Source organism: Girardinichthys multiradiatus, chromosome 14 (assembly GCF_021462225.1).
Source record: "Girardinichthys multiradiatus isolate DD_20200921_A chromosome 14, DD_fGirMul_XY1, whole genome shotgun sequence".
NCBI classification, from domain to species: Eukaryota; Metazoa; Chordata; class Actinopteri; order Cyprinodontiformes; family Goodeidae; genus Girardinichthys; species Girardinichthys multiradiatus.
The window spans coordinates 6,795,489-6,915,488 of NC_061807.1; the positions used below are offsets into that span (position 1 = coordinate 6,795,489).

The window sequence follows — 120,000 nt, forward strand, 5'->3', positions numbered from 1 at the left end:
TAAAAAGAGGTAAACTGGGGAAAAAGTTAAAAAGACGGAAACTGGAGGAAAAGTTAAAAAGAGGTGAAACTGGGGGAAAAAGTTAAAAAGATGTGAAACTGGGGGGAAAAAGTTAAAAAGACTTAAACTGGAGGAAAAAGTTAAAAAGATGTGAAACTGGGGGAAAAAGTTAAAAGAATGTAACTGGGGGAAAAAGTTGAAAAGACGTGAAACTGGGGGGAAAAAGTTAAAAAGACGTGAAACTGGGGGAAAAAGTTAAAAAGATGTGAAACTGGGGGAAAAAGTTAAAAAGATGTGAAACTGGGGGAAAAAGTTAAAAAAGATGTGAAACTGGGGAAAAAGTTAAAAAGATGTTAAACTGGAGGAAAAAGTTAAAAGATGTGAAACTGGGGGAAAAAGTTAAAAAGATGTGAAACTGTGGGAAAAAGTTAAAAAGACGTGAAACGGGGAAAAAGTTAAAAAGATGTGAAACTGGGGGAAAAAGTTAAAAAGATGTGAAAGTTAAAAAGACGTGAAACTGGGGGAAAAGTTAAAAAGATGTGAAACTGGGGGAAAAAGTTAAAAAGATGTGAAACTGGGGGAAAAAGTTAAAAAGATGTGAAACTGGGGAAAAAAGTTAAAAAGATGTGAAACTGGGGGAAAAAAGTTAAAAAGATGTGAAACTGGGGGAAAAAGTTAAAAAGATGTGAAACTGGGGGAAAAAGTTAAAAGATGTGAAACTGGAGGAAAAAGTTAAAAAGATGTGAAACTGGGGAAAAAGTTAAAAAGATGTGAAACTGGGGGAAAAAGTTAAAAGACGTGAACTGGGGGAAAAAGTTAAAAAGATGTGAAACTGGGGGAAAAAGTTAAAAAGAACGTGAAACTGGGGAAAAAGTTAAAAAGATGTGAAACTGGGGGAAAAAGTTAAAAGATGTGAAACTGGAGGAAAAAGTTAAAAAGAGGTGAAACTGGGGAAAAAGTTAAAAAGACGTGAAACTGGAGGAAAAAGTTAAAAAGACGTGAAACTGGGGAAAAAGTTAAAAAGATGTGAAACTGGGGGAAAAAGTTAAAAAGATGTGAAACTGGGGGAAAAAGTTAAAAAGATGTGAAACTGGGGGAAAAAGTTAAAAAGACGTGAAACTGGGGGAAAAAGTTAAAAAGACGTGAAACTGGGGAAAAAGTTAAAAAGACGTGAAACTGGGGGAAAAAGTTAAAAAGAGGTGAAACTGGGGATAAAGTTAAAAAGACGTGAAACTGGAGGAAAAAGTTAAAAAGACGTGAACTGGGGGAAAAAGTTAAAAAGACGTGAAACTGGGGGAAAAAGTTAAAAAGACGTGAAACTGGGGGAAAAAGTTAAAAAGAGGTGAAACTGGGGAAAAAGTTAAAAAGACGTGAAACTGGAGGAAAAAGTTAAAAAGAGGTGAAACTGGGGGAAAAAGTTAAAAAGATGTGAAACTGGGGGAAAAAGTTAAAAAGACGTGAAACTGGAGGAAAAAGTTAAAAAGATGTGAAACTGGGGGAAAAAGTTAAAAAGATGTGAAACTGGGGGAAAAAGTTGAAAAGACGTGAAACTGGGGGAAAAAGTTAAAAAGACTTGAAACTGGGGGAAAAAGTTAAAAAGATGTGAAACTGGGGGAAAAAGTTAAAAAGACGTGAAACTGGGGAAAAAGTTAAAAAGATGTGAAACTGGGGGAAAAAGTTAAAAAGATGTGAAACTGGAGGAAAAAGTTAAAAAGATGTGAAACTGGGGGAAAAAGTTAAAAAGATGTGAAACTGGGGGAAAAAGTTAAAAAGACGTGAAACGGGGAAAAAGTTAAAAAGATGTGAAACTGGGGGAAAAAGTTAAAAAGATGTGAAACTGGGGGAAAAAGTTAAAAAGATGTGAAACTGGGGGAAAAAGTTAAAAAGATGTGAAACTGGGGGAAAAAGTTAAAAAGATGTGAAACTGGGGGAAAAAAGTTAAAAAGATGTGAAACTGGGGGAAAAAGTTAAAAAGATGTGAAACTGGAGGAAAAAGTTAAAAAGATGTGAAACTGGAGGAAAAAGTTAAAAAGACGTGAAACTGGGGGAAAAAGTTAAAAAGACGTGAAACTGGGGAAAAAGTTAAAAAGACGTGAAACTGGGGAAAAAGTTAAAAAGACGTGAAACTGGGGGAAAAAGTTAAAAAGAGGTGAAACTGGGGAAAAAGTTAAAAAGACGTGAAACTGGAGGAAAAAGTTAAAAAGACGTGAAACTGGGGGAAAAAGTTAAAAAGATGTGAAACTGGAGGAAAAAGTTAAAAAGATGTGAAACTGGGGGAAAAAGTTGAAAAGACGTGAAACTGGGGGAAAAAGTTAAAAAGACGTGAAACTGGGGGAAAAAGTTAAAAAGACGTGATACTGGGGGAAAAAGTTAAAAAGACGTGAAACTGGGGGAAAAAGTTAAAAAGACGTGAAACTGGGGGAAAAAGTTAAAAAGACGTGAAACTGGGGAAAAAGTTAAAAAGTCGTGAAACTGGGGGAAAAAGTTAAAAAGAGGTGAAACTGGGGAAAAAGTTAAAAAGACGTGAAAGGAAAAAGTTAAAAAGACGTGAAACTGGGGGAAAAAGTTAAAAAGATGTGAAACTGGGGAAAAAGTTAAAAAGATGTGAAACTGGAGGAAAAAGTTAAAAAGATGTGAAACTGGGGGAAAAAGTTAAAAAGATGTGAAACTGGGGGAAAAAGTTAACAAGACGTGAAACTGGGGGAAAAAGTTAAAAAGACGTGAAACTGGGGGAAAAAGTTAAAAAGACGTGAAACTGGGGAAAAAGTTAAAAAGTCGTGAAACTGGGGGAAAAAGTTAAAAAGAGGTGAAACTGGGGAAAAAGTTAAAAAGAGGTGAAACTGGGGAAAAAGTTAAAAAGACGTGAAACTGGAGGAAAAAGTTAAAAAGACGTGAAACTGGGGGAAAAAGTTAAAAAGATGTGAAACTGGAGGAAAAAGTTAAAAAGATGTGAAACTGGGGGAAAAAGTTAAAAAGACGTGAAACTGGGGGAAAAAGTTAAAAAGACGTGAAACTGGGGAAAAAGTTAAAAAGAGGTGAAACTGGGGAAAAAGTTAAAAAGACGTGAAACTGGAGGAAAAAGTTAAAAAGATGTGAAACTGGGGGAAAAAGTTAAAAAGATGTGAAACTGGAGGAAAAAGTTAAAAAGATGTGAAACTGGGGGAAAAAGTTAAAAAGATGTGAAACTGGGGGAAAAAGTTGAAAAGACGTGAAACTGGGGGAAAAAGTTAAAAAGACGTGAAACTGGGGGAAAAAGTTAAAAAGATGTGAAACTGGGGGAAAAAGTTAAAAAGACGTGAAACTGGGGGAAAAAGTTAACAAGACGTGAAACTGGGGAAAAAGTTAAAAAGACGTGAAACTGGGGGAAAAAGTTAAAAAGACGTGAAACTGGGGAAAAAGTTAAAAGACGTGAAACTGGGGAAAAAGTTAAAAAGACGTGAAACTGGGGGAAAAAGTTAAAAAGATGTGAAACTGGGGAAAAAGTTAAAAAGACGTGAAACTGGGGAAAAAGTTAAAAAGATGTGAAACTGGGGGAAAAAGTTAACAAGACGTGAAACTGGGGGAAAAAGTTAAAAAGACGTGAAACTGGGGGAAAAAGTTAAAAAGACGTGAAACTGGGGAAAAAGTTAAAAAGTCGTGAAACTGGGGGAAAAAGTTAAAAAGAGGTGAAACTGGGGAAAAAGTTAAAAAGACGTGAAACTGGAGGAAAAAGTTAAAAAGACGTGAAACTGGGGGAAAAAGTTAAAAAGATGTGAAACTGGAGGAAAAAGTTAAAAAGATGTGAAACTGGGGGAAAAAGTTTAAAAGACGTGAAACTGGGGGAAAAAGTTAAAAAGACGTGAAACTGGGGGAAAAAGTTAAAAAGAGGTGAAACTGGGGAAAAAGTTAAAAAGACGTGAAACTGGAGGAAAAAGTTAAAAAGATGTGAAACTGGGGGAAAAAGTTAAAAAGATGTGAAACTGGAGGAAAAAGTTAAAAAGATGTGAAACTGGGGGAAAAAGTTAAAAAGATGTGAAACTGGGGGAAAAAGTTGAAAAGACGTGAAACTGGGGGAAAAAGTTAAAAAGACGTGAAACTGGGGGAAAAAGTTAAAAAGATGTGAAACTGGGGGAAAAAGTTAAAAAGACGTGAAACTGGGGGAAAAAGTTAACAAGACGTGAAACTGGGGAAAAAGTTAAAAAGACGTGAAACTGGGGGAAAAAGTTAAAAAGACGTGAAACTGGGGAAAAAGTTAAAAAGACGTGAAACTGGGGAAAAAGTTAAAAAGACGTGAAACTGGGGGAAAAAGTTAAAAAGATGTGAAACTGGGGAAAAAGTTAAAAAGACGTGAAACTGGGGAAAAAGTTAAAAAGACGTGAAACTGGGGAAAAAGTTAAAAAGATGTGAAACTGGGGGAAAAAGTTGAAAAGACGTGAAACTGGGGGAAAAAGTTAAAAAGACGTGAAACTGGGGGAAAAAGTTAAAAAGATGTGAAACTGGGGGAAAAAGTTAAAAAGATGTGAAACTGGGGGAAAAAAGTGTTGTGGAATTTTCTTATCAAAGTGGGTAGAAGTTGACTCATAACAAGAGAAAATCCGGACTTTGTCTTATAAGTTTTATTCAAAGGCATTCAGCGTTTGAAGACCCTGACACTGAGGTTAGTCAGTGAAACAGAGCCCCGATCAACATTTACACACAGTATTTATACCAGAACATGACAGTGTTATCTCAACTTCAAAGAGTCTGTGTTTTACGACCCCAGACCCTTCCCGGGTTCAGAGGTGACTAGGTTACCTAGGAACAACCATCTACTCTCCCCGAGGCATCACCCTAACAAATGCCCTTAACCATTAAACTTCTGATAATGGCTTTTACAGCTTCCTCCTCTAACACAGATGTTCACTGGAGTGAGGTAAACCAAAGGTCATACACTGTGGAATGCTTACTGCAAGAATTTCCATCACATTCCTTTCTTCTGATTACAAGATAATCACAACTAAAGGAAAATTCTTCAAAACCAACACCCCTCTCAGCTAACAGATAATCCAAAGCCATTCTAGTTTGCAAACTCATCGTTCTAATAGCTTAGGCTGATTGAAGTATAAGTTGTGACCGTATGTAGTAAGTGAGCTAGATAACATACTCCAGACCAAGTAGCAGGCAGATACAGATATGATCTATTTCCACACATCCAAACCATGTTCTTAGGACACGAGAACCCATCTCTACTAGGAAAAGTAACAAGAACCCTGGTTAATTTACCTGCCATGCCATACAATTGACTTCCATTCGGTAAGGCTGTAAGATTAAGAGTTAACACAAAAGGATCTGGAGCCAAAGATTCTGAAATAGTATACGGATCAGTCCTGACAGGACAAGGTCCAGATGTATTACTGTGGATCAAGGCACATGAAACTGGTATAATAGTTTTACAACCCACCGTCTTTCCAAGGAAATAAGGTGTGCTTTCCTCCTGAGCAATACAAATATCTGGATCTTTAATTGGATTTCTATTACCCCGAAATCTATAAAGAGTTCCTGTAGACGCACACGTTAAATTAGTCTCACTAGAAAATTTACTAACATTTCTGCTTGTCTGTACAGCATAATTCCTCACCCAAGGAAAAATGACCTCCACCAACCGGTTATCTGGAAAGAAAGTAGCTAGAGTATAAGCAGTATCAATAGGAACTGGTACCAAAAATGGTCGATCATTAATAGCATGTGGAATCAAACAACAAACATAGCAACTGTCCTTTCTTATCTTCCTCACGGTTTGATGCATCAGTTGCCACCAGACATTATCAGTATGATCATAGTAGTCAGAAAAGTGATGGATCTCTCTTCAAATCAGCTGATGAGCATTATTAACACAATTCCTCAAATTAGCCTTACATTGTCTTTGCTGCACCTTTTCCCAAATGAACACAAGAGTTATAAAAATACTTGAAATACCAATCATTAGCATCAGAACAGACCATCTTCCATTTAACTGCATCGTGACCTTGAAGTGGAATGTCCTTTCTTCTGGTACTGAAAGCAAACAGTTTCTTTTTTTAAAGAAAACAAATTATAAACACAACTTAAAAAACAAAAACTCCTGCCGACTCTCCTGAGTGGCTTCAAGCTGCCCTGTTACCAGTCTGGTACAGGTGGGCGGTCGTAGGAAGCTCCTCTAGAAATATATTTAGAAACAGGAACTCTAACCTGCTTAAGAAATTAAGGAGAATAAGCATTGTGGCGCATATTTGACTGTCTCTCTGTTGCAGGCGTCACCAGTTCATCCAGAGAAAGGTTATGTGCAAATGTGTAGAGGTCTTCCCTGTATGTTTCCTATGTGTCTCTCACTGTGGTGTGTGTGCAGTGAGGCAAATGACCTTATGACTTCTAACTTTCAGGCAATGCGATGGCCTTAAGTAGATTCTGAAATAACGTTGCACTGCCCAAGGGATTATTGTGCCCTTGTAAGAACAGTGTTCTTCAACCACCTCTTCAATCACTCGCCAGTGATCAGCTTACAGTTCTTTATCTTGTGGTGGTCCGCTGTCCTCACACCTTTCAGGCCGTGGATGATCCAGTTGGAAGATGACTTGCGTCCTGGAAGCCAGATGAAACTGGAGGAGCTGGAGCTTTCCTGCAGCTTTCCTGCAGTCTAGTAGGATCTGATATGGGCCATTCCAGCACCTGGACTTCCAGTGTTTTCTCCTAAATTCTCTGACCAGAATCCAGTCGCCAGGAATAAAGGACTGGAGGGTGGAAGTGGCTGTTTCTGGTAATGCAGCCTTCACTGTCTGTGAAACTTGAGAAAACACAGTGGACAGGTTTTGACAGTAAAACAACATCCTATCTCCACACAAAGATGTGGAAGAAAATGATCTTGGCAATATCCCCATGTCCAAATTAGGAGACCTGCCACACAGCACTTCAAAAGGACTGAGATTTGCCTGTGTCCTTTGTCTCAATCTCATATAAGTGAGAACAGGGCCTTCACAACACTTGGCTAATTTTCAATTCAAAGTCCCCTTCTCAAACATAAGTGCTTAACTACATGAACTTCATCAAAACATCCAACAAAATCCAAATAATTGATCTTCTGACTTCACCTGATATACTAGCAGTGACCATCAGCTAAATATTCTGAATATCAAAAATGTGACATGATGTTTGAGGAAGGTCTGATTACAGGTCAATATTTCATAGTTTCAGAAAACCCAAAAAGAATTTCAAAAATGGTCTAATCTGTGGAGATATAAAATTTCACAAAAGAATCAACACCATAATTTCAGAGAGGTTTTCATAATGTGGTCTTAGGAAGCTATGCACCATTTATAAACAAAGTACAACGTCTCTCTCACATTGTCACTAAGTCCTCACTGGAGGTATGAGCTACCCTTTTTCCCATGAGTGCTAAAACTTTTGGAACCCCATGTTACTTCATTCTGACATTCCCCTCTTCTGGCGCAGGGTCCAACCCATGCGACAATCCAGCAAAAAGTTTGTACAAAAATGTTTAGTAACCAAGATCACATAACCTAGAACCAAAGAAATGAATTCTGACATAACTATGTGTCACTATGAATTTAACGAAAGCAACATAAAGAAAATCCAGATGTTTTTAACTGCAATTCAGTTCCATTAACAACTAAACACAAACTTTAGTTATTCAGTTCATCAATGTTTCACTTAGAAATTAGTCACATATCATCCTAATTTGTCTTGTACAAAGATGAGTATTAGATTAATGGACATCCAATGTAATTTGGATGAATAAACCCTACAAATTGAATCTAATAAATAATTCCCACCAAGTATAAAGGCATGACTCTGATTCTTTATCAAAAATATATTCCTTACTTTTGCATATCTTGAACTGTCAGCTAGTTTAATGGTACCAGGGAAACTTTCAATCTAATAAATCACCAATGATTCTGCATGCAAAACTAATTCTTCAAACTAGTTTAAACTATTTCATTAACCTTTTAATAATAAAACACATAAATCTAAAAGTCATGCTACATCCTTAATCATTATACAAAAAAAAACATGTTTTTAAGGCAACAATCACTACAAGCATTTTGACTCTATTGTCTCTTAAACAGTGTTAAAACTCAGGAAGGGAGGTGCTGAGCGTTACCATGACAGCAAAGGCATGAACCAATCTAGTAGGTGGGCGGAGTCAGGCAGAACTAACCTCTGATTGACAGCCTATGGGCGGACCCACAGTTTCTTCATCCCATCCCACATTAGTGTAACTTAAACTGCAAAGCTATTAACATGCACCTACCTGAGAAACAAGCTGCTTCTTAACTCTCCTGAAAACTCAAAGTTTAATCAATCTGAGATTTAGAAACATTATTCCAAACATGGATTATTGTTTCATGCAACATATAATCAAACATTCATACCAACAAAACAAAGACAAAACATCAGAGACAGACAAATGGCCAAATTTGAAGCTTCAAGAATTCAAAGAAATTTTTAACAATCTCTTTTCAGAATATGTTTTCTCAACCATATCTTTTAATGCTATAATTGATCAATGTTGTTATGACAATCTTCAGGATTGTTTTTTTTTTTTAAATCAGTGCACATAGTCCAGAAAATCTCAAAGTATTTAGAAGCACAGCAACAGTTTTCTCTTAAATTAATCCAAATTTACTGATGCTGAAACCTTTTGCTAATTCTTTGTACTGTAACTCTGTAATAATAACTACAATCCTGAGAGTTATTGTTATAATTCTCTTTTTGTTTGGCTTAATTTGATCGCAGCTGTATTGCAGAATTTCAAGTTAAATGCAAAGAAGTATTTTTAATTTAATTCAATTCAAATTCAAAGATACTTTATTGATCCCCGAGGGGAAATTAGAAAAGTCAGCATTGACATTTTTATGTTATACCCAAACTAAACAAAACTGCAGTGTTCCCCAGAGTAGAAATTTTGAGTATTATTGCATTTCAAAGTCACCAAAATGACTGGAACTCATCATTGGCTTAGATCTATTTTAATAAGTAATCAGCCTACCTTTAATTAAGTATTATAATTTCATGGACCCAAAATCTATGGCTTACAGGCTTCAGGAGTCCAGGAACCACAAGTTGAATACTACTGCATTGAACAATGGTGTTAACTTTCTGCAGAGATTGAAGGATTGGCTAAATATATTATTTCTGCTTGGACAATAATCAGATTTAAAATTATTAGTTCACAGCTCCTAATTTACCTCAGATCATATTTGCTCCTATCCCAGTTCATAAGAAGCTTCAGACAAACATTATGCTAAAAAGCCAAAAACAAAACAAAAACCAGATCTGTTTTAAAATAAAGAAAAAGCATGCTTAAAAACTTGGTACTGTGGTGGAAAATAACTCCACGGTTCTGAAGGCCTTTTCATGCAGAGTCTTTTAGGAAGCAGTTTAATTTTTGTGTGGTACCACTGTCCAATCAGATTCTTTCTAAATAACCCAATTTTTTCATACTCATTTTAAAGGTTTGTTTTACCAAGGGAAATATGTTTAACAAAACCAATTACTCTCAAAAGTTTTAAAAGTTTTTAGCTGGTGATATCTTAGAAAACAACAAGTGTTTTAATATTTCTATGCAACACAGAACTGATCAGGTGTCCTTTCCTTCTCCAAAGGGAGAAAAAAGAACCTGCAGAACCAAATCTTTCATAGTTTTTTGTCAGGACCTGATATAAGGTACAGTGTAAATCAACACGCTGCATGAATCAGAAGAGGGAAGAAAAACCTAATATAACCTCTTCCCAGCAGCTGCTGTGAAAAACAATGAATTTGTACTTTCCATAAGCGTCAGTTAACACTTGTGGACAAAAACTGCACCAAACTGTAAATACTGTGTCAGAAACTGTATGAAGACCATCTGCAGTAGAACTAAGACTGTTTTAATGAGGTCTCTACCCATTAGATTTATGGGATACAAACTCTGACAACAGAAAATAATATCTGAAGGAGAAACCCATCAGGTTTTACGCATGCGCTGGGTTTTAAAAATACTCCTTCATGAGATCTGTCCTGAGAATAACATAGAAACACTTGGTTACTGCTGAGTTTTGGAGATGTTGTAACTTCCTCTGCTTTTTAATAACTTTTAATAACTAGAATAATTGACCCTGAATATTCCACTACGAAAGATAACTTGTTTCTCTAAAAGAATTAACCAGAAAGTATCAAATGTGTTAAGTTATCACCCTTTTAAAGATTCTTTTCTAACCCTAAAATAATATTTTAACCCGCTATATCTGTTAACGTCAAGCAAGCGTCACATGAGCAGCGGTTAATAAGCGTTCTTCATTGCAGAAAATAGGAAAAGATTTATGCAAATGTGTGTGTGTTTGTACGTTACCCCCATCAGTTTCTTAATCGCTCCAGAGTCAGACTGTCAGGCACACAGTTCTCTATCAGTCCAAAAACAACCAGGCCCTTCCCTGGTCTGTTGGTGAGACATTCAATCATTCTTTGTCCACTTTAACTTCTCCAGGAGGGAGAAAGAAGAAACTTTGCTCCGGTTTCTCTTCTGCCCGCATAAGATGCTTTCAATATAAATCCAGTGTATCGCTCTTCTGGCTCTTGCAAACAGCATGGATCTTTGTCCATCTCAGAGAATCCGGATTTTCTTCTGAGTTTCGTTTTTTTTTCTTGTAGAAAGTCACACTGCGATTTTCAACATGCAGGAAGGCAGATCTCTCTCTTTCAGGCCGTGCTGGAGAAGCGTCTCTGGTGGAGTAGCCATGGAGAAGGGCAGGTTTCTAAAATCCAGACTCAAAAACGCAGATGTTGAACTTAAATCCCATATATGTGTGTATTTGTGTGTGAGAGAGGCAGAAGAAAAGTTTAGTATAGGTTCAAATTTTGTACAAAGAAATATTATCAGTCAGTCAGTCAATTGTCCCCCTGCCTGTCACTTCCTTCCACAACATGCACTATACTCCTTTCTAAAACAACTTTCTTTTCGCATCTCTAATGTCCCTTTTCACTTTTACCTTCTTTACCGACTGATCGCAATATTTAAGACAAACGAAACTTCCTTCAGGAAAGTTTTAACTCTTTAACCCCTTAATTGATGCACTCTGTGCTTTTTAATCTTTTCTTGTTTTTTATTTATTTTTCCATCAACTGTTTTACTTGAAACTTTTTAAACTATTTAACTTATTTACACTCAAACGTCCACGCTGTGAAAAACCAAACTTATCTTCCAAATTAAAGCACATTTAACACAATCATCCCCACTTTTTCCTTTCATTATTTTATAAATCAGAGTATGAAGAAGGAGACACCCCTGATGCCTCAAGGTTCCGGAACCATTTTTTTTTACCCGTTCAGCGGCACGTCTGCCCACTGGCTTTTCTCCTTTATGAGGTGTAGAAAATTGCCAAAAACCACCCGCAAAACCCTGTGTTTTGCTTTATCTTATTGTTACCAATAAGAACCTCCCTGCAATTCCTTTTGCAGGGTAACCGGGCCCTCAGCTGATGTCCTCCCTCTCGCAACTCTGGAACCTAATTAATTAGTTAGGAGATGATGGTTAATGTGTAATAAAAATAATAATATACATTATATCATACAGAGCAACTTCTCACCCAGATATATTTGAAGACAAATTGTTCGGATCTAATCAGCCAGACGCCGCAGGCGGACATGAGAACTCCCCTCCGTAAAATGGAAGTGGACTGAGAACAACTCTCAGGCTGGCCAGGCGTCCGTGTCCCATCCTGCGGTCTCCTCTGGCACGTTAGATCCTGTTCGTGACGCTAAAATTGTTGTGGAATTTTCTTATCAAAGTGGGTAGAAGTTGACTCATAACAAGAGAAAATCCGGACTTTGTCTTATAAGTTTTATTCAAAGGCATTCAGCGTTTGAAGACCCTGACACTGAGGTTAGTCAGTGAAACAGAGCCCCGATCAACATTTACACACAGTATTTATACCAGAACATGACAGTGTTATCTCAACTTCAAAGAGTCTGTGTTTTACGACCCCAGACCCTTCCCGGGTTCAGAGGTGACTAGGTTACCTAGGAACAACCATCTACTCTCCCCGAGGCATCACCCTAACAAATGCCCTTAACCATTAAACTTCTGATAATGGCTTTTACAGCTTCCTCCTCTAACACAGATGTTCACTGGAGTGAGGTAAACCAAAGGTCATACACTGTGGAATGCTTACTGCAAGAATTTCCATCACAAAAGTTAAAAAGATGTGAAACTGGGGGAAAAAGTTAAAAAGACGTGAAACTGGGGGAAAAAGTTAAAAAGATGTGAAACTGGAGGAAAAAGTTAAAAAGATGTGAAACTGGGGGAAAAAGTTAAAAAGATGTGAAACTGGAGGAAAAAGTTAAAAAGACGTGAAACTGGGGGAAAAAGTTAAAAAGACGTGAAACTGGGGGAAAAAGTTAAAAAGATGTGAAACTGGGGGAAAAAGTTAAAAAGATGTGAAACTGGAGGAAAAAGTTAAAAAGATGTGAAACTGGGGGAAAAAGTTAAAAAGATGTGAAACTGGAGGAAAAAGTTAAAAAGATGTGAAACTGGGGGAAAAAGTTAAAAAGATGTGAAACTGGGGGAAAAAGTTAACAAGACGTGAAACTGGGGGAAAAAGTTAAAAAGACGTGAAACTGGGGAAAAAGTTAAAAAGACGTGAAACTGGGGGAAAAAGTTAAAAAGATGTGAAACTACTTTTCAGATTCAAGTTTTCTTTTCTGCACATTTTATTTTTTCGGCACCAAACTTCTGGCCCTGTTTTTGCGTGGGGGGCGGGTCCTCAGATTAAGGAGGTAGAGAAATGATGATTGACAGCTCAACACAGCGGCTGAACAACATATTTATGTGGTTTCCTTCAGCTGGATTTCAAACTTGGAGAAAAAAATAACCAAAAATAACCATTCCACGTTTCGCTCTGTCTCTCCATAACTAAGACTCCGAGACTTATCTCACTTTGGAATATTAAAGACATTAACATGGATGCCGTCTCCTCTCATATCCTCAGATGTCTGATTCCAGATCCTTCTTTGACCCCAGATGACCTTGTGTCTCAGTATAATAACTGTCTAAATACCATTCTGAACTATCTTACTCCCATGAAAACTCGGTCTGTTGCCTTCTCCCAGTCTGCCTCTGGATATAACCCTGAACTCTGGTCCATGAAGGTTAAAGGTCACCAACTGGAACGACTCCAAATGAAAACTGGAATAACAATTCATATAGAAGTGTACAAAACTCACCTACTACAGTATAAGGAATGAATTACTCAAACTAAATCCAGTATAAATGAATCCAAATAACTCCATTCATTTCAATTCAGTTTATTTATATAGCGCCAATTCACAACACATGTCGTCTCAAGGTTCTTCACAACAGTCAGGTTCATACATTCCAATTAATCGTAACCATTGAACAGTTCAGTCAGATTCAGTTATTTATTCAAATTGGATCAAAAGTTTTTCTATCTAAGGAAACCCAGCAGATTGCATCCAGTCAGTGACTTGCAGCATTCACTCCTCCTGGATGAGCATGTAGAGACAGTGGACAGTCACTGGTGTTGACTTTGCAGCAATCCCTCATACTGAGCATGCATGTAGCGACAGTGGAGAGGAAAAACTCCCTTATACTATAACTAAATAACTAAATCTAGTTCTAATCCAGTTCTAATGAAGGTAACTCCAGGACCCTGTTTTCATGGTTTCATAACATTTTCCAGCCTCTGGATGCTTTACACCCACTTGTTCTCAGCTGACTCCTGAAATTATTGGTGACTCCTTACTCCTGACATTTTTAAACCTACGTCTGTCTCCTCATACGTCACCTTTCTGAAACACTTCCTTTCTGTCAGCCATTTTCCAGTTTTCAACTTCCAAGCATCTCTAATATCTCCAACATCGTCTGTAAATCTAAATCTTCCACTTCTATGCTTGATCCAATCCCAGCAGCCTTTAGGCTCTCCTCCCCTTCATACCTGCCACCACTCACTCACCTGGTTCCTACCCTTTTCAAATAGCTGCTCTCATCCTCTACTAAAGGACTCTGGCTCAGATCCCAACTACAATAATCCCATTTCTAATTGACCTTCTCTCTCCAAAGTACTCGAGAAAACTGTTGCCTCCCAACTTCACTCCTATTTAATAATCTTAATGACCAATTCCAGTCTGGTTTCCGTCCCCGCCACAGTACTGAAACCATCTTCATAAAAATCACCAACCATGTTCTGATGGCAGCCGACTCTGCTCTACTTTCTATTCTCATTGTGCAGATGGCACCCAGCTCTATCTTTCTTGTAAGCCAAATTTCACTCCCACCCTCTTCCACTACCCTCCTGCTAGTCTGAAATTAAATCCTGGTCCACCTCTAACTTCCTAAAACTCAGCAGTGAGAAGAACTGAGATGCTGCTTGTAGGAACCAAAGCTGTCAAGGTTCAGGGTGTCCTCCTCCATAGCTCTATTCTTCATCTCTCACATGAACCCGTTCTGCTTATTTTCATCTATACAATATGAATCATCTTCATCCCTCTCTTTCCCTGCACTCCTCATCTATTCTGATCCAGAGTCTTCTGACCTCCTGCATTGATTACTGCAGCTCTCTTCTCTTTGGTCTTCCTCAAAAATCCATGACCAAAACCCCGTCTCTTCATCACATCCCCCCAGTCTTACAGCACCTCCACTGGCTTCCTGTTAAATTCAGATAAAAATCCTTCTGTTTGCATTCAAGGCCCCACCTTCAGATCTCCTTCATGGTGCTACTCTGTCCCTCATCCTCAGATCTTCCTCCTCCATCCATTTTATTGTCCCTCCTGCCCATCTCAGCACCCTGGGGAGCAAAGCTTTCTGCTGCTCTGCTCCTAAACTCTGGAGATCTCTCTCTCCAGACATTTAAAACTCTGACACACTTCCTGTGTTCACGTCTAAACTCACCTGTTCTTTTACTCATTTTATCTGGTTTAACTGTTGTTATGCTGCTTGATTTGTACAGTGTCCTCTGAAAGACTCTTTTAAAAAGTTATTATTTTATACATGAGAAAACCTTGTAATTTATGTTTTCATTTTCTAATTATTTCTTTCTTTTTTAACGCAGATTTCTTTAAAGTGACAGCGTCCCACAGTAACCTTAACAGGAAGTGGGAGTTTCTTATTGAGAAGCAGCTTCCAGAGTGGAATAAAAAAACTTTACCCACCTTCAGCTCTGCCGCTCAGCGACGAGGTCAGCCCTGAAGGGAAAATGACAAACATTTAAACAAACTTCACGATTCTCTGTCAGCTAAAATAATGGCTGACAGTGAAACATGAAAATGTTTAAAGCATGAAATGCAACCTTTCAGCTTGAAGCCTTCTTGTGCAGCTTGAGTGCTTTTAATTTCCCCTTTATGAGCCCATTTATACTAATTTATACTAAGTTTCTAATTTCCCTCCTTCGTCTTTTCTGAATAACCATATTCATCAGGTCAATAGAAAATGAAAGAGTGCTCAGAATCAGATTTTAAACATGGACATAATAGATGTACATAAACCAGGTTGTACTTACAGAGCAGCCTCAGCAGAGATGCTGTCTCCATTGTCTCCTCTGATGAATAAAAGGTCAAAGCTTTCTCTATCATGGCAGGAAACCCCACTTCCTTCGTTCTTCTAAACAGCAGCAGCTGAAGGTTTCTGCAGATCAGCTGATCAGAGAAGGAACCACTGTGGTGTAGCTGATGTTTCCTGAGCGGGGACCCTCTGCCAGTAAACTGTGGCTAGCTGACGTTTGCTCCACAGCGGCTGTGATGAGGGCAGCAGGAACCTATTAACCAGTAACAGCAACACTGTGGTGCATTCAGGAACCAACAGATCTTAAACTTCTTTTGCTTCGACTTAAACTTTGAATGTCCAGTAACGTGTCTGGAGGAGATCTTTATGAAGGAGGACCTGAGGTGAAGGTTTGGACTTTGATCTGGCTGGAGAGGTTCCACTGGACCGTCCCACCTCAGACCTTATGTGCATCTGAAATGTGGGAAGAAAAGTTGAGATTCTGGGAAAAAAAACTACATTTAAAATGGCTGAAGTGTATTTTGAAAGGTCAAAAGGTCAACATGCAGAATATGTGGAGATTCCTCCACAGGAAGTAAAGAAGGTCAAACTGCTAGCTGGGCTGGTTTACTGGGACCAGATCATGGAGGTTCTTCACCAGTTTGGGTCACTTGTGTTTACAGTAGAAGATGTTCTTAGATGTGGTCAGAACTGGACGGAACCAAAGAGGTCTGTTCAGGTTGAGATTCAAATAAATGGGCTGAAGAGGTTCTGTTATTGATTCAGGTCAATAAACTGGGCTCACAGAACCATGAAGGTCCAAATCCAGAGTTGATAAGATCCAGAAATGTTTCCTCCTGTTAGTCTTCACGTTGGAACAGTGAATGAACCCGGAAAGTTCTGACCTGGTTTATGGACTCAGGCTGGTACCGAAGACCTCAGTGGAGCTTTCTTGTTATTGAGTTTAGGATGTTCATCTGATGAACCACCAGAAGAAACGTTTAGGAGGAATGCCTTCAGAAGATACTCTGTGGGTAATATAAAACATACATCTGGAATCATCTGAAGTCACATCTGCACCTAGAGATCAGTGGCGTTTTTGCATTAGGGGCCCGTGGGGCACGGCCCCACCAGTGGGGCTGTTTTGTAGAAGAAGATATATGTTTTTATAATAAATCAGATATAAGATATACATTTTTATAATTTATTTTATAAATCAGACACAATAATGTGATTGAGCTTAAGGTAATAGTGTAGTAGTGTGTGAATTTGTCTCTGTGCTTATGCTGCTCGCCAGTTTTCGCTCGGTGGGGAACAGCAGAGTTGGCCCTGTACGTGCACTGTTATGAACTGGACAAACTGTAGCGTGCGCGTGCTAAACGTGCACTGTTATGAACTGGACAAACTGTTGCGCGTGCGCATGCTAAACGTGCACTGTTATGAACTGGACAAACTGTAGCGTGCGCGTGCTCAACGTGCACTGTTATGAACTGGACAAACTGTAGCGCGTGCGCGTGCTCAACGTGCACTGTTATAAACTGGACAAACTGTTGTGCGTGCTCAACGTGCACTGTTATGAACTGGACAAACTGTAGCGCGTGCGCGTGCTCAACGTGCACTGTTATAGACTGGACAAACTGTTGTGCGTGCTCAACGTGCACTGTTATGAACTGGACAAACTGTTGCGCGTGCGCATGCTCAACGTGCACTGTTATGAACTGGACAAACTGTAGCGTGCGCGTGCTAAACGTGCACTGTTATGAACTGGACAAACTGTAGCATGCGCGTGCTAAACGTGCACTGTTATGAACTGGACAAACTGTAGCGCGTACGCGTGCTCAACGTGCACTGTTATAAACTGGACAAACTGTTGTGCGTGCTCAACGTGCACTGTTATGAATTGGACAAACTGTAGCGCGTGCGCGTGCTCAACGTGCACTGTTATAGACTGGACAAACTGTTGTGCGTGCTCAACGTGCACTGTTATGAACTGGACAAACTGTTGCGCGTGCGCATGCTCAACGTGCACTGTTATGAACTGGACAAACTGTAGCGTGCGCGTGCTAAACGTGCACTGTTATGAACTGGACAAACTGTAGCATGCGCGTGCTAAACGTGCACTGTTATGAACTGGACAAACTGTAGCGTGCGTGTGCTAAACGTGCACTGTTATGAACTGGACAAACTGTAGCGCGTGCGCGTGCTCAACGTGCACTGTTATGAACTGGACAAACTGTTGTGCGTGCTCAACGTGCACTGTTATAAACTGGACAAACTGTTGTGCGTGCTCAACGTGCACTGTTATGAACTGGACAAACTGTAGCGCGTGCGCGTGCTCAACGTGCACTGTTATAGACTGGACAAACTGTTGTGCGTGCTCAACGTGCACTGTTATGAACTGGACAAACTGTTGCGCGTGCGCATGCTCAACCTGCACTGTTATGAACTGGACAAACTGTAGCGTGCGCGTGCTAAACGTGCACTGTTATGAACTGGACAAACTGTAGCATGCGCGTGCTAAACGTGCACTGTTATGAACTGGACAAACTGTAGCGTGCGCGTGCTAAACGTGCACTGTTATGAACTGGACAAACTGTAGCGCGTGCGCGTGCTCAACGTGCACTGTTATGAACTGGACAAACTGTTGTGCGTGCTCAACGTGCACTGTTATGAACTGGACAAACTGTAGCGCGTCCGCGTGCTCAACATGCACTGCCATGAACTGGACAAACTGTTGCGCGTGCTCAACGTGCACTGTTATGAACTGGACAAACTGTTGTGCGTGCTCAACGTGCACTGTTATGAACTGGACAAACTGTTGCACGTGCTCAACGTGCACTGTTATAAACTGGACAAACTGTAGCGCGTCCGCGTGCTCAACGTGCACTGCCATGAACTGGACAAACTGTTGCGCGTGCTCAACGTGCACTGTTATGAACTGGACAAACTGTTGCGCGTGCTCAACGTGCACTGTTATGAACTGGACAAACTGTTGTGCGTGCTCAACGTGCACTGTTATGAACTGGACAAACTGTAGCGCGTTCGCGTGCTCAACATGCACTGCCATGAACTGGACAAACTGTTGCGCGTGCTCAACGTGCACTGTTATGAACTGGACAAACTGTTGTGCGTGCTCAACGTGCACTGTTATGAACTGGACAAACTGTAGCGCGTGCGCGTGCTCAACGTGCACTGTTATAAACTGGACAAACTGTTGTGCGTGCTCAACGTGCACTGTTATGAACTGGACAAACTGTTGCGCGTGCTCAACGTGCACTGTTATGAACTGGACAAACTGTTGCGCGTGCTCAACGTGCACTGTTATAAACTGGACAAACTGTTGCGCGTGCTCAACGTGCACTGTTATGAACTGGACAAACTGTTGCGCGTGCTCAACGTGCACTGTTATAAACTGGACAAACTGTAGCGCGTCCGCGTGCTCAACATGCACTGCCATGAACTGGACAAACTGTTGCGCGTGCTCAACGTGCACTGTTATAAACTGGACAAACTGTTGTGCGTGCTCAACGTGCACTGTTATGAACTGGACAAACTGTAGCGCGTGCGCGTGCTCAACATGCACTGTTATAGACTGGACAAACTGTTGTGCGTGCTCAACGTGCACTGTTATGAACTGGACAAACTGTTGCGCGTGCGCATGCTCAACGTGCACTGTTATGAACTGGACAAACTGTAGCGCGTGCTCAACGTGCACTGTTATGAACTGGACAAACTGTAGCGCGTGCTCAACGTGCACTGTTATGAACTGGACAAACTGTAGCGCGTGCTCAACGTGCACTGTTATAAACTGGACAAACTGTAGCGCGTCCGCGTGCTCAACATGCACTGCCATGAACTGGACAAACTGTTGCGCGTGCTCAACGTGCACTTTTATGAACTGGACAAACTGTTGCGCGTGCTCAACGTGCACTGTTATGAACTGGACAAACTGTAGCGCGTGCGCGTGCTCAACGTGCACTGTTATAAACTGGACAAACTGTTGTGCGTGCTCAACGTGCACTGTTATGAACTGGACAAACTGTAGCGCGTGCGCGTGCTCAACATGCACTGTTATAGACTGGACAAACTGTTGTGCGTGCTCAACGTGCACTGTTATGAACTGGACAAACTGTTGCGCCTGCGCATGCTCAACGTGCACTGCCATGAACTGGACAAACTGTTGCGCGTGCTCAACGTGCACTGTTATGAACTGGACAAACTGTAGCGCGTGCTCAACGTGCACTGCCATGAACTGGACAAACTGTTGCGCGTGCGCATGCTCAACGTGCACTGTTATGAACTGGACAAACTGTAGCGCGTGCTCAACGTGCACTGCCATGAACTGGACAAAGTGTTGCGCGTGCTCAACGTGCACTGTTATGAACTGGACAAACTGTAGCGCGTCCGCGTGCTCAACATGCACTGTTATGAACTGGACAAACTGTTGTGCGTGCTCAACGTGCACTGTTATGAACTGGACAAACTGTAGCGCGTGCGCGTGCTCAACGTGCACTGTTATAAACTGGACAAACTGTTGTGCGTGCTCAACGTGCACTGTTATGAACTGGACAAACTGTAGCGCGTGCGCGTGCTCAACATGCACTGTTATAGACTGGACAAACTGTTGTGCGTGCTCAACGTGCACTGTTATGAACTGGACAAACTGTTGCGCCTGCGCATGCTCAACGTGCACTGTTATAAACTGGACAAACTGTAGCGCGTGCTCAACGTGCACTGCCATGAACTGGACAAACTGTTGCGCGTGCTCAACGTGCACTGTTATGAACTGGACAAACTGTAGCGCGTGCTCAACGTGCACTGCCATGAACTGGACAAACTGTTGCGCGTGCGCATGCTCAACGTGCACTGTTATGAACTGGACAAACTGTAGCGCGTGCTCAACGTGCACTGCCATGAACTGGACAAAGTGTTGCGCGTGCTCAACGTGCACTGTTATGAACTGGACAAACTGTAGCGCGTCCGCGTGCTCAACATGCACTGTTATGAACTGGACAAACTGTTGTGCGTGCTCAACGTGCACTGTTATGAACTGGACAAACTGTAGCGCGTCCGCGTGCTCAACATGCACTGTTATGAACTGGACAAACTGTTGCGCGTGCTCAACGTGCACTGTTATGAACTGGACAAACTGTAGCGTGCGCGTGCTCAACGTGCACTGTTATGAACTGGACAAACTGTTGCGCGTGCTCAACGTGCACTGTTATGAGCTGGACAAACTGTAGCGCGTGCTCAACGTGCACTGTTATGAACTGGACAAACTGCTGTGCATGCTCAACGTGCACTGTTATGAACTGGACAAACTGTAGCGTGCGCGTGCTCAACGTGCACTCTTATGAACTGGACAAACTGTAGCGCGTGCTCAACGTGCACTGTTATGAACTGGACAAACTGCTGTGCATGCTCAACGTGCACTGTTATGAACTGGACAAACTGTAGCGTGCGCGTGCTCAACGTGCACTGTTATGAACTGGACAAACTGTTGTGCGTGCTCAACGTGCACTGTTATGAACTGGACAAACTGTAGCGCGTGCGCGTGCTCAACGTGCACTGTTATAAACTGGACAAACTGTAGCGTGCGCGTGCTAAACGTGCACTGTTATGAACTGGACAAACTGTAGCGCGTGCTCAACGTGCACTGTTATGAACTGGACAAACTGTAGCGCGTGCTCAACGTGCACTGTTATGAACTGGACAAACTGTAGCGCGTGCTCAACGTGCACTGTTAGGAACTGGACAAACTGTTGCGTGTGCTCAACGTGCACTGTTATGAACTGGACAAACTGTTGTGCGTTCTCAACGTGCACTGTTATGAACTGGACAAACTGTAGCGCGTCCGCGTGCTCAACGTGCACTGTTATGAACTGGACAAACTGTTGCGCGTGCTCAACGTGCACTGTTATGAACTGGACAAACTGTTGCGCGTGCTCAACGTGCACTGTTATGAACTGGACAAACTGTTGCGCGTGCTCAACGTGCACTGTTATGAACTGGACAAACTGTAGCGCGACCGCGTGCTCAACATGCACTGCCATGAACTGGACAAACTGTTGCGCGTGCTCAACGTGCACTGTTATGAACTGGACAAACTGTTGCACGTGCTCAACGTGCACTGTTATAAACTGGACAAACTGTAGCGCGTCCGCGTGCTCAACGTGCACTGCCATGAACTGGACAAACTGTTGCGCGTGCTCAACATGCACTGCCATGAACTGGACAAACTGTTGCGCGTGCTCAACGTGCACTGTTATGAACTGGACAAACTGTTGTGCGTGCTCAACGTGCACTGTTATGAACTGGACAAACTGTTGCACGTGCTCAACGTGCACTGTTATAAACTGGACAAACTGTAGCGCGTCCGCGTGCTCAACGTGCACTGCCATGAACTGGACAAACTGTTGCGCGTGCTCAACGTGCACTGTTATGAACTGGACAAACTGTTGCGCGTGCTCAACGTGCACTGTTATGAACTGGACAAACTGTTGTGCGTGCTCAACGTGCACTGTTATGAACTGGACAAACTGTAGCGCGTTCGCGTGCTCAACATGCACTGCCATGAACTGGACAAACTGTTGCGCGTGCTCAACGTGCACTGTTATGAACTGGACAAACTGTTGCGCGTGCTCAACGTGCACTGTTATGAACTGGACAAACTGTAGCGCGTGCGCGTGCTCAACGTGCACTGTTATAAACTGGACAAACTGTTGTGCGTGCTCAACGTGCACTGTTATGAACTGGACAAACTGTTGCGCGTGCTCAACGTGCACTGTTATGAACTGGACAAACTGTTGCGCGTGCTCAACGTGCACTGTTATGAACTGGACAAACTGTTGCGCGTGCTCAACGTGCACTGTTATGAACTGGACAAACTGTTGCGCGTGCTCAACGTGCACTGTTATAAACTGGACAAACTGTAGCGCGTCCGCGTGCTCAACATGCACTGCCATGAACTGGACAAACTGTTGCGCGTGCTCAACGTGCACTGTTATAAACTGGACAAACTGTTGTGCGTGCTCAACGTGCACTGTTATGAACTGGACAAACTGTAGCGCGTGCGCGTGCTCAACATGCACTGTTATAGACTGGACAAACTGTTGTGCGTGCTCAACGTGCACTGTTATGAACTGGACAAACTGTTGCGCGTGCGCATGCTCAACGTGCACTGTTATGAACTGGACAAACTGTAGCGCGTGCTCAACGTGCACTGTTATGAACTGGACAAACTGTAGCGCGTGCTCAACGTGCACTGTTATAAACTGGACAAACTGTAGCGCGTCCGCGTGCTCAACATGCACTGCCATGAACTGGACAAACTGTTGCGCGTGCTCAACGTGCACTTTTATGAACTGGACAAACTGTTGTGCGTGCTCAACGTGCACTGTTATGAACTGGACAAACTGTAGCGCGTGCGCGTGCTCAACGTGCACTGTTATAAACTGGACAAACTGTTGTGCGTGCTCAACGTGCACTGTTATGAACTGGACAAACTGTAGCGCGTGCGCGTGCTCAACATGCACTGTTATAGACTGGACAAACTGTTGTGCGTGCTCAACGTGCACTGTTATGAACTGGACAAACTGTTGCGCCTGCGCATGCTCAACGTGCACTGTTATAAACTGGACAAACTGTAGCGCGTGCTCAACGTGCACTGCCATGAACTGGACAAACTGTTGCGCGTGCTCAACGTGCACTGTTATGAACTGGACAAACTGTAGCGCGTGCTCAACGTGCACTGCCATGAACTGGACAAACTGTTGCGCGTGCGCATGCTCAACGTGCACTGTTATGAACTGGACAAACTGTAGCGCGTGCTCAACGTGCACTGCCATGAACTGGACAAAGTGTTGCGCGTGCTCAACGTGCACTGTTATGAACTGGACAAACTGTAGCGCGTCCGCGTGCTCAACATGCACTGTTATGAACTGGACAAACTGTTGTGCGTGCTCAACGTGCACTGTTATGAACTGGACAAACTGTAGCGCGTCCGCGTGCTCAACATGCACTGTTATGAACTGGACAAACTGTTGCGCGTGCTCAACGTGCACTGCTATGAACTGGACAAACTGTAGCGCGTGCGCGTGCTCAACATGCACTGTTATAGACTGGACAAACTGTTGTGCGTGCTCAACGTGCACTGTTATGAACTGGACAAACTGTTGCGCGTGCGCATGCTCAACGTGCACTGTTATGAACTGGACAAACTGTAGCGCGTGCTCAACGTGCACTGCCATGAACTGGACAAAGTGTTGCGCGTGCTCAACGTGCACTGTTATGAACTGGACAAACTGTAGCGCGTCCGCGTGCTCAACATGCACTGTTATGAACTGGACAAACTGTTGTGCGTGCTCAACGTGCACTGTTATGAACTGGACAAACTGTAGCGCGTCCGCGTGCTCAACATGCACTGTTATGAACTGGACAAACTGTTGCGCGTGCTCAACGTGCACTGCTATGAACTGGACAAACTGTAGCGCGTGCGCGTGCTCAACATGCACTGTTATAGACTGGACAAACTGTTGTGCGTGCTCAACGTGCACTGTTATGAACTGGACAAACTGTTGCGCGTGCGCATGCTCAACGTGCACTGTTATGAACTGGACAAACTGTAGCGCGTGCTCAACGTGCACTGCCATGAACTGGACAAACTGTTGCGCGTGCTCAACGTGCACTGTTATGAACTGGACAAACTGTAGCGCGTGCTCAACGTGCACTGCCATGAACTGGACAAACTGTTGCGCGTGCGCATGCTCAACGTGCACTGTTATGAACTGGACAAACTGTAGCGCGTGCTCAACGTGCACTGCCATGAACTGGACAAAGTGTTGCGCGTGCTCAACGTGCACTGTTATGAACTGGACAAACTGTAGCGCGTCCGCGTGCTCAACATGCACTGTTATGAACTGGACAAACTGTTGTGCGTGCTCAACGTGCACTGTTATGAACTGGACAAACTGTTGTGCGTGCTCAACGTGCACTGTTATGAACTGGACAAACTGTAGCGCGTCCGCGTGCTCAACATGCACTGTTATGAACTGGACAAACTGTTGCGCGTGCTCAACGTGCACTGTTATGAACTGGACAAACTGTAGCGTGCGCGTGCTCAACGTGCACTGTTATGAACTGGACAAACTGTTGCGCGTGCTCAACGTGCACTGTTATGAGCTGGACAAACTGTAGCGCGTGCTCAACGTGCACTGTTATGAACTGGACAAACTGCTGTGCATGCTCAACGTGCACTGTTATGAACTGGACAAACTGTAGCGTGCGCGTGCTCAACGTGCACTCTTATGAACTGGACAAACTGTAGCGCGTGCTCAACGTGCACTGTTATGAACTGGACAAACTGCTGTGCATGCTCAACGTGCACTGTTATGAACTGGACAAACTGTTGTGCGTGCTCAACGTGCACTGTTATGAACTGGACAAACTGTAGCGCGTGCGCGTGCTCAACGTGCACTGTTATAAACTGGACAAACTGTAGCGTGCGCGTGCTAAACGTGCACTGTTATGAACTGGACAAACTGTAGCGCGTGCTCAACGTGCACTGTTATGAACTGGACAAACTGTAGCGCGTGCTCAACGTGCACTGTTAGGAACTGGACAAACTGTTGCGTGTGCTCAACGTGCACTGTTATGAACTGGACAAACTGTTGTGCGTTCTCAACGTGCACTGTTATGAACTGGACAAACTGTAGCGCGTCCGCGTGCTCAACGTGCACTGTTATGAACTGGACAAACTGTTGCGCGTGCTCAACGTGCACTGTTATGAACTGGACAAACTGTTGCGCGTGCTCAACGTGCACTGTTATGAACTGGACAAACTGTTGCGCGTGCTCAACGTGCACTGTTATGAACTGGACAAACTGTAGCGCGTCCGCGTGCTCAACATGCACTGCCATGAACTGGACAAACTGTTGCGCGTGCTCAACGTGCACTGTTATGAACTGGACAAACTGTTGCACGTGCTCAACGTGCACTGTTATAAACTGGACAAACTGTAGCGCGTCCGCGTGCTCAACGTGCACTGCCATGAACTGGACAAACTGTTGCGCGTGCTCAACGTGCACTGTTATGAACTGGACAAACTGTTGCGCGTGCTCAACGTGCACTGTTATGAACTGGACAAACTGTTGTGCGTGCTCAACGTGCACTGTTATGAACTGGACAAACTGTTGTGCGTGCTCAACGTGCACTGTTATGAACTGGACAAACTGTAGCGCGTCCGCGTGCTCAACATGCACTGCCATGAACTGGACAAACTGTTGCGCGTGCTCAACGTGCACTGTTATGAACTGGACAAACTGTTGTGCGTGCTCAACGTGCACTGTTATGAACTGGACAAACTGTTGCACGTGCTCAACGTGCACTGTTATAAACTGGACAAACTGTAGCGCGTCCGCGTGCTCAACGTGCACTGCCATGAACTGGACAAACTGTTGCGCGTGCTCAACGTGCACTGTTATGAACTGGACAAACTGTTGCGCGTGCTCAACGTGCACTGTTATGAACTGGACAAACTGTTGTGCGTGCTCAACGTGCACTGTTATGAACTGGACAAACTGTAGCGCGTTCGCGTGCTCAACATGCACTGCCATGAACTGGACAAACTGTTGCGCGTGCTCAACGTGCACTGTTATGAACTGGACAAACTGTTGTGCGTGCTCAACGTGCACTGTTATGAACTGGACAAACTGTAGCGCGTGCGCGTGCTCAACGTGCACTGTTATAAACTGGACAAACTGTTGTGCGTGCTCAACGTGCACTGTTATGAACTGGACAAACTGTTGCGCGTGCTCAACGTGCACTGTTATGAACTGGACAAACTGTTGCGCGTGCTCAACGTGCACTGTTATAAACTGGACAAACTGTTGCGCGTGCTCAACGTGCACTGTTATGAACTGGACAAACTGTTGCGCGTGCTCAACGTGCACTGTTATAAACTGGACAAACTGTAGCGCGTCCGCGTGCTCAACATGCACTGCCATGAACTGGACAAACTGTTGCGCGTGCTCAACGTGCACTGTTATAAACTGGACAAACTGTTGTGCGTGCTCAACGTGCACTGTTATGAACTGGACAAACTGTAGCGCGTGCGCGTGCTCAACATGCACTGTTATAGACTGGACAAACTGTTGTGCGTGCTCAACGTGCACTGTTATGAACTGGACAAACTGTTGCGCGTGCGCATGCTCAACGTGCACTGTTATGAACTGGACAAACTGTAGCGCGTGCTCAACGTGCACTGTTATGAACTGGACAAACTGTAGCGCGTGCTCAACGTGCACTGTTATAAACTGGACAAACTGTAGCGCGTCCGCGTGCTCAACATGCACTGCCATGAACTGGACAAACTGTTGCGCGTGCTCAACGTGCACTTTTATGAACTGGACAAACTGTTGTGCGTGCTCAACGTGCACTGTTATGAACTGGACAAACTGTAGCGCGTGCGCGTGCTCAACGTGCACTGTTATAAACTGGACAAACTGTTGTGCGTGCTCAACGTGCACTGTTATGAACTGGACAAACTGTAGCGCGTGCGCGTGCTCAACATGCACTGTTATAGACTGGACAAACTGTTGTGCGTGCTCAACGTGCACTGTTATGAACTGGACAAACTGTTGCGCCTGCGCATGCTCAACGTGCACTGTTATAAACTGGACAAACTGTAGCGCGTGCTCAACGTGCACTGCCATGAACTGGACAAACTGTTGCGCGTGCTCAACGTGCACTGTTATGAACTGGACAAACTGTAGCGCGTGCTCAACGTGCACTGCCATGAACTGGACAAACTGTTGCGCGTGCGCATGCTCAACGTGCACTGTTATGAACTGGACAAACTGTAGCGCGTGCTCAACGTGCACTGCCATGAACTGGACAAAGTGTTGCGCGTGCTCAACGTGCACTGTTATGAACTGGACAAACTGTAGCGCGTCCGCGTGCTCAACATGCACTGTTATGAACTGGACAAACTGTTGTGCGTGCTCAACGTGCACTGTTATGAACTGGACAAACTGTAGCGCGTCCGCGTGCTCAACATGCACTGTTATGAACTGGACAAACTGTTGCGCGTGCTCAACGTGCACTGCTATGAACTGGACAAACTGTAGCGCGTGCGCGTGCTCAACATGCACTGTTATAGACTGGACAAACTGTTGCGCCTGCGCATGCTCAACGTGCACTGTTATAAACTGGACAAACTGTAGCGCGTGCTCAACGTGCACTGCCATGAACTGGACAAACTGTTGCGCGTGCTCAACGTGCACTGTTATGAACTGGACAAACTGTAGTGCGTGCTCAACGTGCACTGCCATGAACTGGACAAACTGTTGCGCGTGCGCATGCTCAACGTGCACTGTTATGAACTGGACAAACTGTAGCGCGTGCTCAACGTGCACTGCCATGAACTGGACAAAGTGTTGCGCGTGCTCAACGTGCACTGTTATGAACTGGACAAACTGTAGCGCGTCCGCGTGCTCAACATGCACTGTTATGAACTGGACAAACTGTTGTGCGTGCTCAACGTGCACTGTTATGAACTGGACAAACTGTAGCGCGTCCGCGTGCTCAACATGCACTGTTATGAACTGGACAAACTGTTGCGCGTGCTCAACGTGCACTGCTATGAACTGGACAAACTGTAGCGCGTGCGCGTGCTCAACATGCACTGTTATAGACTGGACAAACTGTTGTGCGTGCTCAACGTGCACTGTTATGAACTGGACAAACTGTTGCGCGTGCGCATGCTCAACGTGCACTGTTATGAACTGGACAAACTGTAGCGCGTGCTCAACGTGCACTGCCATGAACTGGACAAACTGTTGCGCGTGCTCAACGTGCACTGTTATGAACTGGACAAACTGTAGCGCGTGCTCAACGTGCACTGCCATGAACTGGACAAACTGTTGCGCGTGCGCATGCTCAACGTGCACTGTTATGAACTGGACAAACTGTAGCGCGTGCTCAACGTGCACTGCCATGAACTGGACAAAGTGTTGCGCGTGCTCAACGTGCACTGTTATGAACTGGACAAACTGTAGCGCGTCCGCGTGCTCAACATGCACTGTTATGAACTGGACAAACTGTTGTGCGTGCTCAACGTGCACTGTTATGAACTGGACAAACTGTTGTGCGTGCTCAACGTGCACTGTTATGAACTGGACAAACTGTAGCGCGTCCGCGTGCTCAACATGCACTGTTATGAACTGGACAAACTGTTGCGCGTGCTCAACGTGCACTGTTATGAACTGGACAAACTGTAGCGTGCGCGTGCTCAACGTGCACTGTTATGAACTGGACAAACTGTTGCGCGTGCTCAACGTGCACTGTTATGAGCTGGACAAACTGTTGCGCGTGCTCAACGTGCACTGTCATGAACTGGACAAACTGTAGCGTGCGCGTGTTCAACGTGCACTGTTATGAACTGGACAAACTGTAGCGTGCGCGTGTTCAACGTGCACTGTTATGAACTGGACAAACTGTAGCGTGCGCGTGCTCAACGTGCACTGTTATGAACTGGACAAACTGTAGCGTGCGCGTGCTCAACGTGCACTGTTATGAACTGGACAAACTGTTGCGCGTGCTCAACGTGCACTGTTATGAACTGGACAAACTGTTGCGCGTGCTCAACGTGCACTGTTATGAACTGGACAAACTGTAGCGCGTGCGTGTGCTCAACGTGCACTGCTATGAACTGGACAAACTGTTGCGCGTGCTCAACGTGCACTGTTATGAACTGGACAAACTGTTGCGCGTGCTCAACGTGCACTGTTATGAACTGGACAAACTGTTGCACGTGCTCAACGTGCACTGTTATGAACTGGACAAACTGTAGCGTGCGCGTGCTCAACGTGCACTGTTATGAACTGGACAAACTGTTGCGCGTGCGCGTGCACTTTAACTTTGTAAGTAGGGCCGGGCGGCCAGAGCCCCTGAAGTGTTCCCATTGGTTGATACAAAAGGGCGGGCATTCCCTTTGCGATAGCTGTTCTTTAGCTAATGAGGGACTGATACGAAATATAAATACAGTAGGCTACTAATGATGAATTGTGTGCACTACTTAACGACCGCTCGATTTTGCACCTTGCCATTTGAGGAGAAATTGGAAATGAAACGTTTGGGACCACATCGACCAGATGACTTTACCATTTTACAAGAAGGTAAAGATAAAACAAGATCCTTTAACCAGGAGTGGTTCAAAAGGAAAACGTGGCTAACGGCTAGCATTTTGAAAAAATCCCTGTTCTGATTTCCATGTCTTCTCTTTGGAGGGGAAACTGTCTGGATGACAACCGGATTTAAAGATTTAAAACATCTGTCAGAAAGGCTGGTAAAACACGATGTGGATAATGCGATCAAGTTAGCTTTACTAGGGACAACGAATGTTGCATCGCAGCTTGACAGGGCATACCAGCGTAGTATTGAACAACATAACCGACAGACTGAAGAAAACAGGTATGTTTTCGGCCGAATTATAACCTGTATAAAACTTTGCGGAAAGTGTGAGATTGCCCTGCGTGGACATGACGAGTCTGCTGGTTCCTTAAATCCCGGCATTTTTAGATGCATATTTGCGAGGGAGACTCCAGACTCAGGAGCCATTATGATGCTCAACCCTATTTTAAGGGCACCTCAGCAGTCATTCAAAATGAACTTTTAGATTGCATGTACAGTTTTACAAGGATGAGGTGTTTCAGCAGGTGACAAATGCACCCTTTGTTGCCGTGGACGCAGATGAAACAACCGATGTGTTGTAAATCACAAATGGTCATCGTTCTGTGCTATATGGTAAACGGCACAGTGACAGAAAGGTTTTGGGAATTTATTGAGGTGAAAGACAAAACGGCTGCTGGTTTATCAAATGCCATATTTTCATCTCTTGAGCCTCTGAACCTGACTGACAGGCTCATAGTGCAAACATATGACGGGGCTGCAGTAATGAGTGGAGGTGTGCGTGGAGTTCAGACTCTTGTGAAGGAGCGATATCCAAACGCCCATTTTGTGCACTGTTACGCGCATCAGTTAAACTTAACACTTTAACAAATCTGCTCAGCAAGGATTTCTGAATTAAAAGTGTTTTTTGCTGATCTGTCAGCTTTCGCCACCTTTTTCTCTTGTTCACCCAAGAGAACAGCTGCTCTTGCTGAAACATCAGATAGGCACATCCCAAGACCTCCAGAAAGCAGAACTGTTAATGCTGTGTGGGAATGCCGTGAAGAGATTAAGAAGTGTTTGGACCACATTCGCACAACAGAGGGATGGGACAGGGTCAGCGAGGCCTATGGTCTGTCTATGCACCTGCAGGAACCAAAGTTCCTTCACTTCTAGCAGTTCTTTTCCGAGCTCATGCCAGAAGTGGACATATTTTACAGTGTACTGCAAAAACAGGACATTGATGCAGCTGGCATCAACCACGCGATGAAAACCTTTAACAGAAATGTAGGACGTCTTAGGGAACAAGCTGATGTGATTGTGCAAGAAAGTAATCCAGAAGGAAGTAAGAGGAGGAAAACCAACACGGCTACAGTCATGAAAGAGGCCTGCGACACTGTGATGAGTGAAGTGGAGGAGAGGTTCTCTAGGAGTGACCATTTGATGGCAGCAAAACTCATTGATTGCACACTTTTCTCCAAGTTTTTGCAGTCATTTCCAGAAGCTGAACTGGAATGTGCCATTAAATTATGGCCAATAACAAATAAGGCAAAGCTGAAAACCGAGTTGATGTCCCTATACCAGCACAGTGAACTCAGCAAAGACAACACCGCGCTTTCTTTATTGAAGTCCATTAATGAAAACAACCTCCAAGAGGCCTTATCTGAAACCATGACACTTCTCCAAATCATCATCACAACACCAATGATAAGCACTGAATCTGAGAGAAACTTATTCACTCTAAAAAGGATAAAAACATTTAGATGGAATACAATGGGACAGCAAAGACTGAATGCCCTGGCAATGCTGTCCATTGAAAATGAACTTATCCATGGACTGTTTGACTTTAACAGCAAGGTCATAGAGACGTTTGCACACATGAAGGACCGCCGGGCTTCCTTCCTCTTCAAGAAATGAACCTCACTGGTGAGTCTAATATATTGTTATGCTTAATTATCAACTGTTGACTGCTGCAGGGGTTAAAGGGATTTTTCAGAATATCATACGACCACTTCATGTGGTTCTGATTGAACAATCTGCTTGTAGTTGTTAGTTAGTAAAAAACGTGGATTCTTAAACACTTTGGTACTGTTGATAGAATAAATTATGTCGTCACATCTTCATTATTGTGTGATTACGCACTTTGTGCACAGCAAGTTGTATTTGTATTGAGGGTAAGGTTCAGTGTTATATGTTCATGTTTGGATTATATTATCAGATTTTCTGGTATGAATAGCCTGGGCCCCACCAGAATTTCCATACCAAAATCTCCACTGCTAGAGATGCTCTACTAGAAGAACTTCAGGTTTACCAGAAACCCATCGAGGTGGAAACAGAAACTTTCACAATCACCTCTGATGTTTCTTCACACCTACATGCATGTTAATCGGGCATGAAGGTGTGAAGAAACCTCCCCAGAGTGTGAAGTGAATCGGCGTCTACACAGGTTGTTCTTCAGGGTTGCTTCTGATCATTTCCAGACCCATACGCTTTATTTTCTCACCCTTCAAGCTCATACGGTTGTGAAAGAGCTGCACAGCGAAGACACCTCAGTGCTTCAGTAACACAACCCAGGATGTGTGCAGGAGCAGAAGGACAACCTTCTCCATCTGAGCTCACACCAACACTGCAGCACCTCTGAGACGGACGTCTTAAAGATCACCAACCTTCACTAGAACCTCTGAAATGATTCTGTCCCTAAAATCCACAATGTTTTCTCCAGATCTTCTCCTGACTTCATGACTGAGTCAATAAGGAGCAGATGTTCTCCTCACTGAGCTGTCAGGTAGAGACGCTACCTGTGGTGTGTGTTTATCAGACCAGCAGGAAAACCAGAACCTTTTACAAAAAACCAAAAACATAAAAATATGTTTCATGAATTAATTTGAGTTGGAGATCCAGCCTGGGGTGCATGTTCTCCCTGTTCATGCAATGGCTCTCTCTGGGTACTCCAGCTTCCCCCCACAGTCCAAACACGTGACTGTTAGGCTAACTGGTCTCTCTGACGTGTTCTCAGGTATGAGTGAAACATTCATGGCTGTTTGCAAAACTCAGGAATTTCAGTCAATATAACAATAAAGAAATGACCAAAGTGAACCAAAGATAAAAACAAGAACAGGAAAATGATATTCCAGTCAGTAAAACCAGTTAATGAATGAATACATCTTTATTCAGTTAATGATTTAACCTTTATTAACTTTGTCTTCTTCTTATGTCCGTCTGTTTGAAACCTGTTTAAAGCCCTGACTGATGAACTGGTTTGTCTGGGATCTGTTTGACTGATTATTAACTGATGATAGTGGACATCGAGGGTGAAGATTCATAAAAACAGCAACAAGACAAAATGACATAATAAATCTGTACTTTTTAAATAGCCTAGTAATCAGCTCTACAACACCAGTTCTTCTCCAACTGGACCTTCTGAAGTTCTTAGAAACAGGACAGAACCACCTGAAACCAGTCAGTTTTCTTCACTTCTTGCCCTGCTACATTTAAACGCTGAAACAGGGAGGTGTGACCTGGTTCTCCAACAACTAGAAGGTTGTAGTTTTCTCGAGGAAACGCTGACCGAACCGCCTCCTGTCTGTTTACCAATGAAAACCTGAAAATGTCCCAGTTTAGCTGTGGGACTAAAAGAAGCTTGAGTGTACAGAGAAATGGTGAGTTCTGATCTTTAGTTCTGATCTTCATCCATCCTTTGTCCAGTGCATCCACTCTCCCTCAGATCTCCAACCTGAGCCCCTGATCCTCTGCTTTCAGCTTTAGTTCATAGGAATTATGATCACAATTACCAGATAAAACTCATATTATTCACATTTATTGTTCAATTATTATTTAGCATGTTTACATGGTCGTGGTCTAGAAGAGGGGTGGGTCACAGTGGGTTCTAATATCTGACAGATGGGCCGGGTCAGGAGCGGATGGATGTGAACTAATATAAATGACATGAAAAAGCAAATAAAATAAAATGTTTTTGCTTTTAATAGACAGCAAACAGGATGTGCAAAGCTTATCGCTCAAATCATTTTCCAATTTTTCTACAACTTAGTAGAGAAGCTCATTCTAATGGGAACAGTGTTGTTGGTTCTTCTGGTACCAACAACACTTCTCCCTCTATTGCCAGTGCATGGAAGTCTGGAGTTAGTTTTGTTGTGGCAAGAGGAGATCAAGAAAGATCTGAGGTCTGTTAACTTGGATCTGGGATGTGCTTTGTTGATGTTCTTGATGCTGAACGTCTGCTCACACACGTAGGTCGAGCCGAACGACAACAGCATCTTCTTCGCCGTCCTCCACGGGTTTGGAAACGTGTCTTCGTTCAGTGAAGCATAAAATTCCTTCAGTTAAAGAGAGCTGAATGTCTCCTTTCAGACCGAGTCAGACTGACTAGTTTTGACTGACTAATCAGACCGACTAGTTTTGACTGACTAGTTTTTACTGACTAGTCAGACCAACTAGTTTGGACTGACTAGTTTTGACTGACTAGTCAGACCGACTAGTTTTGACTGACTAGTTTTGACTGACTAGTCAAACCGACTAGTTTTGACTGACTAATCAGACCGACTAGTTTTGACTGACTAGTTTTGACTGACTAGTCAGACCAACTAGTTTTGACTGACTAGTTTTGACTGACTAGTCAGACTGACTAGTTTTGACTGACTAGTTTTGACTGAATAGTCAGACCGACGAGTTTTGACTGACTAGTCAGACCGACGAGTTTTGACTGACTAATCAGACCGACTAGTTTTGACTGACTAGTTTTGACTGACTAGTCAGACCAACTAGTTTTGACTGACTAGTTTTGACTGACTAGTCAGACCGACGGGTTTTGACTGACGAGTCAGACCGACTAGTTTTGACTGACTAGTCAGACCTACTAGTTTTGACTGACTAGTTTTGACTGACTCGTCAGACTGACTAGTTTTGACTGACTAGTTTTGACTGAATAGTCAGACCGACTAGTTTTGACTGACTAGTTTTGACTGACTAATCAGACCGACTAGTTTTGACTGACTAGTTTTGACTGACTAGTCAAACCGACTAGTTTTGACTGACTAATCAGACCAACTAGTTTTGACTGACTAGTCAGACCGACGAGTTTTGATTGACGAGTCAGACCGACTAGTTTTGACTGACTAGTCAGACCTACTAGTTTTGACTGACTAGTTTTGACTGACTCGTCAGACTGACTAGTTTTGACTGACTAGTTTTGACTGACTAGTCAGACCAACTAGTTTTGACTGACTAGTTTTGACTGACTAGTCAGACTGACTAGTTTTGACTGACTAGTTTTGACTAAATAGTCAGACCGACGAGTTTTGACTGACTAGTCAGACCAACTAGTTTTGACTGACTAGTTTTGACTGACTAGTCGGACTGACTAGTTTTGACCGACTAGTTTTGACTGACTAATCAGACCGACTAGTTTTGACTGACTAGTCAGACCGACTAGTTTTGACTGACTAATCAGACCGACTAGTTTTGACTGACTAGTCAGACCGACTAGTTTTGACTGACTAGTCAGACCGACGAGTTTTGATTGACGAGTCAGACCGACTAGTTTTGACTGACTAGTCAGACCTACTAGTTTTGACTGACTAGTTTTGACTGACTCGTCAGACTGACTAGTTTTGACTGACTAGTTTTGACTGACTAGTCAGACCAACTAGTTTTGACTGACTAGTTTTGACTGACTAGTCAGACCAACTAGTTTTGACTGACTAGTTTTGACTGACTAGTCAGACTGACTAGTTTTGACTGACTAGTTTTGACTGAATAGTCAGACCGACTAGTTTTGACTGACTAGTCAAACCGACTAGTTTTGACTGACTAATCAGACTGACTAGTTTTGACTGACTAGTTTTGACTGACTAGTCAGACCAACTAGTTTTGACTGACTAGTTTTGACTGACTAGTCAGACTGACTAGTTTTGACTGACTAGTTTTGACTGAATAGTCAGACCGACGAGTTTTGACTGACTAGTCAGACCGACGAGTTTTGACTGACTAATCAGACCGACTAGTTTTGACTGACTAGTTTTGACTGACTAGTCAGACCAACTAGTTTTGACTTACTAGTTTTGACTGACTAGTCAGACCGACGGGTTTTGACTGACGAGTCAGACCGACTAGTTTTGACTAACTAGTCAGACCTACTAGTTTTGACTGACTAGTTTTGACTGACTCGTCAGACTGACTAGTTTTGACTGACTAGTTTTGACTGAATAGTCAGACCGACTAGTTTTGACTGACTAGTTTTGACTGACTAATCAGACCGACTAGTTTTGACTGACTAGTTTTGACTGACTAGTCAAACCGACTAGTTTTGACTGACTAATCAGACCAACTAGTTTTGACTGACTAGTCAGACCGACGAGTTTTGATTGACGAGTCAGACCGACTAGTTTTGACTGACTAGTCAGACCTACTAGTTTTGACTGACTAGTTTTGACTGACTCGTCAGACTGACTAGTTTTGACTGACTAGTTTTGACTGACTAGTCAGACTGACTAGTTTTGACTGACTAGTTTTGACTGACTAGTCAGACCAACTAGTTTTGACTGACTAGTTTTGACTGACTAGTCAGACTGACTAGTTTTGACTGACTAGTTTTGACTAAATAGTCAGACCGACGAGTTTTGACTGACTAGTCAGACCAACTAGTTTTGACTGACTAGTTTTGACTGACTAGTCGGACTGACTAGTTTTGACCGACTAGTTTTGACTGACTAATCAGACCGACTAGTTTTGACTGACTAGTCAGACCGACTAGTTTTGACTGACTAGTCAGACCGACTAGTTTTGACTGACTAGTCAGACCGACGAGTTTTGATTGACGAGTCAGACCGACTAGTTTTGACTGACTAGTCAGACCTACTAGTTTTGACTGACTAGTTTTGACTGACTCGTCAGACTGACTAGTTTTGACTGACTAGTCAGACCAACTAGTTTTGACTGACTAGTTTTGACTGACTAGTCAGACCAACTAGTTTTGACTGACTAGTTTTGACTGACTAGTCAGACTGACTAGTTTTGACTGACTAGTTTTGACTGAATAGTCAGACCGACTAGTTTTGACTGACTAGTCAGACTGACTAGTTTTGACCGACTAGTTTTGACTGACTAATCAGACCGACTAGTTTTGACTGACTAGTTTTGACTGACTAGTCAGACTGACTAGTTTTATGACAGGATTAGTGACGTGATTAAGCTGCAGTACAGATTTACAGAGATTCCTGACGAATGATGCAGTGAAGGAAAATAACATCCTGGGCCAGGTTTTCCTGTTTCATGGTTTCCTGGATTCTTTTCAACAAATAACCCTAACCCTGCTCTGTTAGACCGGGCCCCCTTCCCTGTTCTGGTTCTGTTTGGAACGGGCCTGCTTGTTTGTTTCTCCATGCTCTGACTTGTGACAACGTGAAGAAAGGATTTCTAGATAAAACAGCTTAATGTTTGCGCAGCTTCATCTGCTGAGAGGTTAGTGTGGTGTGTTCACTGTTCCAGTGAAAACTGGAATCCTTAAAGCTTAGTCACTGGCCAGTGAAGGCAGCATAGTGAAACTCAGGGTAGCAAACAATGATAGATGAGGTTGCTGCTAAAGATGCAGAGATGGAGCAGACCAGGTCAGATGTTTAGGTGATGATTTATCCTCATTTCTTGCTATACAATAAAACTCATGTATGTGTGTTAAAGGACTCTAGAAATAGTGTCATTGTTTCTCTGACCGGCATTAAACTCAGTTTGGTTTTATTGAAGTTTTTCTTCTATTGATGTTTTACTTTGTAACCCATTATTAAGGTGAACTAAGTTACAGTAATAGCCTGGATATAGCAGAAATTGATTTGCTAAAAGTGAAAGTCAGGCTGAGGCTTTACAGTAAGCCATGACGACCTACAGGAACTGGCTGGTTTCACTTTAACTGTAAGGTCACGACCTCCAGAGCTCTTCTCTTTGTGACGGCGGTTCAGACTGCAGACTCTCAGCTCTTCTTCATCTCCTTTAATCATGAATAAATGCTTTCTGATTTTATCTTTCATTTATCTGGCAGAAGGTAAGTGAGACAACATAAACTCAAAGACTTTTAAAAGGTTTTTTAATGCAGTGATCCTTTATTTCATGACAAAGAGCCGTCTTGTCTGTTAGTTGTAGTTTCCTCTACTTGGTCTGGGGCAGCAAGGCGCTGCTGTTAGCTTTCATGAAAGGTTCTCGGGTCAAATACCAGCTGTGGTCTCTCCAAATCATCATTCAGTGTGTGTGTGTGTGTGTGTGTGTCTCCATGTTGCCCTGGGACAGACTGGGGACATGTCCAGGGTGAACCTGCGGCTCGCCTGGTGGACATCACCAGCCCCTGAGACCCTGCCAGTCTCAAGCAGGTACAGAAAACAGACGGCAGATGGAACTGGATGGGGCGTCTCTCTCTCTCTCTCTCGAGAAGATTCAGGAGTTGCTTCACTACATACATGTGTTATTGTTACATATATGTCTGTTAATAGAGTTAATAACCTTTGACCTTTAACACTTAATTTAGGAGCAGGTTGAGGCTAACTCTGATGAAGCCAATGAAATCTCAAAGTGACTTTCCTGTGTTCTCCTGTGTCTTCTGTGACCTTTTTACTTCTGGACTTCAGGAACATTTTTTGGATTTCATGTTCTTCTCCTCAGTTTGACATAAACTCATAATTTCTTCCTCAGTGGAGTCATCTGCTGCGTGAAATTATCAGTTAAGCTTTAATGAATCCAGAAGGAGAGCAGAAGGTACCAGAGACTGAAAGATGCAGAATGTTTCAAGATGGCTTCTCTAACAGATCTTTAGGAAATTATAAATAATCTCCAAAGGATCAGTTTTCTTAAGGTTTCTGACTGTAAAAGAGATGTTACAGATGATTATAGTTAATATGAAACCAGATGAAGGTTTCCAGATCAGCTTCATGTCCTTAAATTCCTCCTGTGGAGCTAAAACTGAAATGTTTCTGATGTTTCTCCGGCTTCCAGGGCAGCAGGAAGTCAGCGTGCACCGGAAGCAGGATGTAACCCTGGTGTGTCAGAGCAGCAGCGTGGAGAACATCTCTGTGCTGAAGTGGAGCAGATCTGACCTGAACTCTGACGGGTACGTCTACTTCTACAGAAACAAGCGCTGCTTTGAAAGCTACCAGCACCCGTGGTTTCACGGCCGAGTGATGCTGCGGGACGCCGGAATGAAGGGTGGAGACGCCTCTTTGATCCTGAAGAACGCCACCTTCAAGGACGCTGGGATATACGAGTGTCACCTGTTGGTCAGGGAGCTGGTGGAGAGCAGGAGGTCGTACTCTGAGATCAGCCACGTCATCAACCTGACGGTCACCGATGCAGGTGAGTTTGGTGCTCAGGACGTTCTGGTCCGGCCTTAATGATTCTGATCCGACTGCTGGTTTCTGTTCTCTGCAGCTGAGGCACGGGACAACATGAGGGACAACCTCATCCACCCAGAGGATGCTGATGGTAACACCCAGAGCAGGGATGAAGCAGCTGGAAGGTCTCACATTGTTGCTGTAGTTGCTTTAGTTGCTCTAGTTGCTGTTCTTGTGGTTGCTGGTTTCATTACAATCAGGAGCTTAACGAGGAAAACCAAAGCAGTTTTCTACTGATGAGACATGTCCAGCTGACCTTCTGAAACAACTCATCAACAATGTGCGTCAGAGACTCGGACTCGTCAAAGGAAAATAAAGATTCTTCTGCACTTTTCACCACATTTATATTTGTATGAATGTGTTTTTGAAATCCTAAATGAATGAAGACTCTAAGATGATGGTTTGATTACTTCCTTCTTGTTTCTAGACTGGGTCCATCTATTTAGTTTAAAATAGAGCTTAAAAAATGATGAAGTGTTCTTTTCTGTCTAGAAGTTTCTGTTCCTGTGAAAAGCTTTTTAACTTTAACGTGTTTTTATGTAAAAGATTCATTTCTTGTATTCTGCAGGGCAAAATGTCCCAAATCAGAATGAAAGTGAAACGGAAGCCTGAACGAGGTTTTCTACAATGTCAGAAAACATTTTCACCCTGAAATCAAAATGTTTCAGCCTGGATGGAAAGATCCCGACTGTTTAACCTCTTATCAACTGACCTGCAGCTGCTGGACCAAACATTAATTCAACAAGAATTAAAGCATCTCCAGCAAAACCAGCAGAAACAAAAGAGAAGCTGAAGCTGGTGATTCAGAGTGAAACTGAAGCTGAATGCAGGCTAGCGTAACTCAGGTCATTTTCATGACAGTTGATCTTTTGTTCTAAAGTGAAACTCAGATAAGTCAGCTAACACTCCCTGACCGTATTGGACCATTTAAACTGAAACTGAAGCAGAGGGACTCACAGCTATAAATCTTTTATGATACTGGTGTGTATTTTGAGGGTTTATGACCCCCCAACCAACATGAAATGTTCCAGGGAAGACTCTGATGGACACGGACTTGGTTTTACACCAGGAGGACTATAATTCAATCAGGCCCAGATCATCATGGCAGAACTAGACATGGATGTGCCGAGTATAGTAGAATCAGCCAGCTCCCATGTCTGCCAATCCCTCAGCAGTCGGGGTGTTAGTCTCATGTCAGAGGACCACGTCTTCTCCACTCCTTGCTTGGATAAACACCATCTTGACGCAGTGCTTCAAGACTCCAGGTATCACAATACTTTATGGTCAAAGCAAAAGTTGCAGAGGTCATGATGATCTAACATCTACCTACCATTGCTGTCAGTCCCTGAAGCAGGGGAGATGTTGGGTAACGACCTATAACCTCTACAGACCTGGACTTTCACCATATATTACTGCAGAAATCTGATGAATCACCAATAAAACATCACAGCAGTAAATAAAGTAGAGCTGTCTTGACTCACTTGTCCCACCACAGTAAAATGGTGCAGATTAGTGAACAATGTTTCAGACATTTGGTCCATTTCATTAATATTAATCCTTTTATATTTGATAATTGAACTCAGTTTTATTCAAAGTTCCAACAGCTAGAAAGTCATGCAAATTCATCACCATTTTAGATCATAAATGTAACTGTTACATTACCTTGTAACTAAGTTATTAACTCAGTTACTATAACTAGTTGCTTTTTTTAAAGTAACGTGCCCAACAATGCTTATGACTATTTGCACTTGTGATCTAGACTAGATTCAGGTTAGTGGCTTCGAACTGAGGAAGGTTTTTAGAAGCTTTTACTGAGAGCAACCTTTCAAAACCTCCTAGAAATCTTCCAACAAAAGCAGCTAGTTGTCAGAGTCCATAACTTCTAGAATCATTATAGCACAGCTTAACTACAGCATACAATTGAATTCAACATATGAAGAAAGGTTTATGACAGGTAAAAGTTACAAATTATGTTAAACTATCTCTTGATGAGATAATTAGAATTAGTGCAGAAAGATGGATAACATCCTGGCGTAACTCATTTGGTTCTTGTGCTGTGAAGTATCAATTGTTTGGCCAGTAGCAACTAATACAAGTTATACTTAATAATTGGTTTGAATATTTTAGTATTTTTCAGGTATTGTTCTGTGAATATCAGTCCAATATGGCCGTATTCTAGACCAGGTGATGGAGGGGTTTCTAGCTCTGGCATCTGGTAACAGCCCTGCACTCATAAAACAGAAGAAACACAACTTCTCTCCAGAATGAGAATTTATTTACAGAATAATGCAACTCCAGGTTCAAATATTTCTGTCAAGAACCTCTTCAACTAGGCTAGTAACACTCCAGTAAAACTAAAACAAGAAACTGACACCTAGAATCAATAAAATGATGCAATTATATCCCTGTTCAGTGTGAATATTTAGTTTATGGACCATAGTTTACTTTGAGGAATTCAGAACGAGGTCAAATTAGTTTAAAAACTAATTAAGAACAACAGTTTGTCTGTCTGCATACAACCAGTTGCCAATGTAAATCATAACGGTAAAAAAGACAATTTTATGATAAAATAATGTTAAAGAAATGGTTAAATCAGAAGTCTACAGCCTTTGGACAACTGATTCTTAATAGTTGTCATTTCAGGGGGTTTGAACGGAGTTGATGCTCACAAGATGATGATGGTGCATCATCGATATAGACGTGATGATGTCACATCCGGGTTAACAGGTTTAGCCAAAGAAGAACAGGCTATAGCTAGTTAAGCAACTCCTTCAGTCACATTAATATAAATATTAACAGGTAGGGAGTTATCAGAAATATTAGCTTCATCTAAACCTTCAGCTTGTATGTTAGACCCAATCCCAACCAAATTATTTAAGGAAGTGTTCCCTCTGATTACCAGCCCCATTTTAGATATGATTAATCTATCTTTAGTAAATGGATCAGAACCACAGGCTTTTAAGTTAGCTGTAATTAAACCTTTACTTAAGAAACCTTCGCTTGATCGAGATGATTTAATAAATTACAGACCTATATCCAATCTTCTATTCTTATCTAAACTTCTTGAGAAAATAGTTTCTAATCAAATGTGTGAACATTTATACAGCAATGACCTGTTTGAAGAGTTTCAGTCAGGTTTCAGAGCTCATCATAGCACTGAAACAGCTCTGCTGAAAGTCACTAATGATATTCTTATGGTCTCAGATAATGGACTTGTGTCTGTTCTGGTTCTGTTAGATCTCAGTGCTGCATTTGATCCAGTCGATCATAATATTCTCTTAGAAAGGCTGGAATATGCTGTAGGGATCAGGGGAACAGCGCTAGGCTGGTTTAAATCTTATCTGTCTGACAGATTCCAGTTTGTTCATGTAAATGATAAATCATCTTTAAACTCCAGGGTTAATTGTGGAGTACCACAAGGTTCAGTACTTGGGTCAATTCTCTTTACTATATATATGCTTCCAATAGGTCAAATTATCAGGCAGCATGGGATAAATTTTCACTGTTACGCTGATGATACTCAGCTTTACTTATCCATAAATCCTGATGAGCCCAACCAGTTAGATAGACTACAAGCATGTCTTGAAGATATAAAAACTTGGATGACTTTAAATTTTCGTTCGTTCGTCGTCTTCCGCTTATCCAGGACCGGGTCGCGGGGGCAGCAGACTCAGCAGAGACGCCCAGACGTCCCTCTCTCCAGACACCTCCTCCAGCTCCTCCAGGGGGAGCCCAAGGCGTTCCCAGGCCAGCCAAGAGACATAGTCCCTCCAGCGTGTCCTGGGCCGTCCCCTGGGCCTCCTCCCGGTGGGACGTGCCTGGAACACCTCCCGAGGAAGGCGTCCAGGAGGCATCCGGTATAGATGCCCGAGCCACCTCAACTGGCTCCTCTCAATGTGGAGGAGCAGCGGCTCTACTCCGAGCTCCTCCTGGATGGCCGAGCTCCTCACCCTATCTCTAAGGGAGTGCCCGGCCACCCTACAGAGGAAGCTCATTTCAGCCGCTTGTATCCGTGATCTCGTTCTTTCGGTCATGACCCAAAGTTCATGGCCATAGGTGAGGGTAGGAACGTAGACCGACCAGTAAATTGAGAGCTTTGCTGACTTTAAATGTTTTGCTTCTAAATTCAGACAAGACAGAAGTTGTCGTCTTTGGACCGGAGTCTTTAAAAAAGAAACTGCTTAGTCAATCACTTAACCTGGATGGCATTAAATTGACCTCTGATAATAAAGTAAAAAACCTTGGTGTTAACTTTGACTAGGACATGTCATTTAAATCCTATATTAAACAGGTTTCTAGGATTTCCTTCTTTCATCTCCAGAACATTGCCAAAATTAGAAATATCCTGTCTAGGAGTGACGCTGAAAAACTAGTCCATGCATTTGTTACTTCAAGGCTGGACTATTGTAATTCTCTACTATCAGGATGTCCACAAAATGCAGTTAAAAGCCTTCAGCTGATTCAAAATGCTGCAGCAAGAGTTCTGATGAAAATTAAAAAGAGAGATCATATTTCTCCTATTTTAGCTTCCCTTCATTGGCTCCCTGTTAAATCCAGAATAGAATTTAAAATTCTCCTCCTCACATATAAAGCCCTTAATGATCTAGCTCCATCATACATCAGAGATCTGATTGGTCCATATGTTCCTAACAGAACACTTTGTTCTCAGACTGCAGGTTTACTGGTGGTTCCTAGAGTCTCTAGAAGTAGAATGGGAGGCAGATCCTTTAGTTATCAGGCTCCTCTCCTGTGGAACCAGCTCCCAGTTTTAGTCCGTGAGGCAGACACCCTGTCTACTTTTAAGGCTAGGCTTAAAACTTTCCTTTTTGATAAAGCTTATAGTTAGAGTGGCTTAGTTTATCCTGAGCTATCTTCCTTATTTTTACCTCCGTCTTCTTCCCTCCCTGTTGGTTGGAGTAAGGAGGAGTCAGGTTTAGCCTAAACCGGCTCAGTTATGGTTGAGGTCCAAACACACCCTCCATTTCTGCTACCTGTATGACCCCTTCTCTTTTCCAATGGTTATAATCAGTCTGACAGAGAGAGGTATCCCAATCCTTGTGGTTTTTAGTATAGCAATGACCATCAGTGGGACCCTTTGTGAGGTTCCTTGAGACAACATTGTTGTAAATAAGCGCCGTTTAACTAAATAATCTGAACTGAAACTATCTGTGTAGTTATGCTGCTATAGGCTTAGGCTGCTGGAGGACATAATGATCACTTTCACCCTCTTCGCTACATTCTCATACTACTCTCCAATTTTGCATTATTTGCTGTTATTTCAGCTTTTAACTTTGTTCTCTCTTTTCTCTTCCTAGAAGCTACACCTGGCCTGACTCTGTGTCTACCTGTGACACCTTTCTGGAGAGGGGAATCGTCCAAGCTTCTGCTGGCAACAACTTAATGCTCACCTTCTACAGATGATCCACATAGCCCTGTCTTTCAGTGTTTAACCCTTTCTCTCTCCTAGACTGATTGACTGAGCTTCTACTGTAACTAACTCTATGTGCTCTCTTTCAGACTCTAACCTTGAAAACTGGCTCAGAGTTTATCTGTTCTTTCTTTCTAGATGAAACGACTAAAGGAGCTACATCCATTAACATTTACTTTTCCTTCCCATAGAAAGTACTCCTGGATCAGTGCTTCTTTATTCTCTTTGTGTCTCTGCTCTGTTCTCTCAAACCTCCAGTCGGTCGTGGCAGATGGCCGCTCACACTGAGCCTGGTTCTGGTTCTGGTGGAGGTTTCTTCCTGTTAAAAGGGAGTTTTTCCTCTCCACTGTCGCTACATGCATGCTCAGTATGAGGGATTGCTGCAAAGTCAACACCAGTGACTGTCCACTGTCTCTACATGCTCATCCAGGAGGAGTGAATGCTGCAAGTCACTGACTGGATGCAATCTGCTGGGTTTCCTTAGATAGAAAAACATTTTATCCAATTTGAATAAATAACTGAATCTGACTGAACTGTTCAATTGTTAGGATTAACTGGAATGTATGAACCTGACTGTTGTGAAGAACCTTGAGACGACATGTGTTGTGAATTGGCGCTATATAAATAAAACTGAATTGAATTGAATTGTAGGGGGCGTGCTGGGGCTGGTTGGAGTACGAACAAAACAAGCTCTGTTGTGAATAATGTTGACAACCATTTAACAATAGTAGAACCATTAGCTTTTAGCAGCTAACAGAGACACACGTTAGCACATCCTGCTGAACTATTTGGACATATTTTAATCAGGTCAGTTTCAGTAGATGAATGAAAAACATAAAATGGAGAAAACTCATGTTACTACACCATTATTGTTTAAACCACTCATTGAAATAAAATTCACCTCAACTTTAAAAACACAACCCTCAACAAACTTGCAGCACTAGGCTCAATGACCTTTAGCATTATCTTAGCAGGTAGCCTGCTAACACTTGAATAGCTAAATAACACAAACAAGCAAAAGACAATGAAATATTTAAATTGTTTTATGCTACGCTAATGTTACCTGCCTAGACACAACCTCTTACAGGAACCGTTCTGCTGAACAGGAAGTCCAAAGGGGGGGCAAAGAGAAAATGTGGAAGCCATTATAGTTTTAGATTAACTAAATTTTAAAGCAGCCCCACATGTATCCTTCCTGAATTGAGTTACAATACAGAAGTGAAAGTGTGACGGTTAAAACAATGTCTTATAAGTGTTAAAGCAGTGGGCCACCAAACTTTATCTTATTCCCCATTTTCCATACTGCTCACATTTATCTCATAAAAATTGTTATTTACATTTAGTTGCAGGGAGTTTGCTGATGTGCCTTTAAAGATGCCCTCAAAGAAAAGAGTTTACCACACAGTTCACACCAGTAAGGCCGTTCTCCAGTGTGTAACCGTCTGTGAGTATCCAAAGTAAATTTTCTAGCAAAGGTTCTCCCACACACGTCACATTTGTATGGTTTTTCTCCAGTATGCGTTTGCCTGTGCCTTTTAAGAGTACCTAAGCGATTAAATGTTCTCCCACATATTTCACATTTATAATGTCTCTGATCTGTGTGGGTCAGTTCATGACGCCTTAAATCATTCTTTTCCCTACAGGTTCTTCCACAAGTGTCACACTTATAAGGTTTCTCATCAGAATGAATTCTTTGGTGGATTTTCAGCCTTTCGCTGATTGCAAAGCATTTCCCACATTGGTCACATCTGTGGGCCTTTTCTTCTAGATGAAGGGAGACGAGATGTTTTTGTAGAGTGCCTTTGTTACGAAATGATTTCCCACATTGCTCACAGCTGTATGGTTTCTCACCAGTGTGGATCCGTTTATGTCTCTGTAAATGATTATTAGTATTAAAGGCTGCTTCACACTGGTCACAGCTGTATGGTCTCTCTCCAGTGTGGATACGCTGATGTCTCTTTAAATCACTTTTAGTTTTAAGAGTTGCTCCACACTGGTCACAGCTGTATGGCTTTTTCCCAGTATGACCATGATCTGTTCCTTTAGATGGTGCATTGAGGGCTCCATCAGTCTGCTGATGCTCTTCAGGTTCCTATGATTACAGACAGGGAGAGATAAATGCTGTCTTACAGCTGCAAGTTTCAAACAATGTCTACTTTTTTTTTACACATATCTTTCATTAAGATTTAAGGTAGGAAGACAAAGATAATTTCAAACATAAAAGGGCATAAATGCAACATCTCAATCTTAAAAGCCAAACATCAGAGCTAGTCCTTCAGGTACCAAGGAACCTGAGAATGTCTTCATTTTTTTTAAAGCATTTGGAGAGTGTTTTAAAGCGGGAAAATACCCGACAGTGATCAAGAGTCGTATGCTATGGAGCCTAAGAGGAATTAATACAACATAGGATGATGACTGGGTATAGACTGCCGTGTTTCCATGACTGAGGGCAGGAGGGAGGGCTACGATGCAAATGACCACAGTTTTCACTTTTGTGCTGAATATTTCACTGCATCTATTTTGTAGTTTTAATTAGCATCTACAGAGAATGAACAGTATTACAATGTAATGTCTTAAAGAAACAGGTAACCTCATTGAGATGGTGTTATGTCCACAGCCAAAATCAAATACAGTTAAAACTAATCTAAATGGACCTAAACATGTAAAGCTAATAAATAAAAAAAACATTAACTGACTGAACAGAAAATAAAACAATTAAATGTGCCTTATTGAATATAAAATCTCTCTCTTCAAAGACGCCGCTAGTTAATGCCTTGATTTGTGACAGACTAATTTTGTTTCACAGAAACCTGGCTGCAGTGAGAGGATCATGTTACTATAAATGAGTCAACACCAGAAATCATTTTTCAGTCTAATGTATTTAATAAACTCAAACCAATCAATATCTACAACTCTTTTGAATATTTAATCCTTAGTTTTCCTCATCCAAATTGCAAAGCACTAAAACCACTTCTGTTTGGTGTTTTGTACCGTCCACCAGGTCCTTACTCTCTATTTTTAGATCAGTTTTCAGACCTTTTATCTGATTTAGTGTTAAATACAGATAAAGTTATTATAGTGGGGGATTTTAACATTCATGTTGACGCTGAAAGTGATAGCCTAAATAAAACGTTTAATGCTATCTTAGACTCAATTGGCTTTGCTCAAAACATTAACAAACGTACCCACCTTTGTCTTCATTCTCTGGACCTTGTGCTGACATATGGCATTGAGTGTAAAGACATAACAATATTCTCTCATAACCCTGTCCTGTCTGACCATTTTTTAATAACCTTTGAGTTTAATTTAACCGAGTACTCCACACCTGAAAGAAAATTTCATTATATTAGATCATTACCAGATGATGGTGTCACAACCTTGAAGAATCTGTTCCACTTTTGATTTCCTCATTATCACAGAGGGCAGCAACTTAATTCATTCCCCTTCACAAATTGATGTTCTTGTTCAAAGTGTAACTTCCTCACTGCGTGGTGCATTAGACAATGTAGGTTATTCATAGGCAGCTGGCTCCCTGGTTTAATTTAGAGCTGTGCATTTAAAGCACGCTAATCAAATGTGTGAGCATTTATACAGCAATGACCTGTTTGAAGAGTTTCAGTCAGGTTTCAGAGCTCATCATAGCACTGAAACAGCTCTGCTGAAAGTCACTAATGATATTCTTATGGCCTCAGATAATGGACTTGTGTCTGTTCTGGTTCTGTTAGATCTCAGTGCTACATTTAATCCAGTCGACCATAATATTCTCTTAGAAAGGCTGGAATATGCTGTAGGGATCAGGGGAACAGCGCTAGGCTGGTTTAAATCTTATTTGTCTGACAGATTCCAGTTTGTTCATGTAAATGATAAATCATCTTTAAACTCCAGGGTTCCGTTTATTATTCAAGCTTTGATTTTGTAAAAATAAAAAAAACACCTGAACACTTACTGGTAGATCAGTGGGACCAGAGGAGGCCAATGGTTCGGTCCAGTTTGTGGTGCTCAGTGTGTGGTGGTTTGGTTTTCGGTCCTGGTATTCCTCCTGGTACTGCTCAACTTTAACTTTCTCATCCTCCTCATTCACTTCAATTTTTATCTCGTGGTTCTCCTCCTTCACTTCAACCTTCAACTCGTGGTTCTCCTCCTCAACCTTCAACTCCGGGTTCTCCTCCTCAACCTTCAACTCCGGGTTCTCCTCCTCAACCTTCAACTCCGGGTTCTCCTCCTCAACCTTCAACTCTGGGTTCTCCTCCTCAACCTTCAACTCCGGGTTCTCCTTCATTTTGCTTCTGCCTGATCCAGCACCTCGGTCTTCAGATGTTCTTCCACTGGAGGTCTTGGGAGAAACGTTCTGAGTGGCACCCCTGTTAGAAAAAAAAGCTGATGAGGTTTAAAGTTTCTTAGACTTTTAGCTAAAATGCTAAATTAAGTACACCCCTTTTCAGGGTTTGAATTATCAGGACATAATCATCGGGAGGCTTGGGCTCCCCCTGCAGGAGCTGGAGGATGTGTCTGGGGGAGGGAAGTCTGGGTGTCTCTCCTAACCCTCTTTGCAGAGTTATAAAATGATTCACATCTAATCTCACTTCCACTTCCTTGTCCATTTTCATTAAGGCATCTGATTGGTCATTCTGAATATCTGTCAGCTTCCTGTCTCTGTAGCCTCACTTTGAACATATCTGGATATGTTTAGAGAGCTAATAGGAGGATCCAAATTATGCAAAGGATCTAATACTTTATACTGATTTATTGGATAAGCCTATGGCCTGAGTTTAGAATTACATCACAAAAATTCCTGATACTTTCGTCATTTGGGGTTTTAATTCAAACATAAAGATCTGCAAGAATAAAATCTAAATTCTGCAATCTTCTCTCAAACATGAAGGAGTTTTAGGTAAACTTCTGTAGCAGGCGTCTAAATTAAAAGCGTTGACTGGTTCCTTTAATGAGATAGTGAACACAGCGTTTCCTGACTGGAAGACATCGCAGCGGTTGGTCGTTGTTAGGAAGTTGTTTAACTGTTGAAACACAGATTTTTCAATAATCTTACTGATGAAGAGGAGGTTTGATATAGGCCTGTAGTTCTGTAGTAGCAGCTTGTCCAAGTTGCTCTTTTTCAATAGAGGTTTGATAATTGCTGTTTTCAGGGCCTGGAGGAAAACACCTGACAAAAGGGACGTGTTTATTATTTGTGTTAAATCAGATGTTATTACAGGCAAAGCTTTCTAAAGGAAAGCTGTGGGTAAAACATCGAGACAGCAGGAAGAAGAGCTTAGTTGCTGTATGATTTCTTCTAAGATTTTGTAGTTTATTTGCTGAAATTGGGAAATTTTGTCAAAATCAGTTCTAGTTGGAGACAACTTTGGTACTGGAGTTGATGTGGATGTTCTGACTGCCTCTCTGATCTTTTGGGTTTTTTCAGTGAAGAATTTAACAAATTCATTGCAGGTCCTGGTAGAGTGGAGTTCAGATGCTACAGTTAAAGGAGGGTTTGTTAACCTGTCGACCGTGGCAAATAATGCACCAGTATTGTTAATGTTTTTACTGATGATGAGCATCAGTTGGAAGTTATATCTGTGGAGTCTCTCTTTATAGATGTTATAGTGAACCTGGAGGCAGGGCGGGTGATTTCCCCTGTCTTAATTCAGCAGGGAGACCTAGTGTGATGAACTCTCTCTGCCAACTGCCTGGTTATCTCCATCTCTGCTGGAGCTGTGGGTAGCAGCCTTATCATTGTTGTTGATAATCCATGTTTTCTGCTGAAGAACATAGATTTATTATTAAATTGAATAAATAAAAGAATGGTGTTTGTGATGCCAATAAATTCTGAATACGATGTCAGTATGATCTTAATCTGTCTTTATGATCAAGAGGAAAATTACAAACAATTATGGGAGAGGACTGAGATGTGGATTTGCTTCAGTTACTTATGCTTATAATGCTTATAACGGTCTTTACTTAACCAGGTTCCAAGATAAACTTATAAAGATCTATTCCCTGATTGGGAATCAAATACAAGCTGTAGAGGTGAAAAGGCTGAATCTTAACCACTAGATCACCAGGGAACAGTAGTTCAAAATGATTTTGCTCAATTTAGAAAATACTCATTCACAGTGCACAGATGAAGTTGGTGAGTGATGGCAGCTCGTCTTGCTTGCTGATTCCAAAGCAAAAAAAGAGGCTAAAATAGATAGCTAGCGCACACGCAATACGACCAAGACAACTAAATGTGACGGGGAATCAGTAGCATTGTGCTGTCCCTTGTACTTCAACTCATGCACAAACCGGCAGCTCAGTTCCTGAAGTTAGTCATGTGATACGACTGGGTCTTGAGGCCTCAAACGTCACCACATACGTCATCAAAACAAGCCTTGATGGGCGCTTCACAAAAAATCTGCCTGGATTACTCAACAAGCTTCGAAGCATCGACACATTGGACACATGTTTCAGGAAGCTTCTGGAAGATGATGGAGGGAGCTAGCCTGCGGTAATCCCTCTCCTGACAAACACCCTGAAAAATATAGGCTGGAACAAAGAAGAACTAAACAGCCCGACTGCTAAACAATGAAGACTCAGTAACCAAGTAAAACCAACCTTTAACTTTTTACTGCATGCACGGCCAAAGCTAATGCTAAAAGTGAAGCACTTTTGCAGCATGACTGCTGTGCTACGGAGGTTATGGAAACTGACAGTAAAGGCTCCAGAAATGTTTTACCATCTCCAACAAACCTCCACAACCCCTGGAAATAATATCCAAGTCAATCAAAAATGTGACGTCTAAAGTGCAAATTTGCAACAAACTCACTCTAAATGCTAAACGCTTGGAGAAATATCAACCCCAAAGTAACTAAATATTTATGGTTTGGTCCAAACTATAATTCAAAATCTAGAATTGACCACTGAATTATTTCTAACCATTGATTACGATGTCAGTTCCATTATATCTGTCCCTCCTCTAACCGATCATTGTTTTATCAGTAGAGATATTAAATCCCAAACCAGAACTCAGTCCATTAAGTTCTGGAAACTCAAGTCTGCTAAAAAGTGAAACATACTGCTAAAATGACAGGATTACTAATCGGTGAAATTCAGTCATCTAAAGAGGTTAAACCTCCAGTTAGGTAGTAAGAAAAAATTAGTCTTTCAGCAAGAATTAAAAGAGAATATTCTTTTATGTCTTACATTTATACAGGCACCAAAGGTTTGCATTTAGACTCTTTAACTGTGGAGCTATACTTGATTTATTCAAGTTGTGTAATTTCAGGTGGGAATTGCTGTAAAATCGCTTAGGGCTCAACAGGTTAACAAATACTGATCAATATGTTCCAAAAAACAAAAACAAAGATACTATAAAGAAAGATGGGAAAGTCAACTTCTAATTGCTGAACCTGAAACAATAATTAATCGTTTCTCTCCTAATGAAGCTCTGGGTTCAGATGGGCTTACAGGGATCTATGTATTGCTTGAAATGTTCAAGACTAGTACAATCCCACCTACGATGCGAGCAGCGGCAGGATCAGAATTACAGGTCCTTCTCAAAATATTAGCATATTGTGATAAAGTTCATTATTTTCCATAATGTAATGATGAAAATGTAACATTCATATATTTTAGATTCATTGCACACTAACTGAAATATTTCAGGTCTTTTATTGTCTTAATATGGATGATTTTGGCATACAGCTCATGAAAACCCAAAATTCCTATCTCACAAAATTAGCATATCATTAAAAGGGTCTCTAAACGAGCTATGAACCTAATCATCTGAATCAACGAGTTAACTCTAAACACCTGCAAAAGATTCCTGAGGCCTTTAAAACTCCCAGCCTGGTTCATCACTCAAAACCCCAATCATGGGTAAGACTGCCGACCTGACTGCTGTCCAGAAGGCCACTATTGACACCCTCAAGCAAGAGGGTAAGACACAGAAAGAAATTTCTGAACGAATAGGCTGTTCCCAGAGTGCTGTATCAAGGCACCTCAGTGGAAAGTCTGTGGGAAGGAAAAAGTGTGGCAGAAAACGCTGCACAACGAGAAGAGGTGACCGGACCCTGAGGAAGATTGTGGAGAAGGACCGATTCCAGACCTTGGGGGACCTGCGGAAGCAGTGGACTGAGTCTGGAGTAGAAACATCCAGAGCCACCGTGCACAGGCGTGTGCAGGAAATGGGATACAAGTGCCGCATTCCCCAGGTCAAGCCACTTTTGAACCAGAAACAGCGGCAGAAGCGCCTGACCTGGGCTACAGAGAAGCAGCACTGGACTGTTGCTCAGTGGTCCAAAGTACTTTTTTCGGATGAAAGCAAATTCTGCATGTCATTCGGAAATCAAGGTGCCAGAGTCTGGAGGAAGACTGGGGAGAAGGAAATGCCAAAATGCCAGAAGTCCAGTGTCAAGTACCCACAGTCAGTGATGGTCTGGGGTACCGTGTCAGCTGCTGGTGTTGGTCCACTGTGTTTTATCAAGGGCAGGGTCAATGCAGCTAGCTATCAGGAGATTTTGGAGCACTTCATGCTTCCATCTGCTGAAAAGCTTTATGGAGATGAAGATTTCATTTTTCAGCACGACCTGGCACCTGCTCACAGTGCCAAAACCACTGGTAAATGGTTTGCTGACCATGGTATCACTGTGCTCAATTGGCCTGCCAACTCTCCTGACCTGAACCCCATAGAGAATCTGTGGGATATTGTGAAGAGAACGTTGAGAGACTCAAGACCCAACACTCTGGATGAGCTAAAGGCCGCTATCGAAGCATCCTGGGCCTCCATAAGACCTCAGCAGTTCCACAGGCTGATTGCCTCCATGCCACGCCGCATTGAAGCAGTCATTTCTGCAAAAGGATTCCCGACCAAGTATTGAGTGCATAACTGTACATGATTATTTGAAGGTTGACGTTTTTTGTATTAAAAACACTTTTCTTTTATTGGTCGGATGAAATATGCTAATTTTGTGTGATAGGAATTTTGGGTTTTCATGAGCTGTTTGCCACAATCATCCGTATTAAGACAATAAAAGACCTGAAATATTTCAGTTAGTGTGCAATGAATCTAAAATATATGAATGTTAAATTTTCATCATGACATTATAGAAAATAATGAACTTTAACACAATATGCTAATATTTTGAGAAGGACCTGTAAATTGTAATCCGACAGAGAGGTGGTTTACCCCGAATGAGTCCAATCGGCATGCATTTAAACGCCTGACAGGATCAAGTTATTCTGAATGAGACAAACTGGCCTGAATATTTCCACCTTGAGGAGCTAGTCCCTCTGGCCAGATGCTAACAGAATATTCCGATCGGTAAGTTTACGTGACACACTTTTAGTCCGATTGGCCACTTTATTCCGATTACTTATGTCCATATTAACGGTACAATCCGATTATTTTCTGTTTTTTAATCTGAATACATCTTAATCCGATGGTGAAATTTTGTAAGGTAAGTTTATTTATAAAGCGCTTTTCAGTGACAAGACATTCAAAGCGCTGTACATGAGGAAGAACAATTACAATACAATCACAAAACATTACATTGATACAGAAAAAACAAATCAAATGACATTAATAATCCTTGGGAGTTTACTGGTAAGAGCTGGTTCTGATCCAATCTTTCTAATAGAGGTAATGAGATCATTAAGTCCTCTGTGGTAAGAAATTCATCCTGTGCTAGAAGAAAAATTATGATATTAATCCTTGAGGTCGCTGGTTTGAGGCAGATGTGGTCCCATCATTTAAATAAGCTGGGTCACTGGTATAAAACAGTTTTAGTCCAAACTTTATAAATACTAATAATATTTGGCTTTTGCTGGTAATCCTTCTGAGAAATCTGAAAATCTAATGAGAAGTAATGAAGTCACACATTTAGGTAGATGAGAAAAGAGACCACATTAGGTAAGAAAAGGGGGAAAAAAATCATATTTCACACTTTATTCTTAGCAGGATACAGTTTGAGATTGTAAAAAAAAACCTCAGCACAAAGAAGCAACATTTATACGAAACAACATCATGCCGGGATCGGTGAAGGTGGTGTTTATCTTGAGCATGTGAGTGTGTGCAAAGTAAGTCCGTGAAGCACTGTCCCAGAGGCCATTGTCCTTGATGGTACGATGAAAGGTCCATCAACCGGCCACAAAGTTCTGAACAGGTCCACAGATGTCCTCAGGGAAGGGAGGGGGCAGAGCATCATGTTTACATAACTTCCAGGAGAAGTTGAAGATAACCAGCCATCAAGGCCGTGCAGGGGAGCCAGATTCAGAAAAACAACAATTATTTGGGTTAGGCTGACTCTTAATTTTCCATCAGCCTTGAGAGTCTCGCTTTTGTGCATGTAAACGTAGCTAGTGATATTTAGTTTGGAGTAAATTGGACCATGCATGTCTGATTTAGAGCCATGTCTGTTCATGTTTTAATTGAGCTGTTGTAGGTTGCCAAACATCACTGATCTCCAGTTTGAAGCAGATCAGATCATCCATGTGTGATTTAGAGCCAACCGTATGCAAATGACGAGATATTAAAATGTGCCACGCCCACACTGTCTGGTCAACGTTCGCTGTTCAGAGAAAGACTCAAGATCACCTTGTTCTGCGTGGTCAAACATGTAAGAGTCGAAGTGTAAAAGGACATCCGCCAGTGAAACTTGCGTCTTCCTGTTAGAAGTAGGCAGGGCTAAAGTGATGTCAGCAAATGAGAATGTGAATGTGTCAGGTGCTGGTCTGAGAGGATACAGGAAGTCTGGTACAGTCGCAGCCTTGTCTGTGGAAGTTATTACACCATGTTCTATGGCGAGAAGTCAGAGTTTGAGGCTTGGCCCCGCCCACATGCTTTCATGTAAAAGAAAAAAAATCCTTTGATAACTTTTAATCCTCACTGCCTCAAGTCTATGCTGAGGAAGTTTGAAGTGTGCAACTCTAAAGCTTTAGGGGGAATTCGATTAAATGTAGAGGCTATAAACAGGACCAAAATCGCAAATTTAATCCGACTTCCTGCTAGTTGTAGAGCATTGTGGGTTCGATTCCAGCTTCCTCCTGCCACATATCGATGTGTACCTGGGCAAGGCACCTCACCTCATCTGCATATCAGTGTATGAATGCATTCGTGAGTGCATCTGGGTGAATGTGGCTCTAGTGTAAAACGCTTTGAGTGGTCGGTATTACTGGATATAAGTTCAGTCCATTTACCATTTTAAAGCTTCCAGAAAGGCAATTCATTTGACAGAAGAATAATAAAGATAAACCTTAGAATTACAACAGGCCGTGCAACGCTTAGCCGGTCAGGTCTAACAAAGAATAATAGAAAACGTCTTCAATCAGGTCTATCAAATATTATTTGAGAAACTGTTTCTGGTTTCCTGAAAGGTAGGTCAATACATTATAATCTAATCCTTATGGACCGAACTGAATACAGAGAGCTAATTAAAGATCATGGCTTTATTTTCTTTGGGGATTTCTACAAGGCTTTTGATCCGGTATAACACCTGCTGACTATATCTACACTTAAATATTTTGGTATTAAATTTAGAGACTGAATTAGTGGACAATATAAAACAAAAGCTGTGTTATTTTCTTTAATGGTTCTACTCCTAACCTTACGGTTCAAGTAGGGATTCCTCAGGGCGGCCCTATCTCACCGTATTTGTTAATTCTAGTGACTGAGTTGTCAGCCATTTACATTAAAAACAAGGACAACAAGCCTTTGAATGTACTGGGAACGGAGAGTGTCATCTGGCAGATGGATCTGATGTTGCTTAAAAAAATTTAAAAAATCAGATCCTAATAATTTTCCAATACTTCGGGATTAGCCTTAAATTTAAATAACTCCACCAAGTTCTGATCAGATAGTATCTTGGCATCCACCTAACCAAACACCAACACCAGTCAACTACTCAGTGTTGAAAGCAAAGAGACATGTCAGGTTTAGGAAGGTATATTTAACAAAAAAGGGAAAGTTTATCAAGATGCATCTTCCCAATTTATTCAAATGAGTTCCAAATAAATCAGTTTTAATCAGATTCATTTAAATGCCATCTGAAGTAGGTCACATTACTTGAAGAAGCGTAATACGGTCAAAGAAACAAGACAGGCTGGTCTTAAAGTTATATATTCAGAATGCCTTCATGCAACATTGAAAATAAACGGGTTAAAATCTTGGCTCAAACATCATGGTTCATTTTGGAAATGTTTCCCTAACTTCCTCTTTCGCCTCCAACCTGGAGGCTAAAGCCTGTTCCTCCATAAATATTGTTCAACTGGAAACAACGTTTGACCTTGAACAACAGATGTGTGCTGCCCCGCAGCTAATCTTCTGGTCTGAAACGGATATTTGGTCTGCAGCCCATCTGATGGACGATGACGGTAACCTGCTGCATTATGAACGCTTCTGTAACAGATATGATTTCAACCTTCCTAACGTTTCACGTCTGCATAATTATTTATATTTCTGACTGGAAACATAATGACCAACCCAATTATACAACCACCACCACCCCCTCATCTATCCAAGGGGTCCAGATTTTAGACCAAAAATGGAGCCGACTGTCTCCCTGGGCGACCAAATAAATATTCACTCACTAAATTAAGATCCGTGTTAGTTTTGGGCTGTTCCTAGAACAAAACAAGAGGAGCTCAGTGTTAATGTGATTTTGTCTCTGGCTATGTTTTTATTCACAGGGATAAAATACAGAAATGTCCCCCTAATTTTATTCATTTTAAAAATGACTCATGAAAACTGATGAAATGACCTAAATCCCAAAAACTCTTTTCCCTTTTGAGCAATGTTTCCCATCAGTAGTATACTGGCATATCATGCCCACCTGCACTGACCGTTAGACGTTTGTTTGGTTTGTTCGTAGAAATGTGAGACGGCTAATTTATTGTCACCATGTTTGCTGTAATCTCAGAAGAATTAGTAACAAGCATTTAGACAAAAAAAGGTCAAGTGTGTTTAGTTGTCAGGTAGAAGAACTATGAGGACAACGGTGGCTCAAGTGGTAGAGATTCGCCTGCCTGTAACCGGTGGGTTGCTGGTTTGAACCCTGCTCCGTCCATCTCAGTCGTGTCTGGACCTGATAAAGCGCTGTACAAGAACAGGTCCATTTACCTGGTTTTAACCCTGAAGGTGAAGCAGCATCTGGCTGCAGTTTAAAGATGGGGAACAATGAAGCAGAGTCTCTTTACTCTGCAAAATGACAAGAACTTCAAAATCAGCTTCTCCACAAACCCACATAGACGCATCAGAACCCTTCATTCTACAGTGCAGTGAGAGGAGAATTAGGTTCTGGTTCTGTTCGGTGGATTTGTTTGCAGTTTTTTGTGAAATTGTGCAACAGAAAAGTTTGGTTAAAATATTTAACAAAATGAAGGCAGTGTTTATAATGCCTGAATTGACATTGTCTGTTTAATGTGTACCTTGGCACTTCAGTACAGTAGACGGGTTCTAGTTATCTGGAAACCATTCTGCTTTTTGACGTAAAACAGTCTCTTTCAAATCCAGAATACAACATGCAGATCGTTTTGACCGCAGAGGAAGCTGGCAGCGCTGTACTGATGTAGCATCAAGCAGAACGAGCTGAGCTTTTCACATGAACCGCTGCTGTAGATGCATCCTTTGCTACAAATATAACACTACAGACACGCCATGTTACTGCATTTTAGCCAACATTTCTTCAAAGGGATTGAATTATTTGTTTACTTGCATTTTCTCTCACGTATTTCTATTACTCAAAAAATAAGTTAAGTAGTTTAATGAAAAATATGCAGAAAGTGTCCATTTTCTTTATCAGATTACTTGACCAATTGTCAAGATCATCGATAGAAAGTCAAATGTTGTAGACCTCTGACTAAAAGAATGAGTCCACATAACACATCTCCAACACATCACATTTAACCAATAAGGAACAAGAGAAGGTGGTTTGAGGGGCTTTAAACACGTTTTATTCCTCAGGAATGAGACGAAGGAGCGGCGTTGCTTTCCTTATTTCCAAAAATAAACACAACTTTCAAAAAAACATTCCAGCTAAAAGGATAAAGAAAGAAGATTTATATTAGTTAGAAGTAACACAGGTGGACATTTAGTCACTAATGAACGTTTTTGCTCTCTGGGAGCGATTTTAGTTGGGTTTTTTTTTAACATTAATCAATATAATGATTATAGAAACTAGAGGTTCATTGATATTCGGTGGCGACTTAAATATACGTTTAAAACTGGAACTGGATAACTAACAAAAGAAAATCAGAATCTAATTCTTTACATTAGAAGGTCGAGAGGAGACACTAACCCAACTATTCACCTCCACGTTGTATCCATACCATAAACTATTTCTCACGTTTGAATAAAAGATCAAATTCAGACGTGAAGATGGGACAACACATGTCAGTGACCAGGTACCAGTACATTTAGGGGTGGACCTAAATTTGTGTCCACAAATAAAGACATGGAAACTACATTCAGGCCCTAAGATGCCAACTGTAAGAAACAAATCAGCAAAGACACCCAGGATGTTTTAGAGATCAATGATAACAGCAAGATGTCACCTTGAGACAAACTTACAGCAGTTTTATTTTGGGAAGAGTTGCCTCTGGTCTCCATCACGATGTTTCATGATTCTGACCTGATGGTTAACATTCATATTTCACCACAAGCATCATTTCTAAATAGATCTCATACTGTAGTTTGCAGGACATGGACATGGAGTCCAGCAAACTGGATGAAAACGTTACTCCGCCTATAGTACAGCAGCTCAGAGGCTCACACAGGCAGCTCTGAATGGAAACTCTACTTTTGTCAAACATGGAGAAGCTGTCAAAAATGCTACAGTTATGGAACGTATGAAGGAGGCTCAAACGGGAGAAAAACTGAAGCACATGAAGTGTAGAAATGATCGGAACAACCTTGTTGAGACCACCAAGAAGTCAGCTCAACCATCAAGGACAGAGTCAAAGTGGAAGAGAAGATGCGCTAGATCTGAGTTCATTGCATCTACTGGCTGTAGTTCTAGACGTTCACAGTCAGGTCACCTCCTGTATGAGGATAACTTCTTTGCAACGGACCCGTTCAGCTCCACCAAAACAATCCAGCAGAGGCTAGAAAAGAGAGTCAAGCTTGCCGAGGTCGGAGGGATCGTTGGGGGACTGAAGGTGATGGACGCCTGGAAGGGATGAAGGACTTGGCAGCTGAAGAAACACAGTATTATTTGCTTTGTAAACTTCCTTCGGAGAGAGGTGACCATTACGCCAAGACTGAAGTGGAAGGAGAATAGAAGAGAGGACACAGGAAACGTGATGAGTGAGAGGTGGTTTTTATTGAATCCTGTGAGTGGTTTGAATCAGAATTAGACCATGGGGATATTACGCTTCACCAATTCATGAAGGAGTTTAATCAGTCACCAGATAAGAGCTTCTCTTATTGGCCAAACAAGAGGAACACCATGACACCTTGTTCTTCACAACACAGGAGAGAAGGGCAGACGTTCTCGGTCTCCAAGATGGCACAACATTTTGCGAGAACATCCTGCTAATGTTGAACCAGAAGACTCAGATCCTAAAGGCAGAAATGTTTCCATGACTGATCTAGATCTGAAGTCATACTCCACCGTATGGCTGACATGGATAATCAGCTGGGACTTGTTCCTGCGAGTTCCCTGAGACCGACTGTCAAGACAGACACAGAAGTTTCTTAAGGCCCGTCAACCTCGGTCAGGAGCCTTGCCACACCAAATGAGGCTCGCTGTTGGACTTGATCATAGATCTGGGTCAAAACGGATCCTCAACACGTGACACCGGCTGGAATACAGAGAGTCCTACTACGAGACACAAAATTACAAATACTAAGGAAGAAACCGATGACCAGATCAGTGGTGAGGGTCGAGGTTGATGCTGCACTCGAGGATCATCAGCGACGACCGCCAGTGAAACATCAAGGAACAATCAGGTGGTCTTTATGGACGTTGGGAAACAAACAATATAGATTGAAACATTGTCTCCATTCATGGAAACACTCCCTTCTACTCAATGGGTTGGATCAAACTCACGTCTCCGGCGCCACTTTTGCCAGATCCACAGACAACCAGGGTGAAGTTGAAGATCATCGACAAAGCCACGATCCTGGGAGGAGCCGAGGTGCAGATTCCTCCGTTTACCAACAGGAAACAGAGAGGAATAAACACCATCATGTTTCTCCCCATCGCTGAGTCAAAGGACCCCTCTTAGCTGCCCTCGTCGATGCCGTTCTCTCAACGTAGTAATAAAGTAGAAGCATACTGGACATCTGACGGGAATATCGTGTTAAAATGTTTCTCCAGGAGTTAGTCAGTGACGTTCCTGTTGTTTCACATCAGCAGCTGCTGCTGGGAGCTGGTATGATAGATCAACTGGTGGAGATTAACTTGTGGTGGCAGCTAGAAGACACAAATGGTTCTGGAGGTGTGGCTTTTCCAGACCCATTTACCGAACCAGGAAATAAACAATGCACGTTTAAACTAAAGAACTACAAATCATTGCAAAATACAAACCGAGTCCGTAACCCATCTTTTAGGACCTTTAACTCGCTAGAAAGATACGTTGTTGCTGTATTATTGCATTTAGTAAAGCGCTAACATTTAGCTTGTAAATGAAGCAGAACTGGACCAACAGACCCAAAAGTACTGATGAATCACTGAATAAAGACAGAAATGTTCAGAGCTGAGTGAAATAAAATGTTTCAGAAGAATGACTGGGTTAATTATGTCTTCTTCCTCACCCTGATCTTTAAATGTTTTATCATGAGGCTAAAATCAAATTATTTTCTAGCATCGTTGTTCATCAGATGACATGAAGGGTTATTAGAAGAAGAAGAATTACCTTTGGAGATGGATTTATTTGTCCTCTTTGTTTCAGAATATAGTAGAAATTTCCAGAAGTTTTGAAATGTTATCTCCAGAAAAACAGTGGTGAGGAAGTAGGTTGAACTTCGTAATTAAAGTCAAATTATTGTGTGGAGAATAAAGTAGTGATATTTAGAAGAAAGAGTGAGATGCTGAAAGAGCTGTGTTGTTTCCAACTGGTCATTATGTTAAATGAGGTTGAAGTTTCCAGCATATTTATAGAAGACACAGCTGCTGCAGTCTTTGTCCCAGTTTCATTTCCACCTTGTTACTGGGATGGTTTATTTTCTTCAGTTGAACTTCAAACATGGAAACTACAGAACAGTTTTCCTCTCTAATACTCCAGAAAAAGGCAACACTGAAAAACGATTCTTATTAACATCGAGTCAACATGTCACCCAAACTGATTATTGAGACGAAGATCATTCCCATCTTCAGCCGACCATCACTAGATGATCTGGAGTCATCTTCTAAAGCTCCAACAGCTGTCAGTCAGTTAGAATCAGAGACAGGTAGGGAACAGCTCACCTGTAGGTGGAGCAACGTTAGTATAGAGGATGTTAGTTCCAGCTCAGGTAAAGAGATACGTTTTCTTAGCAGTTTAATATATATTTACAAGTTTATAGAACATGTCAGTTATATCATAAAGTACGACTATAACAAGACGTGAAATAAACTTTTTTTAATTGGATGACATCACTAATTTCCACTTTTAAAACTAAAGGAATCCCAGTTTATTCATTTTAAATCCTATCCCGCATGGTTCGGTCTGTTTCAGTCCAAATAACAGCAGATACAGCTGGATCACAGGTTGACTCATTTTTATATAATAATGATCTTTAAATCAGATTTTATTTACTGTTTCACATATGACTAAAACATACATGGTGGATAGATCCTAAAGGACATTATTCAAACCCATGTTTTTACGTTAGCGGGGTTTTGATCAGGCAATGACACAGCCACCTAACCTGTACAAACATCTGTCTAGCTCTGAATGAGTTTTCCTGATTTAATTGCTCCTATCAACAGGCTGCCTGACAGTAGGTTCTGTAGATCTGACTCAGAACCGTCAGGAACGAGGTCCGTTTGGACCTCACAACAAACAGTGATAAATACACTGTAGCATTAGCTGCTAGCTTTGTGTTATTAGCATCATGTTTTATTGCAGGATGACTGAATTTATTGACGTGACTTATTATTTAGGACCTAAAATGCCTCATTATGAGTTGTTCGACCTGGATTTGATCCTTTCATTTTACTAACAGGAGCGGACTTCATGTAAACACGTGATTACAGTTCAGAACCAGTTCAGAACCAGTCCGATGTGGTGACAGGACCTGTTGGTAACGTTCAGCTCACACTACTGCTAACAACACGGGGTTTAAATTAGTTTCCATCAGATTACCTAACGACGAGTTCATCCGTCTCCTTCACTGTGAAATTTACTCAAATATGTTGGTCGTAAAATGCAGATTCAGGTAATATTTCCGTTATTGATGCATGTTCACAGTTTAAATTATTTTAATCTTGCAAACTTCGGTGTGAACAGGATAGAGTGGGTCGCAAGTTGAGCTGGTTCTGGTCAGCGGCGAGTGTTTTTAATCAGGCATCGAGGCAGCCACCTAACTCTCAGAATGAGCTCCATCAACCCGGAAGGAGCTCCGTCCATCATAAACAATGAAATAAAGTTATTTATCTGATATCAGTTAGGTGTTTTCATTTGACCCGGATATAAAAGCATAAATAAAAACTAAATAAAACTATAAGTAACAGCGGGGTCCACGATTCTACCGGAAAAATGAACGATTACAGCGAGGATTAAACCAAGATCCCAGCAGTTACGTCTCTCACCTCACAGTAGCTTTTCCAGCTGTTCATTAAAGTCTGTGTTTGTATGTCGGGCTGTGACGAGCCTTTAGACCCAGAACCAACTTGTCCACATGAAGATAAAACATTTAAAGATACAACCAAAACATTCCTCCCACTTTCTCAGCCGCCATCTTTCCAGCCACCCACCTTTAAGACTCGATGGAGCTTCAGCTACAAGCCGTGTGTGGATCCGACTTTTCCTCTGAGTTATGGAGCGGATCCAGTGGTCGGAACCGGGACACCTGCTGAACTGGTTCCTTGTTGGGTCTGGTTAGTGCTGGACCGAGCCTTTCCTGTCCAACAACAAACAGTGAAAGGAGCTGCTGGTTAGCGGAAAAAGGTTTTCTTCTTCTTCTTCCTGGTGTTTATTGTTGGTTGGCAAACAACTAAATGGCGCATTACCGCCACCTACTGGAGATGAATGTGGATCAGTACGAGTTTGTGTTTGTCTAAGATAATTAAATATTTCCTGATAACTTTTACTTCTAGAATTATTTTAGGTGAATTAACTAAATCAGCTTTAATTCTGTTTAGGTTTTGAATCAGTTGTCTTCTTTCTTCCTCATATTTTCTGACTGTAATATAACCTGCTATGTGTCTCATCTTCTCACACATTTTCCATTGCAACATTAGCAGAAATATGTCAGTAAGACGGGATCTTATTGCAGAAATCAACCATCACATGATCCTGGTATTCATGGAGCTCCACAGTTTGTCCACAACGTTATCAACTTTCTATGAAACTTTAATGATCATTTATATAAACCAAGGTAAATATCCATCATTTATACTACAGATATTCCTTAGAGTAATAACACAAACTGAACACTTATGAACATTTATATATAAAGCATTAAGCACCATTGGTTTGTTTGTTATTTCAAGGACACATTTTTTATTTTCTACTGAAAACCAGTTTAACCGTTCATGCCTCAGCAGAAATATAGTAAAAAGAACAATAAATTTAAACAGAGGATCAGTCTCTTCTGTATATTCCATTTATTATGAACATCTTTATGAATTTTTTCAAGTCAAATAAATCCAAACTTTGTTCTCGTTGGAACACAGCCTTCTGTGGTCTCTTTATTTTCTGCTCCATCTGTTTTCTTTGGACTAAAAGAGCTATATTTGTTTTACCATCCATTCATTTTTTTATACCTGCTTCTTCCATAGTGGATCATGGAGGAGTTGGATCTCCAGCAGTCTACGGCGAGAGGCGAGGTTCACCCTGGACGGGTCGCCAGTCCATCGCAGGGCAACACAAACAACCAAGCACACACTCATTCACACCTAAGGGCCATTTATAGAGACCAGTTAACCTAACAGACACGTCTTTGGACTGTGGGAGGAAGCTGGAGTACCCGGTGAGAACCTACGCATGCACAGGGAGAACATGCAAACTCCATGCAGAAAGACCCCCGGAGGGGAATCGAACCCAGGACCTTCTTTCTATCTGCATTGTTGTTGGAGGTCATGTTTCATGAGTTTCATCAGTTGAGAGAAATAAAAATCTATTACAGAACGTCCCCTGAAGAGCACAAGCTGAAATATGAAAGTCAGTCAGGTCCAGAGCAGGAACTGATTCTCCAGGTTCCTTGTACTTTAAAGCGCCCGTGATCATGTAGCGACAGTGGAGAGGAAAAACTCCCTTTTAACAGGAGGAAACCTCCAGCAGAACCAGAACCAGGCTCAGTGTGAGCGGCCATCTGCCACGACCCACTGGGGGTTTGAGAGAACAGAGCAGAGACACAAAGAGAACAAAGAAGCACTGATCCAGGAGTACTTTCTATGGGAAGGAAAAGTAAATGTTAATGGATGTAGCTCCTTTAGTCGTTTCATCTAGAAAGAAAGAACAGATAAACTCTGAGCCTGTTTTCAAGGTTAGAGTCTGAAAGAGAGAACATAGAGTTAGTTACAGTAGAAGCTCAGTCAGTAGCCATGTCTAGGAGAGAGAAAGGGTTAAACACTGAAAGACAGGGCCATGTGGATCATCTGTAGAAGGTGAGCATTAAATGCACAGACCCAGGCCACTTAGCTTCCACATTTAGTCATGTGGCTGCATCACATCTGGTCTTCACAGACTAAAATTAGCTGCTATGTCAACTACATTTGTATTGATGAATTGTATTTAATACAAAATAGTTACTGTTGCCTAGCAGCAAGAAGGTCCTGGGTTTGATTCCCAGCCTGGGGTCTTTCTGCATGGAGTTTGCATGTTCTCCCTGTGCATGTGTGGGTTCTCACCGGGTACTCCAGCTTCCTCCCACAGTCCAAAGACATGCCTGTATGGTTAATTGGTCTCTCTAAATTGCCCTTAGGTGTATGAATGAGTGTGTGCATGGTTGTTTGTGTGTTGCCCTGTGATGGACTGGCAACCTGTCCAGGGTGAACCCCGCCTCTCGCCCATAGACTGCTGGAGATAGACACCAGCTCCTCCGCGACCCACTATGGAATAAGCGGTAGAAAATGACTGACTGACAAAATAGAATAGAAAATAATTTATTGTGGAGAAATTGATGTGTGTCATCAATAAAGCAAAAGGCAGTGAAAGCCTCCAGGTTCATTTATCTCTAAAACCATAGAAGAAGTTACCAGACTAAAAGCTTTAAGAACCAGTTGGGAAAAACAATCAGGCTGTAGAATAAAGGAGAATAAAACCCAGGATAATGACATTTATTGTTGAACATACTGGGTGGTCATCAACAAGGTGACTCTGATTCATTAAATTAGAGATGCAGCATCAAACTGTGCAATATAATATATAACAAATCAAATATAATCTCCTTTATTTAGTGAAGCAGCAGTGAATGTAACTGTCATGTATGCAGCCTGGAAACCCAGAAATATATGAATAGATGATGCTTGAGTTTCAAAATGACTGATTTCACTGATACCTGCGGTTCTGATATTCTTCTTTTATTAGTCTTGTGGGTCCATGACTAGAGATCACCACTAAACTGAACAACAGGGGGCAACAGTTTTCAGATTGTGACGTAGAAATGTCCAAGTCACAAAGATCTGCAGTGGTTTTCAAATAAAATGTAACTAACCCTAAACTATTTGTGTCTGATAATAACAGGAAACAGAATGAAGTTATAATCTCTGTCGGAGATTGAACCGCAGTATCCAGCATGTCAGCCAGAGACACGAACCTCTTCTGAGGAGGACAATCTGAACATCTGGGATCCACATGAGGGGCAGCTTCACTGCAACATTAACATCCCTGACAACACCACCTCTGAAGGATTTTCAGCTCTACAAAAAGCCGCCTATTCATAAAAACCAGAACTGAGAATATTATTGAGATAAATTATTGACTGTGGCGATAAACGGAAACGCTCAAACATATATTCATCCAGAAGATGATGAGACATCTACTCTCGGTCTGATCACCTTCTCCTGATGGAGATTTCAGGGGAGTAGCTGCACTCCAACGTCTCCAGGCTTCTCCAGAGAAGATCCCAGCTAGAAAGTAGACCAAACCCTGGGTTAGTTCAGTAAACCCTACTACTGAGTAGGGTTGGTTGATGGAGGAAGTTACAGGGGTACCTTGACTCAGGAGAAGGTTAACTACCTGGCTTTCTGAAATCGAAAACCCAGGGTATGAACATACTTACCCCAGAAATGACTCTGACTTCTCACTACCCCTATTTTCTGAAACAGGACCCTACACAATGCTAGCTGACAGCAACAAACTCATTTTTAAATGAAATATTAAATATGTGCAAGAGTTCATCAGAGAAACATCCTGGAGGAAGAAACTGTCTCTGTGGAGGCTGGTTTTAGCAGACAGCGCTCTGTAGCGCCACCTGAAGGTCAAAGTCTGAACAGTTTGTGTGCAGGATGTGTGGGGTCTGCAGAGATGACCCTGACCCCTGACCTGTATAAGTCCTGGATGAAGGGAAGGTCAGCCCTGATGCGTCTCTCTCTGCAGACCTGATTGTTGGGATTACAAGATGCTTTTCCTCCCTCTAGTGTCCTTCATTGGTAACTACATTTGTAGTTGAATCTTTTCACCTGTGAACTTTGCCTCCCTTTAATGTGTGTTGGTTGTTACTAAAGTTGAAATTGATTTAATATCTGTATTTTACATTTTAACAATCGGAGCCACCAGGCCTTCTGACCACCATCAGCAGGTAAGGGTGAAGTGTCTTGCTCAAGGACATAATGACTGAGATGAACAGAACAGGGGTTTGAACCAGCAACCCACCTGTCACAGGACGAACTCCCACCACTGTTGCCACCGTCGACATTTTGCCTCCCTCTAGTGCCCAATTATTAGTTATAATTATTAAGTGCTAGTAGCCCAACAATCAAAATTTTATAGTATACAGTACTGTGCAAAAGTTTTAGGCTGGTGTGAATAAATGCTGCAAACAAAGAAATCTTTCAGAAATATAAATGATGAAGGTTTATTTTTATCAATTTAAAAAATGCTAAAATTCTTCAGCATAAAGAAGAACAAGACGTACTGGAAGTGATGGTCTGTGATCTCAGCATCATGGAGTGTTTCTGGGATGACATGAAGAGGCAGAAGGATGTGAGGAAGCCTCCATCCACAGAAGATCTGTGGTTAGTTCTCCAAGATGTTTGGACCAACCTACCAGCCGAGTTCCTTCAAGTCTACCTAGAAGAACTGATGCTGTTCTGAAGGCAAAGGGTGGTCACACCAAATATTGACCTGATTTAGATTTCTCTTTTGTTCATTCACTGTTTATTGATGAAAAGAAATGATTAAAATTTCCATTTCTGAAAACTTTCTTTGTTTACAGCTTTTTTTCACACCTGCCTAAAACTTCTGCACAGTACTATATGTCAAATATCTAAAGGTTGTGGATGATTCTGGTTAAGAATAATAAATTATTAAGTATGATTGTTATTTATAATTTTTTAAATAAATATTTATAATTAAATAATCATAATTGCACAAAATTCACCAATGAGGAGCATCAGCAGAACTTTCTGATCCAAACTCTAGAGGCAATGAGGCCTTTTTACAACAATCCCAATATGACCTGTTCAGATCTTCTATTACCAGTAGCAACCATTAAAGATCTTATCTCATGTTTAGGCTGGTGGAGGTTGTCTGTGTTTGCAGTAACTCTGGAATGATGTGATTAGAGACGACGGCCATCATGATTCAGCTGAAACTCATCTTCTCCATCAAGGTCTCTTCTGTCCCAGAAGGAACTGAAATGATTAGTTTCATGTTTCTCTTCAGTTCTAATCAACATCTCCACACTCATGGTTTTAGAGCTGTTAGCACCTCCAGACATGTGGCCACATGTTGTTAGCTTGTCATTTAGCAAACAGAGAACAATGACCCTAATGACCCACAGGATGAATGAGTGGCTCAATGATTTAAAGGAAACTTGAGTTGTTTTCTAAATGTGAAGGATCCGAAACCACCAGAAAAACCTGAAAGTTCCTCCTGATTCTCTGTGTTTTTATGTCTAATAAGGTCAGCAGACATGATTTAATTTAACATGAATACTTAAACAAGAAGAGTTTGGTTAAGCTACATCATGTATAAACTATAATACACTGAAACTTTCTATTTGTTAAACCAAACTTCAGTTATTTCAATACAGCTCTGATGTCTGGGTTTACCAGTACCTCGGTTATTCTATAACATTGTTTTTAGGTAAATAGGAGCAAACCTAAATGTCAAGTTAAATGGGATAGCACACAAACACCATGGAAACCAATTTTTATGGTAAAACAATATTTTTAAAAAGAAAATGATTAGAAATTGATGTTCAGTTTCTACTGGGAAAAATAATCTAGGTTTACCAAGACGTCATGACTGCAAACATCCTTATTAAACTTTAATTATAAAACTTTAGGCACTGATAAATAGTTGGGATAAGGAAGGAAAAATCCAACATATGTGTTGTGAAAAAATTCCTAGAATTAGTCATTCCTTCCAGCATCCAGACACTTTTTTAATCATTGAAAGTAGCTTTAATTAGCATCTTGATAAGCTTTCTGTGGGTCTTTTTAAATATATTATTAATCAGCATCTCCAGCAGTTGGACAATATCTGACATCCATGTCTTTAAAAATGAGAATAATTTCAGCAAAGACCTGAAATACCCTCTAGTTAATTGTTAGTGGCCTGCACTGGAATGGCTTTAATGGAAAAGGATTATCAAACTCCTGGAAGAAGGTTTCAGTGAAAACTGGTTCAAGCTGGTTTCAAAGTGTGGGCGTGGCTCCTTGTGGGTGGGGCTGTGGGTCTCAGCTGGATCTCATCAAATCACTCAGAAGCCAGAACCAACAGTCTGAGAGAAGAGCTGCTGGAGCTTCATCAATCAGAACTACGCTTGGACCAGAAATATGAAGAAAAATCAGAATATGGAAGGCCGGAGGAGCGACCCAAACCATCCTACTGGGAACCCCACTAACGGGAACCCAAAGAATGCAAAGGTTTGTGTTTAGACTTCCTTAAATTATATCACTTTAACATTTTAATGATATTATCCTGTGGCTCCAAGAAATGTCTTTATGGTTCCCCAAAACGGGAACACAGAATTCAGGCATCTTGTTTCTCTCTGTGCTTTTCACATAAGTTTTGAGTATTTGTGTTATTAAGGGCCTCAAGATTGACTTTTGGTTTTTCAACCCAATCCATGTGACCCATTTAAAGATGATCTGTCATCAATTTCCTAATAAGGCACGTTTGGTCTGTAAGAAGGAATAGTCATGGAGTGTTGCACTAGTTATGTTCTGAGCCTTACAGAAACACCAGCAGCCAAACCATGTCCTCCCTCTCCATTTAAACCTTTTCTCACACTACTTTACTGCAGTTGTATATTCCACCACGATGTCTAACATGTCTTTCATTTTACATTTAATTAGATCCAGAAAAGAAGAACTGGAATCAAGAAGCCCAAGAATGATTCATGTAAAATTATCTTTGCTGAAACGGAATCAAAATTTGATCAGAAAGCAGACAGAGAAGACAAACCGTACAGCTGCGACCAGTGTGGAAAACGCTTCGGAAAAACATTCACTCTTAAATGCCACCAGCGAATTCATACTGGAGAAAAACCATTCAGCTGTGATCAGTGTGGAAAAGGTTTTACACGGATGGATAAACTAAAATTGCATCAGCGAGTTCATACTGGAGAAAAACCATATGGTTGTGAACTATGTGGAAAAAATTATGCACATATGGAAAGCTTAAAAATCCACCACCGCCTGCATACTGGACAAAAACCATATAAATGTGATGTATGTGGGAAAGACTTTGCATACAAACAGAAATTAAAACGCCATCTACACAAGCATACTGGAGAGAAACCAAGTCTGGATCACAGTGGAGAAGCGTTTGCATCCAACAATCAGCTAAAAACTCATCTACATGTCAACTCCAATAAGAAATCCTTTGGCTGTGATCAATGTGGAAAAAAGTTTGCACTCCTCAGTCGGCTGAAATCTCACCAGATTGTGCATTCTAACCAAAAACCATATAGTTGTTATCATTGTGGAAAAGAATTTGCACGAAAAAGAGGACTGGAGACTCATCTGCTTATTCATTCTGGTGAGAAACCATATAGCTGTGATCAATGTGGGAAAGGTTTTGCACGCAGGGACCAATTACAGTCACACCAGAGGGTTCACACTGGAGAAAGGCCTTTTGTATGTGGCCAATGTGGGAGAGCTTTTAGATATTCAAGTAATTTAGCGAGACATAGAAACATTCACACAGCTGTAGGAAAATACAGATGTGGCAAATGCATGAAAACATTCAAATGTTTAGATTATTTAAAATCTCATTATCGCATTCATACTGGAGAGAGACCCTACTGGTGTGAGCACTGTGGGAATACTTTTAGATATCCAAAGGATTTACAGCACCATCAGCGCAAACACACTGGAGGGAAACCATATTGTTGTGACTGATGGAGGTCTACTGGTTTGGGACACAATGGCTTAAAGCAGTATGTTGCAGTAAAATATGATTTTTGTTTTTAACTGTAAGCTGCTGTTCTTGACAAGTTTAATAAACTGACCTTTTACAACCTTGCTTCTTGAGTACATCATTTTGTCTAAATATTAGCATAAATGTTGCTCAATTTGTTGGTTTTACTCCTGAGGAAACAGAAACCTAAACTAAAAGCAAATTGGCAGGGATTTTTTTTAATCTACCATGCTTCTTTAGAAATCTTTTAAGTAATAAGTAGCATGTATTATAATGCCAGCTTTATGGTTTTTGTTTTAAAATCTTAGATATTGAGGCTCTATGTTAATTCTTACTGATACTTATTGAGTTTCAGTTTTTCTCTCTCTTTATGGCATCAACAGTTAAAAACAATTTTCGGAAAGCTGAAGACCACCAAATAATTGCCCTGTAGATTCATGATTTCCTTAATTAGTCTAAAAGTTGTCACATGTTTTTATTAAATTTCATTACATTGGTGCAGGAAGATGTAACCTGAGGACAAATCCATTCACATTCAGATGTATTTGTTGTTTGGTGGGTGGGGGTTAATAATCATGGATGACCTGTAACTACCTGTAGTTTGCATCACTTTTTTATGTTTACTCTGAATTTCAGATCAATTCACAAACTGATCTGATTTAGTGCTGGCGTCAGTTGCTATAATAGGGGATTTTAACATAGTTAAGTGCTAAAAGTGAAAACCTAAATAGCTCCTTTTCTCCTAAATCCCCAGAAATCCTTTCACCCGGTTAATAGGAATCCCAGGGAATTCCATACAATCGTTTCCATTGCCTAGAGAGGCCAGGATTATTATTAAAATCCTGTTAATGACCTAATTATTAGATTTAGATGTGTTGAAGCAGAGGAACATCTAAAGGTTGTAGGACACTGGCACTCAAGGACTGGAGTTTGACACTCCTGCTCTTTTATCTTAGGCTACGTTCACATTACTGGTCTTCATGCTCAAATCCGATTTTTTCAGGAATCCGATTTTTTTGTGTGGAGAAATAGATGTTATGGTTTAAGAGAACAACAGAAGCTATTTATTGTCAGCGGGTGCTGGGTGGGAAACAGGTGAATAAAAGAAGAGTGAAACCCAGTTTTAGGGAGATCTGACTGCCAATTCAGCACAACAAACTGTCTGGATGCGGAGACACAGCCAGCAATGGTGGGGCAGGGATGTTAACTTTACAGAGACCAAGTTTATTCAGAAATGTATCATGTCGAGGGCAACTTTTAATCATATATGTCAGGGCCTCTCCTCTCAACAGGCAGAAGACTTGATGCAATCCAGCAGGGGCAGATCATCACAAGCTCAGCAACCTCAATAGCATTTTAAAGTCCTCTGTTTGAAGGGTTGTATATGAATTTTACAATAACAACTATGAGCCTTTCAATTAGGCTTGAATGAAGATTTATCTCTGTTTATTAACGAGGTCTAACCTCTCGCTGTCTCTCCGTTTTGCAGTTTTATTCTAGCCTCCCGTCTGTTTTGCTAACTCCTACCATCTCCTGCTGGGCGGCGCAAAGTTGTGACGAATGCGATGGAAAGTGACAACAAAGTCACATCTAATCCACCTTGGTCGTTCCCACTGGAGTCACATTCCAAACGATCAGATACGAGTCGGATTCAGGACCACATATGAATATGGCTCAAATGTGACCTGAAAATGTCAGATATGGGCAAGATATGAGCGTTCACACTTCTTCTAAAAAGTCTGAACTGGTCACTTGACCCCAACAAATCAGATTTGGGCCACATTTGCCTGCAGTGTGAACAGGGCCTTAAAGTCAGGGCAGTTTACAGAAAATGTTCTGACATACCAACTCTTGACATTGTATACTTGATCTTGAGCTGACATTGCATATTGTGAACAAAACATTTTTGTCCTGTCTGATAATTTTTAAATAACCTTTCACATTTCTATCTTAGAGTTAAGACTTCATTAAAGTAAATCTTTATTAGACATCGCAGTAACAATGTTTAAAGGACATTTCTACCGCCAAACAAATCTTTATTGATAGTATTACATTAGTGCATGTAGCAAAACCAACTGTTGTCTATGAGCTAAACACCATACAATTTATATCATACTTAATAACTAACTCAAGTCATCGCCAAGTGTAACATTACAGCAGTTGTACAAGAGGATCTGTGTTTGGACTATTTCAGTATGTGAGTCTCACTGCCTCCATCCGATCACCACACCCACCTTCATCTGGTGGATGAGCCCGACTGAGTAGCCCAGCAGACATCTAGCTTCCTCCTTGTTCATTAATAGCAGCCTCCTCTCTTATGACAATTTGCATGTGTAATCTTAGGCTAGATTCATTTTTGTGTTTTGGAACTAAGCCCCAGGGCTGTTTTTAGAAGCTTTGGCTTAAGAGAACTTTCAAAACCTCCTGAAACTTTTCTAACATAAGCGCCAAGACATTTTACTGTTATTAAAAAACTGAAATAACAAAAAAGTCAATGACTGAATGTCCACAGCTTCTAGAATAACTTTGATTGCTCTTTGTAACACAGCTTAACAGCCACAGTATACGATTTAATTCAGCATATGAGGAAAAAGTAGATAACATGTAAACTATCTTTTCATTGGTACAGAGACAGGGGTTTATACCATCCTGGCATGCCGCTGTAAGTGTATTAGCAACTAATAATAATAATACTTAATGATTGACAATGTCTAAATATTTAATTTTAGTGTCTTTCAGGGATTGTTCTGTGAATATCAGCCCATTACGGCCGTATTATATAACAATAGGTGAAAAGAGGATTCTAGCTCTGGGGTTCTTTAACAGCTAGCCCTGCACTCATAAACACACAACTTCTCTCCAAAATATGAGACGTTATTCACAGAATAATCCAACTCCAGGTTAAAATATTCCAGTCAACTCTTTAACTAAGCTAATAACACTCAACTAAAACTACTAAGCAAAACAGAGAATAAGGAAAACTAATAAAACCATCTGAAACCAATAAGCAATGAAATTCTGCAATGATATCACTGTTCAGTGTTGGTATTTATGTTTAAGAACCAGGGGTTATCTTGAGGAATTTGGAATAAGACCAAATTAGCTTAAAAATTAGTTAGGAGCCTGGCAGTCTCATCCGTAACTCATTTGATCCTTGGAAGAAAAACATGCTGCAATCCAGGGTTCGCAAATAATAAATCCAATAAAATAAATAGTAATCAAGTAGTCAGATGACAAAATGAAACATCACAAACACAGAAGAGAGTATAATGTCTGTACAGTTTTAAAATAAAGAGGTAATTTTGTTATTTTAGAATAAGGTAAAGCCAAATTCACATAATTCACTGGAAGTCCAAAACGTGATAACCTTAATCAGATTTCCAGCAGTCCATCAACCAAGTACCTCAGTTATCACAGTGTGATCAATAATTCTTAGAGTTTTCCAATTTCAGAAGCCTCAACTCTTGAACTTAAGGATTGAATCCCTTTTGATGCAGAATCTTCTGTTGTATTTGAGGCTCTACCAGCTCCTAGAAATCAGCTGTTGTTCTGGAACAATCTCTGAATGTTGACCCGAAGCTCCTGAGGGGTAACAACCGATCATAAGTCATCACATTATTCTTACACGTCCTTTGAAATGTCATGCTTTTTTTTTTTTTTTTTTACATGTGACTGTTTGCTGGAGTCTTGGCTGCTTTTCAACATTTACCTTTTAAACATAATAATTTACTGGACTTCCAAGTACTTCTCTATCACTCACTGTGCCAACGGTCACATTCACATCTCTGCTGTTCTGCTTTTCAGACTGGAAAACTTCTGCTCTTCACAGTCAGACCTGGGCTCTATTGCTTAGACTCACTTCCTTATTTACTAGCCTGCAGCTTTGCACATTCTTTCCCTTAACTAATACATTTACATTTTAAGCATTTAAAACCAAATCATCACATTAGTTACCATAATCATTTCTGAAATCAATTATGAATATATTATTTACTAAATAACTAAATAATCTGAACTGAAACTATCTGTGTAGTTGTGCTGCTATAGGCTTAGACTGCTGGAGGACATAATGACCACTTTCACCCTCTTCGCTACATTCTCACACTACTCTCCAATTTAGCATTATTTGCTGTTATTTCAGTTTTTAACTTTGTTCTCTCTTTTCTCTTCCTAGAAGCTATACCTGGCCTGACTCTGTGTCTACCTGTGACACCTTTCTGGAGAGGGGAATCGTCCGAGCTTCTGCTGGCAACAACTTAATGCTCACCTTCTATAGATGATCCACATGGCCCTGTCTTTTAGTGTTTAACCCTTTCTCTCTCCTAGACATGGCTACTGACTGAGCTTCTACTGTAACTAACTCTATGTGCTCTCTTTCAGACTCTAACCTTGAAAACTGGCTCAGAGTTTATCTGTTCTTTCTTTCTAGGTGAAACGACTAAAGGAGCTACATCCATTAACATTTACTTTTCCTTCCCATAGAAAGTACTCCTGGATCAGTGCTTCTTTGTTCTCTTTGTGTCTCTGCTCTGTTCTCTCAAACCTCCAGTCGGTCGTGGCAGATGGCCGCTCACACTGAGCCTGGTTCTGGTTCTGCTGGAGGTTTCTTCCTGTTAAAAGGGAGTTTTTCCTCTCCACTGTTGCTACATGCATGCTCAGTATGAGGGATTGCTGCAAAGTCAACGCCAGTGACTGTCCACTGTCTCTACATGCTCATCCAGGAGGAGTGAATGCTGCAAGTCACTGACTGGATGCAATCTGCTGGGTTTCCTTAGATAGAAAAACTTTTTATCCAATTTGAATAAATAACTGAATCTGACTGAACTGTTCAATGGTTACGATTAATTGGAATGTATGAACCTGACTGTTGTGAAGAACCTTGAGATGACATGTGTTGTGAATTGGCGCTATATAAATAAACTGAATTGAATTTAATATTAATATTTTAATATTTTATCAAATAACATTTGGGTCTGTTAAGGGTTGTCCTGTGAATACCAGCCTAGTAAGGTGATGGTATTAGGACAAAATAGAAAGATGTGAGACGAGCTCTGACATTATTGAACAGCATAAACTCTGCACATATATGGAATGAATTCACACAATTTCTTAAAATACAAGAATTTATTAACAAAAATAAATCAACTCAAAGTCAAACATATTTCAATCAACAAACTCTTTACTTTGCTAAAACAATCCAACTAAACTACCAAGCAGAATTAGAGAATAATGAAGACTAATGGACTATGTACAATATAAACAAGTTGATTAAAGATGATTGATAATCATGACCAAAAAGAGTGATGCAACATTACCATGCAATGTTTATGTTTGAGAACCAAGGATTATCTTGAAGAATCTGGAAATGAAGTTAAGTTAGTCTTGGAACTAACTTAGAAAATAATCAGCAAACGTTTAGACAACCATTCACAATGTAAGATCAGATTAAATATTATTTTAATAAAATAATGTTTTAAATAATGATCTGCTGAATAAAACCAACCTCCTGGATGACTAATTCTCAATGGTGTCTAATTAGCTGCCTTTATTTATTGAAATAATATTTGGAGAAATATTATTAAGGGAATAATAAAGTATTTAAGGAAATATTTTGATTAAGAACCAAACCTTTTGAATAAATGTTATGGTGTTTACTTAGTTGTCAAGTTTAGTAAAATAATATTTAGGGAACTATTATTTTACTAGATTGAAAACTAACAACCTTTTTGAGTAAATGATCTTTAGCAGGCAGCACGTGTTCTTACCAGTTAGCAGTTAAGCTAACAAAGAAGCTAATAGCTTAGCACCAGAATCAACACATGCCTTTAAAATACCAGGTTAATAAAAGGGTTAAAATGCATAAGCGCGGACGGTGCGTTATGATCAATGTTCTGTTTAAAATCACCCTTTAATAAAGTTTGTCTTAACTTTAAAAACACAAACACATAAACTGAGCACATGTGCTGAGCAGATAATCTGCTAGCACTAAGATAGCTGAGTTTTCAACACAAACAAAACGTCATAAAACCAAAAGTTGTTTAGATTATTTCATTCTAAATTACTTCTCTCTGCCCAACACAACCTCTTACGTGAACCATGCTGAGGAAAAGTTATCCAGGGCGTTGAGGAAAGCTTCCACAGTGAACAAAGGGTTAACCTAACCTCTGTAGCTGTGTGTGTGTTGGGGGGAGGGGTCACGTTACAGCTGTAACCACGGTGATGCGGTCCTGTTGTCCTTCCTTCAGACCGGGAACAAATGCTCCACTCGGCGTTGTAGAGACAGGGTCTCTGCTGGGAACTCTCTGGAACACACTTTGCTTCAGTGACGTCACGGAAAGTCCGCCGTTATTCCCTGTTCCTGGCTGTGCTGGAACTCGGTTATTGCGATTTATTTTGAAAGTTCCAGAAACGTTCCTACTGGCCTTTAGTGTTGTAACTCATGGCTGGGGTCCCAACATCATGGTTGATTATAATTATGATTATTACTTTAACAATGATCAATAATCATCCTCCTGTCCAACCACTACTGATTTTAATCATGCTCAACGTTTCTCCATTACCTTCAAAGCATTAAACCAGCTTATTTTTCTTCATCATTCTTTACTAAACAATATCAATGAACGTAAAGATTGTTGCGAGGTAAATAAGACAAATAACATGAACACAACCTTATATGTGAATACTTGACCATTTTCCACATCTTCCTGCTGAAGCCTCTTCTCAGCATATGGTTATAATGGATTCTATGCCCCACATGAAACCTTTTATGATTAGGTTGTATTACAAAAGTTAAAAAGTGTGGCAGTTAAAGTAATGGCTTATATGTGTCCGTTGTACTCATCAACATTGTTTAAGATTAAACAGATTTAATTTGCACGTATTTAATCACCATAGTCCCTGTTTTCCATACAACTTACACCAGTAGGGCTGTTTTCCATTGTGTGATGGCCTTTACCAGGGGTTTGCCCACACTGGTCACAGCTGTATGATCTCTCAAGTGTGAATCCGTTGATGTCTACTTAAATGGGATTTAGTTTGAAAAGTTGCTCCACATTGGTCACAGCTGCATGGTCTCTCTCCAGTGTGAATTCGTTGATGTTTCTTTAGGTCAGGTTTAGTTTTACAAGTTGCTCCACACAGCTCACAGCTGTATGGTCTCTCTCCAGTGTGGATCCGTATATGCATCTTTAAATTAAATTTGGTTTTAAGTGTTGCTCCACAGCGGTCACAGCTGTATGGTCTAACTCCAGTGTGGATCCGATTGTGTATCTTTAAACCAGATGTAGTCTGAAAAGCTGCTCCACACTGGTCACAACTGTATGGTCTCTCTCCTGTGTGGATCCGTTGGTGTCTCTTTAAATCAGGTTTTGCTTTAAAAGCTGCTTCACACTGGTCACAACTGTATGGTCTCTCTCCAGTGTGAATCCGCTGATGTATTTTTAAATTAAATTTAGTTTTAAGCGTTGCTCCACACTGGTCACAGATGTATGGTCTCTCTCCAGTGTGGACCTGTTTGTGTATATTTAAATGTGATTTAGTGTGAAAAGATTCTCCACATTGGTCACAGCTGTATGGTCTAGCTCCAGTGTGGAACCGTTGATGTATCTGTAAATAAGATTTAGTTTTAAAAGTTGCTCCACACTGGTCACAGCTGTATGGTCTTTCTCCAGTGTGGATCAGCTTATGCATCCTTAGATAGGTCTTGGTTTGGAAAGTTGCTCCACACTCATCACAACTGTATGGTTTTCCTTCAGTATGGATCCACTGATGTCTCTGTAAATCAGGTTTACTTTTAAAAGTTGCCCCACACTGGTCACAGCTATATGGTCTCTCTCCAGTGTGAATCCGGATGTGTACTTTTAAATAAGATTTAGTTTGAAATGTTGCTCCACAATGATCACAGCTGTATGGTGTCTCTCGAGTATGGATCCGTTTATGTATCTTTAAATAATATTTAGTTTTAAAAGTTGCTCCACACTGGTCACAGCTGTAGGGTCTCTCTTGACTGTGGATCGCTTGATGTCTCTGTAAATAAGGTTTGGTTTTGAAAGTTGCTCCACACTGGTCACATCTGTGTAGTCTCTCTCCAGTGTGGATCCGTTGATGTCGTCGTAAATAAGGTTTGGTTTTGAAAGTTGCTCCACACTGGTTACAACTGTATGGCTTTTTTCCAGTCTGACCATGAATCGTTCCAGTAGATGGTGCGGTGAGGTCTCCATCTGTCTGATGATGCTCTTCATGTTCCTAAGATTACAGACAGGAAGAGATAAATGCCAGCGAATCATAATATAAAACCTAAAGGACATAAAGGTAACAACTCAATCAGTGTTAAAAGTCAGACAGGTAAACAAGCTCTTTCAGCGCATGAAAACAAAGAAAGCTGGAGGACCTGATAACGTCTCCCCATCATGCCTGAAAGCCTGTGCAAATCAACTCGCTCCGATCTTCACAAGGATCTTCATCAAGTCACTGGAGAAATGTGAGGTCCATCGAAGTCACCCAAGAAACCCACCATCGTAATTCAATTCAATTCAATTCAGTTTTATTTCTATAGCACCAATTCACAACACATGTCGTCTCAAGGTTCTTCACAACAGTCAGGTTCATACATTCCAGTTAATTGTAACCATTGAACAGTTCAGTCAGATTCAGTTATTTATTCAAATTGGATAAAAAGTTTTTCTATCTAAGGAAACCCAGCAGATTGCATCCAGTCAGTGACTTGCAGCATTCACTCCTCCTGGATGAGCATGTAGAGACAGTGGACAGTCACTGGTGTTGACTTGGCAGCAATCCCTCATACTGAGCATGCATGTAGCGACAGTGGAGAGGAAAAACTCCCTTTTAACAGGAAGAAACCTCCAGCAGAACCAGAACCAGGCTCAGTGTGAGCGGCCATCTGCCACGACCGACTGGAGGTTTGAGAGAACAGAGCAGAGACACAAAGAGAACAAAGAAGCACTGATCCAGGAGTACTTTCTATGGGAAGGAAAAGTAAATGTTAATGGATGTAGCTCCTTTAGTCGTTTCATCTAGAAAGAAAGAACAGATAAACTCTGAGCCAGTTTTGAAGGTTAGAGTCTGAAAGAGAGAACATAGAGTTAGTTACAGTAGAAGCTCAGTCAGTAGCCATGTCTAGGAGAGAGAAAGGGTTAAACACTGAAAGACAGGGCCATGTGGATCATCTATAGAAGGTGAGCATTAAGTTGTTGCCAGCAGAAGCTTGGACGATGCCCCTCTCCAGAAAGGTGTCACAGGTAGACACAGTCAGGCCAGGTGTAGCTTCTAGGAAGAGAAAAGAGAGAACATAAAGTTAAAAGCTGAAATAACAGCAAATAATGCAAAATTGGAGAGTAGTGTGAGAATGTAGCGAAGAGGGTGAAAGTGGTCGTTATGTCCTCCAGCAGCCTAAGCCTATAGCAGCATAACTACACAGATAGTTTCAGTTCAGATTATTTAGTTAAACGACGCTTATTTACAACAATGTTGTCTCAAGGAACCTCACAAAGGGTCCCACTGGTGGTCATTGTTATACTAAAAACCACAAGGATTGGGATACCTCTCTCTGTCAGACTGATTATAACCATTGGAAAAGAGAAGGGGTCATACAGGTAGCAGAAATGGAGGGTGTGTTTGCACCTCAACCATAACTGAGCCGGTTTAGGCTAAACCTGACTCCCCCTTACTCCAACCAACAGGGAGGGAAGAAGACGGAGGTAAAAAATAAGTAAGATAGCTCAGGATAAACTAAGCCACTGAAAGAAGGAAATCCTAGAAACCTGTTTAATATGGGATTTAAATGACATGTCCTGGTCAAAAATAACACCAAGGTTTTTTTACTTTATTATCAGAGGTCAATTTAATGCCATCCAGGTTAAGTAATTGACTAAGCAGTTTCTTTTTTAAAGACTCTGGTCCAAAGACGATAACGTCTGTCTTGTCTGAATTTAGAAGCAGAAAATTTAAAGTCATCCAAGTTTTTATATCTTCAAGACATGCTTGTAGTCTATCTAACTGGTTGGGTTCATCAGGATTTATGGATAAGTAAAGCTGAGTATCATCAGCGTAACAGTGAAAATTTATCCTATGCTGCCTGATAATTTGACCTATTGGAAGCATATACATAGTAAAGAGAATTGGCCCAAGTACTGAACCCTGTGGTACTCCACAATTAACCCTGGAGTTTAAAGATGATTTATCATTTACATGAACAAACTGTAATCTGTCAGACAGATAAGATTTAAACCAGCCTAGCGCTGTTCCCCTGATCTCTACAACATATTCCAGCCTTTCTAAGAGAATATTATGGTCGACTGGATCAAATGCAGCACTGAGATCTAACAGAACCAGAACAGACACAAGTCCATTATCTGAGGCCATAAGAATATCATTAGTGACTTTCAGCAGAGCTGTTTCAGTGCTATGATGAGCTCTGAAACCTGACTGAAACTCTTCAAACAGGTCATTGCTGTATAAATGTTCACACATTTGATTAGCAACTATTTTCTCAAGAATTTTAGATAAGAATGGAAGATTGGATATAGGTCTGTAATTTATTAAATCATCTCGATCAAGCGAAGGTTTCTTAAGTAAAGGTTTAATTACAGCTAACTTAAAAGCCTGTGGTTCTGATCCATTTACTAAGGATAGGTTAATCATACCTAAAATGGGTCTGGTAATCAGAGGGAACACTTCCTTAAATAATTTGGTTGGGATTGGGTCTAACATACAAGTTGAAGGTTTAGATGAAGCTAATATTTCTGATAACTCAGGAAGCTTCACAGGATCAAAACAGTCCAAACACAAATCAGGTTCTACAGTTATTTCCAATGTTGTCTCACTTGCTGAGGATGAAGTAATCATCTTCTGGAGTATGTCAAAGATTTTATTTTTAATAGAATCAATTTTATTTAAGAAGAATCCCATAAAGTCATGGCTGCTAAGAACTAAGGGAATGGATGGCTCAACAGAGCTATGACTCTGTGTAAGTTTAGCAACTGTACTAAAGAGAAACCTAGGATTATTCTTGTTCTCTTCTATTAATGATGAGAAATAAGCTGTTTTAGCTTGGTGAAGTGTCTTTTTATACAACAGTAGGCTATTTTTCCAGATTAAGTAGGAATCCTCTAGGTGTGTAGAGCGCCATTTTCTCTCCAATTTTCTAACATTGTGCTTTAAAGTACGCAGCTCTGAATTAAACCAAGGAGCTAGCCTCCTATTAATGATTACCTTCTTTTTCAAGGGGGCTGCATTGTCTAATGCATCACGCAATGATGAAGAAACACTGAGGAAATTAAAAGTGGAACAGATTCTTTAAAGGTTGTTACAGCATCTCCTGATAATGATCTACTATAATGAAATTTTCTTTCAGGTGTGGAGTACTCGGTTAAATTAAACTCAAAGGTTATTAAGAAATGGTCAGACAGGACAGGGTTATGAGAGAATATTGTTATGTCTTTACACTCAATGCATTATGTCAGCACAAGGTCCAGAGAATGAAGACAAAGGTGGGTACGTTTGTTAATGTTTTGAGCAAAGCCAATTGAGTCTAAGATAGCATTAAACGCTATATTTAGGCTATCACTTTCAGTGTCAACATGAATGTTAAAATCCCCCACTATAATAACTTTATCTGTATTTAACACTAAATCAGATAAAAGGTCTGAAAACTGATCTAAAAATTGAGAGTAAAGGCCTGGTGGACGGTACAAAACAACAAACAGAAGTGGTTTTAGTGCTTTGCAATTTGGATTAGAAAAACTAAGAATTAAATATTCAAAAGAGTTGTAGCTATTGATTGGTCTGAGACTAATCAATAAATCAGACTGAAAGATGGTTGCTACTCCTCCTCCTCGCCCAGTAATTCAAGGAATGTGAAAATTTAAATAATTAGTAGGAGTTGACTCATTTATAGTAACATAATCCTCTTGCTGCAGCCAGGTTTCTGTGAGGCAAAATAAATCAATCTGATTGTCACAAATCAGGTCACTAACTAGCAAAGTCTTTGAAAACAAAGAAAGCTGGAGGACCTGATAACGTCTCCCCATCATGCCTGAAAGCCTGTGCACATCAACTCGCTCCGATCTTCACAAGGATCTTCAACAAGTCACTGGAGAAATGTGAGGTCCCCTCCTGCCTCAAATGATCCACCATCATCCCGGTTCCCAAGAAACCCACCATCGTAGGATAAAATGACTACAGGCCTGTAGCCCTGACGTCTGTGGTCATGAAATCCTTTGAGCGGCTGGTGTTGAAGCACCTGAAGGACATCACAGGCCCCCTGCTGGACCCCCTGCAATTTGCTTACCGAGCAAACAGGTCGGCAGATGATGCTGTTAACTTAGGTCTACACTTCATCCTGCAACACCTTGACCGTCCAGGGACGTACGCCAGGATCCTGTTTGTAGACTTCAGCTCGGCTTTCAACACCATCATACCAGACATCCTCCACCAGAAGCTCACCCAGCTCAACGTCCCAGCCTCCACCTGTCAGTGGATCAACATGACTGCACCTCATCGGACTCGTCCGTGAAACTCCTGAAGTTTGCAGATGACACCACTGTCATTGGACTGATCCAGGACGGTGATGAGTCTGCATACAGACAGCAGGTGGATCGGCTGGTCCAATGGTGCGGTCAGAACTACCTTGAACTGAACCCACTCAAGACTGTGGAAATGGTGGTGGACTTTCGGAGAACACCACCCCCATACACCCCCCTCACCATCCTCAACAACACTGTATCGGCCGTGAACCACTTCAGGTTCTTAGGAACCACCATCTCTGAGGACCTGAGATGGTCTTCACACATAGACACTGTTCAAAAGAAGGCCCAGCAGAGACTGTACTTCCTGAGGCAACTCAAGAAGTTCAACCTTCCCCAGGAGCTGCTGGTCATCTTCTCCACTGCCATCATTCAGTCTGTCCTGTCTTCATCCATCTCAGTGTGGTTTGGATCATCCACAAAACAGGACAGGTCCAGACTGCAACGAATAATCAGGACTGCAGAGAGAATAATCAGAGCTGACCTTCCCTCCATCCAGGACTTATACAGGTCTAGGGTCAGGAAAAGAGCTGCCAAAATCTCTGCAGACCCCACACACCCTGCACATAAACTGTTTAGAGTTTTACCTTCAGGTGGCGCTACAGAGCACTGTTTACTAAAATCAGCCGCCACAGAGACAGTTTCTTCCTCCAGGCTGTTTCTCTGATGAATATTTAATAGAGTACAAAACAACAACATACAGATGTTGCAAATGTACCTTTTTATTATATATGTGTAAATTGTAAATTGTAAATATGTTTATTCTGTAATGCAAAAACAAAACCAGAGAGCAAAGTGTACCGGAGTCAAATTCCTTGTTTGTATGTAAGAACTTGGCAATAAGGCTGATTCTGATAGGATTCTAATTCTGATTCTAATAAAGATGAGGCCCGGTTAATGTCTGAAGACAGCTGGTTCCACAGCTTTGGTTCTACCACAGCTAAAGCCTGTTGCTCTCTTAGCTTCAGTCTTATCCTTGGAATAACAAGGAGCTGTTAAGGATTGTCAAAGAGTATAAAACAGAGCAGGTCAGAGAGATATAAGGTTGCTCAGTGTAGCAAGCCCAGAACATTGGAGAGTGCAAAATAAAGATGCCATTCTGGGCCTTGAGTTCTGTCATCATGCCTGGGAAGAATTCCCTCACATATTTGGGCCCAGGCCCTGGAACAGATGCGAATGCTGTGAGAAACACACCAAACAATAATCCACCCTCTTACAATATTGCTTCAAAATCTAACATCCCTTTTAATTTTTCTCCTCCTATACCATTATAAGCGAGCTTTGATGACTAATTGGTGTGGTGAACCAGGATGTGGACACCTGCGTTTTTTGCCCGACCCGGTGAATACCGCCAGCAGCCTGACAGCACCGTCTCTGTGGGACCAGGAGTCTCTGGCCTTCTAGCTGCAGAATCAGCCCCACCTACAGGCACAGCAGCAGCTGCACCCCACAGCACCTCTGATCCTCCCGGGTTTCCACTGCCAGGACCACGCTTCAGCCACATATCCAAGCATACCCAGAACACACTCATGGGGACACGCATCAGGACAGATCATGAAGGAGCATGTTGCAAAGCCCATTAGATGTTTAACTCCTGGTGGGCTCTCCTTTAACCCTTTACACCAATGTGTTCAGAGCTTGTTCCCGTTCCCTAACCTGATTTCGAACTGGTGACGCATGTTTCCACCAACAAAAAGAGGTTCCAGATCATGAACTCTGGTTTAACTCTGGCACCGGGTCAAAGCCGCAGGCAACAGAAGCAACAAGTACGATGGTGAAGATGAAGAACGGACCGTTTAAACATTATTTATGTTTGCAAAAACAAACTAAACATGCATTGTATAACTACTTGATCACGTTCGGCTCGCGGATGCTGAACGTGTGCAAATGAAAACATTGTACAAACCATTGTTCTTCAATGGAGTCGCTGTCTCCTTTTCCATATTAACTGTCGTTTATAGATGCTCTCTTTTGGCATTAAGAGGAACACTGCGTGCAGCTCAGCAAGCCTTCCTACCACGCTCCCCCCACGCAGTGTATCGCCTACTGTTGATAAGTCATGCTTGGCTCGTAAAGCTAGTGGAAACGCGAGTCAGAACTCAACAAAACACCAAAGTTCAAAGGCACGCGAAACCGGTTCAGGAACGAGAGTTCCTTCAGTGGAAAAACGCTACTTGAGACCCTTTTTTGCTGCTGTGAGAGCTGTGCCTGTAAACCTCATGGGTAGAGACCTCATGTATAGTTAGCTTCTACTCCGGAGGGAGTGACGGTCTCGATACAGTCTGACAGCGGTGCACTATGATCCACAAGCATTAACCAATGAATGGAAGGTGCAAAAAGGGACTTTGAATCGTCTGTAGCAGCCTGGTCAATTCGCTAGCTGTACAAGGTATTGATTGGCTATGATTTTGCTGTAATATTCCTGAAAATGTGTAATTTACTGCATTCTAATTACTTTATATGATAAGATTACAGGATTATTCGCCAGGCAGGCGGCCACGAGGTAACCTTCTGTTAAAGTACGTGTGTTATTTGTAACTCAATGAAGTTCCTAAAGCCTTTCTGTGTTGTATCTGTAGTTTTTCACGGCGTTCAATAAACCAACGGAAATCGCAGTGCCTGTGTTGTCATTTCTTCTTCTTAGCTTTGTCTAGACGGAACAGATGCTGAACACCTCTTGGAGACGTGTGTGAGGATGTTCTCCGTTGAAAGGCTAATAATGGAAAGCTGCTGGAGGGACGATCATCGATCTTTCTTTGTTAAACACCATCTTTCATGACATGGTTTTCAGCCCTGAGCTGAACATGTCACAGCGTCTGCATCTGTTTTTTGTTGTAATTAATGCAGCAGATGAACAGTATCTGAAAGTTACATCAGAGGAGAGATGCTTCATCCTGCAGCTGATCTTCTGAATGCAACATGTTCATCTAGCAGGACTCCAAGCTAAAATATTAGGCACCGCTTTATGTTTTAACCTAAAGGAACATTTCTAACCTGTTGTTTCTTTTTAATGTCTAGTTCATTTCCTGTCAAGTTTTGATCCTTATAAAAATAAAAAAGACCTCAACACTGACCTGTAGATCTGTAGGACCAGAGGAGGCGACTGGGTCGGTTTGGCTTGTGGTGTTTGAAGTGTGGTGGTCTGGTCTTCTGTCCTGGTGCTTCTCTTGGTACTCCTCAACTTCAACTTCCTCATCCATCTCCTGCTTCAGCTCCGTTTTCACCTCATGGCTCTCCTTCTCCACCTCAATCTTCACCTCAAGCTTCTCCTCCTCCACCTCAGTCTTCATCTCATGCTTCTCCTCCTCCACCTCAATCTTCACCTCAAGCTTCTCCTCCTCCACCTCAGTCTTCATCTCATGCTTCTCCTCCTCCACCTCAATCTTCATCTCCTGGTTTTCCTCCTTCATTTTGCTCCTGGCTTGGAAGCTCCAGCACCTCTTTGGTCTTCAGATGTTCGGAGTCTTCATCTGAAGGTCTTGGAAGAAGCGTTCTGAGCTGAAACCCTGTTAGAAACAACATCTGATGAGATTCAAGGTTTCTAAGACATTTACAGTGCCTTGTGAAAGTATTCAGCCCCCTTGAACTTTTCAACCTCTTGCCACATTTCAGGCTTCAAACATAAAGATATAAAATTATAATATTTTGTGAAGAATCAACAACAAGTGGGAAACAATCGTGAAGTGGAATGAAATTTATTGAATGTGTCAAACCTTTTTAACAAATAAAGAACTGAAAAGTGGGGCGTGTAATATTATTCAGCCCCCTTGCGTTAATACTTTGTAGCGCCACCCTTTGCTGCAATTACAGCTGCAAGTCTCTTGGAGTTTGTTTCTATCAGTTTTCACATCAAGAGACTGAAATTCTTCCCATTCTTCCTTGAAAAACAGCTAGAGCTCAGTGAGGTTGGATGGAGAGCGTTCATGAACATCAGTCTTCAGCTTTTTCCACAGATTCTCGATTGGATTTAGGTCTGGACTTTGACTAGGCCATTCCAACACCTGGATACGTTTATTTGTGAACCATTCCATTGTAGATTTGGGTTTATGTTTTGGATCATTGTCTTGTTGGAAGATTAATCTCCGTCTCAGTCTCAGGTCTCTTGCAGACTCCAACAGGTTTTCTTCCAGAATGGTCCTGTATTTGGCCCCATCCATCTTCCCATCAATTTTTACCATCTTCCCTGTCCCTGCTGATGAAAAGCAGGCCCAAACCATGATGCTGCCACCACCATGTTTGACAGTGTGGATGGTGTGTTCAGGGTGATGAGCTGTGTTGCTTTTACACCAAACATATCGTTTTGCATTGTGGCCAAACAGTTTGATTTTGGTTTCATCTGACCAGAGCATCTTCTTCCACATGTTTGGTGTGTCTCCCAGGTGGCTTGTGGCAAACTTTAAACGAGACTTTTTATGGATATCTTTGAGAAATGGCTTTCTTCTTGTCACTCTTCCATAAAGGCCAGATTTGTGCAGAGTACGACTGATTGTTGTCCTATGGACAGACTCTCCCACCTCAGCTGTAGATCTCTGCAGTTCATCCAGAGTGATCATGGGCCTCTTGGCTGCATCTCTGATCAATCTTCTCCTTGTTCGAGATGAAAGTTTAGAGGGACGGCCGGGTCTTGGTAGATTTGCAGTGGTCTGATACTCCTTCCATTTCAATATGATTGCTTGCACAGTTCTCCTTGGGATGTTTAAAGCTTGGGAAATCTTTTTGTATCCAAATCCGACTTTAAACTTCTCCACAACAGTATCTCAGACCTGCCTGGTGTGTTCCTTGGTCTTCATGATGCTCTCTGCACTTTGAACAGAACCCTGAGACTATCACAGAGCAGGTGCATTTATACGGAGACTTGATTACACACAGGTGGATTCTATTTATCATCATCAGTCATTTGGGACAACATTGGATCATTCAGAGATCCTCACTGAACTTCTGGAGTCAGTTTGCTGCACTGAAGGTAAAGGGGCCGAATAATATTACACGCCCCACTTTTCAGTTTTTTATTTGTTAAAAAAGTTTGACACATCCAATAAATTTCATTCTACTTCACGATTGTGTCCCACTTGTTGATTCTTCATAAAAAAATTAGAATTTTATATCTTTATGTTTGAAGCCTGAAATGTGGCAAGAGGTTGAAAAGTTCAAGGGGGCCGAATACTTTCGCAAGGCACTGTAGCTAATATAATAAAGTAAGTACACCCCCTTTCAGGGTTTGATTATTCCAATCCAACCACACTTTTCACTTCCATCTTGTCCAGTTTCATTTTCCCATCTGATTGGTCAGTCTGAATATCTGTCAACTTCCTGTCTCTGTAGCCTCACTTTGCTCAGATCTGAAACTTATCATGTTTCAAGCAGGCAGGAAACTACTGTTCAACCCAGAAGGTTCTGGTATTCAAACCATGTTAAAACATGTGCTGACCCAACAGTTGATTCTAGGATCTGAAATATAAACCACAGATGGTAGTAATAGTTCAGAGTGAATCACTGACTAAATTAAGGTGGAATTATACAGGTGGCCCAGGAGGACTTCTCTGTTTCAGGTCATCATGAGGTTTCATCACCTTCTAATATGAAACCTCTTTCTGTCAACGAACTAGATCATCATTCTAATCTACAGAAAACTGCCAAAAAGAAATCTAACGCCTGCAATCTTCTCTCAAAGCTGCAGGAGTTTTAGGTAAACTTATGTAGCAGGTGTGTACTGCACATTATGAACATCAGCAACCTTCTGAGATGCTGCTCTCCATGGTGCTGGACCGTCACTTTGACCTTGGTATTGATTAAACTGTTCAAATATTCAGACATGCAGCTCATAGTGTCATATTTAAACCAGATGAGCTCAACTATCAGTCAGGGCTGTGATGCATTTCTGATAATTGGATTTTATTATTTTATTGTCAAAGACTTTGCTAGTTAGTGACTTGATTTGTGACAATCAGATTGATTTATTTTACCTCACAGAAACCTGGCTGCAGCAAGAGGATTATGTTACTATAAATGAGTCAACTCCTACTAATTATTTAAATTTTCACATTCCTCGAATTACTGGGCGAGGAGGAGGAGTAGCAACCATCTTTCAGTCTGATTTATTGATTAGTCCCAGACCAATCAATAGCTACAACTCTTTTGAATATTTAATCCTTAGTTTTCCTCATCCAAATTGCAAAGCACTAAAACCTCTTCTGTTTGTTGTTTTGTACCATCCACCAGGTCCTTCCTCTCAATTTTTAAATCAGTTTTCAGACCTTTTATCTGATTTAGTGTTAAATACAGATAAAGTTATTATAGTGGGGGATTTTAACATTCATGTAGACGCTGAAAGTGATAGCCTAAATATAGCATTTAATGCTATCTTAGACTCAATTGGCTTTGATCAAAACATTAACAAACCTACCCACCTTTGTCTTCATTCTCTGGACCTTGTGCTGACATATGGCATTGAGTGTAAAGACATAACAATATTCTCTCATAACCCTGTCCTGTCTGACCATTTCTTAATAACCTTTGAGTTTAATTTAACAGAGTACTCCACACCTGAAAGAAAATTTCATTATAGTAGATCATTATTAGACGATGCTGTAACAACCTTTAAAGAATCTGTTCCACTTTTAATTTCCTCATTATCACTGAAAAACACAGTGGAGGGCAATAATTTTGTTTCTGCCCCTTCACAAATTGATTCTCTTGTTCATAGTGTTTCTTCATCATTGTGTGATGCATTAGACAATGCAGCCCCCTTGAAAAAGAAGGTAATCATTCATAGGAGGCTAGCTCCTTGGTTTAATTCAGAGCTGCGTACTTTAAAGCACAATGTTAGAAAATTGGAGAGAAAATGGCGCTCTACACACCTAGAGGATTCCTACTTAATCTGGAAAAATAGCCTACTGTTGTATAAAAAGACACTTCACCAAGCTAAAACAGCTTATTTCTCATCATTAATAGAAGAGAACAAGAATAATCCTAGGTTTCTCTTTAGTACAGTTGCTAAACTTACACAGAGTCATAGCTCTGTTGAGCCATCCATTCCCTTAGCTCTTAGCAGTCATGACTTTATGGGATTCTTCTTAAATAAAATTTATTCTACTAAAAATAAAATATTTAACATACTCCTCCAGTGGGCCCACCACCTGCAGGGGGAACCGTGAGGGACCGGTGCAAAGAGGATTGGGTGGCGGACGAAGGTGGAGACCTCAACGGCCCGATCCCCGGATGCTTAGGCTGGCTCTAGGGACGTGGAATGTCACCTCGCTGGGGGGGAAGGAGCCTGAGCTTGTGCGGGAGGTCGAGAGATATCGACTAGAAATAGTCGGGCTCGCCTCCACGCACAGCGTGGGCTCTGGAACCCATCTCCTTGAGAGGGGTTGGACTCTCTTCTACTCTGGAGTGGCCCACGGGGAGAGGCGGCGGGCTGGTGTGGGTTTGCTTGTTGCCCCCCAGCTCAGCCGTCTCGTGTTGGGGTTTACCCCAGTGGATGAGAGGGTTGTATCCCTGCGCCTTCGGGTTGGGGAGAGGTCTCTGACTATCATTTCAGCTTACGGGCCGAGTGGCAGTGCAGAGTACCCTGCCTTCTTGGCGTCCCTGTCGGGGGTGCTGGATAGTGCCCCTCCCGGGGACTCCATTATTCTGCTGGGGGACTTCAACGCCCACGTGGGGAACGACAGTGACACCTGGAGAGGCGTGATCGGGAGGAATGGCCTCCCCGATCTGAATCCGAGTGGTGTTTTGTTATTGGACTTCTGCGCTAGTCACGGATTGTCCATAACGAACACCATGTTCAAACATAAGGGTGTCCATCAGTGCACTTGGCACCAGGACACCCTAGGCAGGAGGTCGATGATCGACTTTGTTGTCGTATCATCAGACCTTCGGCCGCATGTTTTGGACACTCGGGTGAAGAGAGGGGCTGAGCTGTCCACTGATCATCACCTGGTGGTGAGTTGGATCCGCTGGAGGAGGAGAAAGCCGGACAGACTCGGCAGGCCCAAGCGCATAGTGAGGGTCTGCTGGGAACGCCTGGCGGAGCCCTCGGCCAGGGATGTATTCAACTCCCACCTCCGGGAGAGCTTCGACCAGATCCCGGGGGATGTTGGAGACATAGACTCAAGAGTGGACCATGTTCTCTGCATCTATTGTCGATGCTGCTGCCCATAGCTGCGGCCGTAAGGTCTGCGGTGCCTGTCGTGGCGGCAATCCCAGAACCCGGTGGTGGACACCGGCAGTAAGGGATGCTGTTAAGCTGAAGAAGGAGTCCTATCGGCTGTGGTTGGCTTGTGGGACTCCTGAGGCGGCTGACGGGTACCGTGAGGCCAAGCGTGCTGCGGCCCGGGCTGTGGCAGAGGCAAAAACTCGGGCCTGGGAAGAGTTCGGTGAGGCCATGGAGAAGGACTACCGGTTGGCCTCGAAGCGATTCTGGCAAACCGTCCGACGCCTCAGGAGGGGGAAGCAGTGCTCTGCCAACACTGTTTATAGTGGGGGCGGGAGACTGCTGACCTCGACTGAGGACATTATCGGGCGGTGGAAGGAGTACTTCGAGGATCTCCTCAATCCTGCCATCACGCATTCCGTGGTGGAAACAGAGGCTGGGGACTCGGAGTTGGACTCTTTCATCACCCAGGCTGAAGTCACCGAGGTGGTTAAAAAGCTCCGCGGTGGCAAGGCTTCGGGGGTGGATGAGATCCGCCCTGAGTACCTCAAGTCTCTGGATGTTGTAGGGCTGTCATGGTTGACACGCCTCTTCAACATTGCGTGGCGGTCGGGGACAGTGCCTCTGGACTGGCAGACTGGGGTGGTGGTCCCCCTTTATAAGAAGGGGGACCGGAGGGTGTGTTCCAACTACAGGGGGATCACACTCCTCAGCCTCCCTGGTAAGGCCTACGCCAGGGTATTGGAGAGGAGAGTCCGACCGATAGTCGAACCTCGGCTTCAGGAGGAACAGTGTGGTTTTCGTCCCAGCCGTGGAACACTGGACCAGCTCTATACCCTCTACAGGGTGCTCGAGGGTTCATGGGAGTTTGCCCAACCGGTTCACATGTGTTTTGTGGACCTGGAGAAGGCATTCGACTGTGTCCCTCGTGATGCCCTGTGGGGGGTGCTCCAGGAGTATGGAATCGGGGGCCCTTTATTAGGGGCCATCCGGTCTCTGTACGAGCGGAGCAGGAGTTTGGTCCGCATTGCCGGCACTAAGTCGGACCTGTTCCCAGTGCATGTTGGACTCCGGCAGGGCTGCCCTTTGTCGCCGGTCCTGTTCATAACTTTTATGGACAGGATTTCTAGACGCAGCCAAGGGCCGGAGGGGGTCTGGTTTGGGGACCAGTGGATTTCGTCTCTTCTTTTTGCGGATGACGTGGTCCTGCTGGCCCCCTCTAGCCAAGACCTACAGCATGCGCTGTGGCGGTTCGCAGCCGAGTGTGAAGCGGCTGGGATGAGGATCAGCTCCTCCAAGTCCGAGGCCATGGTACTCGACCGGAAAAGGGTGGCTTGTCCTCTTCAGGTTGGAGGGGAGTTCCTGCCTCAAGTGGAGGAGTTTAAGTATCTCGGGGTCTTGTTCACGAGTGAGGGAAGAATGGAGCGGGAGATCGACAGACGGATCGGTGCAGCTGCCACAGTAATGGGGGCGCTGTGCCGGTCCATTGTGGTGAAGAGAGAGCTGAGCCGAAAAGCAAAGCTCTCAATTTACTGGTCGGTCTACGTTCCTACCCTCACCTATGGCCATGAACTTTGGGTCATGACCGAAAGAACGAGATCATGGATACAAGCGGCTGAAATGAGCTTCCTCCGTAGGGTGGCCGGGCACTCCCTTAGAGATAGGGTGAGGAGTAGAGCCGCTGCTCCTCCACATCGAGAGGAGCCAGTTGAGGTGGCTCGGGCATCTATACCGGATGCCTCCTGGACGCCTTCCTCGGGAGGTGTTCCAGGCACGTCCCACCGGGAGGAGGCCCAGGGGATGGCCCAGGACACGCTGGAGGGACTATGTCTCTCGGCTGGCCTGGGAACGCCTTGGGCTCCCCCTGGAGGAACTGGAGGAGGTGTCTGGAGAGAGGGACGTCTGGGCGTCTCTGCTGAGTCTGCTGCCCCCGCGACCCGGTCCTGGATAAGCGGAAGACGACGAACGAACGAACATACTCCCAAAGATGATTACTTCATCCTCAGCAAGTGAGACAACATTGGAAATAACTGTAGAACCTGATCTGTGTTTGGACTGTTTTGATCCTGTGAAGCTTCCTGAGTTATCAGTCAGGTTTCAGAGCTCATCATAGCACTGAAACAGCTCTGCTGAAAGTCACTAATGATATTCTTATGGCCTCAGATAATGGACTTGTGTCTGTTCTGGTTCTGTTAGATCTCAATGCTGCATTTGATCCAGTCGACCATAATTTTCTCTTAGAAAGGCTGGAATATGCTGTAGGGATCAGGGGAAGAGCGCTAGGCTGGTTTAAATCTGATCTGTCTGACAGATTCCAGTTTGTTCATGTAAATGATAAATCATCTTTAAACTCCAGGGTTAATTGTGGAGTACCACAGGGTTCAGTACTTGGGCCAATTCTCTTTACTATATATATGCTTCCAATAGGTCAAATTATCAGGCAGCATAGGATACATTTTCACTGTTACGCTGATGATACTCAGCTTTACTTATCCATAAATCCTGATGAACCCAACCAGTTAGATAGACTACAAGCATGTCTTGAAGATATAAAAACTTGGATGACTTTACATTTTCTGCTTCTAAATTCAGACAAGACAGAAGTTGTCATCTTTGGACCAGAGTCTTTAAAATAGAAACTGCTTAGTCAATCACTTAACCTGGATGGCATTAAATTGACCTCCAGTAATAAAGTAAAAAACCTTGGTGTTAACTTTGACTAGGACATATCATTTAAATCCCATATTAAACAGGTTTCTAGGATTTCCTTCTTTCATCTCCAGAACATTGCCAAAATTAGAAATATCCTGTCCAGGAGTGACGCTGATAAACTAGTCCATGCATTTGTTACTTCAAGGCTGGACTATTGTAATTCGTTACTATCAGGATGTCCACAAAATGCAGTTAAAAGCCTTCAGCTGATTCAAAATGCTGCAGCAAGAGTTCTGATGAAAATTAAAAAGAGAGATCATATTTCTCCTATTTTAGCTTCCCTTCATTGGCTCCCTGTTAAATCCAGAATAGAATTTAAAATTCTCCTCCTCACATATAAAGCCCTTAATGATCTAGCTCCATCATACATCAGAGATCTGATTGGTCCATATGTTCCTAACAGAGCACTTTGTTCTCAGACTGCAGGTTTACTGGTGGTTCCTAGAGTCTCTAGAAGTAGAATGGGAGGCAGATCCTTTAGTTATCAGGCTCCTCTCCTGTGGAACCAGCTCCCAGTTTTGGTCCGTGAGGCAGACACCCTGTCTACTTTTAAGGCTAGGCTTAAAACTTTCCTTTTTGATAAAGCTTATAGTTAGAGTGGCTTAGTTTATCCTGAGCTATCTCTGTAGTTATGCTGCTATAGGCTTAGGCTGCTGGAGGACATAATGACCACTTTCACCCTCTTCGCTACATTCTCACACTACTCTCCAATTTTGCATTATTTGCTGTTATTTCAACTTTTAACTTCGTTCTCTCTTTTCTCTTCCTAGAAGCTACACCTGGCCTGACTCTGTGTCTACCTGTGACACCTTTCTGGAGAGGGGCATCGTCCGAGCTTCTGCTGGCAACAACTTAATGCTCACCTTCTACCGATGATCCACATGGCCCTGTCTTTCAGTGTTTAACCCTTTCTCTCTCCTAGACATGGCTACTGACTGAGCTTCTACTGTAACTAACTCTATGTTCTCTCTTTCAGACTCTAACCTTGAAAACTGGCTCAGAGTTTATCTGTTCTTTCTTTCTAGATGAAACGACTAAAGGAGCTACATCCATTAACATTTACTTTTCCTTCCCATAGAAAGTACTCCTGGATCAGTGCTTCTTTGTTCTCTTTGTGTCTCTGCTCTGTTCTCTCAAACCCCCAGTCGGTCGTGGCAGATGGCCGCTCACACTGAGCCTGGTTCTGGTTCTGCTGGAGGTTTCTTCCTGTTAAAAGGGAGTTTTTCCTCTCCACTGTCGCTACATGCATGCTCAGTATGAGGGATTGCTGCAAAGTCAACGCCAGTGACTGTCCACTGTCTCTACATGCTCATCCAGGAGGAGTGAATGCTGCAAGTCACTGACTGGATGCAATCTGCTGGGTTTTCTTAGATAGAAAAACTTTTTATCCAATTTGAATAAATAACTGAACCTGACTGTTGTGAAGAACCTTGAGATGACATGTGTTGTGAATTGGAGCTATATAAATAAAACTGAATTGAATTATTGCATTTTATAAAAAGCCAGAACTCAAAAAGTTCAATAAAACTATATGCAAGTATTTTATTTAGTAATAGTTGAAAAAGGTTGTGGAGACATTTGATAAAACAAATACTGATTATATCATTTAGATGTATTTCAGTGTACAAGGTGTATAGTTTACTTTAGGCCTGTGTATTTCAATGGAGATTATCCAATGTACGAGGTGTACTTGAATGCACCATGAGGTTCTCTCTGCTGTAGAACCAGGATAATTCAGGTGGGAAACATTCAACAGTGGAACTGGGTTCAACTAAAACACCAGAGATACTGATTCAGTACCTGACAGCATCAGAACCCTCCACTACCTGAACCCCAACCGCACCAGATCCCCCCAAAACTGAAATATTGTCTTAAAATGCCTTTTCCAGGGATTAGTCGGTGACCTTCCTGCTTTTTACATCAGTAGCAGCTGCTGGGAGCAGGAAGGAGCTCCGTCCACCTCTCAGTCTCTTCTAAATACTGAAATAAAGTTATTTATCTGATATCAGGTTTGGTATTTGTAGATATGTGGGTCCTCAATAAGAAACACAAGGAGCTTTAACAACGGAGCATTTCATTTACATTACATACATATCTGAACATGACAGCTAAAACCAACCGGTTACGTTGCGCAAGGAAATATCACGAGATTACAAGTACGGGTACACCTATAGGACAAACAGCATTACAGCTCAACCTTCTACGGTATTCTTAACATGAGTTTAAAGGCCTAAATAAAAGCTGAACACATGAAACCAAATAAACCTATAAGTAAGATCCAGGTTTGAATCCACCTCTAGCAAAGAGAACAATGGAGCTTTGATTAAACATCGAGTCCAGCAGAACTCAAGCAGCATCCCCACAAATCAGACTTCACCGATTTCCAGGAACAGGCCCGTTTCAGACGAACCGTGTCCGGAAAAGTATCCAATTTAACGGGTTTATGAATTAGACAAAATGTTAGACTGGTGTTGCTAAGTTAGCCAGGTGTGGCCAGGTAAAGAAATAGGGCTGTGATGTGATTGGTTGTACTAAAGATGAAGATAAAAACCTCCTGGTAAATCGCTGGCTGACTTGGCTACAGTGTCAACAGGTTTTATAAGTGTTAGGTACACTGGTACACTTTATTTATATTCTTTAAATGTGTAAAGATAAGTGAAATCGTAACTGTCTCAATTTCTTCATTTCTTCTGGAAAATATTTCGTTATTTTTTTTTATCTCCAAGATGAAAATATGCTCGGATTTAATTTCAGAAGTCTGGTCTACTTTTCCTAGAAGAATCATTTTAACCCAATATTCCAGTCAGATGTCCAGTCTGCTTCACTACGTTTAAGAAGCGGCATCAACGAGGGCAGCTAAGTGGGGTCCTTCGGCTCAGAAACAGCTGCTGTAGCTAGCAGCTAACACCGATGCTAACGGGGGTTGGTCACCAGTTACCATGGAAACACGCAGCAGAACTTTCCACTAACAGAACCTGCTCAGAACCAGCTATAATCTCAGATCATTAGCTTTTCGGAACCCAGTTTTAAAGACGACTTACTCGATGGAGCTTCAGCTACAGGCCGTGTGGGAGTCCAACTTATCCTCTGACTTATGGAACGGATCCAGCGGTCAGTCGGAACCGGTACGCCTGCTGTACTGGTTCCTTGTTGGGTCTGGTTAGTGCTGGACCGAGCCGTTCCGAATATTCATGCATATGAAACCGTCCAACAGCAAATAATTAAAAGGAGCTACTGGTGAGCGGTGATCATCTTCTTCTTCTTGATGTTTATTGGCTGTTGGTAAACAACGAATTGGTGCATTACCGCCATCAACTGGTGAGGAGTGTGGATCAGAACTTCACTTAAAAATTGGATCGTTCATACGAGTGTTTGTCACTTATTATTATTAGATTATTATAGATTATTAATTACTGCCTTATAACTTTTATCATTTGAGTAAATTAATAAAATCTAGTTTCACTTTAATAACAGATCATCATTGGAAATAAACAGATTATATAATATTATATAATAAAGCAAATAGAAAACAATTATGTTAAACTTTAGGTTCTGGGTTCTATCATATGCATGTAAGGCTTTTATAGTTTTATATGATTTCCTGAAAAAGACTCACATTTCTTATTGTTTTTAACTGTGTTTGTAAATTAAACATAATACATTATTTTTTTTTTCTTTGAAAATCTAATCTTTCAGTTCATGCCTTCGCAGAGAGATGGTAAAAAGAACAATACAGTAAATATTGAAGTTGTTACGTGAATTTTCTAAAATATTGGAAAAACTGTTGAAAAACTTAACGCCTTTATTGAGAACTATGGCTTATTAGATGATCACCAGTATGGTTGTAGAAGTAATCGATCCACATCCTTAGTGGTGATGAAATTTATAGAAAATACAGCAGCAGCAATAGATACAAACACCATGCTATTGGTCTCTTGGTGTTATATGACTTGGGACAGATGCTGTAGTTCTTCTTCCCACTCCACCCAGGGCTGTAGTACCTCCTAGAGGTCTGGATGGGTCATCGCACTCTCATTGTTTGTCCCACAGACGCTGCACTAAACTCTTGGCTCACATTGTAAAGGGAACAATGAACCCCAAAGGACTCTGTATATATTTCTCATAGTAGGCGTGGGGTTATCCAGCTGTTTGTACTTGTATCTTAAAGTGTCAGAATTACAGAGCCTTTGTGACCCAAGGGCAGGTTCCTGTGGGTCGTTGATGACTCCGTGAGCCACAGCTCCCAGACCTGGCTTCTCATGGCAAATGTTTGATAGTTTCAGGAGTGTTACTAACGTATTACTGGAGTATTACTAGCCCACTGTCTTAATTCAAACCCACCTGCTGCTAGCAGCGCTGTCAGTTCGTTTACAAGGTGTTGGGCTTCTTCTGCAATGGGGTTGGCTCTGTAGACGACTATCTACATAGAATGCTTAACTCGATTGTCACCTGTACATCCTCACCCAACTCTCTGTGGTCAAACATGTGCTTCTGCAGCTCAAATGTTGAACAACATGGGCCATATGTGCTGAATGGGAGAACCAGACACCATGGGCCGAATCTTCAAAAGGTTTTAGTGTATAAAAAAACGTGCAAATTGGGTTGTGTGGGCAAAGCTGATCTACAAACCAGGTGCAAAGCGAAGTGTGTGTGTAAAATGAGCAGAACAGCTTTATAACGCCAGCACACCATCAGTTTATTGGACGACACCGTTATGTCTGGATGCACTGACGAGCGCTTCTATACAGTCCAGAAAAGGTGGTGCAGATTACAGTTGTCTGTTGCATGTTTGCGGCGGGACTGCAGTCAGTCTTTATGGAGCTAAACCAAAAACACTATAACTCAGCCTAAATATTGTGGTATTTTTCTGAACAAACCAATCTGAACATCAGCAGCCAACAGAGAGCAGAAATAGGGACACTGAAGGAAAAACTAATAAAAAAAACTGCCCTGGGGGCACCTAAAGGGGGCACTCATATTACAAGAGAGATGTTGATTTATTGTCTCCATTAATGTTCCTTCTCAGGCTCCGTGTACGTTCATCTGAAATTATAATAAACCTGTTATGGTTTGCACTGGGTCAAAAACTGCTAACTGGGAGGGAGGCTCGGGGGTTCGGTGGGGGTAGAGTAGGTATGGTGGGGTGGTTGTTGGGGGGGGGGGCGTGGGTTACCTTTTATTTTTGTTAGGTTTTATGATTGATATTTGATCTTTTAACTTTAGCTTCTATTATTTTCATCTTTGCATTACAATATTTCTTCTTATTATTTTTATTATTACCTCTAACTCCATGGCTTCAAACTTCATCTTTCTTATACAGCCACTTATAAGTCAAACTGCCCATGAAGACACCCAGCAGTGCATGCAGAATGCTGATTTAAAAAGGCTGGTCTGCACCACCTTTGCATCTGTTATGCCCACACAGTCTACACCACCTGCAACACGCCTACTTACTGCATTGGTAATAATTTGGAATCTATGAAGATCTGACCCTAAGTGGTTGATTTGCCCTCAGGTCTCGCCACAGGAAGCAGACCAGTGTTTGGTCCTCAGGGAAGCGTGACTTGATGAAACATCCCTTTTATATCACGCCTGAGAGCAGACTGGAAGGATCAGGCCTGGAATGTCTTGTTGGACTGTTGGAAGCTTTTCTGACTGACCAGAGAGTTTAAAACTTTGAGCTGCTGCAGGGAAAAGAATAGTCTGTAGAAATCCGTCATTCAGCTCCTTATGCCTCCTGATTTCTCTCTTCCTGTCGGGTATCTTATCCCCCCCCACCGTGGCAATGATGGCAGGGGTTTGTCTTGGGTTGCTGGTTCAAGCCCCCACTATGTCTGTCTCAGTCGTTGTGTCCTTGGGCAAGACACGTCACCCTCCTTGCCTACTGATGGTGGTCAGAGGCTCCGATTGTATGGCAGCCTTACTTCTGTCAGTCTGCCCCAGGGCAGCAGTGTGTAGTTCACCACTGTCAGAGTGTGAATGGGTGGATGAATGGGTGGATGAATGATTGTAGAGTGAAGCGCTTTGGGGTCTCTGGGGATTTGATAAAGCGCTATACAAGTACAGAACATTTACCATTTAATGTGAAAAAAAGCAATTATTTTGTTTAGTTTTTATTATTGTTTTTCTTGAAATGAAGAATATTACATAAATAAGTTACAGATGAAAGGAAGGGGGTCGGGTCAGATAAGTTCATACTTCTGTCTACTGGTCATGTAAATATGTATCATGGTGTTAGAAGGATGTTAAAAGGTTTGTGCATTTCAATAAGGAGTTAAATTATGGAAGAATCTAACAGGAGAATAAAAACAGTAAAACATAAACCAGTTCAAAGAATAAATATGTATCATGGTGTGTAAATGTGAACATGGCTGAAATAAAGTAATGAATTATTACTCCTGGTGTCCTTTAAAATAATCAGAAACAACAAACCAAACAGCCGAGTAAAACGCCTCCATCTTTGCAGCATCACTCTGCTGCTGCCTCCTCCTCAGAAGGTGCACTGAGCCCCCACGGCATGCTGGGTACATTTTCAGCTAGCCACCGCCCCCAGCTGCTCCTTGGACCCCCCTCTGCTCCTCTTTTCACCTCCCATCCTCCCACCACCCAGTCCAGCTCCTCCACCCCTCCCCCCGCCTCCTCCCTCTCCTCACGTAGAATCACGCTGTAGCGTTTTTTAGTGACTCCACCTGCACCACCTGTCGGCTCCTCATGCCTCCTGATTTCTCTCTTCCTGCCTCCATCCTCTGCAGAGACCCGACACTCCTCTACAACCTCCCTCCACCCCTCGATCTCTTCCTCTCTGCTAAACAGTCGGTACATGGTCTTCCTGTGAACTCCTCCGTCCTCCGGCCCTCTTCTGTCTCCTGTTTCTTCTCCTCCTGTCAGCTTCAGAGTAATAATCTGTCCTTTGTTTCTCTCCTCCCCCTCCACCATGTCTCCTCCCTCTCTGTTGACAAACAGCAAAGAGCGATACAGCGCCACCACCCCTCCATCTCCTGCCACTGCGTTCTCTTCCCTCTTATTCTTCAGCAACAGAGCTACACCTTCCCCGCCTTTCTTCCTCCTTGCTACTGTGAGACTCAGCGGCTTGTAGACCTTCTTGTACCAGATGATCAGCCTCACCACGGTCACCAGGACCAACGCTGCTGAAGACATGCAGAGCAGCAGACATCCTGCAAACAGCCAGACACAGAACACCGCTCCACCTCCTGCAGAAGTCACTTTAAAAAGCTGCCTGATGCCGACAGACTGGTTTGAAACCAGTGCAGTCCCCGTTGTGCTCGTTGTCCCAGTTGTTGCAGCTGCTGGGATCATCTGGAGCGTCACTGATGTTCCGGTTGAAGGAACGTTTGTAGTTGTTGTGAACGGTGTTGTTGAAGGTCTGGAAGTCATAGGAATCGGATGTGTGGTCTGAACAAACAACCCAACAAATGATCTTTCTGTTTTTATCTCAGACCTGGAACGATACGACCATTCCAGAAGACTGGTGAAGGTTTGGTACCAGGACCGTGTCACCACTCTGAACTGGGCTGGCAGCTCTGGAAATGCAGAGGTCATGTGTTCAGTGGTTGTGGGTTCAGGAGTAGAAGGAGCGGTTGGAGCAACAGAACTTGTATGTAGCGTAGGTTCTGGAGTTGAAAGGTCGACTGAAGGTACTGAAGTCATCTCGTCTAGAAAAACTTTGGTCATTGGCTGGTAGACGTCTCCAGGTGGTTCTGGTTCTGCTGCTGAAGGTGAGCATAGATCAGACTCTTCTAAGGTTATCACAGGTTTCCCCTGGTGCCGCTGTGGAGAGTCACAGACCTGGAAGCAGACAAACATGACAATGAAGCAGCTGTTCATTTACAGATGTGTCAATAAGAACCACCAAACAACCTGACCAGACGTCTGAGTTACGTATGTCTACGTTCTCTGAGAGAACTGTCTGGAAAATCCAACATGGCTGCCACCATTAGCTGTGGGGCCTGAAATATACAGTTCTTATCATCAGGAATAAAGACTCTGACAGCTAACAGCAACAAACTAATTATGAAATGAAATATGAAAGTTTGGAGGCAGAGACTCGGATCTCTACAGGTTTCTCTATCGTTTTACATCCACTCAGGTTATTTTCAGCCGGCCCAGCCCTCCATTAGAGCGGTGCAAAGGGCGACCCGGTGTTTGTGAGACTAAATCCTCATCATGGATTCATTTATCAAGTTATTGTTAGATCCACCCTAATGTGTAGTTTCATATAATTTAATGTATCTTGTTTGGTTCCACTGTTAATACAGACACAAGGATGTAAAACAGCTTCTTCTTTCTTTCTTAGAAGGCTTTAATTTCACTAATTATATATCTATATATTATATTTAGTAATATATCATGGAGCTTTCTGGTAAAGGAATATTTCAGCACGACTCTTTGCTCTGAGTGGTAAGGTCAACGTCTGCAAACCTGGAAATAGGAGATCCTAAATAAATCATCTAGTCTATCGTGGGACAGATTTGGGTTTAAAAAAAACGAATTTCATCATAAAATAAATATAACAGAAAAAAATCAGTAAATCTTCAGTTCTGTCTCTGAATTCTAGTTTTTTAGAAATGTGTCATTTAGTGTTTTTCTCCTGATCCTTGGAGGGACAGAAGTTCAAACAAGTCAATCATCTAGTTGAGTTATTTTCAGGGTTCCTTCATCTTCTCAGCAGGACTGAGACACAGTCTGTGGGTTTCACCAGTAAAACAAACTGGTGATGGCGCCATGAGCAGGTCTCCCTGGAGGAATAGATGCTGGATCTCAGTAGGAGCATCCTGGCTAAATAAAGGCTCTATTTATGATTCTGAATGATGATCTCTACCATCTAACATTCCTGCACCAGCTGCGCTTGTCTCGTGTTCAGACCTGCCTCCTGCCGTTTATTTAGTTGTTGTTTGTTGGAGCTCTGGCCAACTGGCCACCAGGAAGCCAACATGCAGTAAATTTCATCACAAAAAGGACCCAAAGTCTACAATAGAAGCAACGTCATCCAGAGCTCTCTCTTCTAGCTCTCAACAGATTCAAGAAAAGCTGGAGAAACATCTACATTACCACACTGTCTACATCGCTGCTGATGATCAGGCCATCTCTGACGTAGACGTTGGCTTCATAGTCCTCCAGATATCTGCGTAAGTAACCAAGGGAACAGGAGCAGGTCCAGGGGTTTTCTGAGAGGTAGAGGTATGGCACCTCCTCCTTCTGGCTGAACCAACCATCTGGCATCACCTTGATCTGAGAAGGAAGGGAGAAAGGTCCTACAGAGTGAGATGTGCCCACCACTGCCCCCTACAGTCAGAATCATCAGCAGCAGCCTTTAACGTCTCACCTGGTTTGTCTCCAAGTAGAGAGTTTCTATGGCTGGCAGAGGGTGAAGCATGAGACCAGGAAGTATGGAGATATGGTTGCTGGTCAGGTCTAGAATCTACAAGATGGAGACAGGTTTTAGTTTTCCATCATCTCAACGAGGTTCATCATGTTCAAGTCTCCAGTTATTGTCTTTGAGCTTCCCACCACCACATCATCCTTCACACATCTCTTCACACTTTCTCTCTCTGTCCTTCTTGAATCCATCAACCAGCTTCTGACATGATTCCTGCTGGATATTTGATCATTCCTCTGATATGAATTGATGCAGATCATTGAACTTGGTTTCTTCAGACTGACCAGGCTTTTAGGTATAGTCCATGAATTCATAGAGTCCAGGTCAAAACTTAGAAGCTTAATATCAGCCCACTCTACCCAGTCCAAAACCAGTTTGGATGAGCTTGGGATCATTTTCCTGTTGGAACAACCAACTGTGTCCCAGTTTCAACCATCCAGCTGTTTACTGGAGGTGAAGATGAAGAGTTTGGTGGTCCTCCTCCTCCTCCACCTTCATTAAACCACCCACTGTGTTTAATGCACCAGTACTACTGGTAGCAGAACAAACCCACAGCATGGTACCATCTCCACCATGCTGGACAGTTAAGTTCTCAGGTCTGAAGCTCCTCCAGAAAGGTTCTCAGTGTCGGCACCTTCCCAGTCCATGTTCATGTTAAACTGGGTTCACTGGTGTTCCAGTAGATTCCAGTTCATTTTAGGCTGGAGTTGATCTGAATCTACGAACTGATTTCCTGTTAACTGAGGGAGACCGTTTGGACTCAGTGTTGTTCCAGCAGGACAATGAACCCAAACATGGATCCAAACTAGATTCTGTCTTCATATCTATCTACTGTCTCTCTAATTTACTGGTTTATGTTCCTACTTGACTCCCTGTTCATGCAGGTTTTCACTGGCAGCCCTTAGAGCTGCTGTTTCATTGGTTCTAAAGTCAACAACAGGAAAAGTTCTGACGTTTTGAAGCTTTCTTGGTGGATCCAACCTTGTCCAGGTTACCTCCACAACTTCTGCCTGTATTTGGTTTTGGTTTCACCTGCAGAGATACAGATCTGACTGTGCTTTAAAGAGTTGGACCATATCAGCTGTTTTTAATGATCTCAGCTCAGTTCCTCTCCTGTTTGTGTGTTTCTGGACCGGATCATGGCGCCATGCTGGCATGCTGACCTCCAGCTTGCTGAGCCCAGAGAAGGTCTGGTCAGTCAGAGATGTGATGGAGTTGTTCTCCAGGTAAAGTTCAGTCAGAGCAGGACATGCTGTGAAGGAGCCGTCATGGAGGAACGTCAGGCGGTTCGATCCCAGCCGGAGGACACTGAGACCAGGCAGGATACGACCAGAACCGGGGCTCACCTCTGGAACCTGGAGAACCAGACATGAATCACTTAAAACGTCTCTCGGGTATAATATTTAACTATATTCATCCAGAACCAGACACCTTGTTGGCCGTAAGGTCAATCTCATAGATTTCTGTAAAGATCTGGAAGGAGGTCCAGGACAGAGTGGAGAACAGGTTGTATGGAAACAACAGAACCTGAAAGAAAAAATAATTATAAAATATTAACATCATGAGCTTTGGTTGTTTTCTGCAGCACAGTCTTGTTATCGTCCCCAAACAGAACATCTGCCATCACCTCCCAACGCTGAAACACTCCTTCCTGTTGGTTTCATGATGGTTTAACTTTGGACAGCATGGAGATCTCCTCAGGAAGGTTAGTTTGAGGTCTTTTTACAGATAAAACTCTGCAGCTCAGATCAAACGTTTTACTCACAGAAACGTTCAAACTTTAAAAGCTTTAAAACAAACTATATTCTAAAAATAACTTCATTTCATTAAAGGTTGCAGCTCCTCCATAGATATTAGAACATAAATCAACGTTATGCCAACAACATGGTTTATAGAGGCCCAGTTCTAGCTCACTAACATCTCTGTCTGACATGTTTTTTAAGATGTTTCCTTCTCCAGATGTCCAGATCTTAATGCCAGAACTGGGTCATGGTACCTGCGTCTTGTGTTCCAGTCCTGCTGGGATGTCTGTGAACCCGGCTCCAGTGCAGTTCTCCCTGGACCGGTGGTCCTTATCCCTGTCGCCACGGCAGCCAGGCACCGAGGAGGCCACGGCTTCACGGATCAGGAGGAAGAGCAGGAGGAAGAGCTGCATGTTGGATGAGATCCTCAGGGAGAGCAGGTCTCTGTGAGTCTGAGGAGAACTGGAGGAACTGAAGGAGGAGAACCTCAGCAGAGTCTCTGTCTTATTTCTGAGCAGCAGTTTGAGCGACAGCTGCTGCTACAGCAGGAAGTCAGATAAGTCTCCCCGTCTTCAGCTGAGTTTATATAGATTTACTTTCTGTCCTGAGAAGCTTCATCAGCGTGTTGTTGGTCTCAGTTATCTGGAGAACCAAACTTCCTGCTGTTCTCACCACAGAACCCATAACTGGAGGTCCAGGAGCAGCAAACAGGAGAAGCTGACGACTCCTGGACACGTTTCTCTAAAGAGGAAAGAAGCAACTTTTCTTGGTCCCATCTGAGCTGAGATGATGTTGCTCACCAGCTGCTCCTCTCCAAGAAACTCTTATAATTAACAAATGTGTTCCAACAAGGCTTGTTTGTCAGATTAAAAGAAACTTTAAAAAGATCCTTTCTGCAGGTATTAAACATACTTTTAATTCATCCCACATTTCTGTATGAAAATGTTTTTTATTGCTCTGATGTAATATTCTGAGCTTAAATCTGAATGTTTTTAGTAACTGTAGGCAGAAAATCATATTAAATAGAAATAAAGGCTTGAAAACATCAGTCTGTGTGAAATTAGTCTATTTATTAGGTTTCATTTTGTGATGGAGTTACTCAAATAAACTTTTTAACAATGTTCTAATTTATTGAATATAATTTATTCAGATATTCTATCTCATATGTTCCCAGATATTAAAGTCTTTGTCTTATTCATCTTTTTGAGGTGTTTTGTTGCTCAAAACTTAATTCAACTTTGACTCTGACTTCCTTTACTGGTAAATAACTTGTCCTATCAGTCAGTCGGTCAGGTTGAAATCATTAGACTCACTGGTACCACTGGTACCACTGGTGCTGTTCTAGAAGAAGAGCCCAGTTTATGGAGCTCAATAATATACGACCTGGGGCGTTTTCTTACCTGTCCACAGGTGTTGCTTTCATGTAGAATATCTAAGGTCTGTCAGTGAGAACTCAGAGTACTTTCTGGGGTAAGTATGTACATACTTTGAGTTTTTGGTTTCAGAAAGCCAGGTAGCAGTTATCCTGAGTCAAGTTACCCTGCAGCTCACTCCATCAACCAACCCTGCTCAGTATCAGGGTTTTACTGAACTAACCCAGGGTTTGGTCTACTTTCTACCTGAGATCTGGAACAGGGAAAGTGTTAGAAATGGAGAGATGTTTCAGCAGAGGCTGATCAGACCATGATTAGATGCTTTATCATGGATGAATATGTTTCACCACAGTCAATAATTTATCTCAGTAACATAACTGCAGATTTGTGTAGAACATAGGAAATCCTTCAAAGGCAGCTGTTGGTGGTGGTCAGGAATGTTATGGCAGCACTTCGCTCCATGATGTCAGTCTAAAACATTTATTAAAGTTAGTTTGTCCTCCATAGCAGACTGGTCTGTTGCTGCCTCTCACGCAGGATACCGGGCTTCCACCCCCAACAGACATCATAGTTTGGTTATTTTTCTGTTATTATCAGACACAAATAGTTTAGGGTTAGTTACATTTTATTTGAAAACGGAGCTTTTAGACAGGAGCCTCCTTCCCCACCATCAAACTGCAGATCTTTGTGACTTAGACATTTCTTTTTTGTTTTTAACCGTGTCCGGTCCGGCAGAGTAAAGCTCAGAACTGTTGTCTGAGTGCCAAGAAAAAGCCCAACAGATTTACTTTCACAAGTGGAGCGTTACGGCTAACGCTTTAAAGCTCTGCTTGATATTTATAAAAGAAACTTTATTAGAAACTGCTTTGGGATTATTTCAGTTGTTACGAACATGGAGACTGAAATGGAAAGAAAAATAAGAAGCATGAAAGAGAGAGAGGGTGGCAGAAAGGAAAAGAGGAGAGGAGAAAAGAATGAAGGAAAGAAAGAAGGATGAAGAGAATACAAGATAACACCTGCTTGCTTCTACACCTGCAGAAACGTTCATATTACCAGCTTTCTTACCGACGTGCACGGTCCTTATGAATGCAAGATGTATTTAGTGGTAAATGTGGCTCAATATAGAACATTTGTGTTTCTGTTAACACCTGAATCTAAACACCTTGGACATTTCTACGTCACAATCTGAAAACTGTTGCCCCCTGTTGTTCAGTTTAGTGGTGATCTCTAGTCATGGACCCACAAGACTAATAAAAGAAGAATATCAGAACCGCAGGTATCAGTGAAATCAGTCATTTTGAAACTCAAGCATCATCTATTCATATATTTCTGGGTTTCCAGGCTGCATACATGACAGTTACATTCACTGCTGCTTCACTAAATAAAGGAGATTATATTTGATTTGTTTTATATTATATTGCACAGTTTGATGCTGCATCTCTAATTTAATGAATCAGAGTCACCTTGTTGATGACCACCCAGTATGTTCAACAATAAATGTCATTATCCTGGGTTTATATATGGCCCTGGTCTCAACCTGGCCAGCAGCAGAGATGCAGCATCTTATAATAATGTCTGATTTAACAATCACCAGCTAGATGGTCCTTTCATTTTATTCAGTGTTCTTTATTCCCTGCAGGTGAAATCCAGCAGTTATTGATATTTATTTAAACTAATAAAATCTTCCACCTCTGTGGGGATCTCACCCACTTTTAACTGATGCTCCAGCAGCTGGATTCAGTGTTTTCTGTAGCTACATTTTTAGGACTTCCTTTCTGATTAAACATATTTCTATGTTTTCTTGAAAGTACACCTCGTACAGCTGTTTCACAGGGAGCTTTAGGGACAGAAAATATCTCAGCTTCACTTGCATGTCTGCTGTTTATCATATTAAGTCATGAGCTAACCTTTAACTTCTTACACATAATGGCACATGTTGAATATTATGGAAGCAGATTGTTACCATATTTCAAATGAAAAATTATTTTCAGAAATACTTTTTCATTTTAAGAATGTGGCTGCATTATTTGACTCATAAATGAAATTAGTAATCAATCATCCTATTTGCATTTGCATTTTCTTCTTCATGACTTCACATTTTATTCCATAATCAAAAAGAAAACAAAGCAGACATTGCTTTTTCGTTTTCGTGGTCTGCCCTCAAAGTACTGCCCAGAACTCGAAAACAAAAAAGCATTCTGAGCTGCGGGCGCAGCAGAGTGACGTCAGCAGCCACTCTTCCTCAGCTCCCTGCTGACCGAGCTACCCATCTTGTTCGGTAGGGGGCGCTGTGCACATCTGCATTGCATTACATTGCAAACGTGCCGAGAAATTGATTGAATTGCAGCAGGACCGAGCTCAATTTGTGGCAGTGGCAGGAAGAACTGGTAGTTCTGGTGGCAGGAAGAACTGGTAGTTCTGGTGGCAGGAAGAACTGGTAGTTCTGGTGGCAGGAAGAACTGGTAGTTCTGGTGGCAGGAAGAACTGGTAGTTCTGGTGGCAGGAAGAACTGGTAGTTCTGGTGGCAGGAAGAACTGGTAGTTCTGGTGGCAGGCAGGAAGAACTGGTAGTTCTGGTGGCAGGAAGAACTGGTAGTTCTGGTGGCAGGAAGAACTGGTAGTTCTGGTGGCAGGAAGAACTGGTAGTTCTGGTGGCAGGAAGAACTGGTAGTTCTGGTGGCAGGCTGTGGCGGAACTGCCACAGTCTGCCGCAGGGTGGCAGGGATTCTGCGAGGATGCCAGAAGGTGCCAGACCGGCTGTAAAAGTTTGCCAATGCGGTTGCCGCTGTTTTTGTGGAAGCTGATGCTGATTATCGGCAAACAGGTTGTCATTATTGTTATAGCCTGTTACCTTTAAATAATGATTTCATTATTGATTATTATTTAATAAACAGCTTTAGATCCATAACATAAGGTGATTGTATTTACTTGACATGGAAAATAAATAGCACTATGTGTTTGTGTGACGTGTTGAAAGGATGACGAAGATTTATTGCACGAACAGCCGGTTTTTTATAGAGCATGAGCGGCTATTCTGAATCGTCACTCACAGAAAAATATAAATAAATGCTTAAAAACACGCTGGATGTCCCAGGCCATGAGGATGCCACCAGAACTACCAGTTCTTCCTGCCACCAGAACTACCAGTTCTTCCTGCCACCAGAACTACCAGTTCTTCCTTCCACCAGAACTACCAGTTCTTCCTGCCACCAGAACTACCAGTTCTTCCTTCCACCAGAACTACCAGTTCTTCCTGCCACTGCCACAAATTGAGCTCCTGCTGCAATTCAATCAATTTCTCGGCACGTTTGCAATGTATTACATTGCAAACGTGCACAGCGCCCCCTACCGAACAAGATGGGTAGCTCGGTCAGCAGGGAGCTGAGGAAGAACGGCTGCTGACGTCACTCTGCTGCGCCCGCAGCTCGGAATGCTTTTTCGTTTTCGAGTTCTGGGCAGGACTTTGAGGGCAGATCACGAAAACGAAAAAGCAATGTCTGCTTTGTTTTCTTTTTGATTATGGAATAAAATGTGCAGTCATGAAGAAGAAAATGCAAATGCAAATAGGATGATTGATTACTAATTTTATTTATGGGTCAAATAACGCAGCCACATTCTTAAAATGAAAAAGCATTTCTGAAAATGCTTTTTCATTTGAAATATGGTAACAATCTGCTTCCATAGAATATATCCAGTAAATGCTGTGTAATTCAGCTGGTAAAGGTTAAACAGAACATTAGCTTCTAACTGGACCCGACCTGATTTAACTGGGTTTTTATATTTCATATTGATTTGCTGCCACGTCCTTCCTGTGCCTGCTGGTTTGCACCTAGACACACTTTATAATTTTCTGGACGTTGAATAAGTGTAGTGTTGATGATTCAACTTTAATTCTCCATCAAATAACACTCACGCATTGACCTGGTCTCTGCCTCGCCGACTCTCGCTACTTTGCAGCAGCAACATTATTTCTTTTCTGCTTAAATATGTGCTGATGTTCTCCATATGCCATATCAATATTTCTAATTGCATCTGTGAGAAATATGTACTTCCTTATTTCCTCCCGTTGCCATGGTGAATCGTGTTATCTGCTTTCCATTGATCAGGACTTCTTATTTACTCGTGCTGAACTCAAGGTTAATTTGACTCAGAGTTGAGTAACCTAACTGTTCCTCATGTTCTGAAACCGACAACCCTGAGTATCACAGAGCTGAGTAGGTCTACTCAGGGTATGTGCTTTCTACTCAGAGTTCGTTATCCCTGCTTCCTGAAACAGACCTTTTATGAAGAATTATATTAAAACAATCTTTCTCAGAGTTACTGAGTGAATAACTATGAAAGACTGACAGAAAACAAATCATTTCTGCCACTTTGACTTTAAATAAAGTGTTTATTTGTAACAGTATGGTGTCGGTACTTTAATAAAGCCCCTGTGCAGCATTGGTTGTTTTGTCTGTATGGCTGTTTACAGAGGATTGATCCCTTTCAGCCACCATACCACTGAAAGAACCACACACAGTGAAACAGGAGGCGGTTTGCTTTGATTCTTGACAGTTTATTGCCATCGTGTTGTCTGCAGGTAGATCCTGAGATTGGTTCCTGAAACAACAACCCAAGAAAGACAGAAAAAACCCGAGGAGCTCTGAGCCAAAACGATATAGTTTATATCATGTTTAAATCCTGGATGACATCCACCCTCTTCTGTGACATCATAGACTCAGAGGATGTGATTGGTGCAAAGGTATGGGGTGAGTGGGCGGGGCAGTCCGTGAGGAGAATTCAAGAATGTTCCGGAATCAGGGTCCCCTCATCATTCCCAAACAGCAAATAACAATCAGCTTTATAAAGAAATAAAAACAAATTTAAAATAAAAAGAGTTCATCTTGAAACTCTCACACCTCCATCACATCCACACAGAGAGGAAGATACAAGACAGCGACCAAGCTCCTTTAGCAGCATCCAGAAGAACCAAATATTAATGATGACACTTATAGCTTCATAATAATTATAACCATGATACATGATGACATCATTAACCATTGGCCGAGGATGTGGGAGGGGCTAAAATATGCAGCACAAAAAGCGAATGACTACACGAAGTAAAACAGCCAATCAGAGGCTCAAACTGGAAATAATCAGAAACTGTTAGAAAGGCCGAAGGAGAAAACTACATTTCCCATCAGGCCTGGCGCTACAAGTGGGTTTCAGGATTGTCCTGTGATTGGTGGATTTAAGGCAGAAACTAGATGCTCTATGGAGCTACCAGAACAAAACACTGTTTTGTTTGTGTCATCATCAATCCCCTTCCTGCAGGAGGGAGCGCTCCTATTGGTTAGTTTAACCATTTCCTTAAAATGAATACATCCCTAAAGTCTCCAAACAGTTTGGCATTCCTGTCATCTTCTCCCAGAATGCTTTGCTCTGAGTGGACCTGATCCTTACAGTAGGATTTAAACTCCACGAAACATCAACTATTACTCCGTAACACACATTTATCACACATCCACCGCCTTCTGTATATGTATCACTACATCTCCCAGAATTCCCTCCAACAAACCCTACATTACCTGGATTCTTCCATTGTTTTCCTCTCCCATTATGTAAGACAATTTACTCTCATTTTCCCATGATTGCCTGTAACTTTGAAGGCACTGTCAGCACATATAATGATATTTTTTAAATTCATCTCCGTTGAAACATAAAGAAGAACAGATAAACTTCAGATATACACACAGCTCTTTACCATGCTCACCTGTCAGGTAAAAACATCCTACACGCCTCCTCCTAAAATATGCCATACCCTCTGGGGCCTGCAGGAGTCGCCACAGAGCGTATTCTTTGGTTTGCAGCTGTTGAGTATGCAGCATTCAGGTGAAATAGGAAATATCAGCCTCATGTCTTCAGAGAAACTGGCTGAAAGGTTCAAACGGTGCTTCAGTAATGAAAAACGACGACTGCGTTTGAATTTATTTAAAATGAATGCAAATCTAGCAGCTATTCTTCAACGCAATGATCAGGTTGTGAGCTTGCATATTAGAAAAATCTGAATATTAAAAATGTGCCTTAATTACATGACATGAATAAGCTCTCATTAGAGAGGTTTAGCTCTAACATTAGGAAGCGCTGTTCAGGCTGAACTTGCAGTAGACCCATAAACTCACCACCCTGCCTGTGAACTGAACTACGTGCTCCATCTTTATGAACCATCTTCACCTGCAGACTTTAAGGCTCCAGGTTACAAACAGCTGATCAGGATCAGAACATCAGCAGATCTCAGATGAATCAAAGTAAATAAGTGAATATGAAACGACAGACGACGAACAACTGAGAATAAAATAAAAACCTAAACTGTGCGACCATTAAAACTCAAACACACACAGCAGGACAGACGACTGTGGATGTGCGTGACCTTACTTTCCATTTAGTTCTGCTGAAAAAGTGCTGAAAACACACACTCACACGGTCTGTTCTTTACAGCATGAGGATCCCGCAGCCAATCAGAGGCCTCTGTGTCACATGACATTATTCTCCGTGTTGTTCTTCAGGTCCGGGGCGCTGAACTGCCGTCTCATTCTGGGCGGGGTGGTGAAGCCCCACCCAGCAGGTGGAGGCCCCACCCCAATAAGCATGTCGGGGGGGAGAGGCAGGGGTCCGGAGCGAGGCAGGCTGTGGTAGTTGGGGTGAGGCTGGAATGGTGCATTGTGGATGTTGTAGTATGGGTGGGGGTGGAACTGATGGTGCTGGTGCTGATTATAGTAGAAGCTCCCTCCTCCTCCTCCTCTCACTCCCCTCTCCCCGCCTCCACTAGGGGACTCCCCCCTCCTCTGTCTCAGTCGCCCCTGGTGACCGCTGTTACCCCCACCGTACTGCTGGTCACTGTTGTGGGTGGAGCTGTCCAGGGAGTTGCGGCGTTGACGCCGCTGGAAGTTTTGGTTGTTACCCTGCTGGTTGAGGTGGAAGCCACCCTGGTTGCCTTGGTTACGTTGTTGCCAAGCACGATGAGGGCTGGGTGTGCGCATGCGTGGGGGTGTAGCAGGGAAGGGGAGGGGTAGGAGGGGCGGAGGCTGACCCTGAGGAGGAGGCGGAGGTGTGAGGGAACCTCCTCTGTTCTCCTGCTCCTCACCATCTTCTTCTCCTCCTCCCTCTCCTCCCAGACCCAGTGCCTGCAGGGCCTCGCTGGCTGGTCCCCATGACAACCGGTGGGCGGGGTTACTTTTGAAGGGGAACTTCAGTTTGCATTCCTGGGGAGGGATGAAGCGGCCGGTCCCAGGAAGATGAACGGGAACGATGGGGGTGCTCGGACCTGCAGGGAAGGAGACGCACACTATGACCTTATTCTGCTCCTCACACATGTTGTAATCTTCATGTATGTAGAGTACGTTCCCCCCAGGTCAGGCATGGTTCTCATCATGTACAAAAACACATCCTTATCTCCACGGACGTCCACCGGACATGTCCGCGCAAAGCTCAATTTTCACAACCACGTACGCGGTGTCACGTAATAAACTGCTCAGCGGGAAAAAGTCTCCACATCGAACCGTTTAAAATGTGACACACTGGTCGCGCAGCATCACGGCCACTCTCTGCCTCGCACTGACAGCCGGTTTCCTCTTCTTCCTCCCTAATCTGGTTCGAAGACTTTAACACCACCTTTTCTTCTCGTTTTTCCAAATCAACAAGGAAAATTAGCTCTGCTTTCCCGTCTGGGGACGCCATGGCAGGAAGTGTGGGAAAGTATGTAGGAAATTGGTACGCTCAACTTTGAAGCCTCGAACGGCCGCAGACAGCGCGCTCACAGTACGCCAGACTATGTTCTGTCCTCAAGACATTTTCACATGTTGTCACATTAAAACCACAAACTGAAAGTCATTTATTTCACAAAAAAAAAGGTTTTTTGTCTCTTCCAGCTTTGAACATCACTAGACTCAAACTCCTTTGCAAAATACTTCAAAGACTGGATGGAAATTAAAAATGTCCTGCCACAGATTCATAGTTGAATTTAGGTCTAGACTTTGACTAAGCCATTCCAACACGTGCATCTGTTCAAGTCTAAACCATCCCATCATGTCTCTGTATGTTTAGGGTGGTTGTCCTGCTGGAAGGTGAACCTCCACCCTAGTCTCAGGTCTTCTGCAGCTTCTAACAGGTTTTACTCCAGGATTGTCCTGGATTTAGCTCCATCCATCTTCGCATTAACTCCTACCAGCTTCTAGATCCCCACAGCATGATGCTGCCACCACCATGTTTCACTGTGGGGGTGGTGTGTTTAGCATGATGTTCAGTGTTAGGTTTTCACATCATCAATGTAGTCCAAAAGGTTCTCTCCATGTCCAGAGGCTGGATTTCTGGGAGATGTTCCCAGCTTGGGATGTTGTAGAACCTAACCCTGCCTTAAGCTAAACCAGAACTTTCTCCCTGACCTGTCTGCTGTGTTCCTTGGTCTTCATGATGCTGTTTGTTCTGTAATGTTCTCTACCTCTGACGCCCTTAAAGAAGTTGTATGCTGACATTAAATTGGACTCGTCAATAACGTTGAATATCATGCATCATCTTCCTGTTACATAAAAACATGATAAACCACCAAACTGTACAGAAGTATGAGGGGTATGAATACTTTTTTCAAGAACTGTACCGTACCCCCTCCCTCACAAACCTTGGCTCTGGTTCTGTCCTCTCAGTTTCTTGGTGATGTTCTGCTTCTGGAGGTTCTGGATTCGCTGCTGTTCCTGCTTCAGCCAGCGGAGGCGCCCTCTCCTGAAAGCTGGGTCCTCCTCCATAAGACGCTGAACTCTGACCTCCGGCAGGTCATTGCTGTCATCAAGACCACCTCCTCCCTCTCTCTGCAGAGACTCGCCTCCTTCCCCATTCATGTCGTCGTCCTGGAAACGAGTCGGACCAATGAGGATTCAGCTAGAACGCTGAGGATCTGCTGACAGAGAGGGACCTGAGAAGGTGGGAACCAACCTGAACCGGTATGATGCTCTCCATCTTGATCATTCTGTCTCTCAGAGCTTTGATCTCCTCATCCTTCATGTTGTTCTGGAGCTTCACCTCCTGCAGGAGTCACAGAAGGTTCTTCATTAGCTCCACTGCAGCAGGCAGCAGCTGCAGATGAAGCTGCAGTAAAAACCTACCTCCAGGATATCCGTCAGCTTATCGATGTGAGCCTTCAGGTCGTACACTTTTCCCTTCTGTCCTCCCTCGCTCGTTTCTCCTCCTCCCTCCTCAGTGGGAGGGCTCCTCTCTTCCCCAATGCCCACGGTGTCGCAGACGTCCTGGGCCACGGCCTTCCAGCTCTCCTTCTCGTTGGAGTCCTTCTTGGCGTACATGCGGCAGAGCTCCTTCATCTTGACGATGGACAGTGCCTCGATTTCCTGACGGGAGTGACGGAAGTCTCCCAGAGCCACCTGAGGGGGGCGTCACACACAGACACAGGCTGTGAAACGGGTTCAAGCTTTGCACATAATGAGAAGATGTGTTTGTTCCTGAGAAGAAGAGATCATGTGGTGTGTCTGAGACCTCGTAACAGATTTCCTTGACGGCCTGCATCCTCAGATCCTCCATGGTGACCCGTTTGGGGTCTTTGCTGATCCTCCTCCTCTGCGGGATCTGATAGACCCGGAGAGGTTCCCTCCTCTTCCCGCTGCTGGGGAGACCACAGCGCTTCACGATGGTCTGCACCTGGACACAAACACACAGTTAGTGGTCCCTAAGTGACCCGCCTGATTTTGAACATTTGTTCTGCACATCGATACAGCTGCAAACTCAGTAATCAGTCTCATCCTGCAGTCCTGCAGAGTTCTGATGATGGTAAAGACTTTCTGAACACGATGCAGTTGGAATGGGATGGGATCAAACCTGCTTTGTTAAAACGTTCCTCGGTTAAACTGACTGATCTGGATGGTGTTCTCCTACCTTGTTGGCTGGTAGCTTCTCTCTCAGGGAGGAGATCAGCCTCCAGCTCTCCTCACAGGAGCGTTTGTCAGAGTCGTCTCCGCTGTCGCTGTCTGCGTACTGAGCACAGAACCACAGAGTTGAGCTGCTGGAGCTGATTATCAGCTGTTTGTTAGGAGAAAAACTGAGATAAACCTACCAGTCTGTGCTGCTCCAGCAGCAGGTCAGCCTCCTCCTTCTCCTTACGGTACTGAGTCTCCACATCCTGTAATCTGCAGCACACCAGGCACTCAGAACAGATTTGTATCAGGATGCAGCTCAGATATCTTATTTAAAAACTGTTTTGCTCTCATAAACTGCAAGACAAGCAATGAAAATAAAATCTTCATTCCTTCTCCTTGCACCTCAGGTTTCCCCATACCTCTTCTCCATCTCCAGTTTGATGTCGATGCCTTGTTTCTCCAGCAGCTCCTTCTGAGCGTAGTTCCAGTCCTCCGGCTCCTCCTGCTGCTCGGCTGTGGCGCTGCGCTCCCTCTCCAGCCTCGCCTGCTCCGGATGGTTGAACCTGAACACGTGATTCTTCCCCATCACAATGCGGTTTCCTAGCAACGTACAGGTACACAGGAAGTGTGCAGAGGCAGGTGGAACATGTTGCCGTTTCATGAAACCGATGCTGATGCTCAGTAAATCTGACCTTGCTTCAGAATGACAGCCTCCGTGATCTGCTTCCCGTTCACGTACGTCTCAGCTCCCACTAACGGCTCCAGAATGACCTCCACTGCAGAGAGAAGAAGAGCTTTCACATCCAGTTCACCTTTGTTCATTAGAGAACATATCCAGGATTGATTGTTTCATCAGAACATGTTTCAGAACCTGCAGAACCATCCGTCTGAAGATCAATAATGAAGAAGCTTTTACAGAACGAGAAGAAACACGAGCTCCAACAATAATGATGTCTTTCTAACATGATCAAACCTCCTGTTAAGTAGCTCCAGTTACAGCCTGAAGAGAAACTAACTGTTTATCTGCAGCTGAAACATCTGATGAGGAAACTTCTCCACATCAGGAGCTTCTTTCTTATTTTCATTTATTTAAGAAAAAACCCAAACAGTTGCTTTCGTATGGATGCAGTTTGAAGCTGCTGCAGCAGAGAGAGGAAGCTGAGGATGACAGGGGTACAGGGACCCAGTAGGGAGGATGACGAGGGTCGGGTGATGGGGTACAGAGGTCACATGGTCATTATTATCTGTATTATCTGTTAGACGATACCTGACAGACCTCCAGGCAGCTTTGACAGAAAGAGAAGAAGAGAGAGTCACCCAGTGAAAACAGACACACAGAAGCTTTCCCACTGATTCAGACTGAAGCTCCTGCCCCAGGCTTCATATAAGAACCTCCATCCTGAAGCCAACAAGGTCACAGCCAGAGAAGGCTCAGAGGGGGGCCAGATGGGGCCCACTGATAATCTCACCAAAAAAAAACTAAAGGAAGAGTTTCAGGAGTTTTATTTGGCTGCTGTCACAGATAAGGAGCTAAGTTTAGAGAGAATGATGGATATTTAAAAAGCACGAGCTAGAAAGGATCAAAACAAATAAAGAACTTTATTTAAATGATACTTTGAAACAATGACTGACCTTTATGAAAGTCTATTAACATAAAACTATATGAAAAAGTTCAAGTTCCTGTGAGATTCATGAAATCTTTGAGAAAGTTCAACCAGCAGAGGGCGCTCCGACACAGAAAAGAGCTGTTAGTACTGATCCACACAGAGAACCTGTCCAATCAGGTTTGACCCTGAGACAAACAGAGAGACAGATGGAGTCTCACCTTCTCCCTGCTCGTTGGTCTCACTGACAAAAACACAGTGGATCTCTTTAATGAATTGACCTGAAAGTTTGATGTCCACGTCCTGCTGTCCAACCCTGAGACACACACAGTAAACAGTGAGCAACAATGATGCACTCGAACAAAACAGGCAGTTTAAAAGACGACCGATCAGGTGAATTACAGCTTAGAGCTTCTGACTGTTCATATTCAGTTCATCTGGAGACCTTTGACCTTTATCATTCAGACAGCAACAGGTAGAAAGACCGAGCTCTGACGTCTCTGACCTGGTGACTCCTTCCTTGATGTAGTAGAGGAGACACTCAGACATCAGAGGGTCTTCATTCAGGTTGACCAGGTGAGGCGTCTGAAACACATGAATATGACTTTATTTCATCATTTCTCTGTTTAATTTGCCCTGAAGTCATTTCATTATTAACGTCCCATGGACCCGTTTCATGTCCCAGACAGGAAGCAGCAGAGTCCGTTTACAGACCGCAGAGAAGTCTGACTGCTTGGGACTCACAGAACCGGTCCCCAGGTGGTTCTGTAAGCGACCCAGATTGGCCCAATGAGGTCAGTGCAGAAATCAAACAAGTCACTAATCTATAGGTGTTTCAATGCAGCAGCACAAGATATTAATCTGGAATAAATGAACATAAATGATTTCATGATATTCAGTAATGATCAAATCTTAACAGAGATTATTCTGGGATGAACAATGTTCAGGTTAAAAGACTGAAACAAGTTTCTGGGAGGTAGAACCGACTGTAATAGTTGATAAAACCAGACATTTTAGAAGAAAAACCCATGAAACTCGTTCTAGTCGTCTCTAAGTGTCCCACACAGGACTTGGTGTGGATGTATGAAGGAATATATGGAAAACCAACGCTAAGCTGGTAGGATTCATTATTCAACTGTTTTAGTCAAACTTAAAGTACAAAACTTCAAATACTTGACTGCAGAAATCTGTTCAGAGGTTGTTTAAAATGAAAGGAACAAAGTAAGAAGTTCTAGAAGTAAAAGGTTCAGACAACAATGAAAGGTCAGCAGAGGTCAACAGGTCAGGAGATATTAACACCATCCCATCATTCGTCTCTAATAAACATAGTTTTAGTAGAATAACTCTAGTTTTGTTAAATGATGTTCTTCTATTTATTTTTCATGAACTTGATTAAAATGTGTTTATTAATATTAAATGAATCTGTTATATTTCATGGATTTTATTTTTTTTATTAGCTCCATCCCACCA

General features: G+C 42.3%; 6 protein-coding genes across 12 annotated transcripts in view; 2 read left to right on the forward strand and 4 right to left on the reverse strand.

Moving 5' to 3' along the window:
* The window catches only part of LOC124880591 (low affinity immunoglobulin gamma Fc region receptor III-A-like), a 34,784-nt gene extending 19,088 nt beyond the window's left edge, over positions 1-15,696 (reverse strand). The window contains exons 1-2 of one of the 2 annotated variants that reach the window (XM_047385860.1): positions 15,504-15,682; positions 15,157-15,189 (exon numbers count right to left, since the gene is read on the reverse strand). In XM_047385860.1, coding sequence (XP_047241816.1) covers positions 15,157-15,189; positions 15,504-15,576 — 106 coding nt within the window. In that variant the 5' untranslated portion in view covers positions 15,577-15,682. Of the gene's footprint in view, positions 1-15,156; positions 15,190-15,503 lie in introns of both variants that reach the window. The other variant, XM_047385859.1, reaches the window with a different exon arrangement.
* A 21,887-nt stretch (positions 15,697-37,583) lies between these two features.
* On the forward strand, positions 37,584-39,436 carry LOC124880614. The gene is made up of 3 exons (XM_047385889.1): positions 37,584-37,700; positions 38,642-38,998; positions 39,074-39,436. The coding sequence occupies exons 1-3, from the start codon at positions 37,655-37,657 to the stop codon at positions 39,271-39,273; spliced, it is 603 nt and encodes a 200-aa protein (XP_047241845.1). The 5' UTR covers positions 37,584-37,654; the 3' UTR covers positions 39,274-39,436.
* A 5,811-nt stretch (positions 39,437-45,247) lies between these two features.
* LOC124880568 (zinc finger protein OZF-like) lies at positions 45,248-97,870 on the reverse strand. 4 transcript variants are annotated; one of them, XM_047385814.1, is made up of 4 exons: positions 86,730-86,852; positions 63,334-63,479; positions 48,411-48,825; positions 45,248-46,556 (listed from the first exon to the last, which is right to left on the reverse strand). In XM_047385814.1, exons 3-4 carry the CDS (start codon positions 48,741-48,743, stop codon positions 45,804-45,806), a joined length of 1,086 nt encoding a protein of 361 aa, XP_047241770.1. In that variant the 5' UTR covers positions 48,744-48,825; positions 63,334-63,479; positions 86,730-86,852; the 3' UTR covers positions 45,248-45,803. The 4 variants fall into 4 exon arrangements, with proteins under 4 accessions (XP_047241770.1, XP_047241771.1, XP_047241769.1 ...); XM_047385815.1 differs by lacking the exons at positions 45,248-46,556; positions 48,411-48,825 and adding exons at positions 61,550-61,842; positions 97,561-97,870 and having other exon boundaries at positions 86,730-87,161; XM_047385813.1 differs by lacking the exons at positions 45,248-46,556; positions 48,411-48,825; positions 63,334-63,479 and adding exons at positions 77,100-79,357; positions 97,561-97,850 and having other exon boundaries at positions 86,730-87,161.
* LOC124880578 (zinc finger protein 239-like) lies at positions 69,458-71,218 on the forward strand. Its single transcript, XM_047385842.1, has 2 exons — positions 69,458-69,615; positions 70,048-71,218. Exons 1-2 carry the CDS (start codon positions 69,526-69,528, stop codon positions 71,092-71,094), a joined length of 1,137 nt encoding a protein of 378 aa, XP_047241798.1. The 5' UTR covers positions 69,458-69,525; the 3' UTR covers positions 71,095-71,218.
* A 2,746-nt stretch (positions 97,871-100,616) lies between the features above and the next one.
* Positions 100,617-106,700, reverse strand: LOC124880562 (platelet glycoprotein Ib alpha chain-like). The gene is made up of 6 exons (XM_047385803.1): positions 105,913-106,700; positions 105,348-105,443; positions 105,080-105,271; positions 103,863-103,958; positions 103,589-103,768; positions 100,617-102,325 (listed from the first exon to the last, which is right to left on the reverse strand). The coding sequence occupies exons 1-6, from the start codon at positions 106,069-106,071 to the stop codon at positions 100,988-100,990; spliced, it is 2,061 nt and encodes a 686-aa protein (XP_047241759.1). The 5' UTR covers positions 106,072-106,700; the 3' UTR covers positions 100,617-100,987.
* Positions 106,701-111,897: 5,197 nt separating this feature from the next.
* The window catches only part of kif1c (kinesin family member 1C), a 40,918-nt gene continuing 32,815 nt past the window's right edge, over positions 111,898-120,000 (reverse strand). For all 3 annotated transcript variants that reach the window (XM_047385782.1, XM_047385783.1, XM_047385781.1), the window contains 11 exons: positions 119,036-119,115; positions 118,752-118,846; positions 117,619-117,702; positions 117,346-117,526; positions 117,124-117,196; positions 116,946-117,044; positions 116,550-116,711; positions 116,165-116,437; positions 115,995-116,084; positions 115,684-115,909; positions 111,898-114,333 (listed from right to left, as the gene is read on the reverse strand). In XM_047385782.1, coding sequence (XP_047241738.1) covers positions 113,543-114,333; positions 115,684-115,909; positions 115,995-116,084; positions 116,165-116,437; positions 116,550-116,711; positions 116,946-117,044; positions 117,124-117,196; positions 117,346-117,526; positions 117,619-117,702; positions 118,752-118,846; positions 119,036-119,115 — 2,154 coding nt within the window. In that variant the 3' untranslated portion in view covers positions 111,898-113,542. The remainder of the gene's footprint in view (positions 114,334-115,683; positions 115,910-115,994; positions 116,085-116,164; positions 116,438-116,549; positions 116,712-116,945; positions 117,045-117,123; positions 117,197-117,345; positions 117,527-117,618; positions 117,703-118,751; positions 118,847-119,035; positions 119,116-120,000) is intronic.

Coding starts and splice junctions, on each gene's coding strand:
- LOC124880614 (XM_047385889.1), top strand. CDS start 37,655: ATGAATAAATGCTTTCTGATTTTATCTTTCATTTATCTGGCAGAAG. Junction 37,701..38,641: donor TTTCATTTATCTGGCAGAAG/GTAAGTGAGACA, acceptor TCCGGCTTCCAG/GGCAGCAGGAAGTCAGCGTG. Junction 38,999..39,073: donor CCTGACGGTCACCGATGCAG/GTGAGTTTGGTG, acceptor TGTTCTCTGCAG/CTGAGGCACGGGACAACATG.
- LOC124880578 (XM_047385842.1), top strand. CDS start 69,526: ATGAAGAAAAATCAGAATATGGAAGGCCGGAGGAGCGACCCAAACCAT. Junction 69,616..70,047: donor GGAACCCAAAGAATGCAAAG/GTTTGTGTTTAG, acceptor ACATTTAATTAG/ATCCAGAAAAGAAGAACTGG.
- LOC124880568 (XM_047385813.1), bottom strand. CDS start 87,065: ATGAAGGAGGAAAACCAGGAGATGAAGATTGAGGTGGAGGAGGAGAAG. Junction 79,358..86,729: donor CTGGTCCTACAGATCTACAG/GTCAGTGTTGAG, acceptor CTGTAATCTTAG/GAACATGAAGAGCATCATCA.
- LOC124880562 (XM_047385803.1), bottom strand. CDS start 106,071: ATGCAGCTCTTCCTCCTGCTCTTCCTCCTGATCCGTGAAGCCGTGGCC. Junction 105,272..105,347: donor TTGACCTTACGGCCAACAAG/GTGTCTGGTTCT, acceptor CTGGTTCTCCAG/GTTCCAGAGGTGAGCCCCGG. Junction 102,326..103,588: donor GCAGCGATGTAGACAGTGTG/GTAATGTAGATG, acceptor GTCTGCTTCCAG/GTCTGTGACTCTCCACAGCG.